The following is a 113,798-nucleotide window of genomic DNA, read 5'->3' as shown; positions in this document are numbered from 1 at the left end:
TTTCTTGGAGAAAGGTAGCTTATCCTCTAGGATAGCTGCTTTGACACCTGTTTGGACAAGTTTAACTTGAAGGAGAACCTAATGAGTTACCAGAGTAACGTCTGACAGAAGGGGAGTTAAGGCCATACGCATTTTAAGGTATCTATTAATGCAACGTGGACAGGAGATCTAAAGCCAATTGTGAATGCTTCCTTTCGTTAGGAGAACTAGTCTCTCTGTGTCAGAGTGAAGCGCCCCACGAGCTCTGTCTGTGAGCCCTGCAGCGCAGCTTCCTTGAGCTCCCACAGGGCCCCGCGCCGACCTTCCCCGGCTGCCAGGGTCAGTTAGCAAGCTCCAGGACACCAGCGATCCCCACTGGGGACTTTCTGGTAGCCGGACGGTCACCGTGTCAGAGCGTGGAGCTTGCGCTGCCACGGGGGCGTAGATCTCAAGCTGTCAGCAGTGATCTTGATTCTTAGGCTGAAAGGCGGGTCCTTAGAAGAAATGGTGGCAACAGCCACAACCTCAAAGTAGGTTTCACAACTGCACTGTCATAGATAAAATCAGTGAGATTCCGTTATCACCACCTGTGCCCCCTGAGCCTCTTCCACGTGCGAACACCCCTCTCTGGCGGCAGAGCCTACACCACGGCCAGCACAGCAGCTCCTCGGTGCCTTTGCTCCAGTGCGCTAGGCCCTTGGCAGGTCAGAGCACAAGTTAAAAAAAAACAAACAAAAAACTTGTTTCAGTTTATCAAAATGACAATGATACTCTATTCAATTAAAATTAGTAAAAATATTTTATTGAGTTTCAGGAACTTGGTAGTTTTAAAATTTAAAATCTTTGCACACAAATCACCACTATGCTTTCTAGAATTGTGGAGGTTAGGACTTGAAAACTGTCACTGATCTCCTTGTGTCACATAGCTTGGAAATCCTAAGTCCTGGGGCTGCCCCGCCCGACTCAGGGTCTATGCTGCTGTTCTAAGGGAGGATGGTGAAGGGAGTGGTGTCTTTAAGGAGCTCAGCTGTCCACGTGGAGACTCTTAAGGTTGCCAGAGTAGGAGGGATCCCAAGTCATGCCCAGACACGCCGCGCCACGTGGCTCACATGTGAGTTTCTCTTTCGTAGTTTTGTTTGGTTTGGGGCAAAGCTGTTCAAATGAAGTTTCTAGTTCCTTGGGGAGCCCAGAAGTCTGGCAAAGGTCAAAGCAGAAACGTCCTGAAGTAAGACATTTAGGAACTTCCAGTGAACAGCTGGGGATTAGTTCGGAGCATCACGTCTGTTGAGGGGGCACCAGGAGTCAAGCAGGGACGCAAGCTCAGTGGCCGTGGATGTTTTTGAGGGCTCCTGGGAATTCAGAGCTAAACTGCAAACGGTTAAGTGCCTGGGATACGACTATTTGCTAATCCATGTTGTTTTTCTGCCTTCTCCTTGATAGTCTCAAATTTCCACGTGCCAATCAATCAGCCAACTGAACAAGACAAGGAAGAGGCCCCCAAAGCCCTCTGAAAAAGGCACACGCCAGCTGCTTTACGGCAAAAATACTGGAGAGCTGGGTACTTTTTTTAAAGTCTATAATCCCAGCAAAAGTCCCTCCAGACCCACAAAGTCTACGTTTTAGGCTCAGAAATAACCAACTGATGGACCGGGCTTACTTTGGGAGAACTACCCCAGTCTTTCCGGACGGTGACAGGCACACTGCTGTGGAGACACGGCTCCAGGCGGACACACGATGCATTGGTCAAGTCCGTGTTCGCGCTGGGGCGGCCTCGACCATTCACCTGCCCAGAGCTCAGTCAGAGCCCACGGGAGTCATGACTGGCAGGTCTGGACCACTCAGCGGAGCGACCTGACCCTACGCAGGACATTATGCAATCGGCGTTATTTTGCAAATCGCAAACCTTCTGAGTAAAAAAGACAAAAACTATACATTCCAAGGTTGTCTGTAAAGTGCCTGGAAGATGCAGACTGCTGCCCTGAGGCACTCTGACCCATCCGGGCTCCAGCCTGCAAGTTACCTGCCACTGTCACACACGTGGGGCCTCATTCACATGATGGTTTCATTTTTATTTTTCTTTAATGGCTGAGTTATAAATCCAGCTAGTGTGCAGTAATTTCATTATTTTTCATACGCATTATCTGCAATAACATTGTGACAGCTCCGTACTGTGGGTTAACACACAATACTTAGAACAAATTTATCATATTTGGTCTGTAGGTAAATAAGGTTTTAAAATTGCCTAAATATACCACTCTGAGCCGTTTCATTCCACCAGGAAAATACAGGGTTTTCCCTCTCTTTAAAAAAAAATTAAATACCAAAATAACTACATTTAAATAAATAACATGATGATGATGACATTTAAAAGTTCACAATAAGGCCAAAGCCCTCTTCTAGTCGCACGGCTGCTCAGCCCTGACCCCCTCAGAACGCTCTGGAAAGGCCAAAGGTTTTGTTCAGGGGCAGCGTGATGGAGGCCGGGCGGGCGGGGGCGTGGCGGGGGGGGGGGGGGCCCTTACTGCTCATTCACTCACCTTTGTTTCATCTCACTTTTGTGTCTTGTAGGAGAGAAGTCAGCTTTAGGACTGCTTCAGTTCTGAAAGGCTGAGGGGGATTTCCTGTCACAAATCAGAGAAGGACCTGGATGTTTCCAAGGCCCTCGTGTCAACACGCAGCCTCTCCTCCACCCCGCACCTGCTGCTCCCCGCGTGCCGGGCAGATGGCAGCGTCACCGGGTGGACGGCCAGTCGGACGATGGCTCTGTGCCTCGAGCCGGTGACCGTGACTAGGAACGTGCCACAGAGAGACCTAGGACACTTGACGGAATCTTTTTTCCAAATGAAGGAGGAACAGTTCTGTCGTTTGAAACACACACAACACTTAGGAGGCTTGTTTTACTTAGAGTGGAAAATTATGCCGGGACAAAGTCAACACAAAGAAACAAACAACAGAAAGTAGCAGGAAAGAGAACCAGTTAAGTGCAGCTCGGAGAGTCCGGCAGTTCTTTCGGTCATGGCTACATGCAGCCCCGCATGGGCATCCGTCTGTCCAGTCAGTCTGTCTGTCCATCCTAAATGCATCCGGCACCTGCTCTAACACGGAAAACCTGCAGATGTCATCAGGCAGCTCCATCTGAACATTAACAGGATAGACAAAAGGAAATCATTCCATAGGCTGAAAACAAACAACAGAAACAAAACTACATTGTTTCTTTTCCCCAAATGAAATCAACACAAAACGTCCTGTGTGATTCCAAAATTTCCAGAGTAGAAATGGAGTGATCTGAAATGTCAAAGACCCCATTATTTCGTAAAGAAAGTACACCTCAAAATACTCTAATTCCACATGTGGACAACAAAACACGGTCTCATCTGCACCGAGCGTCCTGGGAGGGCAGCGGGGACGGCGCCCGCCCTGTCCCGGCAGCTCCGCCTGCCCCGGGCACGGGCTCAACCAGGACCCCGCGCCTCTAATCCGGAGTCCCCGGCTGAGCCCGGGGCGGGGAGACGCTGCCGGAACCAGGTTCTGTTGCATGTGGTTTTGTTCAGGTGTGACTTCTGTCTTTAAGGAGCGTAAGGCCACCTGGGTTTTGTGTTTTCAGTGCTGAGGTGAAGTCCAACCGCAGGGCCCTCTACCCACCGAGACGGCGTTCCGAGCGTCGGTGAGAGGCAGTGTCTCCTTTTGGCACCACAGAGTTGATATTAAAGTAAGAAAAGCTGTCCCAGTCGCTAGTTCTGGACACCCTTCTCCCTGCCGGCCGTCGGCGGCGTGTCCACACTCAGCGCGATGACGATGCTCTCGCCGTCTTCCGTCTTGACCCGCTTCAGCTCCGGCTGCTCCGACTGGTCGCCGTTCTGGCGCTTTGTGGGCAGGGAGGCGGACGCCGATGCGTGTGTTGCCAGCATGTGCAGAGGACTCGCCCCTGCTGCAAAGAGACAGTGAGTCAGACCCCGCGTTCTCAGGTGCGCCCTCGTCCCCCGTCAGGCCCCCACGGGGCCCTGGGGCACCAGCTGGTCCAGGCTCTGCCCAAAGGGCTGGCTTCTGTGTGTGACTGGTACGGCCCGTGGTGGCCAGGGGCACGGGAGCCTGGACTGGACAGACCCTATATAGCCAGTTAACTGTCTGACGAGCGGGTGTTCTCAGCAACAGCTGGCCCCTTTATCACTCCGAAGACCGTGCTACCTTCACAGAAGCACGGGGGAGGCTCAGGCAAAGGGGCTGCTGCCCGCCTTCTCCCCGAGCAGAAGCCCCTCGTGCCCCACATCACACTGAGCGGGGTGGGCGTGTGGCTCAGGCCAACCGGGAGCCGTGACAAGGAAAGCCCCATGTGTGGGGAGGTTCATCTTCGTCCGGGCCCCATGAACCTAGGAGCTCACAAGCAGACGCGTGCCCGTGAGCCCTGGTCTGGCTTGGCGGCTTCTCCTTGGTCCCCACCACCAAACGCGTCCTCTCTCGGGGCTGCATCACAGAGAGGCCCCCCCCCCCCCCCCCCGCTCCTTCCCTGGCCCTCACCCGGCCCATGCTTTGCACAATCAGGCAAACTCTAAGACATGAAAAAAGAAAGTGCTGCTTCCTCAGAGTGAGAAGACAGGGCTGGGTCCCCCTAGGGAAGGGGCAGAACCGCCATCCTGATCAGTGTCCCAGCATAAGGCGCCCCTGTCCGAACCCGGAAACACAGCCAGGGAAGCAGCTATGAAGGGGAGGCATACAGACAGCAGAATGTGTCCCGGAGTGGGAGCGTCACGTGGACACAGAGTTGCCTGTGCCTTGAAAGGAAGAGAAGGCAGGAGAAGTCAGGCTACAGAAAGGCAAACTGGGAACTCGAACGCAGGGGCGGGGAGACCGACCCCAAACCAGGCGCTCGGCGACGGGTTCCTCCAAGGAGGCGTAGGGGCAGAAGACGCCGGGAGGGTGCAGGCTTCCACCTGGGCCCCAGGGATGCGCACTGGCTGCTGTAGAGACTCCGCCTGACCTTGGGATGGTGCAAGGGCCGCCTGGGTGAACCACAGGCACAGGAGGCAGTTCTGCAACTTAGACCCTCCTTGTTGTACCCGACTCAGAACCCATCCAAGTTGTATCTCTGGACCATCTCCACCGGCTCCTTTTCACACAGGGGTCTGTGGCATCTCTGCTGCGTCACACGCTCATGAGAGAGCCACCTGTCCCCCTGATTTTTGTCGGACTAGCTGTGGACAGCCCCAGTCTTTCGGATCTTCGCCCCCCTGGGTGACCACACAGAGCAGTCTCGGACTCATGCACTTCATCTGGCAGGCCTGTCCTGATGCCTGGTGCTAAGGCCTCTTGTGTATGACACATGGGGATGGAGAGAGCATTCTCTTGGGAAGATGGGCCCTAGGGGTCTCTAGCGGCCATGCACCCTGAGAGCTGTCAGCTCCTGGTCTTGAGGAGAACAGGCCCCCTGACCTAGACAGGGGGCCAGGGTGGGGCTCTGCACATGGCCATGCCCTCAGGAACAGAGGGGCTGGCTCGACCCTGATTAATGGGGGCACCCTGGTTCCTCTCCACTTCATTCCAGAATAACTGCCCTGTCCTGCTAGGAAAGAGGGCCTGTGTGGTTGCTGGGGTGGCACTGACGTGCAGCCCAAGTTCTTCCAGTGGGACCCGCACACCACACAGTCGAAGATGCTGGACACGAACGAGAGTGAATCAGCGCCTGGAACTGAGCGACACGGGACGCTGGGACCTTGCTGTGCTCGGCCACCCTCCCGGGAGAAATACAGGGCAGGGGTCTGTCAACCGGTTAACACACACCTTATTCTATGTGTTTCTGGTTAAAAACAACTTACTACCACGTTAACACTGAGCTCATGCCTGAAAGCAACTCGTGTAACATAAAGCAAATCACAGAGCTCTGTGCCTCCGACACCAGGGGCCTTTTCAGTACTATGCTTAGGGTCCATTGTAAACAGGAAAATCACCAACAAAAACACCAACCCTGAAAAACTGCACTAAAGGGCATGTGCTTCCGGTCAGAGCTGAACCCAAGAGGGGGCACCGCCGTGTCGCCCCTCAGCAGGAGCCAGATTCAAGTGTCCATCCACCCCGTGCGTGGGTGCGTGAGCACGCATGAGCACTGACTGGGATGACAAATAACTGTTAGTGATCAGGCGAGCACTGAGGGTCAACTGTGGGAGGTCACCTCTAGTAGTCCCCCAGAGCACCAGCCCTACACAGGATGGGCACGACAGCAACGCCGTCCCCTCAGGGCAGACGCCTCCCGTGGGGAAACAGGGCAAAAGGCTAAGCTGGTCAAGCAGGTCTTCCGCTGGCTCCAGATACACCCCTGCAAGTGGCCCCCGGGGGAGACGGAGGTGAACAGGGACACTGGACTAAGATGACAGATAGCGCAGGCACTAGCCCACAGGCACCTGTGTCCCTAAGAGGCCCGTACACCTTCTTAACACCTCAAAGCAGCACAGGGCAGGGGGCCGTTTTCTGCAAGGAGAAGGGCTGATGGCTGTGAGCACAACGGAGACTCTTAGGACAGCAAGTGAAGTGTCAGCCTGGGACTTCTGCTTCAGGGCCACAAGAGAACGTGGTCAGCAGGAGGAGGTGACCATTCTTCCCAACACCCGCTGCCGCTGCCCCTGCCCCCGGATAGAGGCCTGGGGTGGCTGTCTCAGCAAAGACCCACACTGACAGAGCACCTCTGACCAGAACCACAGCCCAGTGGGGGAAGAGAGGCTGAGGAACGGCCAGAAGCACACTGGGTTTTCTGCGGGGCAGGTGGTACAGCCCCAGAAGCCGCCCCGAAGAGGAGCCATCCCGCACAGGCACAGTCCAGACTTCCACATCCACTCTCCGAGGCCAGCATCACTCTGAAACCGAAGCGGACCAGAATACTACAGGAAAGCTACAATGTCCCTGACACAAACTGACATAAACCTCCTCAACAAGACATCAGCAAATCAAATTCAACAGCATATAAAAGGGTTACATGCCACGGCCAATGGATTCATCCCAGGGATGCAAGGGTAGCTAAACATTAAAAAAAAAAAAAAAAAAAAAAAAGCCATGCGACACACTGCATTAATAAAGGAAAACACCCACATGATCACCTCAACACAGAAAAAGCATGTGACTGAATTCAACACCCTTTCCCGATAGAGCTCCTCAGCAAACCAGAAAGGAAAAACAGCTCGGCATAATAAGGTCTGTAGACGACAACCCACAGCTAACATCGGCCTCGACAGTGCAAGACGACATTCTCCCTCTAGGATCAGGAGCAGGACACAGATGTCTGCTTCTGGCACTGAGATTCAACACTGCTGGAGTCTTAGCCCAGCAGGCACAGGGAAGTCAAGGCATCTGAATGGAAAAGGAAGTTAAACCCTCTACTGGAAATGACCTAATCTTTGTATGTAGGAAATCCTAATAAATCCACACAAGAAAACCCCCTAAGCCAAAAACTATAACCACTCAGAACTGAACTCAGCAAAGTTGCAAAGTACAATATGGACACGCGAAGATCAGCTGTAACAGCTGTGTATATGGTAACAGCTGTAAAATGCAGTAACCAGCTATGTATATAGTAGCAACTGTAATGTACAGTAATCAGCAGTGTATATGGTAACAGCTATATATATAGAAAAGACTAACATATAGTAATCAGCTGTATGTATAATAATCAGCTGTAACATATCGTAATCAGCTGTATATATAGTGAACTTAAAAGGAAATTAAGAGAACAATTCCAAAGGAACTGAACAGGAAGGAGTTCCAAAGGAATAAAACAGGAAGAAATTTGAGCCAGACTTTTACAATGAGAACTACAGAACACTGTGGAAAGAAATTAAAGACTTAAACAAATGGAGAGATGTCAACGCTCCTGGTTGAGAAGACGTGATGCTCGTCATGCGGCACTGCCTAAAGCAATCTACGGGCTCAGTGCAGTCCCTATCGACATCCCAAATGCTGGTTTTTTGCAGAAATGGAAAAGCTGATCCTAAAATTTGCATGGAATTGCTAGGGATCCAGAATAGTCAAAACAAAAAAGAACAAGGTCGGAGGACTCCTCCTTCCCAATTTCAAAACTTCCTGCAAAACTGCAGTAATCAAAACTGTGGCTTTGGCATCAAGGCAGACGCGAAGGTCAGGGAGATAGACGTGAGAAAGAAACCCGTAGATCGGAGGTCAAGTGACTTTCCACAAGGGTGACAAAACCACTCCGTGGGGAAAGCATGGTCTCTTCTATGGAAGAGACCTTCTATGGAAGAGGCCTCTTCTGGAACAGATGTACATCCACACGCCAAAGGTGTGGTCAGACCATTACCTCACTCACTCGATACAAAAATTAACGCTACATGGATCAAAGAACTAAACCTAAGAGCTGGAACACTGTCGCTCTGAGAAGAAGCAAGCACAGGGGCACCACTCCAGGGGTGGCAGTGGAGTCTTTGCATAGGCCACCTGGAGCACAAGACACAAAAGGGCACAGAGATAAAGGGGACTTCACAATTAAAAACTGGTGCATCAGAGGGGCGCCTGGGTGGCTCCATCGGTTAAGCATCCGATCATCGGGTTCAGGTCACTATCTCACAGCTCACGGGTTCGAGCCCTCTGTCAGGCTCTGTGCTGACAGCTCACAGCCTGGAGCCTGCTTCGGATTCTGTGTCTCCCTCTCTCTCTGCCCCTCCCCCACTCACGTTCGGTCTCCCTCTCTCAAAAATAAACATTAAAAAAAATTATTTTAGGGGCGCCTGGGTGGCTCAGCCGGTTAAGCGCCAGACTTCCACTCAGGTCATGACCTCATGGTTTGTGGGTTCGAGCCCTGCATCGGGCTCTGTGCTGACAGCTCAGAGCCTGGAGCCTGCTTCAGATTCCGTGTCTCCCTTTCTCTCTCAGCCCCTTCTTGGCTCACACTCTGTCTCTCTCTCGCTCTCTCAAAAATAAACATTAAAAAAAAATTTTTTTTAATTATTTTAAATCTGTAAAAAACTGGTGCATCAGAGACACTATCAGGAGAGTGAAGAGATAAACCCACCAAATGAGAGAAAATATTTGCAAATCACATCTGGTCAGGACCTAGTATCCAGAATATATCAAGAGCTCCTACACCTCAAAAACAAAAAATGGACAAAAGATTTACATAGCTCGTTGAAGACCTACAAATCACCAAGCACATGAGAAGATGCTCAACATCGTTACTCATGAGGGAAATGCAAACCCAAATCACTGATATCACTTCACACCCAGTAAGATGGCCATGAGGGGGAAAAACAACAACAGAAAACAACACGTGTTGGTGAGGATGTAGACAAATGAGAATCTCCTACATCCGCGGAAGAATGTAAAATGTAGCTGCTGTGGAAAAGTTTGGAAGTTCTTCAATAAACAACACAGAATTACCATACGACTGAGCAATTCTACTCCTAGGTATACACCCAGAAGAAATGAAAACGAGGACACCATACATAATCATGAATGTTCACAGCAGCACTATTCACAACAGCCAGAAGGTGGAAACAATCCAAATGTCCATCAATCGGTGACTGAATCAACAAAAATGGAAACATTAATGGGGCGCCTGGGTGGCTCAGTCGGTTGAGCGTCCGACTTCAGCTCAGGTCACGATCTCACGGTTCATGAGTTCGAGCCCCGCGTCAGGCTCTGGGCTGATGGCTCAGAGCCTGGAGCCTGCTTCCGATTCTGTGTCCCCCTCTCTCTCTGCCCCTCCCCCATTCATGCTCTGTCTCTGTCTCAAAAATAAACATTAAAAAAAAAATTAAGGGGCGCCTGGGTGGCGCAGTCGGTTAAGCGTCCGACTTCAGCCAGGTCACGATCTCGCGGTCCGTGAGTTCGAGCCCCGCGTCGGGCTCTGGGCTGATGGCTCGGAGCCTGGAGCCTGTTTCCGATTCTGTGTCTCCCTCTCTCTCTGCCCCTCCCCCGTTCATGCTCTGTCTCTCTCTGTCCCAAAAATAAAATTAAAAAACGTTGAAAAAAAAAAAATTTTAAAAAATAAAAAAAAAATTAAAAAAAAAACCACTTTAAAAAAATGGAAACATTAAGCCATAAAGAAGTACTGACCAATGCTATAAACCTCCGAACATGATGCTCAGTGAGAGACCAGATATAAAAGGCCACGTATCAAATTGTATCTACAGGGAATGTCCAGTGTAGGTAAATCCACAGAGACAGATGAGTGGCTACCAGGGGCTCAGGTAAGAGGGAAACGGGAAGTAACTGCTTACTGTGTATAAGGTTTACTACTGGGACAATGAAAATGCTTCTAAACTCGTTAGAGGAGATGGTTTCAAAATGCTGTGAATGTACCTAATGCCACTGACTTGTATGCTGTAAAATGGTCAATTGTATGTTACGTATATTTTACCATGACGACAAAAAAAAAAAAATGACTCGAATCCTAAGGAGTACTAAGTATAAAAGAATTACTGCTAATTTTAAAAAATAGTAAAAGCAAATTCTTTCAGAGATGCTGAAATACCAACAGATAAAAATGACACTATGTCTGGATCTGGGTGGGGAAGAGCTGGGAGAGAATTTCCAGAATGTCTGACGTTTTCCATAATACAAAGCTTAAAAGAAAAAAGCAAAGCTGCTGACTTTCAGAGTTTATTAACAGGTACCGCTTTCCTTTCTCAAGAGTGACTTTCTAGGGTGAAGGCAGTCACAGGCCATGCAGCACCTCAGTGACCGCTGACACTGTGTAAGGAGAGCCACCCTCCTCGCCCAGTCTTCAAGCTCATCTGCCACCTCCTCCCCCTTTTCCACAGCGCCTCCTGCGCCCACCGGGCTGGGTGCCGCCGCTGGGGAGGATAGTGTCTGGGAGCACTGAATCGTTACGGACTAGAGAGAAAACCCTTTTCTAAACCAGTGATTTCTTTAAAAAAAATTTTTTTTAATGTTTTTTATTTTTTGAGAGAGCACAAGCAGGGGAGGGGCAGATAGAGAGGGAGACACAGAATCCAAAGCAGGCTCCAGGTTCTGAGCTGTCAGCACAGAGCCTGACACGGGGCTCGAACCCAGGAACGCGAGATCATGAATGACCAAGCTGAAGTAGGACACTCAACCGACTGAGCCCCCCAGGCAGCCCCCAGTGATTTCTAAGTAAAAGACTACAACCAAATTAAAGAAGAACCAATAAAATTTCCCACTAACAGATAATTTAAAATGGTTTTTGGTAAAAGATGACTAAAACTGGAAGGAGTTTCAATATTTTTTCCATCTTCCTTCTCCTGAGAGGGAACAAGGTCTCAAGGCTGACCCTGCAGCGATCATCAATGATGATAAAAAAAACTGTGTGGCTTTCTTTAAAGCCCCAATATATTAAGAAGTTAATCTTTAATACAATTTTAATTTATTTTACGAGATAAATTATATTTTTGAGGAGTGCCTGGGTGGCTCAGTCGGTTGAACCATCAACTCCTGATCTCGTGGTTGTGGGATCAAGCCCCAAGTCGGGCTCCATGACAACAGAGAAAAGCCTGCTTGAGATTCTCTCTCCTCTGCCCTTCCCCTAAGTGCACCCCTCTCTATCCCGCTCTCTAAATAAATAAATAAACAAATATTAAAAAAATTGTATTTTTGGGGGCACCTGGGTGGGCTCAGTCAGTTAAGTGTCTGACTTTGGCTCAGGTCACCATCTCACAGTTTGTGGGTTCGAGCCCCATGTCGGGCTCTGTGCTGACAGCAAGAGCCTGGAGCCTGCTTCCGATTCTGTCTTCCTCTCTGTCTGCCCCTCCCCTGCTTGCACTCTCTCAAAAAGAAACATTAAAAAACTTTTTAATAAATAAATTAAAAAATTCTATTTGTTTTTTTAAGTTTGTTTATTTTGAGAGAGAGGGAGAGAGGATCCCATGCAGGCCCCGTGATGTCTGCAGACAGTCCGACAAGGGCTTGATCCCATGACCCTGGGATCATGACCTGAGCCAAAATCAAGAGTAAGGCGCTTAACCGACTGAGCCACCCAGGTGCCCCAAAAGTTGTTTTTATTTTTAAAAAATTTTTTTTTGGTAACGTTTATTTATTTTTGAGACAGAGAGAGAGCATGAACGGGGGAGGGTCAGAGAGAGAGAGGGAGACACAGAATCTGAAACAGGCTCCAGGCTCTGAGCTGTTGGCACAGAGCCCGACGCGGGGCTCAAACTCACGGACCACGAGATCATGACCTGAGCCAGTCGGCCGCTTAACCGACTGAGCCACCCAGGCGCCCCACCAAGTTGTTTTTAAATAATAGTTAACACGTGCCAACCTGTGGATAAATGGACAAACTTGCGATCAGTTACCCATTTCAAATGCTGTCTTCTCAGGTTCTGTAACCCTTATATTCACGATTAAATCTTTAATATTTCCGCATTCTCCTGTGCAGAGTAAAAATGTGCTCAGCAAACAGTATTCAGACAGAAACTAGTCGGCATGCATATGAAATCTGTTAGGGCGCAAGACCCCATTACAGGGGCAGGAGGGCCTGTCTGGGTGCTCATACATTCTGAGAGTAGACGCCAAATCAGGGCAATATTCAGGGCCAGGAGAACATTAGAGAGAATGATGTAAAACAGTGGAAAACTTAATCCTTTGCTTATTAAATCTGTAAGGAAACATTTTAGATACCAACTTTCACACGTGAAAGGGATACACAGCTGTTCCAACTCCCTCCAGTAGACAGGTGGACATAAGAGGCCCCTGACTGGCACCAGTGGTTCTCTGACAACCTGGAATGCGTTAGAAATGCACTCTTGGGCCCCCAGGCCACACCTGCTCAGGAAGGGACTCTGAGGCACATCATATCTGGGAATCACTGGCTGAACCATGGCTTCAGCCTGAGCAGGATTCAGACCAAAAAAGGACCGACCAGTCCACCTCCCAATGCCACCTTCTTCCAGAAGCACACAGCGCCAACAGGTTTGCTGCGTCAACGTCATCCACAATGACAAACTTACTCAGAGAGAAAATAAGGCCTGCACAACTCTTAATACTTAGGGGACACAGAACCTGAGAAGACAGCATTTGAAATGGGTAACTGATTGCAAGTTTGTCCATTTATCCACAGGTTGGCATGTGTTAACTATTATTTAAAAACAAAGACATTAGAAAAACAAAACTCTTGGGGCGCCTGGAGGCTCAGTTAAGCGTCTGACTCTTGGTTTCAGCTCATGTCATGATCACGCCATTCGTGGGACTGAGGCCCCGTACTGGGCTCTGCACTGATAGCCCAGAGCCTGCTTGGGATTGTCTCTCTCCCTCTCTGCCCCTTCCCCACACTCTCTCTCGAAATAAATAAACTTAAAAAAAAAAAGAAGAAGAATAAGAACAAAGAACTCTCAGGTGGTTAGTCTTCCCCAGAAAAGGTTCCAGAACTTATTCTACCAGTGAGTTTGGGGCAAGGCAGAGTGGGAATCTGAATCCCATAGGCAAACGCAGGTCTCCTCCACTCCTTCATCGCTCACGGGTGGGAGGTCAACACAGTCAGGCCTTCTGTTCTCTACCCCTTTTCAGAGAAACTCTGTGGGCACAGAGAGCACCTTCTGACCAGGAGCCTGACTCCATTGCTTGAGCTCCTGCAGGCCACTGCTGCGTCCTGATGGACAGCAGGCACTCTGTAGGCCTAGGCAAGGACCCGCTGCTCAAACAGCAGCTCTGAGGATGACACTAGACTCCTGAGTTGACTTAACAGCCAGCCGGACCCCTACGCCTCACATGGCTCCACAGGGCTGGGTGAAAGGGGGCTCTCTGTGCTCTCATTTAAAAGCCAAGCTCAGGGGCACCCGGGTGGCTCGATCAGTTAAGCGTCCGCCTCTTGATCTCAGCTCAGGTCTTGATCTCAGGGTTATTGAATTGAATTGAATTGAATTGAATTGAATTCCGGCGTTGGGCGTGGAGCCTACTTACTTACTAAATTACTAACTACCTAACTAAATGCCAAGCTCCGTTGGTCTGTCCTGTCTTCTCTACTCGTCGATGTGAGAACATGCATGGACAGCTATGTGCACAGAGAGCAAGATTCTCTGCTTCCGTCAGACACACTCTGGAGCACAGGTGTCCCAGGAGACATCTCAGAAGGCAGGTGCCAGTGCCCAAACCTCCCGTTACTTCCAGGCCACACCCAGGGATCTACACAAGGAGGGGGGGATTTCTAGCTCTCTAGGTATTTACAGAAACGCTAATCTCCGTTCAGATGGCTCCACCAGGGGGACCCCCAGGAGAGCTGACACCCACAACCACCGCCAGGTACCCTGTAGCACTATTAGGTTTCTTACACTTTAGAAATGCAAACATTTCCTCAGACAAAAAAATTAAAATTTAACACTCGAAACCAAAGTATGGAACACTACCATTCATAAAACGGAGAGCAAAGGATCTTCGCTCTTGATATCTGCACCCTATTAGCTGTGAAGGACACTGCTTACCGTTGTTCACCTGGCCGTGGACGGCGGCAGGGACTGGCACCACGTGAGTCCCGTTCTGCGTCACAGTTTTTATTGGTAGCTGGTGCTGACCCAGAGGAGCCTGCTGCACGATGGTGACCGTCTGGACGGGGGTGGTCTGTGGCGTCTGAATGATCCGGCTAGCGGCGCCCAGCGTGGCATGGCTAATCGCAGGAATAGGTTCCACTTTTACTGAAATTAAAAGGAAGGGGAAAGAAACAATTCCAACTGACATTACTGGAAAGCCACAGCAATCACGCCAGGTGGCCAGCAGACCCTCTCTAAGACGTTACGTAACTAGAAAAGGGGTTTGGGGGCGGCACCTGGGGGGCTTAGCCGGTGGAGCGTCTGACTCTTGGTTTCGGCTCACGCTGTGATCTCACAGTTCATGAGTTCTAGCCCCGCCTCGGGCTCTGCGCTGACAGTGCAGAGCCTGCTTGGGGGTCTGTCTGTCTGTGTCTCGCGCTCTCTCTCTCTCTCTCTCCACCCCCCGTTCCTCCCCAGCTTGTGCTCTCATCGCTTTCAAAATAAATAAACTTAAAAAATTAAAACAACAACAACAAAAAGAAAGGGGCTTGGCACGAGTAGGTCTGCTGGGAAGACTTGAGAAACAGCTTGAGAAACTGCCTGCAGCGACTTCTTCTGTTGCTTTACCTTTTACTTCTTTGTGGTCTCCATTCTCTTGCGGCTCTGCCTTAGGAGGGGCCAGCACGGCCGCCTGCGTGACCACGGCCTGGCCGGCAACAGTGTACGTGCTGGCCGGGGCGAGGCCGGCCACGCCGGTGACGGACACCGCGGGGATCTGGTGGACGACGTGCACCGTCTGCACGACAGGCTGCTGGGAGGTCGCGGTGGTCACGGGGGCGGCGACCGTGTAGGTGACAGGCTTGATCGTCGGCGGCAGCTGCCGCTGCACAGCGATTAAAACAGGCTGACTAGACAGGGGAGAGCCTGCAGAGTTTGAGGGAGCAGGGGTGAGGCACAGGCACCCACGTTCCTCCAACCGTTTCCCAGAACCGACCAAGCACAACCATCCGCTCACAGCACACAGAGGAGTAAGACAGGGCGCGCCCCTCCACCTCATAATAGTGAAGTCACTCGCGGTGGGAAAAGGGTAGTATCTTAACGGGGATACTGAACTCTTGTATCTGACTGCTAAAAACGCAATTCTTGCTCTATTCAGATTTCTTACGACACCTCTTCCCACATCTCTTTCCTCATGAAAAAGAAAATGTCAACACAGTATATGGGAAGAAGCTGCCTACTGAGCCCAGTCAAGGGGGCCACGCTCTCCCCAGCATTAAAGTCTCACGGTGGGGGCGAGAGAACCGGAAAGCCCAGACACAGAGTTACAAACTCTGCCAACCAACCTCTGCTCTCCCTGGTTTGGGCACAGAGTAAATGAAAAGACACGCTGGTGACAGGAGGTACAGGTGGGGGTGGGGAGGGGCTGTTGCCAGCATGGTCAGGAATCCCACTGTGTCAAAGTGAGTATTTTGTGGGTGCCTGGGTGGCCCGGTCGGTTCTGAGTCCCACTCTGGATTTCGGCTCAGGTCACGATCTCACAGTTTGTGGTACTGAGCCCCACGTCGGCTCTGTGCTCACAGCGCGGGGCCTGCTTGGGCTCCTCTCTCTACCCCACCCCCACTCATGCATGCTCTTGCTCCAAAACCAAAAACCAAAAAACACCAAAAACACACATTTTGCCAACCAATTAGGAATCATAATAGAATTAGTTCAGACACATTTCCACACTGTATTGTTACGGTTTTTGTTTTTGTTTTTAAATTCCTCAGGGCACACATCTTTATTCTGCTTTGCAACTTAGTAAGTAAACTGTGAGATGCTCACCTAGTCATTAAGTGGGCAGTTTCTGCTGCCGATCAATGTCTAGCTTGTCTAATTTGTGTTATTCCTTTGGGGGGAGGGATTTTTTTTCCACAATCTTTGAATGATCAAGCAACTGAGAAACAGATTCTTAATTATTTCAGGCATCCATATAAGCTGTTTACGTAAAACAACGTTCACTGTTTTTGGTTGTTTTTTTTTTTAACACTCACGGTACTATTAAGTTTTTCAGAGCTTATAACACTCAGGTATTATGCAGAAAGTACCAGGTACAAAGGAGCCAAGGCCACTGCTGTGTCCCGCTGAGGAGCCTGGCCCGCCCCCACCCACCACGCCTGCCCCCTCTCTTCGAGTCTCACCTGGTGCACTCTGAGCAAACCGTGCCTCCTGGATGACGGCCAGTTTGGGCTGTGACGCGCTGGGCTCCGGCTCCAGCGGGGCCGGGGAACCTTCCCTCGACAGGCTCTCGGGGGTCTGGGCACCACTGGAGTGAGCAGACAGCACTCCAGCGTGATTGGGAGAGGCTGGGGCACTTCTGTGTTACAGAAAAAAAGACAGCGGATTTTTACAGGTCCAGCACTCATCACGCTGCGTCATCTCAATAACGTGCATTTTGAAACTGTAACGGCCATTTGTCTTCTGCCACCTGACTACAGTTCTGTGAGCTCTACTTTCCCTGTGAACGCCTGTGACCGGAGATGGAGCTCCCGTGAGACTCACTCAGCTGTGACAGCCAGTGTGCCTGTGCTGCGCTAGGCTACTGGGGCTCCGTGCCCACACGGGCTGCACGGCCGTGGAGCTGCACTGGTGCCCCCCCTAAGCAGCTCCTGTCCACGGGCAGCAGGAGCCAGCGGTGTGCAAGCAGGTGGGGGCCCGAGACTTACATCCTGGTCCTTTTTTTTGTTTAGAAACAGAGCATCTATTAATGAAGCTAAAAATGTATAATTTGAAAATCAGGCCATTAACATTATATAAAACAATCTTGACTTTAAGCCGCTAAAATACAGCTTGGAAGAGCTGTTCATGTGTCAAGGGAAAGGAAAACACACAGCTCATCAAATGCCGACCGGTCATGTTAACAATGTGCAATGAGTTCAGTGAGGCCACAGCTGCCACGTGGGAGCGGAGTGGAAGTAAACTTCATCGCCAGTCTCCGCTGTTTCAGACTGCCGTTCAAGAAATGTGCGGGCAGCATCCGACACTCTTGTTCAAATCCCCATCCCCACATTTAATCACACCGCATTTGGTAGTTCCTACTGTGAAAAGGAAAACTGACCAACACATTGAAGGCAAATTTACTAACCAGTAAGTGAGGTCTTTTTGTTTGTCTTTTTTCCTTACCTAGACGAGAGCGGTCCCAGAGGGGTTCTAAAGCAAGGCACGCCCCTAGGCCGTCTTTTCCTAAAAGCCTGCTCTATTAATTTGCTTTCAGAGGCAGGGTCTATCCTCCAGAATGAGCCTTTGCCTGGTTCTTCCTGGGAACGTGGTACTTTGATGAAATACCGATTCAGAGAGAGATTGTGGCGAATTGAATTCTATGAAACATAAAAAAATACGTAGAATTCATATATTTCTTTGCTGAGAAATGAAAATGTGCCCCAGTTTCAGTGCCCTGCAAAGCAGAGACCGAGGCATGCAGCCTTTGCAGAGGGCAGACGACTTACAAGCAGCGCTGTTCTGGGAGGAGCCGGCCCTCCTCCCGAGTGAAGGAGTAGGGGTGCAACCCCCCAGCCGGAGGGTCCTGGAACGAAACGGCAGAGGGAGCACCAGGGGCGGTGGGGGGGGGGGGGGGGACCTAGGGAACAAAGAAGGGGTGGGCCATCTAAACCACAGGGAAGAAGGCAACTTCCATCTCTCCCCCAGGTAGGAGACCAAGGACCCTCACTGTAGTCATCTCACCTTTCCTGCTTAGAGACGAACAGAGACAAAATAAGCCAATCCTTTAAAATACTTTTTGAGCACGGAATTAGCTTACAAGAATCTGTCACAGCCATCTAAAATGAATTAATCCAGTGCAAAGTGTCTGGCAAACCAGCAAAGGATAAAGACGAGCTAAAGGTTGAGACGTATTGTCGACACCATCTTCCAGTAATAAGAGCACTTTGCAAAATACTTCCATACATGTTTTTCAATTTGATCCACCAAATAATCTGATGAGGCACAGAGAGGAGGTTTCCCTCAACTCCTGCTCTATTCTTTCCATTACAAAAATCTTGGCTCACAGCTTACAGACAGTTTCAGGAAAGCTCCCCACTGCAACCTGCACGACTCTTGGCAGCACGCCTGATCCCGAGCCCCCCAAACCACAGTCAGCAACAGCTGGACAGAAGCCATGCATCCAAGTTATTTCATGTATTTACACCCATGTTTAAATTTAAAGTTAGTAAGTTAAACTACTTACTACTTGCTTACAAGATTCAAAATGATGGTAACTCACAGTACAATTTCGGGCTATCCCAAAATCATTTCTAAATTCCCCAATTAATCTTCTAAAGGAACTCCTAGCCACAGCCTGAAATCCTCACTTGCCAGAGGTGGCTCAGAAATCAAATGTATCAAATTCTACTTTACAACCCAGCTAGGGGACCGCTCACCTACCACAACGAGTCACAGGCTATGGCTGTGACCACAGCACCACACAAGCCCGTGGAAGTCCGTCTCCCTCACCAGCAACACGCAGGGGGGCCGCCTAGACTGTCTGGGATTTGTGGAAGTGTTTATAAATAAGTGCATTACCTGAGACTTAGAATATTTTATTTTATTATTTTTTTAATGTTTATTAAAAGAAAATTTTTTTTTAAACGTTTATTTATTTTTGAGACAGAGAGACAGAGCATGAACGGGGGAGGGGCAGAGAGAGAGGGAGACACAGAATCGGAAGCAGGCTCCAGGCTCTGAGACGTCAGCCCAGAGCCCGACGCGGGGCTCGAACTCATGGACCGCGGGATCGTGACCTGAGCTGAAGTCGGACGCTTAACCGACTGAGCCACCCAGGCGCCCCTAATGTTTATTTTTGAGAGAGAGAGAGAGAGAGAGAGAGAGAGAGAGAGAGCGCGCGCGCGCGCGCGCTGGAGGGGCAGAGAGAGAGAGGGAGACAGAGGACCCAAAGCAAGTACAGAACCTGACACGGGCTTGAATCCATGAACCGTGAGATCATGACCCGAGCCGAAGTCGGATGCTTAACCGACCTGAGCCACCTGGGAGCCCCAAGATTTAGAACATTTTGATAACCGCAGATATTTGTTATTATGTTTTATCATAGGTTTAGGGATTTACCAACAATACCTTTCTACTAGCTCTTCCAGAAAAATCAAACTCAACTACTACTGGTGCTTCTGCCAAAGAGAGAAGACGATCTTCCTCTGATTACTCAGACGTTTCTGTGCCGTAGAAGGTAGACTCCAAGACTGTGGGTTGAGAAAAGCAAACCCAGACCATGACACCACACGGCCCTCTGGCTGTGAACAAGGCAATCCTTACGACTGCCATGGAAGGGTTAAGAGGTCCTCCGACTGTACTGTGGGAGGGAACCTGGCTACCTGGGCAGCTTACAAGTGAACAACACGGGAGGTGCTGAACCCCCACGTGAAGGCTGGAACTGCACCGAGAAGGTTAATGCACGTGCTGCTAGGAGGAAAAAGGGAAGCTGGGTCAGGGGGAGTCTGGAGGTAGGAAGTGCCATTTCGGGGGACTGGGACACTAGTATTTCTTCCCACTGATAAAGGAGAACAGGACTGGGGGGGAGGGGGGGCTGTGGTTCCACAACCTTCATGCCACAGACAAGCTGTACGCAAGTTCCTAGGTCAAGGAGTCGCTATTTTCTGTCCTGAAAATGTGACAGAAGCTACACTATGCACCGTCACAACAGGGTCTAACAAGCCTATGGAACAAAGAGGCCACGATTTTCCAGCCAACAAGACTGGAAATGCTGTGGAAGTCATTCCCATTATTCTACGAGATACTTAATGCAGACGCAAAGTAACTATATTTCTAAGGTCATTTAAGGCCTTTGTAATTTGATCAAGCCAAGCTACAAACACAAAAACCACGCTGGCTTGGCTTCTACGGATTCAGAAAGTATTACATGCAGAGAAAAGACAAGTTATTACTCTTTAAAACTAAACAGGAAGAAAAGGGTCTGCAGTACTGCACACATTCTCTTCCCCCCAGACCCTCCCCTCACCAAGGCTACTTCCCACAACCCGTCCTCCCTGGGCGCCAGTCCCTCCTCCCTCCTGTCCCCGAAGGCAGCTCCATCCCTGCAGATGACCCGGACGAAAGGCCCAGAGCTGGTCACCAGCCTCCGGCCTCTGTAAGCACCCCCAGCACTCCTGCCCAGACCTAGTTTCTGTCGGCCCCACTCATGCAGAGTACTCCCTCTACTGAGGACTTGTAAACAAACTGATAAGAAGGGAACATGTCAGGACCTTCTAGAAGCAGAGTTCAAGGTACAGGGTGAGAGGGGCCCACAACACACCCTCTACTTTAAGAAACCGGCTCTGGTCCTTTCAGAGGCCCAAAGGCCCAGAATTCAAGTTTTCTAGTTATAACAAATACCTCAATTCTGGGCTGGGTAAAATTATAATTATAAATCATAAGAAAACATTTTGGCATAAATATGCAACCGAAGGAAAGAAACATGCCATCTTCCCAGATGCGGTCACAATTTGTTTTATCCCAGAGTTTCCTCTGGACCAATCAAGAAGCCTCGCCAAAGGCAGACAAGGCAAAATACCTGAAGCGAGCCTGGAAGGCAGCTGTGGACTTCCTTCAGGTGCTTCAAAAGGCACAGGTCTCCGAGGAGCAGATCAGAGTCAGGGCCAAGCCCTCGGGCCCTGCTCTCCCTGCACCACCACCTCCCTAACGCCCTAGGGGAGGGCAGGAGGCAGTCTGGAAACCCACATGTTAAAACTGGGCTGTTCTACAAGACCGTCTTCCCCCCCTACTCTCCACACAAAGAAAATCGGATCTGGCTTTTATGAAACAAGGTTGCAAAAGGGAAAGGCTTTTTTGTTTTAAGCCAAAAGTGAGGACATGGGAAGAAGGTCTCATCCATACACAGACTTTAAGTGCAGTCACTTTGGGAGGGGCAGCTCAGAGAATCTCATGACAGAAAAAGAACACGTGTGGATCAGTACTGGGAACAGCTAAAAGAAATTGAGAGCGCATTCCAAAAATTAAAGGGAGGGGTGCAACAGGAAATCTCTTTTCTGCTAAGACACTGGAGCCAGGAGGGCCTTACACAGGCAAGGCTCAGTCACCCTTCTGGGCCTTGATCTAGACAGAAAAGAGGTTTCGATAAAAAGCAGCATCGATGACAGCTAACAGAGAGGGGTGCTTGCCCTCCAGCAGCCATGTCTGTGACGCTCCGCTCTCAGGGGCTGGGAAGTCGCTCCCAGAGCCAGGAGCAATCCGTGCACGTGGGGATCACACCTGACCTAACTCCCCACAAGACTGAAGCCTGGAGGAGGCCGCCCCTGAGAGCTGGCCTTCGTCCTCCGGCCAGAAAACCATATGTTGTTTGGAAGCAGCTCTTGCATAAATGGATGTTAGGAAACACAGGGAAACACATCACTGAAGGTCTGGCCAGGCGCTTCAGTAACACTGGCTCCCCTTCTGCCCCGCTAACTGGCATTTCCAGTCACCAGAATTCTGCACGCGACGAGCTGCACATAACCCCACCCCACTCCTTGACGGGGTATCCTGAGACCTCATCTGCCCACACACAGGAAACCGTGTTCCAGGAGCAATCACCAGAAACAGACACAGATTATCATTTGGCTCTGCTTTTTTTGTTTGACATTTTATCTGAAGCACAACCTCACTGTCCTCGATTAAAATGGTCAGTATCGCAGGGATTTCTTGTCCAATGTGTTGAAGAGACCTGCCAGGTAACTGGAGAGCAAAGGGTTCTCCAAATCCAGCATTTTCCTCACTGCCAACTAAGAAATGCACCTCGCTGTGCATAGGGAGGCAGGCAGGCAGGGGGCAGCTGCCCCAGGCCAGGAAGGGAGGCGGGGTCTTATTCTGTACCCTCCACAATCAAGGACCCGGACGTGACTAAAGACCCCTTACAAAGGAAATGTTCAGGATTTGGCTGGACTACTTGTATTATAACATGTTTGTATGTCTACAGGTAGAAGAAAAGAGTTTTTGCCCATCATTAAACAGAAAATGGTTCCCCCTCCACCCCCACCCACTTGGTTATGGTTACGGGTCAGCAGACACATTTTTCCGAGGATCATTTACTCACTATGCCTGAAAGGAATAGTGTTGCCATTCCTTGTTACTTAATGAATTCAAGAACTGCAAACGTACATTTCTTCTTTTCTTATGCTTTTAACGTTCCCTATTTCAACCCTGCCTTTCCCATATGGTCTGAATTAGGGAGGTTCTACCATACCCCAGCAAGTAGGCACACCTAGCACAGATACACGGAAGAAAAAACCACACGGTGTAAAACTTTAAAAATTAAACGAGATTAAAAAGTTAAATAAGGATCCGTTATGCACTAATATCCAAGAGTCCTCTGAGGAAGGCTGGGTTGCAGACACCCCGGGAATGATCTGAAAGTACAGGAACACAAGCAGGTAGGCCGCCCCCACACAGGGCAGCTTCGTGTCTATCTGCTTTTCTACACTGCCCAACGGGAGAAGATGTCTTTTTTTTTAAGAAAGGGTTCGTTGATAAAATAGTTTGGAAACCACCTCTGCATACTTCAAGAAGCTATGTACGTCAGCAGACGCAGGTAAGGAAGACAGAAGGAAGCCGAAGTAAAGGACGGGCTGGGTTTTTCACATTCCTTTACTTCAGACATAGGAAGTTAACTGCAATGGTCGAAGAGAAACATCTCAAACAATCCATGCCTTTCCCATCCGTGGGGACGGTCAGGGACCGTAAAAACCACAGGCTGAGGTTTTCTTCTAGAGCCACTATTCCTTCTGCTGTGTGTGGAGGAGGTCAAAGCGCGGGGCCAGTGGCCTCTAACACGTCCTCCTCCCTGAGCAAAAGAGAGGTCTCCCTCACCTCGCTCTACCCTTGCCCTGTGCCCAAGTTAAGGAAAGCAGCTCAATTTTCCTCTGTTTTCAATCAGCATCTGACTTGTCACAGAAATATTTCATAACAAATCGAAATGGATTTACCTGCCAGCCCTTGTCCGCAGTCCTGTAGTATGGGTAATTTTTAGTGATGTGAGTATAAATCCCATTTAGAGTGAGTTGTTTGTCAGGAGCCATTGTAATTGCTTGTACAATTAATTGTGCATAGGAATAAGGTGGCTTTGAATCATCCTGTATTTAAGTTAAAAAAAAAAAAAAAGAGAGAGAGAGATTATTGAGGTTATCAAAATGTTTACTAAATTTACTAGAATTTAGCATTGTTTGTGCTTTTATTTAAAACAATTTTTGGGGAGGCCGCCTGGGTGGCTCAGTTGGCTGGGTGTCCAACTTCGGCTCAGGTCGTGATCTCATTGTCCATGGGTTTGAGCCCCACGTTGGGCTCTGTGCTGACAGCTGGGAGCCTGGATCCCGCTTCGGATTCTGTGTCTCCCTCTCTGCCTCTCCCCACTTGTGCTTTATCTTGCTGTGTCTCTCAAAAATCTATGTTAAAAAAAATTTTTTTAAATAAAAAAAATTTTTTTAATGTTTATTTCTGAGACGGAGAGAGAGAATGAGCGGGGGAAAGGCTGAAAGAGAAGGAGACAGAGGATCTGAAGCGGGCTCTATGCTGACAGCAGAAAACCTGATGCAGGCCTTGAACCCATAAACTGTGAGATCATGACTGGAGCCAAAATCACATGCTTAACTACTAGGCCACCCAAGCGCCCCTCTTTTTTTTTTTTTTTTTTTTTAATGTTTATTTTTGAGAGACAGAGAGAAGAGTGTGAGTAGGGGAGAGGCAGAGAGAGAAGGAGACACAGAACCCAAAGCAGGCTCCAGGCTCTAAGCTGTCAGCACAGAGCCCAACGTGGGGCTTGAACCCACGAACTGTGAGATCAAGACCAGAGCCAAAGTCAGACATGCAACCAAGCCACCCAAGTGCCCCTAGGATTGTTTGTGCTTTTAAGTGTTCCTGTGAAAATGCTTAGTTTTCCTTACTATGAAAGTAACATAAATTGACTGAGAAGCATTTGGAAAATTTAGAAGAAACAAATGGAAAAATGCACAAGCAGTGTAAAAAAGAATATTAAAACCACATAAAGAGAAACTCCAATGGCAAAAACAAAAAACATAAGGAAAAGAAAAGAGCCGCCTGACCTCAGTAAAGTCCAGGACAACACACCTTAAACCACGGTCAGAGTCAAGATGATACTCATTATATGAGGTTTAAAAAGAAGCAACTGAGACCTTGCTTAGGGATAAACACAAATGGACGAAAAGAAGACAAGCAGAGGACGGACAGACAGGAAGGAAGGTAGACGTGCCAAAGAAAGGAGCGTGGGCCTCAGCTGCCCAGCCCATGATCAGTCCTGACAGCGGTGGGGGGCACATGTTCTATGCAGAGACACTGACCGCACTCGTAAACAGCTAGTATTTCCTGAACACTTCAGCTGGGCTCTGCCCCAACTACCCTGAGCGGACAGACTCTGGAAAGGGCCAGGCGAACTGGTGGAGCTGGAGACTACTCTAGGCAGCAGGTTCAGAACACAAAGCCTTCCTCGTTGTGCTTGTGCCGCTGGCTGTGTCTCCTGGTTACCTTTTTTCTACACATTGCTAAAAACTTTTTTTTTATTGAAAAATGTAACACAGATAGCAAAGCCTATAATACATCCTCATCAGCTGAAAACAAATTTCTGTGATGTGAACATTAGGACAACCAACACTAGGTCAAGAGAGAACACAGCCCACATCCCAGAAGCTTCCATATGCCCCCTGGGCCTGCAGCCTCTACCCCCAGAGAAGCTGCCATTACCTCTGACATTTTGTCGTAATGACAATCTTGCCGTCAACGTTTTAGCATCTAAGAACGCACATTGAAACAATTTAGTTTTGCCTGATTTTAAACAGGCAACTGTATCAACATGGAACCCCACTGATGGTGCCCCTCTGAGCCTCCCTCCCTTGCCCGGCATGCCCCGTGTGCAAGGCTCCTAGCCACAGCAGACAGGTGGTGCACCACTACGGCCATCTCCTCCATGACTGTGCTGTGTGCTACTGCACAAATGCGTCACATTTTATACAGATGTAACTAATACTACGCATTGCTTTATTCTTTTTCACCGAGCATTATACCAACAATACTTCCATATCAGTGACTATGCTGCATAATATTTCCTTGCTTGATCACTCTTGGGGGCATTCAGGCTGCTTTCAATTTTCTGTGTTATATAAATTTTTGTTTGAGATTTTTGCCATTTCCTTTTAGACAAAATCCTAGAAGGGGCATTACTGGGTCAAAGAACAAAAACATGCAGGGATACGCAGGGTCACAGCGTGTTCAACAACCACTGTCCCAAAAGGGTGTGTTCCCGTGCACATGTGTGCACGCGTACATTCAGACACGAGTGCATGTGCAACCTTCAGCATCTGGGACAGCAGGACTGGGACACAGTGCTTATCACCGCGTGAGGACCAAGCGATTCTCTTGTCCTCCACTGGTTCAGATCTCAGCACCTGGGCCCATAGCTGACACTGGGGAGCACCCAGTGGTGAATGACCAAAATAATTCATTTATTCTAAGACCCCAACCCCAAGACCCTACTCAACAGGAAGGGACCCCACAACCAACTTGGATCCACACCAGGCCCTGGTAGCAACATTACTAGACATGCAGACAGCAAAGGGAGGACAGCTGGTCACGTGACGGCCCCGGGTTCTGTTTCAAGGCTATAAAACATTTACCTTTGGGCTGTCTCCACCAGAAGCTTCCTTTTCATTTTCTGGCTGGGAGTTGTCGGCCATTAAATTGAGGTCAGCTGGTATCACACGGCCCATTTTGTACCCCGAAGACCCTGCTCCCCGGGGGCTGGATGGGCAGGAGTTTGCAGCACTGTGGGTGGGAAAAAGTGGCTGCGATCAGCCTAATACAGAACATACATCACACCGTGCTTCAAAGATTCGTTCTGATTTCAATGAAAACAAACTTAAAAATTAGAATATCAGCATTTTCTATGGAAAATGGACTCACTAAATTCTCCATGAAATTTAAGATCACTCCAGGAAACGTGGAAATCAGATATCTGCTTCCACATGTGTTCTCTTCCATAATCACAAAACAAACTATCAAAGGAGATGGTGGTCCACCTGTTTCACCAACAAGGAAACGGAGGCTCAGGATGGTTCTGGAACTTACCAAGGACACGGAGGCGTATGTAATGGCTCCCAAAGGGACACAGAGCACAGGCTCTGCTCACTCCCTTCCCACCTAGGACATGGCCTCCAGCTACACCAGAAAGGTCAGGGACAATCCAGAGAAAGAGAAAGGCAGCCGGGCCAAGAACAGGGGACACAGAAAGAGGATGAGGCCATGGACACAGCTGCAGATGGCACCAGGCCCCGGAGCACATGCGTCAGGTCAGTTGGGACACAGCACCCCCCAAACACAGGAACCCATTAAAAAAAATTATTTACTTATTTTATTTTTTATTATTAAAAAAAAAATTTAAACATTTATTTAGTTTTGAGAGAGCGTGGCAGGAGAGGGGCAGAGAGAGGGAGACACAGAATCGGAAGCAGGCTCCAGGCTCCTGGCTATCAGCACAGAGCCCAATAAGGAGCTCAAACCCATGAACTGCGGGATCATGACCCGAGCTGAAGTTGGGACACTCAACCGAGCCATTCAGGCGCCTCTTCATTTATATTTGAAGTTAACTCTAGCCCCAACACGGGGCTCGAACTCACAAATCCAAGATCAAGAGTTACACAGTCTACCACCTGAGCCAGCCAGGCACCTCAGGAACCCATGTTTAAACACGGGTGCCTTTTTTTCACACGGCAGGGCTGGGGTGCTGCTTCCTCATCTGTGTAATGACGAGAGGCCATTCCCACTCGACTGTGGTCATTCACCAAGCTGCACATTGGAGCTCCTGCCCCGGTTCCACGCATGCCCGTACTTTACAAAGAATGAGCTGCCGCAGTGCAAGGACACCAAAAACAGGACGGGCTGAGAAACTGATCAAGTTACACCCAGAGTGTGTGGTTAGGGATGAGTGGCATTTGGGGGAAAAAAGACAAGCACTGCAAATATATAGAAAATTTCTGGAAAAAATACATAAGCAACAGTAGTTACCTCCAAAACCCGGAACTGAACGTGGAGCAGAAGGAAGGGGAGGGGGTGATGCGCTCCGGGCCAGCGTCCCCTGCAGCACTACTGGGCTCTCTACCGTGAGCACGCACAATGAGTCCCTACACGCGCACTCACTGGACAGGTGTCTGCTGAGGCCACAAACGGCTCTTAAAGCACCGGGAAAAACATCAGGCCTGCACTAAAGGACTTTAAGCCTCACGATGCTGAAAAACAGCTAGCACTTAACAAGTGCTGACGTGGGGAAGGTGAGAGGCCGTATGGGGTGGATGCTGGGTTTAGAGGAGGCAAGTCCGGGGGCACCTGGGCAGTTCAGTCAGTTGAGCGTCTGTCTGGCTCTTGACTTCGGCTCAAGGTGCAATCTCACAGTTCACGGGTTCAAGCCCCGCATCAGGCTCCACACAGCGTGGAGCCTACTTGGGGTTCTCTCCCTTTCCCTTGTTTGCACACACGTGTGCATGCGCTCTCTCTCTCTCAAAATAAACAAACAGTAAAAAAAAAAAAAAAAAAAAAGAGGAAAAGGAAAAGGAAAAGAAAAAAGAAAAAAGAAAGAAAAAGAAAAAGAAAAAAAAAAGAAAAAGAAAAAGAAAAAGGCAAGTCTGCCCCACACATCACACATAAACCATCCACAGTTGGGCTCCCACCCTGCTGTCTCGCCCAGCAAGGGCGCTATGTTGGTCAGCACCGGCCATGGGGAGGGACGAGCAAGGAAACCAGGATGAAGACGGAGAAGGTGAGGAGCGGCTGGGTCAGGAGCTTTTCTCCGACCACAGTCCCCTTCCCCGAGTGCCCACGCCACCGTCTAGCGCGTCAGTGCGCCCGTCTCCAAGGCTGCGGCTCCCACGGTGGGTTGTTATCCCACGTGGGCAAACGGCTTTCTCCTCTTCCTCTGTGAATTCCGAACAGAAATCCGGCCACGTGGTTGCTCTCCGCTGACATAATGGCTATTTGGTCCATGGAGTCACATGCAGACAAATTCAACCAAGTGGGAGAGACAAAGGCAGCTTCCTCAGCAGCGCAGCCGCAGGAGGCAGAAGAGGGAGGGGCCTGACGCCAACAGCAGCGGCTACACAGGAGGCCGAGGCCGAGCCCGGAGCCGGAGCCGGAGCCGGAGCCGGAGCCGGAGCCGGAGCCGGAGCCGGAGCCGGAGCGGCAGCAGCCGCAGCCAGTCCACTCGCCGCTCCCTCCACTTACCAATAAACACAACACAGATCCTTCTGGAAGTCCCACTGCTGATGCTCGTTTTTAAGGTAAGAAACGGAAGTGTCTGACTGAGAGGTCGGACACGAGTTTCCCGTGTGCCCTCCCGGGCTCTGCCACACGCAGCGCCAGCTGGGACAGAGCTCATCAGCAGGAGCCTGACTCCTTAGAGTAGTACAGGCATTTGTTCCACACCCAACATCGCTCCCAGCTAAGAGGACACCCAAATACACACCACCCCCTCTTCTAAGCACCAACAGAGTCCGAGGAGACCAGCGCAGCTGAGCCCTGCAACATCACAGCAGAGCCGCACTTCAAGCCCACGAGGCGACCTCGCCTGCTCTAAGCACGCACATCTGCAGGGTCCCGTGGCCGTCCTCGACCTGACCCTCAGCTGCTGTCCTCTGAGAGCTCAGCGTGAGCTGACCACTGTGCTCTGGGTTCCGGGTTCTGCACCAAGAGTGTGCCCCAAAGCCGCTGACCTCCACTTCCTGAAGCACCCAGTCTCTCTTAGGACATCATGACAGACACAAGTTTGTTGCTTCACTGCAGTCAAACTCATCAATCCAAACTACAAATCCTCAGAATGTACATGAAGTTGCAGCAAACTAAAAGAACTCAAAATGCAAAGGAAAACAGCTCAGAGTTTAGACCAACGTGGCAAATCACAATTCTCTCGACTTACACTCAAATACAGAGAGTATAAGTGAAAAAGTCAGGAACGTTCGGGGACTGTGTTTCATATGCAGGAACCTGAGAGCAAAGGGTGTTCAGAAACTGAATGGAAGGTGAAGGGTCCACCTGGGGAAGGAGCGGGTGCTGGCTGCTGTGCGCTCCTGCCCATGACTATGACTTATGACGGCTTCTGCAAGTCCCAAGGCAGGAGGTAAGAACGGAATCGGGACGTGGTCACGTACATCTCAGCATGCGTGCGCCCCCAACCCGGCCCTCTGTGACCCGTGCCCACCACATGGGCTGCTGTACCTGATGGTTCCTGTGGGGGAGGGAAGGGGGCTGATGAGGTGGGCCATGGTGTCTGGAATGTTGATGGTCAGGGGCGAGATGTGGGCCTGCACGGGCTTCACTGGGGACTCAGGAGCCTCCTGCTTCTCCCTCTTCTCACTGGACAGGGCAGTGAACGTGATCTTGATGTTTGTGCTTGGGAACCTAAACGTGCACCTGAAAAAAAAAAAAAAAAAAAAGCCAACTGTCAGCACCTGTCTGCCAGACCAGAGGACACGGTGTCCCACCTAAAGCAAGACAAAGAGCCCAAGTGTCCCCAAACGCACTGGAGCCTCATCTTGCGGTGAAGAAGCCACTGAGAAACTCCACTTCAACCTCACCCTGCGTGTCATAAACCACTTAATGAAGCCACAAAAAGGCATTTCATGACTTTAAAACACTAGTAAACAAATACGTTCTTTTTTAAAAATTTTTTTATGTGTATTTATTTTTGAGAGAGAGAACGAGAGTGCATGTGAGTGGGGGAGGGGCAAAGAGAGAGGGAAACAGAATCGCAAGCAAGCTCTGCGCTGACAGCAGAGAGCCCAGTGCGGGGCTTGAACCCACGAACTGCAACATCATGACCTGAGCTGAAGTCAGACGCTGAACCAACTGAGCCACCCAGATGCCCTAACAAATACGTTGTTTAGACCATCCAAATAGAAGGAAAAAATTCAAATGTGACTTAATCTGCATTATTACTTATAAAATAAATACATAAATATAGCTGGATCATTAAGCAATGCAATTTTGTGGCTGTTTCTTAATTAAGAAAGTATTCCTTTTGAAAAATCCCATCACCTTTATCACTGAGCAAACAAGAGCCAGAGATATTAAATTTTGGGGGAAAAGGCTTTTAATTCAATACTCTGGTTCAGCTTTAATATAACTTCCTTGACATATCTCAAGTATATTTATTTAAAAAAAAAAAAGTAATGCAAGCCAAACATCTTTAAAGAATAAAATTTAAAAATAGCTCCACAGACTCAGTCTGTGTCTGATCTCACACCCAGTTAAATAGCACCTGACCTGTGTGTATATAAATGACCAAATATCCAGCTGATGGTACTCAGCTGACCTCTGTGTGTCTATCCCGGGGGAACCCATCCTGGTGGTCAGCTCTGCCCACCACTGTCCTCCCTGGGTGCCTGCCAAGGAAAGATCCAGAATGTGAAGGGCACACATCCCTCCCACTTCTGGTGATGCCTTCAAGGCAATACTTCCCAAGACTCTAGTTGAGGGTTAGAAAGGACGCCACTTGGCAGGGTTTTGACACTCGCTGCCTGGCTTCCTCTGAATGCGCTGACACGGGATTCCCTGCCCCTTCACTTCCCTCATGTGGCACACCAGTCAGTCCTGCAGCCTCAGTGGGCAGAGCAGACCCTGAGTGCCTCCTTCCTGATACCCAGCACCCACACCTTCCCTGTTCCTATCTCTCAGGGCTCCTTCTCAATCCGTACTGAACTCTCCTCCCTTCCACCTCACTGTCCAATGCCGCAAACTCAGGGTCCAGCTTCTAGGCTTCTCTGTCCGCATCCACTGCCTGGACAAGCTCACGCAGGCCCATGACTCTCCCCTCTACACACTCCCAAATGATTCAAAAATCCACATTTCCTGCCCTCTGGACCTAATCTCCCACTGCCTTCCTGATGCCCCCCTCTGTACCCACACCGGTCATCTCTAATAAGACCCGACACCAGCTTCTCCCCAGAGCTCCCCGTGACAGTGAATGGCATCACCCAGTTGCTCAGGCCAGAAACAGGATTCACCCAGTCTACCTGCTAAGCCATCAGCTCTCACCTTCAAAACACACTCATCATCAGAACTGAAAACATCTGCTCTGCCAGAAACCATGCTGAGGCACTAAAAAGGCTACTTTTTAGCCTTGATCACCTTCTAAGAGAAAACTTTTACAAATCACATATCCAACATAGGACCCCTATCCAGACTATAAAGGCTATATAAAAGTGACAGTAAGAAAAACAATCCACTAAGAAATGGGCAAAAAGGGGCGCCTGGGTGGCGCAGTCGGTTAAGCGTCCGACTTCAGCCAGGTCACGATCTCGCGGTCCGTGAGTTCGAGCCCCGCGTCAGGCTCTGGGCTGATGGCTCAGAGCCTGGAGCCTGTTTCCGATTCTGTGTCTCCCTCTCTCTCTGCCCCTCCCCCGTTCATGCTCTGTGTCTCTCTGTCCCAAAAATAAATAAAAAACGTTGAAAAAAAAATTTAAAAAAAAAAAAAAAAAAAAAAAAAGAAATGGGCAAAAAAAACCTAAAGCAAAACAAAACAAAACAGAAACACTTTGCTAAAGGTACATAAGCATGAAAAGATGTTCAACATCACTAACCATGAGGGCAAGGCAAAATGAAACTGCCATGGGGGGTGGGGGGGCCCCTGGGTGGCTCTGTCAGATGTCTGACTTTGGCTCAGGTCATGATCTCACAGTTCATGACTTCAAGCCTGGCATCAGGCTTCTCTTTCTCTCTCTCTCCCCCTCCCCCCACCCTTCACTCACTTAAAAGAAATAAACTTAAAAACAAAACTGCCATGAGGGGGGGCTCCTGGGTGGCTCAGTGGTTAGGCATCCAACTTTTGATTTTGGCTCACAGTTCGTGGGATCAGGCCCCTTGTCTGGCTCTTCAGTGACAACGTGGAGCCTGCCTGGGATCCTCTCTCTCTGCCCCTCCCTTGCTCTCAAGCACAATCTCTCTCTCTCTCAAAATAAATAACCATTAAAATACCCCAAAGGTCTGCATGGGAAAGGCCAGAGGGAAAGTCAGCCTCCTCCTGCCTGCTCTTGGGGACCACCCCTTCCCTCCCCGTCCTTCCTCCACTCCCAACTTCCCAGAGGCTCCTACCCGACTCTGAGTCAGACCTCATCACCCCTGCCTCTTGTCTCTCCCTGCCCTTGCTTCCTACAGGGAGGTTCCCTCCCACACCTCACCCACCTGTCCAAGAGCCTTCCCTGAAGGCCCTGTCCCGCTCTTCATTTCACTAAGGTCATGTGACTCTAGGTTACACCCACAAGTGCTTGTTGTCACCCTCAACAGGATGCAAAGCTCCAGGAGAGCAAAGCCCTTGCCTGCTGGGTTCACTACTATAACCTGGAGCCTAGAAGAGTTCTCGGTTTATATGAACCAGACCCTCAGCCCACACCTGTGGAATTAAAAAACGCCCAGTTTCATATATTGAAAAGGTAATAAAAACAAGCAGGTGACATGATGAATAAAGCAAGTGAGACGCCCACAGCTGAACACCTTGCAAATGCTGGTATGAGATCTGAATCAATTCTAGGCTTGGAAAAGGTGATGATGACCCCGGTGGCCACTAAACTTTTAGCACAACACACATGACAAGTGTGGAAATAAAGATAGGTTTTCCTCCTTTTTTCTCCCACGCACAGCACCTGAGCCCCCGCCTCAGACAACTCCTCACTCCCACGTCAGCAGGAAGGCCGGGCCGCGAGAAGCGGCGCACAGACCTCTGGGCCTGTAGAGCTGCCACCTCTGTGGCTGTTTCCTCACCCACAGGGCAGAGATGGCAGCATCTCCCTCTTAAAGAATCTCAGTGATTAATTCCGATAATTTTTGTCAAACACTCAAATGTTTCTTAAGATGAAAAAAACCAAACTACCTTCTGCCCCACTTCAAGCGATGGACACTTCCTTCCCCCGCAGACAGTATCTGTAGTCCCCCCTGCCACTTGTTCGATCGCCACCCTGAACACTTCCAGAAAGCCCGCCTCAAGCAGAGCAACAGCATACATGCCTCCCTGGCCGCCAAGCAGTGCAGAAGCAACACGGCCCTGCGGGATTCCAGCACGGGAACTCCAGAAAGGCGAGCTCTGCCCTCCCTCACGGGGCAGATCTGCGACTCCCGTGTTTAGTTCCGCTTTTCCCAAAGTAAGACCATACCCTCCGCTAGGGCCTCAGCTTACACTTTTCCGGAGCATCACCCACCCACAGCATCTGTGCACACAGAAGAGGCTGAGTGCTACCTCTGGGCAGGGTACCGCCCCCTCAAGGACATTCTTCCTTTGCGTCTGAGTCCCAAGGTATCCAATTAAAGGTGGAATTGGGAACAGCCAATTCCCTGTCCCCTGGCTGTCTCCAGGGCAAGGTGCTGTCAGGCCACCTGCTGCTAGCCCCTGGCCAACGGCGTGCAAGACTTCCATCCTGGCCACCACTGGCCACTGCTGCCACCGACCCCACCTCCTCGACAGGTGAAAATCGTGAAATCTCTGTTTTCATCTAAGCTCAAACTTCCTATGTGTATGAACCAGGAAACATATTTAAAAACCACCCAGACATCCTGGTAACTTTCTGTTTTTTAATCTGGGTTCTGGTTACCTGAGTGAATTCCTGTTTGTGGAAATTCATCAAGTTATACACGTATGACACTTATGCTTTTCTGTACAAATAGTATACCTCAATAGAGAGTGGTTTTTTAAAATTAAAAAAGCTATCCACGTAGGTAGATACAGAAATAGCACAATGCCAATAATGTGACAGGGGGTTCACAGTGCTGTCTTCTATACTTTTGTGCTAACGATAGCTTATTTCTTGACCTGGGTTGTAATTACGTCGGTACCCACGATACCAAGATAACTGATTTTTCTATGTAGATTACATTCAAAGCAAAATACACTAAAACCGTTTTCAAGTTCTCTACAGAGTTCAATTAGTTCTGAAATCCTTGTTCCCCTTTAGGGTAGATGCATGACCACCACTTGACTCTGCCAAGCTAGAAATAAAAAACAGCACAATTATTTTGATTAGTTGCCTCACAAAACTAAAAAGAGCAGCAGAACATTAGAACAGCACGGAGGTGAAGGTAAACCCACGTGAGGGGATCCTCTTTGGGTCTCTGCCTTCTCCACACCACAGAGTGGCCTGAATTTCAGGGCTGGAAGGCCCATCACATGTGTGCACACTGGTCCACTTCCCTGCAGTGCCTGCCGGTCAGGGCAAGGGTGTGAATGCCCGTGTCTCACACTTATGTCACAATACCTCACTTGAGGTGTTCTTTAAAAATACTTTAATTCATTCTAAAAGATGTGTAATGAAGCTCAGTGTAAGAATATGAATCTGGGGGCTCCTGGGTGGTTCAGTCGGTTGAGCATCTGACTCTTGATATTGGCTCAGGTCATGATCTCACAGTTGTGAGATCGAGCCCTGCACGTGGAGCCTGCTTAAGATTCATTCATTCTCTCCCTCCCTCCCTCCCTCCCTCCCTCCCTCTCTCTCTCTCTCCCCCCACACACCTCTCCCCTACTCATGCATGTGCATACACTCTCTCTCAAAAAAGAAAAAAGAATAATGAACTTGTTTGCTAGAGTCTGACAATTATGACAATAGAGGAAAAGGAAAGATTAAGAAATGAACAGTGAGAAAAGCCAGATAGCAGAATCACAAATCCCTAAGTAAAAACAAAACCAGAAACGCCAAATCACAGGACATCGGCCTGATGTATTGAGCACCTCTGAGAACTGAGAACCACAAATCAAAACTTACAGCAGCAACACAACAGCTGATGGTTTCAAATGTATGCAAAGGACCTTGATAAAAATTAAGTTTCAGGGTGCCTGGGTGGCACAGTTAGGCGTCTGACTTGGCTCAGGTCATGATCTCATGGTTTGTGAGTCTGAGCCTCTCATGGGGCTCTCAGCTGACAGCCTGGAGCCTGGAGCCTGCTTCAGATCCTCTGTCTCCCTCTCTCTCTGCCCCTCCCCCACTGTGAGCCTGCTCGCTCCATCTCAAAAATAAATAAAAATGTTTAAAAAAATTAAGTTTCTCTAAAAAAATTTTGTTTTTCATTAAAAAGGGGGGGGGCGCACCTGGGTGGCTCAGTCGGTTAAGCATCTGACTCTTGATTTCGGCTCAGGTCATGATCTCGTTGTTTGTGGGATTGAGCCCCGCGCTGGGCTCTGTGCTGACAGCATGGAGCCTACTTGGGATTCATTCTTTCTTTCTCTTTCTCTCTTTCTCTCTCTCTCTCTCTCTCTCTCCCTCCCTCCCTCAAAATAAATAAGTAAACTTAAAAAAATAAAAATAAAAAGTGGCATTTCAATTAAAGAAAAAATGTTTTTCAGGGGCGCCTGGGTGGCTTAGTCGGTTAAGCATCTGACTCTGGGTTTCAGCTCAGGTCATGATCCCAGTGTAAGGCTCCGTGCTGACAGTGCAGAGCCTGCTTGGGATTCTTGCTCTCTACCCCCCTTCTCTGCCTCTCCCCCCAATCATGCTCTCCCTCTCTGTTTCTCAAAATAAATATTGAAAAAAAATTTTTTCAGGAAAAAAATGAGAGAGATAAAGTGTGATAACTGTTAATATTTGGGGACTCCAGGAAAATGGAAATTCTCTGTTCTATTTTTACAGCTTTTCTATGAAGTCTGAAGTGATTTCAAAGAAAAGGAAAATAATTTTGGTAACTTTCAAAATGTCCAGTGCAAAGCTCAGTGACCTAGGCCATCTGTGCCAGGCTGACAATTGTGCACAATGTTCAGGACATCCATGACAGCTGTGACAAGGTGAGCACAGACACAGAGAATGTTCAGAAACCGTCTCACTCGTGCAGCTGCTCACGTGGTTGTGTTGCACGGAAGCACCCGTCCACAACGGACGGGCCTTCACCACTGACAGCCTGGAGCCCTGCTCTGGGACACACCCTCATCATCTCTCTTCTGTGGGAGTCTATGACATTTCAGAGTCCCATCAAATTCCAAGCACAACTTGGTGGGACACTTAACACAGTTAATGAAATGTCACCTCACCGTAATTCTCATGGACTCCTCACCCTCGTCCTGGGCCTCAGGCTAAGCAGTATGACCCCAGTTTGGGGGTACCCAGGGCAGTATCACGGCCACATTCACACAGTGATCTTGACACCTGCACACTCTCACTCACCCAGCACAGGTGACATGTTACTTATACACACGATCCTGTCACTGGGCTCCCAAACTACGACCTAAGAAGCTGTGGTCTGTAGTGATAACACACTCCGTACTCTGGACTTCTTCTCCCCTTGGAAAAACATCTGTCCCTTCTTAACACAGCAATACTCTCACAGAGCAGCATCTCCCAAACCACACCCCCTCAGCACAGCACTGAATGTCCTGATGCACAACACCTACCAGCAGGCAAGGCAAATCCTGCTGTGGTAACACGTGGCCCCCAGAACTCTGTGGCTTGAAACAAAGGTCTGGATCTAGCATCTGTCATTCACCCCCTCCACAGCAGCTGGTCTGCTCTACATTTCCTTCACTCTGGGAAGGTGAAAGGTGGTGGCCCCATTTCAGACGGTGCTGGTCCCAAGGCGGAGAGAAAAGACAGAAGGTAGGAGCCAGGTCCCACGGCCACACCTGCAGTCGAGGGGCAGAAGAGGACCACAGGAAGGACCTCCCCTACACAACATCACCTCCCCTGTGTCAGCAATCCCAAGGGGTGCCTGGAAAATCGTCTGAAATCTTTCTGCCTATGCAACTAACCCACAAAGGCACTAAGCTGAGCTGCTGACCTGTTCTCTAGGGAAAGAAATGAGACGTCAGTTACTCACCTACGACGACTGACAGAATCTAACGTGAAGGAGGAGAAGATCTGATAGTTTAACCTCACGGTTGGCAAAGGAAAAGGCTGTGTTAATAAAAATGTGTTTCGGGGCGTCTGGGTGGCTTGGTCAGTTAAGCGTCCGACTTCAGCTCAGGTCATGATCTCACGGTCCATGGGTTCGAGCCCCGCGTCAGGCTCTGTGCTGACAGCTCAGAGCCTGGAGCCTGTTTCAGATTCTGTGTCTCCCTCTCTCTCTGCCCCTCCCCCGTTCATGCTCTGTCTCTCTCTGTCTCAAAAATAAATAAACGTTTAAAAAAAAAAACAAAAACGTGTTTCACAGGGTGGACAGTGCTCCAAGGCCATCAATGATTTGGTATAAGCAGCAAGTGACACCAAGAACATGGAGGGCAGCAGAATCCTCCGCATTTGAGGAAACGTGTAGACAGTGACACCGAAGAGTAGACTGGGAGGAAAGAGTGGGAATGAGTGGGAAAGAGGAAAGAGTAGGAAGCAGTGAGGACGCTCCTCAGGAGGCCAGGGCGTGTAGCACTGGCACCTCGGGGGCAGTGAGGACGGAGGGGGCCTGGATTCAGAGACAGAAATAAACAGCCTGTAGACACAGTGCTAAGTGTGGGCTGAGGGGACGGCGGTAACAGTTACCGAGATGCAGGTGGATGGGGGGCGGGGGTGGGGAACAGGTGAAGTGGACACATGACACATGAGGTGTCCCTCAGCCACCACCCCAGGGGGACGTCCCCTAGCCCTTTAGCGAAGCATGGATGGAGACACGCCTCAGTGTCCTCAGCGCAGAGAGGGCACATGTGGCACATCACAGAAGAGAAGGAACCTGAGAAACTCAGCCAGCACGTCTGGCAAAAGAGAATGTTCGGGACTCAACCAAGCATTCCTTCGAACGTTAACATGAGAGTTTAAAAATGGGTTCTAGTCCCAACTGAGTCCTGACAGCAAGCCTGCTTTTTAGAGTTTATTTTTGAGAGAGAGAGGGGGGGGGGGGGGGGGGCGGGGCAGAGAGAAAGGGAGAGAAAGAAAGAGTCCCAAGCAGACTCTGTCTGCACTGTTAGCACGGAACCCGAGTCGGGGCTCGAAGTTCTGAACCGTGAGATCACGACCTCAGCCAAAACCAAGAGTTGGACGCTTAACCAACTGAATCACCCCAGCGCCCCAAGCCATGCTTCTTTTTTCTCTTCTGCAAAAATGGAAGAAAATTCCTCGTCTTTCTGAACCCTGAGGAGGACTGAAACCAAGAGCCACTTTAAGTTCACCATTTGCTTCCACCAGGTTCCTCTAATATATGACAGAAATATTGAAACTTGTGACACAATCTTTCTTGAATTGTTGCCCCTAATTGATCACCAGTGAGTGACTCACCAGTCACCTCCTACCCCACGATGTCTTTTGCACACGCTAGGACAACACACCCACCCCCCAGTCAGTCCTGCTCACAGGCCACCCTGAGCCAGGAGCCCAAGGCTGCCTCCACCATCAGTCTGAAATGGCCCGCAGCCTGGCAGGCACTCCTGTGCCCCTCGCCCTGCCGCGCGCCAGCTCAGGGAAGGGCCGCACTGCCCCTCCGAGGAAGCAGTGCCTACTTCAAGTGCACAAGTTACAAGTAGAAACTGTGACCAAGTTTGATACAGTCGAGGACAATGAAAAATACACTGGGGACGAAGTTGGAACCCCCGAGGAGTCTATACACTTTCGTCACACCTCAGCAATTAGTCAAGCAACACCTATCACCTCAGCTTGAACTTCTTACCCTGGAAATGCTAAAATGCTAGCTTTCCACGAAAACTTGTGAAATGCAATGGTGTGTATCAAAGCAGGCCATGCTATCTGACGTTTTACTAGGTTGGGCACGAACCTTCTAATCACAGCCTCGACGTCTGCTGCTTCAGTGAGCTGCCTGCCTGCAGGGGCCTGTCTCTGACTGAAGCACTTTACTGTCGCGTTTGCTTCACAAGGACTTAGAAACGGCACAGCTTATGAAATAAACTGCTTACACGTGGAGAGGACTGGCTGTGGGCGCAGGTGCTAACAGTCCCACAGGTGCTATGCTCAGAGGGACCCACAAGTGAGGGTTAATGCTCTCCGGCCACCATCCTGAAATCCTCAATGATTTCATTTCTGAATATAGGTTTTGTAAGTAAAGTCCAATGACACCAGAGAGCACAGGTCCAGACTTGGGAGCCCCAGCTCACCTACATCTTGCTCTCCTGCACAAACACCTCCTCTCCCATGACCATCCTCTGTCCCACACAGAGCCTGGAGGGGACACCTTGGGTGTCCAGGAGGATCTGCACTTGCCCCAGGGAGCATCCCTCTGCCTAAGAAAGCTTGACGTTAAGTAACAAGGCTGAGAAACCACACGAGAGAGGACGAGGTTTTCTCCTGCCTTCTCAGTCCGTATTTCCACTCTGCACTGGAGCCCAACGATTATGGAGCTGGGCTGTACCCTGAGATACTAGACATGAACTAGGAAATGGTGCACTTCCACAGACCAGGAAGCCTCAACTCCAGAAACATTCCTGACCCAACTTAGGGGCTGACGGTGGGCTTTCCACCAGCAGCTTCACAAGTAGCTGACCAGTGCTTCTGAGTTCTTCTTCGGTTTGGAGAAGAACCGTGTTTGTTTTCTGTCATTCTGCCTACTCCCCATTTGCAGTCAGGGGAAAGGCCGACTCAGAAGAGCATGTTCGTTGAAGATCCTGAGGCCAGGCTGGGGGTCAGGGTGGCAGTGGATGTTGGGATGGTCAACTATGATGCTTTGTGCTTCCAGCAGCCCCATAAAACATGGGACAAATCCTACTTTAACTTTCAGGATGTAACCCTCAGTCATTTAGGACACGCTCTAGACTAATGAAGACTCCCGCTGGTTGTGAGAAGTAAATCCATGAATCCTCTCTCGTCTAAAAGGCCACATTCTGCGGCTCTTGGTGCCGATGGCCGGGTGGACTGTGGCTGTCACCCCGATGGTAGCAGCAGACAGGTGCACTGAACATACAGGAATGGCTAACAAGTATATGAAAAGATGCTCAACATCATTAGCCATCAGCGAGATGCAAATCAAACCACGATGAGGTACTACTACACCCAATGAATGGTTAATATAAAAAGAATGACAAAACCAAGTGCTGACAAGGATACAGAGCAACTAGAACTTTCCCACACTGCTGGAAGGAATGTGAAATGGTGGGACAGCTTTGGGAAAGTCTGTCAGCTTCTTAGTAAAGCCACTCCACCCGTATTTGGCCAAGAGAAGTTAAGAGTATGTGTCCACACGAAGACCTGTTCACAGATGTTCACAGCATGATCCATAACATTCCTCCCACATATCCAGCAACTGGTGAATGGATCAAACAGTGGTGGTGCGTCCATACAAGAAAGTATTTCTCAAATACCACTCAACAATCACAAAGGAAAAACTGCCCGAACAAGTAACATGAATAAACCTCAAAAAGGTTAATCAAAAAAGCTAAACTGGGGGCACCTGGGTGGCTCAGTCCGACTCTCGGTTTCAGCTCAGGTCATGGTCTCATGGTTCATGGGTTCGACCCCAGGATCAGGCTCTGCACTGACAGCCCGGAGCCTGCATGGGATTCTCTCCCTCTCTCTCTGCCCCTTCTCCACTTGTGCTCACTCTCTCTCTTGTTCTGTCTCTCAAAATAAATAAACAAAAAAAAAAGGAAGAAAGAAAAAGAAAAAGAAAAAAAAAGCTAAACTGAAGAGGACGCACTGCATGATTCAATTAGTGAGAAATCCTAGAAAAGATACAAGTAGTCCACAAGTGAAGGAGGCAGTTGAGCGACTGCCTGGGGCTTTCAAGGTGACCACGAGGCAGCCTGCAAAAGAGGAGGAGGAAGATGTTGGGGAAGAAACATTCTACTATCTTGACTGGAGCTTTGGTTACACAGACATACATATCTGTCAAAATTCTCTGCGGGGCACCTGGGTGGCTCAGTTAAGCATCCGACTTCCGCTCAGGTCATGATCTCGTGGTTTGTGAGTTCAATCCCCACATCAGGCTCTGTGCTGACAGCTCACAGCCTGGAGTCTGCTTCAGATTCTGTCTCCCTCTCTGTCTGCCCCTCCCCTGCTTGTGCTCTGTCTCCCTCCCTCTCTCAAAAATAAACATTAAAAAAAAAAACAAACCTCTTTGAAAGGTACCCTTAAAACAGCTTTTTTTAATCCTATTGAGGTATAAAAATATTTGAGGTATAAAAATATACCTCAAAAATGTTTGTGTAAAAAAATAATCTGGCAACAATGTATTAATTTATGTTTGTTATATAGAACAGAAAAATAGCAAGCAAACAGGATGAGAAAAATAACAAGTATATTTTCTCCTCAAACTCTATAAATTAATCATTGCGATCTCATTTTGGGGTGCACATACCCACTCTGGAGACTAACATCCTGGAAAAAATGTCATTTTGGTTTTATTGGTGAAGTTCCATACACAAGGAATACAATGTCTAGGATTGTGTGAGGCTTTCCCCCACTTTTATTGAAATATAACTGCAACATAACAAGATATAAGTTTAAGATGCGCGATGTCATGATTTATGCACATACCACAAAATGATCATCACAATAAGGTTAACACCCATAACCTCAGTTACAATTGTGTGTGTGTGTGTGTGTGTGTGGTGAGAACGTTTACGATCTACCCTCCTAGCAACTTTCACATACACAATACAGCACTGTTAACTATAAACACTGGGGTGCCGGGATGGCTTAGCTAAGCATCCAATTTTGGCTCAGGTCACGATCTCACGGTTTGTGGGATCGAGCCCCATGCTGGGCTCTGTATTGACAGCATGGAGCCTGCTTGGGATTCTCTCTCTGCCCCTCTCCCACTCATGAGTGCACACACATGCTCACTCTCAAAATAAATACATACACTTAAAAAAGATAAACACCATACTCTACATTATATCTTCAGAACTTATTTATGTTACAACTGGAAGTCTGTACCTACTGACCACCTCCACCCGTCTTCCCCTCCCTAGGTTTATGTTTTCTGGATCACTAATACGGCTGCCAATTACATAGCAGTAAGAGAGATCACTGGGGGCACCTGGGTGGCTCAGCCGGTTAAGCGTCTGACTTTCGCTTAGGTCATGACCTCACGGCTCATGAGTTAAGGCCGAGTCAGGCTCTGTACTGACAGCAGAGCCTGGAGCCTGCTTCAGATTCTGTGTCTCCCTCCCTTACTCTGCCCCTCCACCGCTCATGCTCTGTCTCTAAGAATAAATAAACATTTTTTAAAAAAGAGAGAGAGAGAGAAAGATCACTGTATTGGGTTCCTTATTAAAAGATGAGTTTTCACATGTTTCAAATTGGGGTAAAGTATTTCATCCTTAAGGCACTTTACAAAAAGATTAATTTCTACTTTATGGGAAAACAAGAGCATAACCCAGAAGTGAATGGCAAGGTCTGCCTTCTGAACAGGTGGCTCTGACTTGGAGCCGGTCTCCACCACACACAGGTGCACAATGCTGAGCCCGTGCACGAACTTGTACACTTCTCACCTGTCTGGCGAGCTGCACACAAAAGTACATCTACTGAACCTGCAGGAGAGCATTCTGGAAATCCTATGCTGAATGGCCACTAAGCACACGAAATGATCCTCAACATCATTTGCCCCCAAGAGAAATGCAAGTTAAAATCACAATAAAATACCACCATACACCCACTAGAAAACCTACAAGGAGAACGAGAAAATGCCAACTTTGACGAAGCCGTGAAGTCACCTGAATGGCACTTTACACAGTGTCAGTGGGTGTAAACTATACCAAGTGTCTTCCAAAGTGGCTGCACCCACGAAAGTGAACATATGCACATCCTGTGAGCCAGCAGAGCCACGGAGCCAAGCACATCCAACAGAAATGTGTGTGCTCATCAAAACACAGCTACGGGAATCTCAAATGTTCATTTAAAATAAGTCTTCAGGGGCACCTGAGTGGCTCAGTCGGTTAAGCGTCTGACTTCGGCTCAGGTCATGACCTCACAGTTCGTGGATTCGAGCCCCGCGTCGGGCTCTGTGCTGACAGCTCAGAGCCTGCAGCCTGTTTCAGATTCTGTGTCTCCCTCTCTCTCTCTCTGCCCCTCCCCTGTTCATGCTGTCTCTGTCTCAAAAGTAAAAAATAACCAGTAAAAAAAAAAAAAAAAAAAAAATTTTAATAAATAAATAAAAATAAAACAAGTCTTCAAACTTAGAAAATATCCAGAAAATACTCACGGCAACACTGTCCATTACATGAGACCAAAATAAAACTACCTGTCTTACTATAGCAGAACATCAAATCGTGGCACTCACGTTACCGAATACTTTATAGCAATGAGAATGAATGATTCACAGCTAAGTATAAATCTATGAGCTAACCTCACCATCATTTTACTCAGTGAAAAGCCAACATCAGCCCCTGAAAGTCCATGTATTCCACGTATATGAAGTTCAGAAGCCCACAGAACAGTCTCTGGTTTAGATTTCGGGCCAGTGCTTCTGTTGCTGGGAGGGCCTTCCAGGTACTGATGATATAGTGTTCCCAAAATGGGGGCAAGTTACGCCCTAGGTTGTCCTTAAGCTCTACACGTAGGATCTGTGTCCTTTCCTGTGTGTGCATCATACTAAAACAAAAACAACAAAAATAATGGAAGGTGACAATCAAATTACTCTCGAGGTCCAGATGAGAAATCACTATGTCAAGAGCAATGTAGAGGAAGGAAGGGTGGAAAGGACAGGTGTGAGAAACGTGCAAATGAAATGACTGAGGCAGAGACAGAATTCTACCCAGGCAGACAAGCAACGTAGACCAAGGAGAGAGGGAAACCACCATCCCAGATGATTCACACCAGCTCACAGGAAGAAAGGAGGGCACCTGAAACAGACAGAGACAGCAGGGCTGCAGACTTGGAGGCTTTACACCACCGAGGACAGCCACCTGTGAGCATCGTGCTCCTCGCGACCCCACAACAACTTGCCTTCAAGCAGTCCTATGCCCTACACAAGTCCACAGTCCCTTGTTCACAAATTCTAAAAAACAAACAGCTCCAAAATCCCTGACTTGAAATTGTTTGGCGGCCAATTCTGACCCAAACTGAGAAGGAGCTATTTATAGCCTTTAATTATCCGGCTTAGAATATTCATGTATTTCATGACAGAAATTCTAATGTGTTGAATTACAGGTGCTGAGAATGTGAAATAATATGCAGCACACACACTACTACTTTTCTAAAATCCAAACTACTCTGATTCTGGAACACCTCTGGCTCCATGGGCTGCAGGGATCTGTACATATACTGTCTGCTGGCCCTGACACTGTGCCATATCCAAGAATTTCTCCAGAAATATTCTGATTTATTTAGGGGAACAATCAAAATGGCTTACTTCAAAAAGAGTAACTCCAGAGGCACCTGGGGAGCTCAGTTGATTAAGTGTCCAACTGCGACACTTTTATAGTTCATGAGTTTGAGCCCCGCATCAGGCTCTGTGCGGACAGCTGGGAGCCTGGATCCTGCTTCAGATTCTGTGTCTCCCTCTCTCTCTGCCCCTCTCCTGCTTGTGTTCTATCTCTCCCTCTCAAAAATAAATATTAGAAAAATGTTTATTAAATTTAGCATTTAGATTTATATCCAATAACCTGTTCATGTTGTAGTTGCAAATTTAAAATACTGTAATTTCAAATAAGTCCAACTTAAACATAGATATTTGATCCAAAAATTAGCTTTGCAGTTGTAAAAGCCTCCGTACTCTTCCATTTCTCCCTCCTACCCCCACATCAGGTTTTCTACTTCAAAAAGAAATCTCATCATCCCTCAGTTTAAAAAAAGCTCCCTGGTGTTTTCTCTCCACCAGAAAACAAACCAAGAAAGAATGAAGAACACACACATTCTCCAGACTCATCACTACTGCTGGGCTGAGAGGGCGGTGAGCCCCTCCTGACGCCGTCCGTGCTGAGCCTGGCTCAGGAGGGCCTGGCTGGAAGAAGCGCTCTAAGTTTGGCAGGAGCTTTACTCCCAACAAAACATGGCGTGGGGCACTTTGCTTTTCACTTTATGCCCGTGACACACGGAAGAGCCCCCAGGCAGCAGTCCAGAGCCTGCCACCTTGCAGCCATCATGTGCACTGGGGCCCACGTGTAGACAACGGACAAAAGAAGGGTCCCGGGAGAATGAAGGTCAAGTGCTGGAATGGCAGACTTGGGGTGACCTTCCCTTTTGCAAAATAAAACTTAATGGTACCACGTGTCTAGTATTTTTAATAAAAAGAAAGCAGGGAACATTTATGGACATAGGCATTTGACACAGAAACATCACTAAGAATCTAATCCTTTAAAATTCAATTACAGTATTGTTTACAATAGCATAAACAGTTAATCTCCTGAACAACAGGAGATGGTGGGTAAGTCGCAACATGTCAAATAGATGGAAGCTGCCGCAGCCAATTACAATGGATGTTTAAAGGGTTAACGGACACCTTAGAAAAAGTCATAAACATCTTACCCACTAACAGGATTTAAATCTACCATTTAAAAACAACTTCAAGGGGCGCCTGGGGGCTCAGTCGGTTGAGCAGCCGACTTCAGCTCAGGTCACGATCTCACGGTCCGGGGGTTCGAGCCCCGCGTCGGGCTCTGTGCTGACAGCTCAGAGCCTGGAGCCTGCTTCCGATTCTGTGTCTCCCTCTCTCTCTGCCCCTCCCCCGTTCATGCTCTGTCTCTCTCTGTCTCAAAAATAAATAAACGTTAAAAAAAATTTTTTTTTAATAAAAAATAAAAACAACTTCAAGGGGCACCTGGGTGGCTCAGTCACTTAAGCCTAGGACTTCGACTCTCGGCTCAGGCCATGATCTCATGCTTTGTGAGCCTGAGGCCCACCTGGCGCTCTCCCACTGTCCGCACAGAGCAGGGTTCAGATCCTCAGGTCGCCTTCTCTCCTTGCTCCTCCCCCACCTCTTGTGTGTGTTCTCTCTCTCTCTCTAAGATAAACATTAAAAAAAATTTTTTTTAAACAAAACCAAATTCAAACTTACAGAATAACGCACATATTTTGTGTTAACAATAGTTACTCTGGATGGTGGGATTATGAGTAACTTTTCTTATCCATTTTTACAGTTCCAAATATTCTACCACAGCATTTTACACTACTTCACACTTTATAATTATTTTTTTATATTCAAGTTAGTTAACATACAGCGTATGCAGAACCCACTGATTCACCTCTTATATAAGACACCCAGTGCTCCTCCCAAAATGCCCTGCTTAATGCCTATCACCCATTTAACCCATCCCCCACTTCCAGCAACATTCAGTTTCTTCTCTGTATTTTTTTTTTTTTAATGTTTATTTTTGAGAGACAGAGACAGAGTGCGAGCGGGAGAGGGGCAGAGAGAGAAGGAGACACGGAACCCGAAGCAGGCTCCGGGCTCTGAGCTGTCAGCACAGAGCCCGACGCGGAGCGTGAATGACCTGAGCTGAAGTAGGACGCTTAACCGACTGAGCCACGTGGACGTGCATGTTCTCTGTACTTAAGAATCTTGTATGCTTTGCCTCCCTCCCTGTTTTTACCTTATTTTTCCTTCCCTCCCCCCATGTTCATCTGTTGAGTTTCTCAAATTCCACATATGAGTGAAATCATGACATCTGTCTTTCTCTGACTTATTTATGATATTTTAAAATAAACTTTATTTGAACATTTTAGAAAGACTACCAGCATCATACGAATTCAATTCAACAAGTATCAGAACTCCTTGGTACTAACCTTTCTTATTTTATCATTTTTTTAGTGTTTATTTTTGAGACAGAGAGAGACAGAACATGAACGGGGGAGGGTCAGAGAGAGGGAGACACAGAATCCGAAGCAGGCTCCGGGCTCTGAGCTGTCAGCACAGAGCCCAATGTGGGACTCGAACTCATGGACTGTGAGATCATGACCTGAGCGGAAGTCAGATGCTTAACCGACTGAGCCACCCAGGCACCCCCTGGTACTAATCTTTCTAACCAGGTACCCAAACCCTAGCCCACAGTACCAATCAAGCAGCTGGTGATCGACTCTCAACCAAGTGCCAGACTAGTCTGATGCACTCCGGCAGAAAAACCCTCTGCAACCAGCTGCTAAGTTTTAAATTCTTTTCGCCAAACAGTGCTTTCTAACTTTAAGTGCCTGCCAGAAGCTGCTGGAGAGTTTTTTTTCAAAATGCACACATGCCCCATGGCCCCCTACCCTGGTTAACCAGTCTCTGAAGCAGGGGGAGGAGGGGGAGGTCCAAGTATGGGTGTATGAGTGTATGGGAATTTTTTATTTCTAGCCAGCGAGAAGCAGGGCCAACATGTCACCATGATGACAGTGATGAAGCCAGCAAGGGGGTGTGAGGCAGACACAATCCTGCACTTTCCATTCTTCCTGGAGGGAGGGAGCAAAGGGAGAATGGGGTGTGAAGGGATGGGAATTTGGAATCTGGGCAGGGGCACTTTTAAGGTGTGGGAGCATGTGCTACCTGCCCCTTACTGGGCTCACCACACACAATGCTGTGCTTTTGGCTGATGTCCAAACTGGAAAAGCCAAAGCAACGTGTGCTTTAATACGGTGGGGGGGGGGGGTTCTCCCTTCACCTCCAAGTGAACATGTCCAAACGAAATCCAACCTCTTCCCATAGGTTACAGTGGCTGTAAGGTGTGGGTTTTCTCCCAGCCAGGACTTCAAGGGGCACGCCCTGCCCTGGTGCCGTCCACACTCACGTGGTCCTGATGAGGCGGCCGGTCGCAGCACCCTGTCTGCTGTGGCTCACAGCCCACACAGAACCGACTGGTGTGCTTCCGCCCCTTCATACACTGTGAAACAGGGGACATCCTGGCACAAGCCTAGATCCTCCTCCCCCCTCCCCCGCAGCCAAGAGTAAATTCAAGTCTGCAGAAGAAGACTTAGGATACCACCGAGAAACAGCACAGAGGGGAAGAGAGACATCACAGGCCCTGAGAAGCGCCTGAGACCACTTCTGTCCCTTGGTCTCTGTCCTGCTGCACCCAGCATGCATTCTAGCACTCCTCAGGTCAAAGGGGCCCAAGGACGAAGAAGGGGCAGTAAAAAATGAAGGGCAAAACCAGAAAAGAACAACATGGGAAGAGAAAGCTAAAGCCAAAATGCATAGATCCAAGCCAGGAGACCCCATGCTGTCCTCTCCAGTAGGGCTTAGCGCTCGCTCTGTCTCCCGTGTGCGTAGACTTGTCAGCAGCATCAACAAGAACCACCAACTAGAGCCTAGAAGTCCGTCTTGCACCCACACTTCCCTCACCTCTGCGAGCTGCCCACCACAGCATTCCTGCCCCTCCCTCGCTGCAAGAACACCTACAGGTGGCAGGACAGCTTCCCATACCCCCTTGCAGCCAGATAGGGCCGTAAACCCCAGCACCCAGCAAGAAAATGCACAGAAGTACCTGGGACTTCTGGGACAGAAGTATTTGTCCTGCTGCCTGGAACGCAGAGCTGATGGCTAGGGCTCTGCTGGCCCTCAGAAACCATGAAGACAAGAGCCACAGTCAGTTTGCATTTTTAGAACGAGAGAGAAACACACTCACTACAGGTCCCTCATCTACAATTCTGAAAACCCCAAAGCCTGGTCTTGGTGTCATTTCTTTGGCTGCAAATCCTGATCTGAAGACAAGACGTGCATGTTTCTCTGCAGAAACAGGATGTGTCCGTCTGAGGGACAGCAATGCCCAACCTTTGGGGGGGGGGGGGGTGCGCAAAGTTATAAGCACTGGGTCACCCTTCCACAATCCCCAAAGATCTCTGTCCTGTGGTCTGCACAAGATTCTGAACACCTGCCCCCTGTTTAGACCCCTGCTAGTTCCTGTGTCTGGCTCTGCCATCCATCTCCAGCCCGCCTCTCCTCAGGCACAGGCCTCGTATTTAGTCACAGGATCGCCCTTCTGCTCACCACAAGAGCTCCCTGGATGGCAAAGGACAGACTCCCGGACAGGCAAGGTGCCCCCAGCCTCAGGGCCCCGGCCCATCTGTCCACACACACAGCTTTCTCAACTGTGTCTTATGCCAGTGCCCCCCCCCCCGACCCCCAGCCTCCTGGTCCTTGCCTCCCCCCGACCACCACAGTGACTACACCAACATTTCTGCTTTTTGCCAAGGCAGGGGCCATGTCTCCTCGGCCCTCACATCACAGCCTTGCATGAAGGAGCTCAACCAGCAAACACTCCACTACAGAAGGCAGTTTCCTCATGAATTCTTGCTCAGTGGAAGGAGAGATCGGAGATCAGAAAGAAAACGATGTTTGTATTATAAAGTACTGACCTCTAAACAAGGAAGGTGCCGTGCAACCCTGCCGCTGCCTCAGTCCAAAGACCCTTGGGGCCATCCCAACCAGAGCAAGGACAGGTGCCCAGACATCCAAAACAAAAGGACACATCACTACAAGGCAGGAGAAGCATGACCTTGAACTGTCCAGAGCATGCATGCCAACGACAGAAAGGATGGTATGGCACAGAATTAGGAGAGGCAACCCCTCTTTTTTTCAAAAATAAAAAGGAGAAGTTTTCTTTGCCCATGTCCACAGATAAACCCAATAACTACACAACTTAGTTTTCATGAATTCCATTTTCTTTGCTAATCAGAAAGCCAGAAGGGCACCTGGGTGGCTCAGTCAGTTAAACGTCCGACTTCGGCTCAGGTCATGATCTCACAGTTCGTGAGTTCAAGCCCCGCGTCGGGCTCTGTGCTGACAGCTCGGAGCCTGGAGCCTGCTTCTGATTCTGTGTCTCCTCTCTCTCTGCCCCTCCCCTGCTCGCTCTCTATCTCTCTCAAAAGCAAATAAACATTGGGGCGCCTGGGTGGTTCAGTCGGTTGAGCGTCTGACTTCGGCTCAGGTCATGATCTCACGGTCCGTCGGTTCAAGCCCCGCGTCGGGCTCTGTGCTGACAGCTCAGAGCCTGGAGCCTGCTTCGGATTCTTTGTCTCCCTCTCTCTGTGACCCTCCCCCATTCATGCTCTGTCTCTCTCTGTCTCAAAAATAAATAAACATTAAAATCAAATAAACATTAAAAAAAGTTTTTTGTTTTTTTTTTGTTTTTTTTTTTCAACGTTTTTTATTTATTTTTTTTTGGGACAGAGAGAGACAGAGCATGAACGGGGGAGGGGCAGAGAGAGAGGGAGACACAGAATCGGAAACAGGCTCCAGGCTCCGAGCCATCAGCTCAGAGCCTGACGCGGGGCTCAAACTCACAGACGGCGAGATCGTGACCTGGATGAAGTCGGACGCTTAACCGACTGCGCCACCCAGGCGCCCCAAAAAAAGTTTTTTTTAAAAAGGACCCTTTCAACTCAGAATCCTTTGTTAAAAAAAAAAAAAGAAAAGAAAAGCCAGAGAAATAAAGAATAAAATTCTTATTACACTGTCCTATGAGGGAAACTCAAAACACAGAAACCTTGACGTGTGGGGGTCATGCGGCATTCACACCACTAACTGATTCCACATTACTTCTTATTCCTCCTTTAGAAGAGCAAACCTCAGATTTTTGAGAACTGGTGATTATTTTTAAAATAGTCACTCCTGAGAGCTGACAAGCAGTGACGTTATCTATTGATGGGCGGTTGCCACAGTACGCAGACACAACCTATTCTAGGAACAACACACACATAGCATTTCAGACAGGACTAAATATTCTCCCATGTCAAAAGAATAGTACAAAATAAGAAAAACATCCACCCATATCATCATATATGACATACTCAGGCTGTTCTCACAGTTGCAAAGCAATTACACTGGGTCTAGAAGCCATATGGAATACACTTTACTACTAGTATGCGTGCCTAAAAGCAGATTAACCGAAATCAGAGCAGTCAACTTTTTTTTTTAATGTTTACTTATTTTTGAGAAAGAGAGAGAGAGAGACAGACAGACAGACAGCATGAGCAGGGGAGGGGCAGAGAGGGGGGAAGACAGAGGACCCAAAGCAGGCTTTGTGCGGACAACAGAAAGCCCAATGTGGGGCTCGAACTCACGAGCCGTGAGATCGTGACCTGAGTCGAAGTCGGCGCTCAACCGACTGAGCCACCCAGGCGCCCCTAACATTTTCTTATTAAACAGAAATACATGCTCATCATAGCAATTTTTTAAGACAAGAAAACAGAAACGGCAGCCCATAATGCCCCTTTGGAGACAGGCATTCTTGTCATCTTCGTGGTGTTTTAAATGTATACCACACGCGTGCACTCACATTTCTAACCAGAATTCCTCCACAAGCACTGTTAACTTTTCCTGCTAAATATGGGAACTTGTAAATGAATAAATACACTTTAATGGCTATATGGTATTTCTTTGAGCATAACTTACATAACCTAACTGTCAAAAAAAAGAGTAGATAAATCAATGTAATCTAAAAACCTATTTCACGGGGCGCCGGGGTGGCTCAGTTGGTTAAATGTCCAACTTTGGCTCTGGTCACGATCTCACGGTTTGTGAGATCAAGCCCTGCATCAGGCTCCATGCTGACAGCATGGAGTCTGCTTGGGATTCTCTCTCTCCCTCTCTCTGCCCCCCCCCCCAATAAATAAACTTAAAAAATAAAAATAAAAACCTGTTTCAGTTTATCTTGCAGATTTTCTAGTTAATGGCTGTTTCTTGGCTTTGAGTAGAGCTTAGTGATTAAAAACGCTGGCAAAAAACCTGGATGTAGGTTTGAATCTAGCATTTCTAAACTATGCACCTTTGGATTAACACCCTCCAAGCCTCCACTCCCCCCTAAAATAGGGATAAGAATCAATTCCACAGAATTCACAGAGCAAACGAGAGCAGGTGCTGGCAAGCCAGTGTGCCTTCAGGCAGGTGCTGTCCTGTCCTCATCGCCACCCGCAGCTAAGAATTCCACCATCCCTGCTGATGGGCTACAAACATGGCAACGTTTCAAAACATTGTAATAACTTAAATGCAAGATTATTTCTTCCTTTATGTTAAAGCAAAACATCCTTCCTAAGACTGCAGGTTATTAAGAAACACTAACAAAAATCACTATTATGGTCTCAGCTTTTTTTTGAGGGACTGTAAAGAAAATGAAACCAACATATGAACCGTTTAAGACCACTGAAGAATTTCATACTTCTGATTCAAAGTACAGACCCTAACAAATTATTAATAGCCAAGACAGACTTACTAAGAGTGACAGTCTAGGTGCACCTGGGTGGCTTAGTCAGTTAAGCAGCCGACTCTTGATTTCGGCTCAGGTCATGACCTCATTCATGGCTGTGAGCCCCGTGGTGGGCTTTGCACTGAGCCTGGAGCCTGCTTGAGGTTCTCTCCCTCTCTCTCCTTCTGCTCTTCCCTGCTTGTACATGCTCGCACATGTTCTCTCTCTCAAAAAATAAAAATAATTATAAAAAAAAAAAAAAAGGTCTGATTTTCGTATGTTATTTTGCACTTAAGGTAATTTAGAAATTTTGTCATACTCTATTTCACTTTTCCAAAATGGGATAATGGGGTGCCTGGGTGTTTTGGTCAATTAAATATTTTTAATGTTTATTTATTTTTGAGAGAGAGAGACAGACAGACAGAGCACAAGCAGGGGAGGGGCAGAGAGAGAGGGAGACACAGAATCTGAAGCAGGCTGCAGGGTCTGAGCTGTCAGCACAGAGCCCGACGCGGGGCTCGAACTCACGAACCGTTGAGATCATGACCTGAGCCGAAGTCAGACGCTTAACCAACTGAGCCACCCAGGTGTCCCTAAAAATTTTTTATTGTAAGTAGGCTCCACGCCCAACATGGGACTTGAACTCATGACCCTGAGACTAAGAGTCACATGCTCTACTGACTGCAGCCGGCCAGGCACCCCTGAATCTGCATTCAATTTTTTTTTAACGTTTATTTATCTTGAGAGAGAGAGAGAGAGAGAAAACGAGTGAGGGAGGGGCAGAGGGAGAGGGAGGGGGAGGATCCCAAGCAATGAAGCACTGTCCATGTGCAGCCTGATGCGGGGCTCGAACTCACAAACCACAAGATCATGACCTGAGCCGAACTCGGACACTTAACTGACTGAGCCACCCAAGCGCCCCTGGTTCAATCAGTTAAGAGTCCAACTCTTGATTTCAGCTCAGGTCATGATCCCACAGTCGTAGGATAGAGCCCCACGGCAGGCTCTGAGCTGACAATTTCTCGCTCACTCTCCCTGTGCCTCTCCCCCTGCTTGTACTCTCTCTCTAAAATTAAAAAAAAAAATTAAAAATTTAGAAGAATAAAAATGGGATAACTCAAATGTCACAATACTAAATCCAGGGAAAACAACTGCCACTATTTTATACCCAGTGCAAAATGAGAAATAAAATGAGCATTAAAAGAAATAAAATTTTCACTCAAAAGTACTGACCACTTCTGAGTGACATCAGCAAAACAGCTCAGTGAGAAGCTCCAAACTCTCATTCACCCCACCCCACCCCACCCCACCCCACCACCACCACCACCACCACACACACACACACACACACAGGCACACTGGAAAACGAGCAGAAACTGTCAGAACCAATTTGTGACAACTCTGCAAGGCAGTTAGAAGTCTGGGAACCACCAAGTGCTGAATCAGGAAAGAGGCTCGGCGAACGGTGGGTGGGTTAGATTCTGCTGCTCCTGCCCATCCCGTCTGGCAGAGCAGCAGCAGGCCTTGGGCTCCAAGCTCGCATGTCTTAGAGCATAAAAGGTCTTAAAGTAATGTCTTAAAGCAAACATGGTCTTGAAGTGGTGGCAGCCTGGGCTGCGGTGTGGGGCTGTTTTCGTGGCTCTAGGGAACAGAGCAGACCTTGTTCACTGTGTAGATCTACTCTAACCTGTCGCAAGCCACCTGAAGGGCTGACACAGGCACTCCTCTGGTGTTTCATTTAACTCAGAACTCAGGCTGAAAAAGCTTGAAAACACTGCAAGTTGAGTAAAACCCCTCAGAACCTGTGGCAAAAGATTACAGTCTAAACATACAGTACGCTGCCTAAGGCAAAAGCTGGGGGAGAGTTTCTCTGGGAAATTAGGACATTCAAAAGTAACAGGTCTTACTAGCAACTTCAGAGTACCACACACGTGTCCAGGGCAAGATGCATGCTTATAAAGAGCTGAGAAGACCTTGGGTTTTCACCATGGCCTGATCCCCGGGCACAGTACAAGCCTGATCAAGAGCTGAAGGAGGGCCCAGGCACAGAGCCAATTTCCAAAGAATGGGAGATAGGAGAGCTGCTGGTGTTCAGGAAATCTCTGTCGAAACACCAGCTCAACACAAGAAATAAAACAAGACTTCAGGAACTACATTGTCAAGGAATATGGTCTTTGGCAATAATAGTTCAGGTAAGTCACTAGGTACAGAGACCTCCTACAACCTTCAACAAATAACAACAAACATTAGGAAAGGAGGAGAATATGATTTCCGAAGTTATTACATTATAATAGCCAAATGTCCAATTTTCAACAAAATCAGAAGGCACACAAAGAATCAGGAGAGCATGACTCAAAGCAACAAAATAAACAGAAACCATCTCTGAAGAAGGTGAGACATAGGCCCTCCTAGACAAACTTTAAAACAACCATGTTAGGGGCACCTGGCATGCGACTCTTGAGCTCGGGATTGTGAATTCCAGCCCCACTTTGGGTATAGAGATTACTTAAAAATAAAATCTTAAAAAAAAAAAAAGCGTTTTAAGAAAACAACCACCATGTTATATGCTCAAATAACTAAATGAAAATACAAACTAAAGGAAATCAGGAAATTACATACGAACAAAACAGGAATAGCAACAAAAAGAAATTACCAGAAGGAATGAAACAGAAATCTTGAAGTTGAAATGTACTGTAACTGAAATGAAAATTTTACATAGGAGTCCAGCAGCATATTTGAGCAGACAGAACAAAGAATCCACAACCTTAAAGACAGGACAACTGAAATGATCAAGTCTGAGGAGCAGAAAGGAAAAAGAAGAGTGAAAAGAGCCTTAAAGTACTCATGGGACATCAATAAGTAGACAACATACACATTATGGGAGTCCCCCCCCCAAAAAAAAAGAGGTAGAAAGAATAAAAAAACAATGGCCAAAAACATCTCAAATCCAATGAAAGACATAAACCTACAAATTCAAGAAACTCCACAAATTCCAGCTAAGATAAATTCAAAGGATCCACATCAAGACATTACAATCAACCATCGAAAGACAAAGAATCGTGAAAGTAGCGAGAGAAGTGACTCATCACATACAAGGACTCAAAAAGGCTAATGACTGATTTCTCATCAGAAACCATGAAGGCCAGAAGACAGTGAGATAATTAAAATGCCAAAAAAAATAAAACTAAAATATTAAAACTGTAGGCTGAGAATTTGATCTGGCAAAAATGTCCTTCAAAAATAGGAGAGGGGCGCCTGGGTGGCGCAGTCGGTTAAGCGTCCGACTTCAGCCAGGTCACGATCTCGCGGTCCGTGAGTTCGAGCCCCGCGTCAGGCTCTGGGCTGATGGCTCAGAGCCTGGAGCCTGATTCCGATTCTGTGTCTCCCTCTCTCTCTGCCCCTCCCCCGTTCATGCTCTGTCTCTCTCTGTCCCAAAAATAAATAAAAACCGTTGAAAAAAAAAATTTAAAAAAAAAAAAAAAAAAAATAGGAGAGAAATTAAGATATCCCTCAATAAACAAAAATTGAGGGAGTTCATTAACATTAGACGTACTCTAGAAGAAAGGCTAAAGGGAGTCCTCCAAGTAGAAACGGAAGATCACTAAACAGTCACTTAAAACCATATGAAGAAATAAAGGTCTCTAGTGAAGGTAAATACATGAGAAAAGAGAAAAGTTAGTATTAATGTAATTTTGGTTTGTAATTCCACTTTTTACTTCCTACAGGATTCAAAATACAAACGCACAAATAAACTGTAAATATGTTATTGGAGGGGGGCATCTGGATGGCTCAGTCAGGTGAGCACCTGACTTCAGCTCAGGTCGTGATCTTGTGGTTTGTGTGTTTGAGCCCAACATCAGGCTCACTGCTGTCAATACAGAGCCTGCTTCAGATCCTCTGTCCCCCCTCGCCCACTTGCATGTGCGCTCTCTCTCTCTCTCTCTCTCTCTCTCTCTCTCTCTCAAAAACAAAATAAACATTAAAAAGAAATAAGTATGTTATCTGGCATACAATGTATAAAGATGTAATCTGTGACAACATAAAAGGAAAGAGAAAAGAGATATTATACGAGAAGAGTTTTTGAGGTTGATATCAATTCAAAATAGATGGCTTTAAACTAAGGATGTTAAATATAATCCCCATGGTAACCACAAAGAACGTATCTTAAAAATATACACAAAAGGAAATGAGAAGAGAATCACAAGAGAAGAGAATCACAAAAGGAAATGAGAAGAGAAAAGAAAGAAAGAAAGAAAGAAAGAAAGAAAAGAAAGAAAAGAAAGAAAAGAAAGAAAGAAAGAAAGAAAGAAAGAAAGAAAGAAAGAATGAATCAACTAAACAGAATCAGGCAGTGAGGAAGAAAATGAGGGATAACAAAGCTATGAGACATAAAGAAAAATAGCAAAATAGCAGAAGTCTTTCCTTACCAATAATTACTTCAAATGTAAATGGATTAAACTCTCCTATCAAAATACTTAAGACATTTGAATTTTTTCTTTAAAAAGTATTAATATTTACTCAGCAATTTTCCTGTATCAGGCAAAGGCAATCCACACAACAACCCCATGAGGTCAATTCAATAATATCCATGTTTATAAAAGAGGATCCTGAGGTTGAGAGATTAAATAGCCTGATCACATGTGGAGGTGGCTGTCACCTCCCCTGTCCAAGCTATGACACTGTTCTGGTAGCCTGGTGGACATACATTGATGAGCGCCTGCATTACTAAGACTTTGCTCTCCTCAATCTTTCCTTTCTTCCTGGAGAGGTTTGTGGAGAGAAACACACAGAGGGGAATAACAAGCAACCTCTGAGATGTGGTTCTTGGATGAAGACCCTGGAAAGTTAGCCTCCACAGAACAGAGAAGGGATCTAAGACTGACCTAGTACCTACTGGACACCAGGAGCTGAGAGATACTCAACCAGTCTTCTCAACAATAAAGTCTTTTTACTTTTGTTATTCATTTTGCATGTTTCATTGAGTCCCTTTTACTAAATGTCCCTATTTTCCACAATTTTATCTTTTACAGCAAAATGGCCTTACAGTCGATTAGTTTTGTGGTGAAAATGTTTGCAGCAAAAGCACTGGACCCTGGCAAAAATACAGTACTGTTAAAATATCACCTATACACCCAAAGCATTACTAACAGTAACTGTCCAACTTACTTGCTTAGGGTTTTTTGTAACCCATCTGTTCAAGTAAAAATCAGAAGATGTATTTCAAACTGCCAATTATTATGCCAAAATACCATGAGAAAATGGCATCTGACAGCAGTCTTTCGTAATACGGTTGTGACACTAATGTCACACTCCCTGACATAATCAGTTCATTTTTCAGAACCAAGACCAAAAAAAAAAAAAAAAGTAACAACTCTGCCAAAACAATTCAGTGCCTCCCCCACCCCATTGACTGCAAATGTTTTCAGAATAATTTAACTATCTAACTAAACCCAAAAGATATGCCTGACAGTAAATATTCCAAGAGGGAAATGTTGGGCTACTCTTTAAAGTGATAAGACCAATCTTACAAGCTAGGTAATTATGAAGGTGTTCTGTGAGTGTCCTTCCTCCAAACTGCAAAGGGAGTCATTCCACAGCTGGTCTCTCCACCTCAGGCTTCATTTATTTTATGTATGTATGTATGTATGTATGTATGTATTTAAGTTCAAGTTAGTTAAGGTACAGTGTAGTACTGGTTTCCGGAGTAGACCCCAGCGATTCATCACTTACATACGACACCCAGTGCTCATTCCAACAAGTGCCCTCATTAGTGCCCATCCCCCCTCCCCTCCAGCAACCCTCAGTTTGTTCTGTTTTTTCAAGTTTATTTATTTTGAGGGGGGGGGATGGGGGGAAGGGCAGAGAGGGAGGGAGAGAGATCATCCCAAGCAGGCTCCGCGCTGTCAGCGCAGAGCCCGACATGCTACTCAAACCCAAGAACCTCAAGATCATGACCTGAGTTGAAATCAAGAGTGGGACACCCAAGTGACTGAGCCACCCAGGCACCCCTGTTCTCTGTATTTAAGAGTGTCTTTTGGTTTGCCTCCCTAGTTTTATTTTTCCTTCCCTTCCCCTATATTCATCTTCTTGTTTCTTAAATTCCACATGAGTGAAATCATATAATATTTGTCTTTCTCTGACTTATTTCACTTAGCATAATACATTCTAGGTTCCATCACTCTGTTGCAAATGGTGAGATTTCATTCTTTTTGATCACAGGCTTCATTTTAGAAAGGTGCCGGGGCACCTGGGTGGCTTAATCCATTAAGCGCCTGACTTTCATTTCAGCTCGGGTCATGATCTCGATGAGCTCAAATCTCTTGTGGGTTTGAGCCCCATGTCAGGCTCTCCCTCTCTCTTTCCCCTTCCCCACCCCCCTTCTCTCAAAAATAAACACTAAAAAGAAACTTAGAAAAATGTCTGCCACTGAATTTGAAACAAATGCTTTGGTAGCTTAAAGATTCTAAACAGGTATTATTTGTAAAAAGTTACTAAGATTCACTCAAGGTAGCACCAACAACCAACTGTTGTTATCAACTGCCGTATGACTGTGCGGGGGGGGGGGGGGGGGGCTCCCTCCCCACTACCCACTACCGACATTTGGGGTTGGATCATTATCTGTTGTAGGGGGACTGTCTATCCTGAGCATTGTAAGATTTTTAGCAACGTCCCTGGCCAGAAGCACCGGCAGTTGCACCAACCTAACGTGTCTCCAGATATCACCAAATATCCCTGGGAGCAGGGAGGAGACCCTGGTAAGAACCACTGTCGTATTGATGCCTTTCAGTGGATAAGATACACGATTCTGTCACAAATGACAAACTGCAGCAAAATGCCTACAACCCCTATGGAATTCTCAACAGAGCGTCCAACATACACTCTAAAAACTGGTGCCGCACAGAGGAAAGGCCGCTTTCTAGAAAAGTGCTTCCCAATCTCCCCCTGTGGGCGCTTCCCGGGATGACAGCAGTAGCACCTTATCGTGGCGCTCAAACTGCTTCAAATCACAGAAATGGCGGTGCGCGCCTTAAACAAGCAAGCCCTAGTGTATGGTTTCCTCAGCATGTTCACAAAATCCTCATCAAGAACTGGGCCCAGAAGTGTGGGAGCTGACTTGCTATATTATGTTATTTAAGATACTGTAAACCGCTCCAAAACCCAAACCTAAAAGAAAACATGAGCTATGCAGAAATGTTAAACAGATAAGAATACTATCCAAGATGTTAATTGCTTTCATTAAAAGCTCCCTTATTTTAGAAACCGTCTTTTCTACATTTTCAAAAAAAAACCCCTTTCTCCTCAGCAAAGCAAGAATTGTTGCATTTTCACAATGGAAAAATCTGCTGTTACTATAACAGCCTCATCTTCTGGACTATTTCCCCTAATTATGCATGAAGTTATGCTGAGCTTCTGCAACTGTGGATCTAGATGGGAGCCACTGGTAATTGGGGGAATCACGTCTGACCGGAACCCCAGCACTAGATAGGGGATCAGCACTTGAGAACGTTCACATAACAGCAACACCCCAAATCAGCACTCAATGTGTACACGTATTCTGGATACACATCAAGTGAGGACAGCTCTGTGCCATTTCCAGGGGACGCACACACATGCAGGACCCAGTCCCCACACCATGGAAGGCCACTTGAGCGAGATGAGTCACAGCACAAGATGATGAGGAGGGAACATTTTTGCTTCCATCAGCGTGACAGTGCAAGGGGGCTCTGTCTGGCCTGCTGGTCCTGAGAACAGGCTCCATGACCGACTACCAAGGGATCCTAAGCACCAATGCCGGCCTGGAAAGCACTCAGGTGACACTAGAGACCTGTGGGAGAGCCCAGCTTCAGGTCTTCACTGCCTCCCAGAAAGAAACCATAGCCCAAGTCTCAAAGTATATGTAGTTCCTTACACTTCAATAAAAAAGCAGTTTTAGGGGCGCCTGGGTGGCTCAATCCATTAAGCATCCGACTCTTGATTTCGGCTCAGGTCACAATCTCATGGTCACGGAATCAAGCCCCATGTTGGGCAGCATGGAGCCTGCTTGGGATTCTCTTGCTCTCCCTCCACCCTTCCTTTGCTCATGCTCGCTCACTCTCGCACATTTCTCTCAAACGTTTTTTTTTTTAAAAAGCAGTTTAAAAAAATTAAAAATTAAAAAGGAGGGTTTTCTTTTTAAAGATTATTTGTTTTGAGAGAGAGACAAGGGCAGAGAGAGAATCCCAAGCAGACTCCACACCGTCAGCCCAGAGCCTGATGTAGGGCTCAATCTTACACACCATGAGATCATAACCTGAGCCGAAATCAAGAGTCAGATGCTCAACCGAGCCACCCAGGCGCCCCCAAAAAACACTTTTAAAAAGAAAAACAGTGCATTGTAATTGCAAAGTTCTTCAACTAGACAGAGAAGCCATCCTTAATTTCCAAAAACAACAGTATAGCCAATGGCATTAATGAACAAGTATCCTTCAAATCAGGTCACAAACAGGACACAACTTTTATCTAGCTCCCTTCACCGACTTTGCACCCAAGGCAAAGACACTTTTCCTCCCCGCCCCCCACCCCCACCCCGGGGTCAGGAAAGGTGTGCGGTTGATGCTTACATTTTGGAACGGAACAGAACCAGAACGGAGGTTTCACGAGGAAAGATATCCCCAATGCACCTCTCCTGGCCTAGCCTGCTGGACAACACCAACCACACCCCAAGGGCCTGTTTTTATGCTTAGGTGCTAGGAGGGAGGGTGCAACTTCTCCCCGTTGAAGGAACTTCAAACTTCACTCGCTGCTCTAAGAGGCCCTTGAGCGATTTACCGTAGGCGTGTACACGTGTGTGGCGCACTGAAGACTGCTGGCCTCTGGGAACATTTCTACCCTCCTGTCACATTTTCTGGCACATGAGGTCCTCCTCATGGGCCCCTGTACACCAGGACACTGTGATGGACAAAAGACAGGAAGCCCCTGATGTAGTAGCAGGGGCACTGACACAGGGCTACCTGTGTCACACGTCAGACAGTTGTTATCCCATGTTACACACGAGAACTAAAATTCAAACAGGTTAGGTGGCAAGGCTGGAACGCAGCCCCCATGTGCCCAGTCCAGAGCCCACCCTCACCGTCTCCTGATGCAGTCAGTCAATATAATAAGACACATACGACCGCAGCAGGTTCCAGGTCCTGCCACACAGGATTGTGTCTCAAGATGTGTTACCAATGCAAATTATCTTAAATCCAAACCGTCTTAAACCACTAATTACACATCAAAATAAACTGAGTTTTTCCATCGGAAGCACTACCAAATGCTAGGTTAAGTAGAAGTTAACCCAGTTGTTGAGTTATTTTTAACTTAGTAAATTAACAACTACTTTAAAATAGCTGCCCTGTATTCCCAATATCTACAAATCAGTGACAAAGTGTATCTCAATTTGGCAAAAGAAAGCACATTATAGCTTTTAAAGAAAAGCACATAGTGGTCACTTAAAGCAATTAACTTGTACACTGAGCACTTTTCAAAGTGCAACACTCTGCCCTCTGCTACATATGTATACACCACCGCACGTCACCCGCTGCTGGGTCCAGGAGTCCAGCCATCTTGGACCCCTGCTCTCAGCTTTTTTACAGAAACCGGTCAGTCTCGGGTCACAAAATGAAGGAATCTCAGCCAACCCTGCAGCCCTGGACCAAGAAAACACGACGGACCTCACCAGTGGGCCTGCTCTGGTCTTCAAACACGACATCCTCGTTGGATCTTCTTCCGGGAACCCTATCCTCCTTCACACCTGGTCTGTGTCCGCTCACTGGGCCAACCAGGCCTCGCTGCATCTCTCCGGGGTTCTTTCACCCACTTGCCCTAGTGACCCACAGGGTCTCACTCCTCCTAAGCCTACTCTTAACCTCCAATCTCCTTACAATAGCCCCCGGCGCACAAACTTCTTACACCCTCACCCCCCCTCATTCCCCAGCCCCACACCTCCAAGAGGTCCTGATGGCCAAGCCCATGGCTCCCCAATCGCTGTCCTTTTCCTGGGGCCAACCCCTCTCTTGGTGCTCCACTTAGTCCCTTCTTTTGGATACTGATATTCTCTGGGAACCTTGGTTCCGCCCCACTCCATTTCTGAGCACAACCAAGTCACTGTGAGTTCCTTTGGTTTTTTGCTTGGAGTATTCACCTGGAAAGCTCCAGAAGCCACTCTCTGCTCACCCCTCTCCAGTCCTAACGCTCAAGAATGCCATCTCTGATTTAGCGAGAAAATCCTGAAACGTGACATTACCAAACTTAAACTGCAAGTTAAAACACACCACATAAGAAAGAGGGGTAGAGCTGTATCACTAACGGATTGGCAGCTAATTTAGCACAGGAGCAGGATCACTTTCCCAAATAAACGCGATTATAGTGTCACATGTTAAACAGTTTAGGGCTATAGCAGATTCAACTTCTTCTATGTCCGTACAGCTATTAGATATTCTAGGACTTTCCTGATCAAAAATATGTCAAATTCACTTGATGTTTCAAAGTACTTTAACAACTGTTAAAGACTTATTTTTATTTGTAAATTATGTGCAGTTTGCTACCCTAGCAACAATAAGAGCAACAACACAGCCAGACATTCCTGCCCAGCAAATCTTCCTAGATTTGCTGCCCACTCAGACCAGGTCCCTGGACAAATAAGGACCCTGTCCTCAAAGAGGGCATTCTTCATTCTGTCACTGACCACCTTGAAAATGCTCCCCCACCAGGCCCAAGGTTCCTTCCAGCCTAAATTCCACCTTCTTCAGCACCAGGCTGCTGGCCCAGGGACAGCCACAAGGCCACCTCCACCCGCTCACTTTCAGGGGCTTCCCCTCCCCCACACGTAGCCCAGGGCCCTTCCACGGATCCCACCCCAAAGAACTCCCCAGTATCAATAACACCTGCACCTCCAGAGAGTGAGATGCTCCCAGAGAGGAAAAAGTTTGCATTTCTGTACCCACAGCCCCACATACTTGGCTGACAATCAAGGATTTGTCGAAATCGCCTGTTTGCTGGAAAACCACACACCCTGGCATGTGTGTGCACTCCACACACACTCAAGGGTCCCCACTGGGCTCACCAACCATCATGGAAAAACCATGTGTGTTCAGATCTTACCCAAACTGTTTAAAATACTCACAAGAGCCAATACACTGGATCACGGTCCTCGTTTGTCTCTGTTCCTCCTAAAGTAACACACTATTTGCCATTTTAATAAAATGATGAACCATACTTTAAGACTAAATTACTTATGCACTCTCCCAAATTCTCTGCATGTAAATTTTCAACACTAACTACAAAATGCAAATTCACTCTAAAATTGGAATTGGACTAAAATCACGGTCATTCAAATAAGACACCAACCATGGATTGTGATTTTTTTTTCATATATTTTTTTTAACTCGGTAGTGATTTTCAATTCAGTAGGCAAGTCTGAAATAAGCAATAAGAATATTTCAATCTCTGCATAATTTCTCTAAATTACACATTTTTTTAAACTTATACAACTTGATTTTTTAACTTAAAAAGAACTTGTAACATAAAACTAAGTTTAGGTTCAAGAAAAAGATTCTTAAAACAATTTATCTGCATTTAACTAGCACCAACTGTCTTTACACAGTCTGTTGCATCAACCTGTATCTGTTACCACTCTACACCAAAAATGCAGGAACGATCTCTACAAAAAGGGCGGTGCTACAAGGTCCCACAAGTTATTCACTTATTCCACGTTGTGAAAATGCCAAAATCCCTTCTGTGAAACAATTCCTGGGCCATAAGAAGGGCAGGGCTCCTGGAAGCTGGGATGCAGCTCAGGGGCTCGGCCTCCACTGCACAACCTCTCTTACTCACTCCTCCTTCTGGGCACACTGTACCCCTCCGAAAGTCTGATTTCTGCTCCCTTGCCAAGGGTCAACTTATTTCCATATTTATTTAACATGCCAATGCAAACAGGTTTGGCTGAAAATAAGAGAATTTTCCTTATAAACCTCAAAACCCTCGGAATAAAGACAGAAAATCCTTTGTTGTGACATCAAGTTACTTGTAAACAACAAACTGTCGGAGTAAAAGACAGCTGTCATGGGGCGCCTGCGTGGCTCAGTTGGTTAAGCGGCCGACGTCAGCTCAGGTCATGATCTTGTAGTTGACGAGTTCGAGCCCCGCGTCGGGCTCTGTGCCGACAGCTCAGAGCCTGGAACCTGCTTCCTGCTGCGATTCTGTCTCCCTCTCTCTCTGCACCGCCCCCCTCAAAAAATAAACATTAAAAAAATAAAAAAAGACAGCTGTCAGGCCCTACCACTGGTTTCAGGCAGTCTGCAGTGTGCACACGCGCGTGCACACACGCACAGCCATCTCTGAAACACGCCCATCGGCTAAGCAACAGCACAGCACACACGGACCAAAGTCAAGGAAATCAGCGTCTCTAGCAACTGGAAGCAGTTAAAAATTCTCAGTTTGTGGACAAAGGCTCTATTTGCAACGATCTAGAAAGGAGCCCCTGAGGAATAATTAGCATTTCCTAGAGAGCAAGCTTGTTTTCCAAGCAAAGTAAATGATAACTTCATAAAACCAGAGAACCGACCTACGTCGTTTTGTAGCCAGGCTGACAACTCCCCACCAAGCTCACCTAACACCCCACGTGACCTTGTAATAGTTTCTAAATAATCAACTAACTTAAAAACAAAGTCATATTAAAAGTATCCAGTTTTCCCCAAATTTTAAGGCGCAGAGCACAGATTTAAAATGTATCGTGCTTGAAAAGTTTCCAATTTACCGGGTTACTAATGGGGGGGAGGGGGGGCGGGGGCAAAGAGTCCTTGCAGCTCAAAACAGACTCCCGAAGTATGTCGCTACTGAAAACCTGTAGAACAAAAAGGAAGTATGAACGAGACGCCGCCGTAAGACGCAGATTTTAAGTTAAGAAAACACATGTTACACCAACTAGACTTGACCGTCGGTACCGAGAACTACCTGCACGTCGGCAACGAAAAACTCCCCAGAACGCACCAGGGACTCCCGAAAGGGGGCACCGGCCCACGTGCACCGCCGCCCGAGCCTCCGCTCTGGGAAGGTGAGGCCGGGGTCTCGGGCAGGGTGGCGGTCCGCTACCGCTCCGGGGGTCCGCGCTCGGGGGCAGGAGGCCGTGCGGGTGGGGGCGGGGGTGGGGGCGGGGTCGTGCGTGGTGGGTCGCGGCCCGGGTCCCGGCCGTGGGAGCGGGTCTGGGTCGAGATCTGGGCCCTCCCGGTGGACAGGACCGACAAGGCCAGGGGCGCCGGATCGGGGGTCCCGCCCCCCCCCCCTCCCGCGCCCCCGGCCCACTCACACGCGCGGCAGCTGCAGCGGCGGCGCCCCGCGCCTCTGGAACACGCCGTCCACGAACACGCCGTTCTTGCCGAGGCAGCGCAGGTAGAAGTCGCCGCCGGTGTCGGGCCCGGGCTGCGCGGACGGCTCCGGGGCCGCCCCGCCATGGCCGCCGCCGCCCGGGGGCGTGAAGATCTCGAGGTGGCGCCGCGAGATGAAGCTCGAGTGGCCCATGCTCACGTCCACCGAGCCCTGCGACGAGTTGCGCCCGATGGTCACCGAGCGCTTCTTCATCAGGTACTCGAACTCGCGGCCCTCGAGGCGCGCCACGGCCCAGCCGCCCGGCGGGGACCCGCCGCCCGCGCCCCCGCCGCCCCCGGCCCCGCCGCCCGCGGGAGGCCCGCCCGCGCCCGGGAGCGCCGCGGCCGCCGCCATGGGCCTGCGAGGGCCCGGGCCGCCTTCCGCCGCCGCCGCCGCCGCCGCCACGGAGCTGAGGGCCGCGCGAGGCCGCCGGCCGGCGAGCGACGAGCGGCGGCGAGGGGCGGGACACGCGCGGCGCGCTGCGAGCCGGCGGGCGCCGCTGACTGGCGGCCGCGCCGGCCTATGGGGGCGGCGCACAGCAGTGGGGCTACCGGCGGCCAGCCAATCGCGAGGCACGCCGGCCGAGCGCCCCGCACGTCCGGCCGCGGCGCCCGGCGCAGGCGCGGCTCCCAGCGGCCTGGAAAACCCGGGGCAGAGCGTGGCTGGCGCGGAGTCGCGGGACAGCTCGGGCCCGGGTCGAGGTCCGCGCGGGCTGGGCGGCCGGGGGGGGGGGGGGGAGCGCGTGACGTCTGCCGCGAGGGGCTGCGGCTCGGGCTCCGGCCGCGGGGTGGGTGGGGCGCGCACGGCCCGCGCTGGCATCCCGGCTGGCAGAGCTGGGAACCGCCTCCACGGCTGGAGGTCCGCGGGAGACCACCGACGGCTGGCTAAGTCAGCTCTGGGGTGCTGGGACGCGCCGCGCGGGGGGCCGGGGGCGCACGGGGCCGGGGCTGGGGAGGCCGCAGGGGGGCGGAGGGGCGGGGGCACAGGGGGGCTGGGGCCGGGTGACCAGGAGCGCGGGAGGTCGGACACCTGTGCCTGAGAAGGTGCTGGAAGTGCCCGCAGGAGACATTGGGACACCCCTCATCCCAGCGGAACTCTGACTTGTCTTGTGATCTGTGTCCGCAGTCTAGCTTGAACTTTTCGAGCTGTGAGTATGGCAGAATGTGCTAGACAGGGAAAAGGAAGTTTCATTAAATATTTATGTAGTGGTGGTCTTCAGGCAAGTGTGGAAATGTAAGTGGGGGAGCTTCTCATTTAGAAACAAAATACAGGGGTACCTGACTGGCTTGACCTCCGGGTTGTAAATTCCAATCCCATGTTCTGTGTAGAGATTACTTAAAAATAAAATCTTTTTGGGGGCCCCTGGGTGGCTAAGTCAGTTGAGCATCCCATTCTTGATTTTGGCTCAGGTTATGATCCCAGGGTCATGAGATACAGCCCCTCCTCCAGCTCTGTGCTCACAGCGCTGAGCCTTCCTGGGATTCTCTCTCTCTCTCTCTCTCTCTCTCTCTCTCTCTCTCAAATAAATAAACTTAAAAGCAAATAAACAAGGGGCGCCTGGGTGGTACAGTTTGTTGGGCGTCCAACTTTGGTTCAGGTCATGATCTCATGGCTTGTGAGTTTGAGCCCCTCATCAGGCTCTGTGCTGACAGCATGGAGCCTGCTTGGGATTCTGGGTCTTTCTCTCTCTCTCTCTGCCCATCCCCCAACTCATGCTCTGTCTCTCTTTCTCTCAAAAATAAATAAAACATTAAAAAAAAAACATTAAAAATTAATAAAATCTTTTTAAAAATAAAAGCATAATAGTCGATTGAAAGAAAGTGCATATGATCAAGTATAACAAGTGTTTCCAAACCACTGATGACAGTGACTATGGACTGCGTTGTCTGCTCTTGTGTCCTGGGGCTTTGTCCCCTGCCTTGTGCTTAGAGCACACACTTCAGGGCATCACCCCTCTACTTGCCTTCCAGAAGTTTCACAGTAATCAACTTATTGATGGTGTTTGGAGTGTGTGTGTATGCTGCTAACTTCTACAAGGCTAACTGGAAGCTGCTCACATGTTATCAGCACCAGGTATCCATCATGCAGGGAACCCAGATTTGCAGATATAAAGAGGATGAGCCTGTAGCATCGCACTGACGTGTTTCAATTATACCCTTGCAGTGTAGACGCAAAGATAGGCAATGCCAAGCCCTGTACAAGTAGAAATGGTAAGAACCACATGGTTCTAGAAGAAAGCTCACCAAGTGCTGGGACAGTCGGAAAAGGCTCCAGATCAGAGACAGGGCTTGCACTGGGCTTTCCGCCCATCACAAATGCTTGGTAAGTGTCCACTGTATACAGGCACGAGCCAGAGTTTCGCAGACAGCAGTGAGCAAACCGGCAGCCGTGCCCCGTCGCCATGTGTGAAAGGAGAACCAAAAGGAAGTCAGCACGCAAGACCCCTCGTGACTGAGGGAAAAGCAGCACCAGAAGAGCTCGCAAGGTAGGTGGCCCGCTGCTCTTTGCATCAAGGAGCTAAAGGCAGAGGTATGGAAGACAGACACCCAGACCCGGCTTTTACAAAGATTTGTTCTTCCATTCAGAAGTGGACTGAGCATCTACGGTCTGCCAGACACAGGTGGAGAAAGAGAGCAGAGGCTTACGGAGGAACCGCCATCCCCACGTGATCATCACAGCACAGCCAAAGAGCAGCACGTTCCGTAACGCAGAGGGGCCAAGAGACGAGCCAGAAGGCCGGAGGAGGAGGAGACCTCTGACCTGCAGGATCTGTACCAGGGACCACAGCAATCTCTGGGTGGAGAGCAAGGGCACAGCCCTGAGGAGGCAGAAGGGTGTGTCAGAGGCAGGAGAAGGCATTTCGGAAGGCTTGCTGCGCTGCTGGGCTCCTTGCTAAGGGAAATGGCAACCTCCAGGGCAGTTCAAGCAAGGAGTGATATGATCCAATTTAACTTAAAAAGATCAACCTTTTTGCTGTGGGACGAAATTGAAAACAGGGAGACCCATTTGTGTCTCTTGCAGTGAGTCAGGCTACGGTAAAGATAGCTGGACCCATGGTCCTCAAACCTTTTGCACAGTATCTAATAAACTAATTTTGTGAAAATTTATAAGCCCCCACATTCAAGATAATAGCAAAAGTTTACATTATGTTAAAACGTTAAATTTTTATTTTGAGAGAGAGCACATGTGCGTGCACACGTGCAAGTGGGGGAGGGGGAGAGAGAGACTGAGCCACCCGGGCTCCCCAGAGACACTCTTAAACAGGCTCTATGCTCACTGCAAAGGCCAGTGCAAGGCTCAATCCCAGGACCCTGGGATCATGACCTGGGCTGAGATCAAGAGTCGGATGTTCAACCAACTGAGCCACCCAGGCACCGCCCCCATCATGTCTAAATAATTGCAATGCATATAATTTCCCAGATATAAATATTGACTTTTAAAATAGATCATGACATCATTCCTTAAATGTATGAAATGGATCCCGAATGCCATTTTGATTTGAAACCCACTAGCATATGTTTTTATAAACATACAAACAGTCTTCTGGGGTAACCAGAGTTTAATGAAATCCTTTACTCCTAAACTCATTTCCGTTCAAATTCTCCCACAAATTTTATCCTAAATAACAATGTTTATGCTTGAGTATTTATTGATGAACTTATGATTTACCCCTGGAGAGAGACACACACATATGTGCACATTAATTTGCAATTCCTGCAGATGTAAGCCTCATATTAAAACATTTCTCTTGGATTGAATTACTACGGCAGCCATTATCAACATCTGGTTGGTGAAAGTAATATTAATATCTATATGCAGGTTTCGATTAAGACTAAAAAATTGAGTATATCGGAGGTTTGTCTCCTAATAGTATGTGGGCCTTTTTTCCTTGGACCTAGCTCATACATCCGGTGACGAGAACTGGAGTGGGGCAGGGTGCAGAACCAATATTATCACTCGTCATAAATGCATACACATAAGTGAACAAAACAAGAGGAAGTTTTATTACAGCAAAACCTAACACTGTTCTGGGAACCTCTTCTGGTTGCAGGTGCGACGGGAGAGCTGACCAGAGACTGCAGAGGCCTTGCAGGACTGTTTGGTGCTGGAACTTGGTGCAACCCAGGCAGCAGCTGAGACGCCAGAAGGGCCACGCCCCAGGAGTCAGGGCAGCACACGAGGAGTAAGGGACAAAGTTAAATTACCTGAAGTGAAGAGCTCATTGAATTTTCTGGACAACAGACAGGGCACAGCTGAAGAGAGGGTTTTTCAACTCAAAGTTCCATCAGGAGAAAGCACCTGAAAACTCAGAAAAAAAAATCAAAATGAGAAAAAGATAACAGAGAGCAATGTTAGAGATGTATGAACAGGATCGAATGGTCTGATGTACAACAGTCGAAAGTTGTACTTCCAGAAGGAAGGAGAAAGAAAATGGAGTAGAAATATTTGAAGGGAGAATGTGTAAGAATTTTACACAGCGGGGCGCCTGGTTAGCTCAGTCGGTTGAGTGTCCGACTCTTGATCTCATCTCAGGATGTGACCTCATGGTTTGTGAGATCGAGCCCTGCGTGAGGCTCCACGCTGGGAGTGGAGCCTGCTGGGGGTTCTCTCTCTGTCCCTTCTCTTCGCTTGTGCTCTCTCTCAAAATAAACAAAGAATTTTACAAATTGATAAGAATACACCAACCACAGATCCCAAAAGTTTGGTAAACCCCAAAGAGAACAAATTCAAAGAAAAACATGTGGAGGCATATCACAGTCCAGCTTCTGAAAACCAAAGATAAAAATAAATGTCCTAACAGGAGAGGCGCCTGGGTGGCTCAGTCAGTTAAACGCCTGACCTCGGCTCAGGTCATGATCTCACGGTTTGTGAGTTCAAGCCCCGTGTTGGGCTCTGTGCTGACAGCTCGGAGCCTAGAGCCTGCTTTGGATTCTGTGTCCCTCTCTCTCTCTCTGCCCCTTTCCCACTTAGGCTCTGTCTCTGTCTCTCTCTCTCAAAAATAGACGTTAAAAAAAAAGTTCTAAAAGGAGACAAAATTGAAAAGACACATCACATTCAGGGAAACTAAATGAGAATGACTTATCACAAGCAGTGGTGCCAGAAGACAGAGACGGCATCTGCAAAATGCTGAATGTCAAACGGTCCTCCAGACCAGTATTCAATACCTAACAAAAATATCCTTCAAAAAGTAAAGACGTAATTAATTTTAACACACGTAAAAAAAGGTATTTTCAGATCAACAAAAGCTGAAGAATGTCACCAGAAGAGGCCTTCAGAAAAGTAATGACGTTTTTCAGGCCACAGGAAGGTGACGGCAGTGGAATCCCAGACCTGCACGAGGGCACGAAGACCTGGGAAGACGATGGAGTGGGTGACTGTAAAAACATTTAAAATAACTTCTTTAAAAAATTATGGAACAGGGGCGCCTGGGTGGCGCAGTCGGTTAAGCGTCCGACTTCAGCCAGGTCACGATCTCGCGGTCTGTGGGTTCGAGCCCCGCGTCAGGCTCTGGGCTGATGGCTCAGAGCCTGGAGCCTGTTTCCGATTCTGTGTCTCCCTCTCTCTCTGCCCCTCCCCCGTTCATGCTCTGTCTCTCTCTGTCCCAAAAATAAATAAAAAACGTTGAAAAAAAAATTAAAAAAATAAAAAATAAAAAATAAAAAATTATGGAACAAATGCTTGAAGCAAATTTTAAAGTCGCACGTTCCGGGCTTTAGAGCAATGCTGTGCAATACAGTTTCTGATGCGTTCAGTCATGGTGCCTGCCCGGCACAGGAGCCGCCGCCCCGGGGGGAGCTCGTGGGCACTTCCAGTGTGGCTAGTGGAACTGAGGAGCTGAACTTTAAGGCTGCATTTGGTTATAATTAATGTAATTGTATGTTTAAATAGCCACATGCGGCTAGTGGCTACCAGATCAGACAATGCAACCCACAGAAATAAAAAATACGATCACAAGAGAAGAAAAGATGAGGGAAGTCGGTGTTATTTCACTGTTTCGAGGTTCTTACCTGGTTAATCAAGTGGTGTATGATTCCAAAGTGAGCCGTGGTAAGTGAAGGGTACTTACTGTAATTTATAGCTCAACCACTAATAGAAGTATAAATCTATATATTATATATGGTATATAATACCTATAGGTAAAAAAATATAAGGAGATAAGATGGAATTTTAAAAATACGTGAATAGTCCAATAGGCCAGGAAGAAGACAAAAAGCTCAGATGGGACAAATACAGAACAAGGTTGTGGCTTTAAACCCAACTGTGTCAGTTACTATATTAAATGTAAATGTGTGGAACAGTACAATTAGAAGCCAGAAACTTTAGACTGAGTAGAAAGGAAAAGAGAAAAACCACCCGACCTACGAGTTTACAAAACACTCTTGCAGCCTAAAGACGAGGACGAGCTGAAGGTACGAGGATGGATAAAGCAGTGTCACGCAAACACCTGGCACCAGACCAGCCGCCTCAGGTAAGGGCTGTCACAGGAGACTGGTCCACGGGGTCAACTGTGGGTTGACAGGGTCAACTCAGCAATAAAATGCAAGAATCCTAAGTGCATATCATCACAGTCTCCAGGACTCCTGGCTGGCTCAGTGGAGCGTGTGACTCTTGATCTCTGGGTTGTGGGTTCAGGCCCCACGTTGGGTGTAGAGATTGCTTAAAAAGATGAAATCCTTGGGGAACCTGGGTGGCTCAGTCAGTTAAGTATCCAACTTTGGCTCTGGTCATTACCTCACAGTTCGTGAGTTCGAGCCCCGCATCGGGCTCTGTGCTGATAGCTCGGAGCCTGGAGCCTGCTTTGGATCCTGTGTCTCCCTCGCTCTCTGCCCCTCCCCCCTCATGCTCTGTCTCTCTCTCTCAAAAATAAACATTAAATTTTTTTTTAAAGGATGAAATCTTTAAAATAACAAACCTAACATCCAAAGGTTCAAAGCAAAAATTGACAGATCTGAAATGAGATAGAAAAGAACCTACAAATATAGTTCAAGATGTTAACAGTTGGCTATGCAGTTACCAGAACGAGCAGGCAGAAAAGTCTAGAAGGCAAAGAACAACGAGGCCTGGACCTTCCAGTGTTTATGTCAGGCAGGCCTGGCTGGAGAGAGTGTTGTCAGAACCCTGTGCTAGTTGACAAACCGCTTGTGCAGCGTTTTCTGCGTGCCAGGTACGGCTTTAAGGACTCTGTGGGTATTGACTCAGGCTGCCCTGTGATAGAGCTCTACTGGACAGACGCTCCAACGGCCTGTATCACACCCGGGCAGCGAGGGCACAGTGACCTGCCCACTCCAGGCCAGCCTATACTGCCCTATGCGGTAAGCAAAACTGAGGCTTCCTCTATATGCCACTCAGTAAAAAGGGTGCCAATTCTTAATGTTATCACTGTGAATTTTTATAGTCTCTAAGAAACATAAATCAGAAGAAAATCCGCCACTGCCGCTGGTTTCATTTAACAAGATAATACAATGCGATTGCAAGTCCTGTGGTCCTAAGAATGTCACCCCGTGTATCAGCATTTTCCCCTAAACTGAAACACCTTCAGAGGCTCGGCATTATGCACCAGGCGAAAGCCAGACCCAGCAACCTGTGTTTCCTGCAAACAGATGTTCTCCCTGTCCAGCTCCGGCCCAGATTTCCGTTTCCTCACACTGCTCCCGGGTGGTGTGGGTGACCTGTGCCCACCCCAGCTGTTGGGCTCTGCCTACGGCTTGCCTGTGCCATACTCCCCTCCAAACAGCCCCCTTCCCCGCCTATTCCCGCATCAGCCCTTGTTCATACGGCTCTCCCGCCGCAGCCAGGTACCCTCCTCCCCATCGATCCAATTCCCTCTTGACACAGTACAGTTGGCACTTGAACAACTCGAGGGGCAGGGTCGGGGCACCGACTCCCTTGACACCCCCAAAACTTTACTAATAGCCTGCTGTTGACGAGAAGCCTTACCAATAACATAAATGGTTGATTAACAATATGTTCCTTGTTCTATGTTTTATATACTGCATTCTTCCCAAAGAAAAGGAAGCTAGAATAAAAACAAATGTTAGTCAAATCCTAAGAAAAACATTGATGGTAGTGTTCTTTTCGGAAAAAAAAATCCACCTGTAAGGGGACCTATGCGTTTCAAACCTATGTTGTCCAAGGGTCCACTGCGTTTCCTCATTGTGGCCATTCTGTGCGCACAGGCCGGGGGGGCCCCAGGACTAACCTGCGTGTGTGTGACGCTTATTTGACGTTTAATCACTTCTAGCCTGATGATGTTTCTTGCTGCCTTCCTTTCATTGTTACTTAGTTTCTGTGCTGTTGGGTCTTACCTCCCCAGCTGCTGGGGCCTCCAGTTAACGCCTCTGAGTGATTCAGTGCCAGTGGTAGATTGTCAGTATGTGTCCGTCTCGCGAAATCCTGTAACTGTGTTGACTCGGCTGCCCAGCGCTCATACTGCGTTCAACTCATCGTGGCTGTGGGTACACAGAGGAGACAAATATTCTAAATGTTCTTATTTTGGCCAAGCTTTCAAAGAAAATATAAGCTATACTCATGAAAATACAGCCCTGCTGATAAAACTGTAAATTTAAAAAGTATGGGGTGCCTGGGTGGCTCAGTCAGTTGAGCGTCCGACTTCAGCTCAGGTCATGATCTCACAGTCTGTGGGTTCAAGCCCCGCGTCGGGCTCTGTGCTGACAGCTCAGAGCCTGGAGCCTGCTTCGAATTCTGTGTCTCCCCCTCTCTCTGCCCCTCCCCCGACTCATTCTCTCTCTCCCTCTCTCTCTCTCTCTAAAATGAATAAACATTAAAAAAATTTAAAAAATAAAAAGTATTATGGATGTAAATACTATATTAAGTAAATAATAAATTTCACAATTTCTGGTTTTCTTCTTTATAGAAACACAAATACTACAGTGTAAAAAACCATACATAAACCACCTGCTACCCAGCCTTCTGAGAAGAATGAGCTGTTCTGGTTGATTAAACGTCCTGGGCTCTGGGGCAGGAGGAGGCTGTCGGGGTGTCCCTCTGCCAACATCTCCATAGCACCAGGCGAGGAGTAGGCATTTTGTATATTTGTCACATCCCTGAAAGGAATTGAGGTCTACTTGATAAATCCAAATTGATATGATTATGAAGTTTCACACAGTTGTAAACAATCACAACCACCTGACATCAAAACCTTTCTGATGGTTTCAGGGGTCCCCCGCTGCCCGTGAGTATAATCACCAGTACCATTTTGTCAGTGTCGTGGTAGATACACAGAAGTACCTATCAGCATAGAGCTCACCCCAGTTGGTATAAGTAACTATATTGGTATATAGATCACTAAACAAAAGCAACAGATTCTTGAATATTGATTTGCTGAACTTGTGCCCTGTTTGATCTATAGAGTATCATCCCAATCAAAACCTCATCTGGTTTTTCTTATAAAAGTTGACAAGATGATGTTTTTTAATTTTATTTTTCATTTTTTAAAATGGACATCCAAAGTAGTTAGCATATAGTGAAACAATGATTTCAGGAGTAGATTCCTTAATGCCCCTTGCCCATTTAGCCCATCCCCCCCCCACAACAAGATGATTTTTTTTATGTTTATTTTTGAGAGAGACAGCACGAGTGGGGGAGGGGCAGAGACAGAGAGACACAGAATCCGAAGCAGGCTCCAGGCTCCGAGCTGTCGGCACACGGCCCGACGCGGGGCTCGAACCCACAAACTATCAGATCGTGACCTGAGCCGAAGTTGGACACTCAACCGCCTGAGCCCCCCCCCCCAGTGCCCCTGAAGAGAATTTAAAAGAACTCCTGAACCTCCATAATCTAAAAAAACCCCTAAATTTCTAAAAATAGGCAAGAGACTGGAGCACTGCCTCACAGAGAAGATACACACGCGGCAGCAAGCAGGCGAACAGTGTGCAGCGTCATTAGTCACCAGGCAAGTGCAACCCGAAACCGCAGAATGGCTACCATTAGTCACGACCCACCTTCCCAAGTGCAGAGGACACGTGAAGCAGGTAGAAGTCACACACTGGGGGGGGTACAGAGTGGGGCCACCACTTTGGGAAACAGAGTGGCAGTTTCTTGTATGCAGTTACACACACACACACACGCACACGCACGCACCCACACGCGCTTACCACGTGGTCCAGCCCGTCCACCTTCGGAACTCACCCAAGAAGGCCTATGCCTGCGGAGTGGCTCGTACGACAGTGTCCACAGCAGCTTTGTTCATAAAAATCAAAAGCAGAAACAACCCAAGTGCCGTCAGCAAGGAAGCGAAGAGACAAATCCCGTGCATCCAGGCGCTAGAGGGGCCGCGGGGAGGCAGAGCCGCCTCCTGGGCTCAAGTCCCCCCGCCCCGGGGAGGGGGGCCGCGCCGGCTCTCTCACACGTGCCTTCTGGGCTTCCTCCCAAGCATTTCGCTGAAAGTGCTTTGAGTTGCTACCAAAAGACACTTAGAACCTAGCAGAGTTTCAGGTGTTCGTGCCCTCTGACCCCGTAACTGCAGGTCTGGAACCGGCAGAGCAGCGCACGGGCCTCTATTCCTGCCCCGCGTGAAGACGGAAAGCTTACCCGACTTCAGTGTACACCAGCAGTGGCCAGTTGAGTGGCCACTCAGAAAGGAGCAAAGGGCGCATCTGCTGAGGTGCAGCGACAGGAGAGGTGGGTGCCGAGTGCGGTGCGTGTGGGGAGGACAGGCTGGCTCACCACCTGGTAACCGAGAAAGGTCCGAACAACATCCACCAACCGCCCACAGGAGCTGCTCCCATTTCCCAGGCCTCGGTCCTTTTCCATTACAAAAATAGTAAGTATGTCTTCCTTTGTAATCTCAATTTAAGATTAATTAAGTTTGGAAAACATTATTGGATCGCTTAAGAGGTAAAAATTCGTGGGACACCTGGGTGGCTCGGTCAGTTAAGCATCAGACTCTTGATTTTGGCTCAGGTCATGATCCCATAGTTCGTGGGTTTGAGCCCCGAGTCAGGCTCAGTGCTGACAGTGTGGAGCCCACGTGGGATTCTTCCTCTCCCTCTCCCTCTGCCCCTCCCCTCCCTCGTTCTTTCTCTCTGTCTCTCTCAAAAATAAACATTAAAAAAGGTAAAATTTGGTAAAATGTTTTAAATCCCATCTGATTTTAGAAAAGGGTGAGTTTTATAGATGAATAATATACCTTCTTAATTGAATTTCATTCTAAACAAATGAGAGCGGCAGAGATAAATCTTAAAATACCAGTTTTTAAAAGAAAATACCAAGAAAATCATTAAATTTACTGATATTAACTGGACCCGAAAGCGTGTGTTTCTAAGACCTCCTTCATCAAAACCTCTTTTCAGCAGACATCCCTCAGGAGCTCTGGAGATGGGGAGACACGTGTTCCGACCCCAGGTACTCCAGGGGCAGGAAGGGGGTCAGTGGGTGTGTCCGGATGTGCAGGCTGCATGCGTGTCATAGAAGCCATCACATAGGCAGCTACATGTATTTAGCTGCTGGGTTAAGGCAATGCTCCCAGACAGGAAGCCCTCAGAAGGTGACCAGGGGTGGCCAGGCCCTACACCAGCTTCCGATGTTCTCAACCACGTTCATCTGAGTTCAAGAAGAAAAGAGAAGATGGCCTGGGTGAGGGTGGGCATGAAACCATGAGCCATGTGGCCCTCCTAGTGACCGGTGTCCCATGGCTGGCCACACACAGACCAGCTGCCCTTAGCATCAGGGTCCAGCTATGTCTCCTCCTCCAGGCGACCTTTCTGAATCTCCGTGACAACATTGGTGGGTGTTCCACACCCATGGAAAACATGCAAAACGTAGACTGTAGGACAGACATGAACTCAACAGCGGAAGGCAGGTTCTGAACAGAGGGGCCTCTGCTGCATCAACTCAGCCATCCCGGAGCTCCCCGTGGCCTCTCGGCATCCTGGACGTTGCTGGTCCTCCCATCTACTGACAGGAGGGGCCTCCGGGCTGGCTTTGCCTCCTGCGCTACCGCACCCAGGCACTTGTTCATTCGCACGTCACTCAGCAGGCTGGGCCCTGTGCCGGATGCCAAGGGCCCACTGAGAGCAGAGGGGACGTGGGCTGCCTTTGTCAGGCCAACGGGGGCAGGAGGCCTAGATGCAAGGCATCAGCACACCTCATCTGGAGCAGCAGCCCAAGTTCCCTCACCCACAGCCAGCCCCTTCCCCGAGACCCTCCCCACACGCATGCCCAGCCACCCCCACGCAGGAGCCTGCTCCCATCAGCCACCCTGACACCTGCCACACAGTGACAACTGTTCCTTCATTGGAGCCGCCTCATTCCCAGCTCACAGAGGGACAATCAGTGTGCACATGCATTCTCCTTTTTTAGGAGACCTTAAAAGATTACTTATTCTGAGAGAGTGGGGGAGGGACAGAGAGAGAGAGCGAGAGAGAGAGAGAGAGAGAGAGAGAGAGGGAGAATCCCAAGCAGGCTCCATGCTCAGCACAGCGCCCAAGCAGGGCTTGGTCCCAAGACAGGGAGATCACTACCTGAGCCACCCAGGCGTGCTGTGCACATGCGTTCTCCTGTGGGACTCAGCCCAGGTGGATTTCCTGATTGTCCTCAGCACTTGCCTGATGCAGAGTAAGTTTGAGAAAGTGACATAATGAGTAAACAGTAACTCCAGTTGGTTGCCGCTCGTTGGCCCATGCAGAAGCCTTCCTGAGCTCAGGAGGGTCGGGATGAAACCCCGCCTCATCCTGGAGGCCCTTGATCTGGGGGTGGGACGTGGGCGAGAACAGGTGCATGAGAGCAAGGCTGTGCTTTGAGGCCTCCTGATGGTAAACATCAAAGCTGTCCTGGGGCATGCGGCCTGGACCCGATGGCCTAAGTATCTAGCTAACAGAAATAATCCAAAAGCTTTCTCTTTGAAGTCCATTTCAATTCAACAATATCTGTGGAAAGCTACACCCATAGGAGACACTGCTTCATTTAGGAAACAAAATACAAGAAAACAGAGATTCTGGCTCTAGTGAATGGGTAACGAAGAGACAAATGCCACAATTTCTGGTACTGGAGAGTGAGTTACAGACAGGCGAGGAGAGGCTAGAAGAAGCTGCTGACTCTGGACCAGAGGCGGGTCTCATTCCAACCTTCATGTGGACAAAAAGACAAGCATGAAAATGACTTCTTTTATTTATTTTTTTATTTTTTTTAAGCATTTATTTATTTTTGAGACAGAGAGAGACAGAGCATGAATGGGGGAGGGGCAGAGAGAGAGGGAGACACAGAATCGGAAGCAGGCTCCAGGCTCCGAGCCGTCAGCCCAGAGCCCGACGCGGGGCTCGAACTCACGGACCGCGAGATCATGACCTGAGCCGAAGTCGGACGCTTAACCGACTGAGCCACCCAGGCGCCCCGAAAAGTGACTTCTCCCGAAAAGTGACTTCTTTTAAAGTAGGCTTCATTGGGGCGCCTGGGTGGCTCAGTCGGTTAAGCGTCCGACTTCGGCTCAGGTCATGATCTCGCGGTCCGTGAGTTCGAGCCCCGCGTCGGGCTCTGGGCTGACGGCTCGGAGCCTGGAGCCTGCTTCCGATTCTGTGTCTCCCTCTCTCTCTGCCCCTCCCCCATTCATGCTCTGTCTCTCTCTGTCTCAAAAATAAATAAACATTAAAAAAATTTTTTTTAAATAAAATAAAGTAGGCTTCATGCCCAGCGTGGAGCCCAACGCAGGGCTTAAACTCACGACCCTGACATCAAGACCTGAGCAGAGATCATGAATTGAATGCTTAGGTGACTGAGCCACCCAGGCGCCCTGTTAGACACAGAAACAATCAGAGATGAGCCCAAATCCCCAGGTTCACGCACACTTGTCTGTTTCCTAGCCCTGCACCCCGAGATGGCGCAGGCACAGAGACGTCCCCCGGGTCAGTCCCTGAACCCCGAGACAGCGCAGGCACAGGGACACCATCTAAACCGTGTAGTAGCAGCAAACACCGCACTCCCAAGAAAAGAACCAAAACTCCTTGGGGAAATGTGAAGGAACCACCAAACTGTTTTCCAAAGTGGCCACAACATTCTAGGTTCCCACCAGCCACATGTGAGGGTTCCTGTTGCCCCCACCTTCCCAATGCGTGGCGAGGGCAGTCTTTTCGTGGGTGTGCTGCATTTCCCCCATGTCTAAGGACGCTGGGCATCTCGTCCTGGGCCGACTGGCCACGAGCAGACCAAGGGTCACTGGTGGTGTTTTCAGGACCAGAGAGATGTGCGTGTGTATGTGCTGAGGGGGCCTTAGAGGAGAGGGGAAAGTTGGAAGCGTGAATGGGTCCGGGTCCCCGCCTCCCACAGGGGGGAGGAGCGGGTCTCCGGAGCAGAGATTGCCAGGTCCAGTCTAAGGCTCTGGCTGCTAGCGCAGCTGTGAGCAACGCTAGGCCACGGTGGCCGTCCGCTTCTGCCCCGGACAGTGCCAGAGGCTGCCCCGGGCGCTTCATACACACTGTCTCATTAAACCCCCAGCCACCATGGGTTGACCGTCGAGACTCTCACTCAAGATGGTGGGGAGAGAAAAGCCTGGCACGCGGGCAGGTCCTGGGCTCAGCTGCGATGCCCACTCCAGGGCCACCCCCAGGAAGCAGGGTGGAAGAAAGGTGAACACAGCCCCGCCCGGGGGCCCGGAGCGGAGACTGTGGGGGATGCCGCTTGGGGTCCGCAGCACGCTCCACCTAGCCGTGCTCCGGCCAGCTGCCTGGGTGCTCACCTGGCCAGAGGTTGCCCCAAGGGGGTCCGGTCCCCCAGCCCCCGACTCCAGGTGCCTGTGGAGCGAGGGATGTCCCAACTGAGCGCGGGACCCATCCCGGGAAAGCAGGTGGGACGGGAGCACTCTCGTGTAGGGACACACTCTGCACAAGTAGCCCACACTGTTCCAGCAGGTATCTTCCCCTCTTAGTTTCTCAGGAAGCCTGCGCTCCGGGGACACCCCCGCAGCCGCAGCAGTGAGCGCACCGGGCCCGACCCAAAGTCTTCGTGGGCAGACACTGCAGGTCAAGTCTTAGCAAATCTGAAGCATCTCGTCCAGACAAAGTCTGGAAGTTTCAGAAGAAATGACCCTTGAAGTGGTAACGATGCGGCAAAAGGGCCCGAAGAAATACGTGGCCGGTGACAGAACGCCACCCACGCACGTTAGTCCCTGAATGTGGCCCGCGGGTATTCCATCGCACCGTCACGGAGCTCAGCACTGCATGGAGGAAATTTTACTTTGTAGTACCTTTTTTAAAGTTTATTTATTTACTTGGGGTGGGGAGGGGCAGAGAGAGGGAGAGAGAGAATCCCAAGCAGGTGCAGAGCACCATGCAGGGCTCAGTCTCATGACCCTGGGATCATGACCTGAGCTGAAATCTAGAATCTTACATTCAACCTAGTGAGCCACCCAGGCGCCCCTGGGGCAATTAAAAAATGCATCTGAGGGGGCACCTGGATGGCTCAGTCAATTAAAAGTCTGACTCTTGATCTCAGCTCAGGTCTTGATCTCAGGGTTGTGAGTTCAAGCCCCATATTTGGCTTTGCACTGGGTGTGGCACTTACTTAAAAATGCATTTGAGCTGCATTGTGTTTGCCGTAAGTTCAGATTAACGTTGCGTACTTTAGAATTACTGATCATAGAAAAATCAAACACAACCAGAAGGAAATATGTTACTGAAAGGAAAAACTGAAGCAAAAAGTCTGGTAGAAACTTCAAAAACTCAAAAGTGTATCACAGTGTCAACCAAACACTAGTGGTCGATACCATGAAGGCCAAGAATCTTGATAACTAAGAAAATATGGATAATGGAAGCGACAACGGTGAAATGAAGAATACTGTGAGAGCAGGACGCCCCTCAACAGGAAGCAAAAAAGCAGAAGGAACGTGGTGGTGACCGACTGCACGGAAACTACGACACACCCAGCCAGCAGGGCGCGAGGGTGGGCCTAGACCGCTGACTTTGAAGTCTCTTGACTTCGTGGAGTACCACGATGTTGCATTATACCTGTTACGATAAGCTATCATTCCCCACAAGCCTGTTTAATGAAAAATCCATTTGTTTCAAATCATGATTCCATTTACAGAGATCCAGTAAATGTACAATGGGCAAAGATGCTTCTCAAAACATTTGAAAGAACTTTTTTTAATTAGTTGCCCTGCATTTTTAAAAAAGATTTTAAGTAATCTCTACACCCAACATGGGCCTTGAACTTACAACCCCGAGATCAAGAGTCACATGCTCCACTGACTGAGCCAGCCAGGCACCCCCGAAAGATCTTTTTTTTTTTTTCAATTTTAACATTTATTTATTTTTAAGAGAGAGAGACAGAACATGAGCGGAGGAGGGGCAGAGAGAGAGGGAGCTGCAGAATCGGAAGCAGGTCCCAGGCTCTGAGCTGTCAACACAGAGCCTGATGCGGGGCTCGAACTCAAGAGCTGTGAGATCATGACCTGAACTGATGTTGGACACTTAACCAAATGAACTGAAATTAATGCCTCTTCAATTAAAAAAAAAAAATTTTATTAAATTTTTATTAAAAAAATTTTTTTGAGGGGGTGCCTGGGTGACTCAGTTGGTTGAGCGTCCGATTGAGGCTCGGGTCGTGATCTCGCTGTTCCTGAGTTCAGGCCCCACATAGGGCTCTGTGCTGACAGCTCGGAGCCTGGGGCCTGCTTGGGATTCTGTGTCTCCCTCTCTCTCTTCTGCTCTCTCTTTCTCTCTCAAAAATAAATAAAAACATTAAAAAAATTAAAAAATATACTCTGTCTCTCAGACACAAGTCGGGGAGGGGCAGAGAGAGAGGGAGACACAGAATCCGAAGCAGGCTCCAGGCTCCAAGCTGTCAGCACAGAGCCCGACACGGGGCTCGAACTCACAAACCACAAGATCACCACCTGAGCTGAAGCCAACTGAGCTACCCAGGCGCCCCGAAAAATCTATTTTTTAACAGGAAAACTGTTACATGATGTTGACTAGCTTGTTCCAAGACTAAAGGTTGCCTATATTGTTTTGCTTGTAATTGGCTTTCAAGACAGACATCACTTACATCAGACAGACTCACAAAAATCATGAAGACTGCACAGAGTATGTGGACTGTGTTTACTTGGGTCACATACAAACCACAGAAAGAGTGAGCTTAAAAAAAAATGTTTTTAATGTTTATTTATTTTTGATAGAGAGAGAGAGACAGAGCATGAATGGGGGAGGGGCAGAGAGAGAGGGAGACACAGAATCCGAAGCAGGCTCCAGGCTCTGAGCTGTCAGCACAGAGCCCGACGCGGGGCTTGAACTCATGGACCATGAGATCATGACCTGAGCTGAAGTCGGACGCTTAACCGACTGAACCACCCAGGTGCCCCAAGAGTGAGCTTTTTATTTTTTTATTTTTATTTATTTTTTTATTTTTTTAACGTTTATTTATTTTTGAGACAGAGAGAGACAGAGCATGAATGGGGAGGGGCAGAGAGAGAGGGAGACACAGAACGGGAAGCAGGCTCCAGGCTCTGAGCTGTCAGCACAGAGCCGGACGCGGGGCTCAAACTCACGGACCGCGAGATCATGACCTGAGCTTAAGTCGGCCGCTTAACCGACTGAGCCACCCAGGTGCCCCAAGAGTGAGCTTTTTAAAGAACAGTGGAAACAACATCTGTGAGCCAATTAATGAGCATGAATGAACCAAACGTGGGAAATGGTTTCCATCGCTTCCTAATGAAACACTGCAGTCAACGATGCCACTCTCAGGGCATTGCAGATTTGAGACTAGTGTCTGCAGTCACATACCTGAAGCAGCTGAAATCCCTCAGATCATACGTGTTTTGGCCAAATCCAAAAGCAATGCTGGAACGCACGTGGCATTACCAATAAGAATGCACAGCTGACATACTGCTCAGCCATGAAAAAGAATGAAATCTTGCCATCTGCGATGACGTCGACGTCGACGTCTGGAGCTAGAATGTGTTATGCCAAGTGAAGTAAGTCAATCAGAGAAAGACAAACACCATCATGATTTCACTCACGTTGATTTAAGAAACAAAACAGATGAACATATGGGAAGGGAGGGGGGGAAAGAGAAGAAAGGGAAACAAACCATAAGAGACTCTTAAACACAGAGAACAAACTGAGAGTTGCTGGAGGGGAGGTGGGTGAGGGGAATGGGCTAAAATGGGGGACGGGCCTTAAGGAGGGCATTTGTTCTTTTTTTTTAAATTAAAAAATTTTTTTTAATGTTTACTTATTTTTGAGAGAGACAGAGCACGAGCGGGAGAGGAGCAAAGAGAGAGGGAGACACAGAAGCTGAAGCAGGCTCCAGGCTCTGAGCTGTCAGCACAGAGCCCGACGTGGGGCTCGAACTCACGGACCCCAAGATCATGACCTGAGCCGAAGTCAGATGCTTACCGGGCTGAGCACCCCCCAGGCACCTCAGGAGGGCACTTGTTCTGAGGAGCACTGGGTGTTGCATGCAAGCGACGAATCACTGAATTCTACTCCTGAAACCAACATTGCAGGTAAGTTAACTGACTAAAAATTTTAAAAAGAAAAAAAGAAAAAAAAGAATGCACAGCTGACAATCTTTTCTCTATTAATAATAATTAAAACAAATTTTTTTTAACGTTTATTTATTTTTAAGACAGAGACAGAGCATGAACAGGGGAGGGGCAGAGAGAGAGGGAGACACAGAATCTGAAGCAGGCTCCAGGCTCTGAGCTGTCAGCACAGAGCCCGACGCGGGGCTCGAACCCACGGACAGTGAGATCGTGACCTGAGAGCCGAAGTCGGACGCTTAACCGACCGAGCCACCCAGGCGCCCCAATAATAATTTTTAAAAAACAAAATTTGATCAACTGCCCTATGGTCAAAACTGAATTATCTTTCTATCCACTCTATAAAAAACAGTGTTTGGGGCACCTGGGTGGCTCAGTCAGTTGAGAGTGAGAGTCAGGATTTCGGCTCAGGTCACGATCTCTGACCTGAGAGATCCACCCCTGCGTCGGGCTCTGCACTGAGCGCGCAGCCTAAGATTCTCATAAATAAATCGATAGATAAGTAAAGTGTTAGCAAATCTTTGCCTCGTCAACAGGGAAAGTCTGCATCAAAAATTTTAGGAGAAAACGCGTGAGCGGTGCGTCACGCGGCTAATCAGTGAGCTGTTTTATTAATTGTATGAAGTCTGTGGTATTCATCGGCTCTGTACAACGTGAGGTTTGTTGTTACTACTGTTCTTACTCTAATCAACGCTCACCTTCACTCCGAATTTTCCATTTTTCATACAAAGGGAGCTCCGAAGGGCAGGCGCCACCCATCCTGCGCTGGCCCCGCCTCCCGGACCCTGACCTGCCGGGGGCGCCCCGGTGGCTGAGTCGGGGAGAGTAAGTCGCCACCGCCCCGCGAGGGTAGGAGCCCCGAGGAGCCCGCGCCCCTTCCCACCGCCTTGGCCGCGCCCCTGCCCCGCCGCCCAACCCCGCGCCCCTGCCCCCGGCGCCCCGCCCGGGTCCCCACCCCCCATCTCCCCGCCCCTCCGACGGGCCCCGGGGAACGCGCGCGCACGCGGCCTCACCGCCCTCCGCGATCCGCACCGTGAGGTGCGCACGCGTGAACGTACGCGCGCCCTCCAGGGTGGGGCGGCGGCGCGAGGGCGCCGCGAGGTTACGCAGGACACGTGACCCGCTGCCCACGTGACTGCCGACTGCCGGGCGGTGCGCCGAGCCTGCGGCAGAGCTGAGTCCTGAGAGTGGTTCTCGCCGTGTCCGCTGTCCTCTCCGCACGCAGACGCGGGCTGTGACGGGCTCGGGATGCACTTGCCCAGCGGGTGGACGTGGCTTATCGCTGACGACCGGGACGTGCTCCTCGTCGGCAACTGGGCGATGTCTGACGTCAGTCGCTTTGCTCCTGTGCCCTCGCGTGCAAGACCGTCCCGAGGAGACGGGCTCGGATGCTCCTTTCCAGGGCCACTGCCTCTACGTGGTGAGGCACTGAAGGGACAACAGTGTCCCGTGGGCAACGGCCCGCTGCCTGCCGCTAACTGTGGGGCGCGCGGTTTGACCCTAAGCGCTGCTGCCCAGGCTGCAGGGACGGTGGGTCCTGAACGGGAAACAGGAGTCCCGGTCTGGAATTAGGATCTCTTCTGACATGGCCTCGCACGTCTCCTGCAGGGAAAGCATCAGTGAGGTCACCTGCCTTTCGGGTGGCTGGTGGTCTCCTCCTACCCCCCCCCCCCCCCGCCACTACCAGTAGTGGGATTTACATTTGGCCACTAAAACGTATAAACAGGAGTCGGAGGGCAGGCGTGGTAGGGAAAGAAGGAGTCCGTGTTGTTGCGCCTACTTCCTTGTCCCCGGGCCATTTTGGTTCGGAGTTAATCAGGCTTCACTAGGATAGCTGGAGAAAGGGTCTGACGGACATCTCTGTAAATTAGCTTGCCACCTGATTGGGCCTTTCCTACAGTGGAGACCTTTTGATGAGTTTTCACGTGGAAGGAGAATCTGCAAATTCTGGGCGTCTTCCGGGAAGTCCATCCACACACCTCATCAGAAGGCTCTTTTGGCACCGATCCTCCGACGTGGTTTTGTTGTCGGGTCCCTGCCCTGGGGCATTGATTAGATGTGTTGCCCGGAGGGGTTGCCACTGTTTTCTCCCAGCGGCCACTTTTTCGTCTCTGATCTGTCTGCCTGGATTTAATAAACATAGGCAATATTCTTAACACTCTTGTGGAGACGCGGCCTACAGTACAGCCCTGTGGGTGCACGTCAGGGGTCCTCGTCCCCTTTGGCAACCACCAGCCAGTCTTGATATTTCGAGCCAGGGCTGCCCCCTGTGCCCTGCTGGGTGTGTCACTGATGCTGCAGAAGTCCCTGCCAGCTGGCTTTGCCCAGGCCCCCACTTCAGGTCCTCCTTCACCTTCACCCTCCCTTCAACGCCCTTGGCAGTAGTGGTCGCACATCTGAGGTTGTATTTGTTCCCTACAGTTCTGGATGTCTTGCCTTTGCCCTCCAGATCCACATCTTTCTCTTCTGTGAGACCAACGGGAAGCTGGAGGGCAAGAGAGCCAAAGGGCTGTAGCCAATGGGAGGGACTGGCAAGGAGATTACAGGGGAGGGAAGAAAGGCTGGGCGGGTACTCCTCAGCACCTTCCTGCCTGCACGTGGCCTGACCCTCCACTGAGGCCACCGCTCCGGTGTGGAGCTTGATCCAGTTCAGCGCTCCTAGGAACTGCTCCCTAGCCTGGGTATTCCGGGTGCCCGGTGCAGTGGCTGGGGTGGGGCGCTGAGTACTCCTTTTAGCCTCCTTTAATCCTTGTCCTTAAACTCTCTGCAGCCATGTCCTTCGAGCATCCTGGCTGACACTCATAGTTTGACCTCAGCGGTTTCAGTGTCTGTGTCTCTTTCCCAATGCTTCTGTTGGCTTTCGAGAGGAGACCACCATGTACAACAGCAAGTTCTATAGATGCTTTTTACTTGAAAAGCTTCAGCATAAAAGTTGTTTTTTCCAAAAGGCATGTTCTTGGGAGAACAGTTCATACCTATTTGAAAGTGCAGGGTTTTATTATTTTTTTTCAAATTATACAACTGGACAGCAAGAGGTCATAACAAAGCAGTTTTGTATTGGAGAAACAACTTTATTGGTCACAGAAAAGAAGTAGACCAAGAGAAGAAATAGAATTAAAAGAACAGTTTATTCGTAATCATGCAAATTAGGAGTCCTTTTCAAATGATGGGGAAAAACATTGTTTTTGTTCCTTTCCAAAATCCAACCACCGTCACCGCAGCACAGAACCTGCTGCCACTGCCCAGGGACACGGACATTCTGGGCTATGAAGGTTGTGTTTCTTGACTTTTTGGTTTTTTGTTTTTAACAGCAGAAAAGGACATGAATTCAGAGCTTTCTTTCCACGGGAAACTGAAGGAGGGAAAGCAGAAATCCACTTGTATTTGTAAATGGGCACTTGCCTTGCCCTCTTCCGGCCCCTGTAGGAGCCTGCCATTCTCATCCCCTGGCCTGGAGGGGCTGTGACCATCAGACCTGTCACACTCGGGGCCTGGGCAGCAGAGTGGCTCATTGGATGCGTGTTGGGCCCATAACCCAGGGCTCTATGGAGCGAAACCATCCGCGGCTACAGGCTCATCTTTTTTTTCCCAGGCAGCAGCCTGCAGACCTCACTCTCCGTGTCCCCTTCTGTCTCCCTATCAGGGTGTGCAGGGCCCACAGCAGCAGCCGGCTCCACAGTATGGTGGTCAGCACTCTGGACTCTGGATCCAGCGATCCGAGTTCAAATCTTGGTGGGACCTACGCAATTCTTTTTTGTCCCCCCTTCCCTTGATCCCCACTTTGGTGTCTCTTCCCTCAGTGCCCTCAGACCAAGGGTAGCCTGACGGCAGCCCTGGTGTCCTATGGTTCCATGGTGTAATGGTCAGCACTCTGGACTCTGAATCCAGCGATCCGAGTTCAAATCTTGGTGGAACCTGCCTCACCTGTGGCCCTTCTGTGTCCTCCTAGTGCCAGGTAGTGGGCAATGCAGCCCTCCGCAGGAAAGCCTGGTGCTTCCCAGACCAGGGTCTCCACTTTGGAGCTCACGTGGAGACCCCTGGCTGCAGTCTCCATTTGACGCCACTGGCCCCTCCTCGGTCACCGGTCACCTTTTCCTTGTATGTCCACCAGGACACCCCTAGTCCCTAGCCCCTAGGACTAGTCCCTAGTCACCCCTTTCCTTGTATGTCCACCAGCACCCCTAGCGCTGCTGCCTGTGGCTCAGAGGACATGGTCTGGTGCAGGGGCGAGTCTGCCCTCAGGGTGCACAGAGGCCTGGGGCTCTTATTGCTTCCGCTTGGGCACATACCTTTCCAGGGAGCCTCCAGGTCCAGATCTCTGAGTGGGGTTGTGTGGGTGGCCCAGCAGGGCTCCTGCCCATCCCCCGACCGCCGCAGAGGGAGGAACATGTTAGAGATTTCCTGATCTCTGCCCTTTTTAACGTGTACTTCCTCTCTCTAGCTTGGCTTTTAAAAAGGGAGACCAAAAGGGGCTCATACTGTCACTGCCAGGAAACGTGAATTCTTTTCATTATTAGAGCAGATCCATACAAATCCTGAGTTAAGGGCCGGGGGCCTACCTCTGTGTTCCCACGTGACCTTGGCAAGACCCTGTCCTCTTGAGGGGAGCGGGAGGAGCTGGTCCTTGGGTCCATCACAACTCTGCTGCACAGATGGGATTTCAGTCCTGCTCCTGCCAGCTGCAGAGCCCTGGGGCTCAGCCTTCTCCTCATTCCTGTTCCCCCCTGGTCTTTGTGCAAATGGGCTCATGTCTGGTTTGGGGCCCAGGCAAGCACCCCAGAAGAGCCCAGCCCCCACATTTGCTCGTGGATTATGACAGGGGCCTACTGTGAGGACTCCTTGGTGATGTGCCTGTAGAGATTTCCCTATTTGTGCATAAAAAATCTGTTTTAACTGCTCTGTTTCCGATGGGGAACAAAGGCAATGGCTGAGGGAAAGGAGGTGATGTTGTAAATACCAAGTGTCCAGAAGCCAGAGGCTCAGCTTTGGGCCAGCAGCTGAGGTCAGAGAACACCATCAGGTCCGCAGCACAGGGGCCGGCACACAGGCAGTGCCCCTGCTCCACGCCCTAGGCCGGCATCAAACTGATGGTGTAGACAATGGCTGAGTTCCGATCTGCAGTCCAGCAGAGTTGAGGAAGAAAAACCAGGGTCTACAACGGCTGGGACTGGCCCACGGGCCAAGGCCAGGCGGAAGTGCAATGGAAAAATCTGGGCTCTGCAGGGCACTGGAGAGCAGAGCTATTCAAGACGGCCACCATGTATACAAAGCTGCCGGACACGGTCATGGTCCACAGGAGGTGCTAGCAGCACCACGGCTCCAGTGACAGCATTCTGTAGAGCGGGTCCTGGGTGCAACGTGAATCTGGACTTACTCTGCCCTCCTCCTCATGGTGGGCAGCACTGCCCACCAGACACACTGTGCACCAGCCCAGCTTGACTGTGGGGCCTCCCCCTCTTCTCTGCACGTAGGGCTGGAGTTAGGACAAAGGTGGCCATAACCCCAAGATGTGCTGCAGATGAGACCCCACACCTCGTGTGATCACACCTGGTCTGTCATCCTGGGCCCTGGCCACTGGGGGGCTTTGCTGCAGCTGGAAGAGACTGCTTTTGAAAAAAAAAAAGTTTTTAATGTTTACCTATTTTTGAGAGAGAGAGAGAGAGACAGAGTGTGAGTGGGGAGGGGCAGAAAAGAGGGAGACACAGAATCCGAAGCGGGCTCCAGGCTCCGAGCTGTCAGCACAGAGCCCAACGTGGGGCTCGATCTCATGAACCGTGAGATCATGACCTGAGCCGAAGTCAGATGCTTAACCGACTGAGCCACCCAGGCGCCCCTGGAAGAGACCGCTTTTGAAGCGAGAGGAGCAGCCCCCACACCTGACTCGTGGCTTTCTACGCCCCCTGAGAGCAAGGACAGCGCTCCTACTCTGGGCCATGGTGAGGCGAGGGGGCACGCGGCCCAGCGGGAAGGGGCATCTTCTCGACACACTCTCCACACTCAGACACATTCAACTGTTTATTCCGCAGTCAGCTACCATGGAGGATGACACCGGTCGTGACCAGATGGAAAGGAAAAATGTACGATTTCACGCCCTAGCCGGCTATCAAGCCGGACAGGATACGGAACACGATGAAGGAAATGGAGCCCACCAGGGCGTGACGGCACGGAGGACTCAAGAGGATCAACCTCACTCGTGTTTACCAAATCCAAGTGCTTCGAAAAACCAAAATCAGGCCACTCGCAGATGTCTTTCTTTTGGAGGACGAGCCCAGATGTGGAGCGCCACGGTTCTGGAGGTTTCTGGCTGCTTGCTAGCCCTTGTTTGTATTGCGGGGAAACCACGTTCTATCCCTTCTTTAAGGCGCTCACAGGAGCGGCGCGGGCCGCAGGATGACAGTCACTCAGACAGCAAAGGTCGGGGGAGGCTGTCCCCTGCTAACCCCGCTGGGGAGGGACTGAGGCGAAAGCCTCCCGATCACACACCCTGGCCCGAGCGGGGCAGCCAGTCTGTCCTCCGTCCTTCCGTCCCCCTTGCCAGGCCTCCCCGACCTCGAGGGGAGTTCTCCTTAAAGGCTGAATGTAAAAGTGCAAGTCTGGGGCCCCCTGGTTAGAGGTCTGGTCCCAGGAGGCAGTTGCTACCGCTCTCTGACAACTGCAGCGGCGAGGAACGTGGCCCACTGCTACCAGAAAATCCGGAAATCCAGCTCTGTACACGAGCCCCCCGATTCCGAAAGGATGCAATTTGTTCACGTTCTGGCAAAAATGTTTTCAGGAGTAACGTAAGTGGGTAAAGAGCGAGCCAAGTCGGGCAGACCGGGGACCGTGGCTCCACCACCCCCGCAGCCTGCCCGCCTCTCATCTGTTTTCCACGTCACATCGCTCTGAGGCACATGAATCTGAACTTCTGGGGTCTTAGCTCTTCGCAGGACACTTTTTAGATTTTTTTTTTTTAAGCCTAAAAGATAGTAGTCTGTCTCTATTTTTGTTCTTTGGGATATTTTTCGGTCTTAAGATAAAAGGGTACTTGAATAGGGGCAATCCTTCTCTCTTGTTAAAATATGCCAGTTGAACACACGTTACAAAGATAGCACCACGTCAAACCGAGTGAGGGAGCCGCCTACACACGGGGAGAGAGCTCCGGAAAGCACGGTAATGACTGAGAAGCGGAGCGGTTCTCCTCCAGCGTCTCCCTCCCTGGGCGGTGGTGGGGCCCGCTTCCCAGCCTTGCCCACCTTCACCACTTGATGTCTCGGCTGGCGGCAGGGAGCCCCGGGCCCCGGTACACGGTGTGCAGGGCCTCCCGGACCCTGGGGGAGTCGGCCCCGTCCAGCCACTCCCGGTACAGCTCCTGCACGTGGGCGCTGGTCTCGGGGGGCCGCACGGGGACGTCCGCGTACTTGCCCTCCATCTGCCGCAGCAGCGCCTTGTCTGCGCGCCCATCCTCCGCCTGGGCTTGGCCCCTGCCGTTCAAACACCCTGGAAGACAAGCAGGGAGCCTATGCTTTTTCTCCTCTGCGTCGAAGGGAGTGGCTCCGGGGCAGAGGAGAAACGACACCGCGTGCGGCGTCCCGTGGCCAGAGTCTGGAGCTGGACTCGACGTGCGGCCCCCAGCTCCCAAGGACAGCAGCTTACAGGCTCACAGCCCCGGATGCTTCCTAGTCTTACCTACTTATGCTCTCCAGGAAACAGTTTTTACCTAAAACCGAATAGCCTGCCAACCTTTAGAATCGGATGGCTGTACATGCAAATCCGGACCTCTGGTTTCTCCTGAAACTCATCAGAACCAGAAGAGCACGAAAACCGCTAACGGGCAGTCACGCCGCTGCTGTCTCGTAAAGCCTCTGGGTGCTGGTCACCCCCCCCCCCCCCCGCCCCTGGGCGGCACTGGGGAGGGGACGGGAACCCGGGAGCCCACACAGGAGCCTACCCGCCCAAGTACCGCAGCCGGGATGAAGGGCGTGCCTCTCACGTAGGCGTGCTGCTTACCTCCAAATGTGTTAGATGATGTCACGATTTATAGGATGACATTCATGGAAAAGAACTTGGAGCAAACTTCCACCCTGGTCGAGTCCCCTTCCGCCTTCCCTTGGCAGCACCCAGCAGCTGCACTTTTGACCCCAAATCCTGAAGACGCTCAGTGGCGGCGGAGGACCCTGCCCGCTCTCCCAGGGTCTGCTCCTCTCCTCAGACCCCCGGCCCCCGCCCCCGCCCCCCTGCCTCCTCACCTGCACCCGCACCCGTCTGCTCCCCCGCGCCCCCACGTGGCCTCCCCAGACACTGGCGGGTTTTCACTAGCGCCCCGGCCGTGCCTCCTCTCGGCAGGCAGGTTCCAATCTCGTGGGCCCTCCCCACTCGGGGCACGAGTGGTCCCACTGCCACCCGGAGGCCACAGGATCCTCTCCCCCGACACCCACACCCACTGCACCAGCAAGTCCGTGGCCTCTGCTGTGGGAAGCCGCCCCGGCCCCTCTGGTTGGCCTCTGTTTCTCTGTCCCTCAGGTGGGGCCTAGCCACAGGTGGGGCCTCTGGAACCGAGAGCAGGCCCTCACCTGGTGCCACCGCAGGTGCAGCTCTTCTCTGGGACTATGTCCCAGGGCTTTCCTAAGGGGACACCTGGCTTTTCTGCTCTGTGGTGAGAGGAGGACAGGGACCACTGTGTCAACCACCAGGGCGGCACCCACGAGGTGTCAGAGTTGGGCGAGGCCTGCGGGCGGAGCCCCCGTGCCTTACCCCCGGCGCAGGCGAGCACCTCCACAAAGTGGTACGGGAACCTGCCCTTCTTCAATTTCAGAACCACATTCTGGATGTTTCGAAAGCCATACGCAGCAGCAAAGCGTAACAGAACCTCCCCGTTCTTTTCAAGGGTGACCTCCTGGAAGTCTTTGTTCCTGTAAGGTGAACAAAATGGGTTTTCATCTACAGAGTCCTTCCTCTGTAGCTCGACAATTGTTTTCAAATCTAAGTTGGAAACGTTAGCAAAATGAAAAGTCTGCGAACGAAAACAAAGAAGGCTTTTTGATCTTGGCTGTTCTGAACCCTATACCTAGGACAGCCCCCACCCCAACTCACACACACACGCACACACACACACACAGGCCTGGCTGGCTTTGGGCAGTTTGCCCTGGACAGCAGCGCTGACCACACAGGCAGACCTCAGGGTGCGGTAGGTGACCTCCCCCACGTCCTCGTCAAACAGCTGCTTGGCGGCGTGTCTGAAGACGTGCGCCAGGTACCCGTCGGAGCTGGCTCCATCATGGCGCCTCACCTCCTCCTCCTTCAGGCCTCCGAACCTTCCCAGGGAGGAAAGAGCAACAGCAAGATTAAGTCAGATGTCCAAAGTCTTACGATCCCCGTGAAGAGAGAAACCCCTCACAGATATTTATACTCTGGGGCCACAAACTCACGTTCCTGAGTTTTAACGATCGGACAAAGCAGCAGGCAGAGCCCCACTTGGTGCGCCCACATCAGGCACGTTCCCCTGGAACCCTGACACTTGGAGATAGAGCTGGGAATCTCTGGACCACTCGGAAGCGTGTGCACGTACCCAGCGGGGACAGGCGACAGGCACCGGCTCTGGCCACGGGCACTGCAGCCAGCTGACTAAACTCCATAAACCTCAGGACGACCGTCCACGAAAGGGCCTCGCCGGCTAAACAGCCCACACTCGCCCTGCGTGGAGCCCAAGGGAGCCACTCTTCCCAGGAGGTGACCCAGCCTCGGGCAGGTCCAGATGCTCAATGTCGGGAACACACGAAGTTCAGAAATGGAGGGTGCTGGCATGTCAGTGTCACCATGGAAACCCCCTTCCTCCAAGTGGCATCTCATACCAGGCCCGCCCACATCCCATGGAAGAGCCAGGAAGAGCGGGTTGTGGTAAGGGCCGAGCGGCAACACAGGAAGGGGAAACTCAGGTCAGGGGCCCCCACACCCTGTCCCCTGGCTGCACGTGGCCCCATACAGGAGGCTCCACCCACAAGGTGCCCCTCCCTGAAAGTCACTTACAGAGTATCGACGGCAGCGTCTTTTACCACGAGGTCGCTTTGCTCCATTATCTGAACGACTTCACCTACAGACAAAGAAGGGGCATGAGGCACCGAAGAAGCTGTCCTCAGGAGCTGTTTCCCAAATCATCTCCCCACTGGAAACCTGCTAAAGCGACCCCGGACGCCGTCATGCTCACGGAGGCAGGAACCCAGCTCTAGTGCAATGTAATCCCAAGAAAATGAAAAACTGATGAAACGTGAAAGAAGAGTCCAATTCCTCCTTCTGCCCTTGGAATGAGGGATTTTGCCATCTCTCCACATTTCTGTTTCTGAAGCAGAAACTTTTTGCACACAGCCTCCTGTGGACAGATGACCAAGGCGCAGTGGCTGCCCTCACACGGTATCAGGTTGTGTGCAAAGAGATGAGCTGAGAACCAGAACTGTTCTCCTACTTCCCTCCACACAGCGGCCCCCGGAAGGCTTTGTGGAAACAGCTAATGTTTACATCAGCCACCGAGGCATCACGTGCGCACGAGTGGACTCCATGTCTGAGAACGATAGTAAAACGGACTCTGCATCTCAGGAAAACCCACTATCTACCCTTCCTTGGCTGCTAGGGCTGTCCTGTCTCCCTCCCCCGGGGACCCGGGGGTTCTCGTGCTGGAGTTTCAGGTCAGGGGACCCACGCCCAGGAGTCCCTGTCCCCGAGAACTGGCCTAAAGTACACCCACGTGGGTTCAGCAGACGTAAGCCGCCCGCAGACTGCGATGTTCTGCGGAACGGTCCTGGAGGACGCCGAGGAACCACCCCCACCCCAGCACACAGGCTAGAGCAGGCCCAGGGCGCTGGAGCACCGTGGGTCCCCGCTCTGTCTCCAGGTGAAGGTTTGGTTTGTCCGCAGAGCCTCTGGGCTCACACGCGACTTTTCCGCGCTGCGTGAGCGCTGCCTCTCTCCACTTTCCTGCAGTCTGGCCCTCGGGGGGCCTGTCGTGACCTCAGAGGATGACGGGCCAGAGGCCCCAGCAGTCCCCAGCTCTGCACCCCCCTCACCTGAGGTTAGTACGCAGTCAGCACCCCGGGAGCCGTGCAAAGCTGTGGGAACGTCTTCTCGAAGGGCTTCCAGTTTCCTATCGTAGCAAGGGGCCACGATAACATGGAAAATCTTGTCTGGGGACAGGTTCTGGGGAGAAAGAGCAAACCCAGGTTGGGGCTGTGGGAAGCGAGGAGGGCAGATGTGTGCCAGTGCCCACAACACCCCCCGGGGCCTTCCTCAGACCCAAATTCCGACCTGTGCCTGCCTCCCAGCTGTACGGGGAGACCGTGCCCTGCAGACCCGGGCGGATTCACCCAGAGCCTATAAGGCCGATGGCCTGGAGATGCCAGGGAAGAGCTGTAAAGCTGAACCCGTTTCCCCTGAAACCTCTGCATACAGTGACCAAACATGGTTAAGAGTAAGCCACACGGATGGTTGCTCGACGCCCGGCTGGTTTGCCTTTGGACCTTCTGGAAACTTCCCAAGTGACACCTATCGGAGCTGCCCCTCTGGTGCCTACGGCTGAGCTGGAGTTGGTAGCCACGCCAGGAGCTGGCACAGTTGCTGAGTGACCTTTGTGGAGAGGCCTCGGTGGAAACACCCTACTCGGGGCAGTCTGAGGAGGGTGCCGGCCGGACCTCAGCAGGCCCACAGGACCAGGAAACTCCTGGACTCCCCCAGGCAGTGGGGCTGGGGCAGTCCCACAGTTCATTTTTCTGTCCCCAAAGTGAACACGTACACACTGACATCACATTTATGATTCACAAGCTGTGGTGATGTTATGAGCGAAGGAATGAAAAGGGAACATTCCCACTGCTAAATTAACGAGGATGCCAGAACTGTGTGGCTTCTTGAAACTGGCTGTGGGTCTGGGGGATTCCTCCAGTTCCTGCAGGGCCAGACCTTGATGGTTCCCTGGAGAGATGTCTAATCTGACTGAGGAGGACTGTGGGGGCTCTGGCAGCCGGAGAGCAGACCACGGGAGGGGCCACATCGTGGATGGCATGAGAGTGTCAGGGACCTCCGGAAGGACCCAGGCCTGGCCTCCACTAGGCTCCCAAGGCGGCCCTGGATGGCATGCGGGGGGTCTGCGTGGGGAGGGACAGCACAGGGGCCAGCTGATGATGGGGCACCGTCCATGGTGGGGGAGCCGGGGCAGGCGAGGGATGTGGAACGGCCTTCAGGGGCCTGGCTGGGAGATTTCCCGTCACGTGAAGGCAGATGCAGCCAAGAGGTCAGACACTAGCTGCTCGCTGTGGTGACAGGCCAGGGACTCCCTCAGCAGGACGGCAGCATTTCCACTCGGTCCGGGTCTGACACCACCCTGGTCGTGCGTGGTGGAACATTCCCTATCTCCTGGCCCACGTGCTGCCCTCTGGGAGGAGGCTGGCTTACCTGCCGTCTAGCGAAGTAATCCTTCACCAGGGAGCCCATGATCTGTTGGGGAGACTTAGCGGTGCAGAGGTGGGGGGTGACAGGGTGGCCCAGCACCCGCTCGGCATATCGGACCCAGCCTGGGGAGAGAACGGGTCCCCTGTCAGCTGCTCACAGTGGCTTCCTCCTGCTTTCTGTCACACACGAGGAATTCAGCGCTCCCAGGCCCTGTCACTTGGGGTAAAGCCAGACACCTCTCCTGACCCTAGGAGCTGGTGGCGGATCCCCCCCAGGAGCTGGTGGCGGATCCCCCCCAGGAGCCGGTGGCAGATCCCCCGCCAAGCTGCTTTTCCTCAGCAGCTTGGGCCACGCAGACCCCAGCTGCATTTGCCCCGGACGGGAAGACGCCCCTGCCGGCTCGCCAGAGAGGACGGAGTGGAAGGAAGTGAAAGCTGGTACAGGGGGTCCCCCAAAAGAGGAGGAGCACAAGCTTAGAGGAGCAGGCACGCGGCAGCGTCCCGGGGGGACAGGGCCCCTCTCCACCGTGCCGGCCACAACACCGTCCTCGCAGCCGGCAGCCATGCTCAGATGCTGCATCGGCCACAAAGCCACCGGCGCCACTCACCTATCAGAAGTTAACGACCGACTGCTCACTTAGGGCGAGGACCACAGGAGGATTTCACGCCCCAGTGACAGCAAGAGACAGCACACTTGCTCTCCACCTACTACGTGCCCAGCACGGTACAAGCATTTCCTGAGTGGCTGACGGCCACTGTGCCCTCTGGGGTCACCCCTGCTATGGTTTCCAGGGGTGACAGGAGTCAGAGAGATCAGTGAACTACAAGGCCAGAAGCCTGGTGAGAGGCCTGCTGACCCCGAGCTGGGCGTGCGCACCACGGCACACGGGGGAGCACAGAAGCCTGGCGGTAAAGCTGCTCGTCAGACCCTGGGGACAGCCAGCCACTGTCCTGTGACCGCCCCCGGTAGGGAGAAGCGGCAGGCTCCAGTCGACACGACTATCCCGTCCGAACAAACTCAAAGCACAGCTGTCACCTCCAGGACAGGAAGTGTCTGCCGCGACCCCCAAAAGCCCCAGGAGAGGGGGCCCTGGAGGAGGGCTCTCTCATCCCGGCCTCAGACGTTAAGATGAGAAACTGCCAAACACCGTGGCACCTTCGGGGCCCCAAGGCCCTGCCCCCCGGTCTCAGTGCCCAGGCCAGCAGCTCGAGACACGGCTCCCAGGCAGGTGGCACCTCTGGGCTGCAGGCAGGCTGCTGTGTGCTGGCCCTGGGCGCCCCACAACATCAGGCAGGACACCAGGAGGTAAGGGGCAGGGCCCACGGAGGACACCCGGCCTTGGGTGAAGAGGGCTGAGCAGAGACAGAGAGGAGGAACCAGGGTCCCAGGCCCCACGGCTCCCTGCGTCTGAAACCAGACAGGCTAGCTTTTCCTGAGGGTTCCCTTCATCTCCCCCCGGAGACAGAGAGGCTGCCGCCGGCTTCACAGCAGCACAGGTGTGACAACACGCTACCCGGATGCTGGCACTTTCCTCGTCAGACCACGGACGGGATGGGACGAGGGGAGGTGCTTGGAGAAGTGGCCTGCAGATACGCGGCTGGGTGCCGGGCAAAGGTACACCCAACAGGAGGCGTTCTGTCAGGCTGTGGGCGGCAAGGGTACCCCAGGACCGGGGAGCCCTGTGAGCCAGCACGGGACTGCCCCCGGCCCCGATTCCATCCGCCAGGTCATGTCACCTGACCCTGACATTGCTTCAATTCCCTCACCTTGTCACAGGGAAGCAAAAATGACAATGCCAATCGTAGAAAAGGGTTAGGTTTGAACCGAAGCTCACCTCCTCTCCCTGAATTTGAGAGAGGGTATGGAGCTGAACAACTCATAGTCCTGACACGTTTAGGTAGAAGAACTCCAGAAGGAAAGTGCATCATTATCTAGGAAGAACATTCCAGAAGCTCCAAACCTACATGTGAGCAGACTTGAACAGCTTGACACCCTGAACACAGCCAGTATCAGGCCAGATCGGGGGTGGGGGCCGGTCTGCGTCAGTCAGTGGCTCAGTGAGAGGGGGCTCGGGCGGATGTGCAGGGGACCCGCGGGCACTTCACTCCCTCCTGACCCAAAAGCCCGGGGGGCCTGGGACCTCTGACCTCACCCACCTCCTCTCCTGCCCCCAAGGCAGACCCATGAGAAACGCTGCCTCAGGCCCACGGAGGCACAGCAGCGGGCTCTGGACGCTCACCCGGACAGGCGGAGGTGAGCATGGGCAACGCAGGCTCCTCCTCGCTGTGCTGGCGGAAGCGACGCACAAATTCCTTCTGACTCTCCAGCACGCTGAAATCCGCGGCTATCGTTGTGTCGAAGACATAGTGCACCCCTGCAAGAACGAGGGGAGCATTTAGCTTCTCTTGACCTGCAAGAGTCCGGAGACTCGAAGATCAGACTCAAAGGACAGACTCCATGGCACCCCTGCACGATCTCCCTCACTCTCGCCTCACAAACCGCAGAAGCCCAGGACTGTGCTTTCACTTTTCCTTGAAACAATAAACATGCGTCGCTTTTCACAATAACATACAAGTATTTTCTCTCTGGCTTCTTCTTGTTCTCTCTACATCTACATAAACACTTCATGGTAGCCCATAAAAGTAATGGAATATTGCAAGATACCAGCACCACTCTCTTCCAATCAGTGGCTAAATTTCAGTCTGTGATGATCCTTGATGTCTTGAAAATAAATGAGTAAGTTGGCAGCTCATACCTTTTTGATGGCTGCAATTGTTATGATTTGTAACCATCTATCTTTTTTCAGCTATCTTTTTAAAATAAATTTTCTTAATATTGGCTCGTAAGGATGATACATTTTTAATAATTACAATAAAGTTAAAATAACTTTAATATCTGCAGCTAGTCTAAATCTTAAAAGCAAAGTTATTCCTAAAAAGAAACATTATAAAGATAAGCATCATGTTATCATTTAAAGTATTACCTTAAATCAGTTTTGCTACAAATATATTTTATTAACGTATAATGCCCATTATTTTCTTTCAAAAAATTCTCCCGCAAGTGGAGCCGGGGTAGCTTAATCAGTTGAACGTCCGACTTTGGCTCAGGTCATGATCTTGAGGTTTGTGGGTTTGAGCCCCGCATTGGGCTGTGTGCCAAGAGTTCAGAGCCTGAAGCCTGCTTCAGAGTCTGTGTCTCCCTCTCTCCCTGTCCTCCCCCCCTCACACTCTGTCTCTCTCTCTCTGTCAAAATAAGTTTTAAAAATTCCCTCACAAGCAGTGGTGCCTGGGGGGCTGTCGGTTAAGCATCCGACTCTGGATGTCGGCTCAGGTCATGATCTTGTGGTCCGTAAGATGGAGTTCTGTGTCGGCCTCTGTGCTAACAACACGAAGCCGGCTTGAGATTCTCTCTCTCCCCTCCCTCCTCTGCCTCCCTTGCTCCAGCTCTAAACCTCTTTGTCAAAATAAATAAATAAACTTAAAAAAAAAAGTTTCCTCCCAAAATAGGGCCTTTCCCCAAGAGAAGAGAGCTCTGGCCTTCGGTAAGGCCGAGCCGACCTGAGGCGTTCTCAGATCACGCGTGTGAAGGGGTAGCTAAATCCGTGCTCGCAGCTGTGGCCCCACCGGGAGCAGGCAGTGTGCAGGGAACCCACTCCACGCCCAGCGCTCCGAGGAGGCGGCCGTCTTTATTCTGAGCGTCACCTTATTCTATTAGGAATCCCCCGTGTGCTTGGTCTCTAAAAACCACTGCAGAAAAACAAACTCGTGTTGGCAAACGGCCCCAGCTGTCCTCTCCTGAGCCCACCTGGCGGTGGTGTGCACGAGGGCACACGGGGCGGCAGATGCTCTGTGCATGGTGGCGTGGGGGGCTGGGGTTGGGCAGCTCTGGTCCGACGACAGCGGGTGACACAGGAGCCTTCTTACCGCCATTTTGCACAGTGCCATTCTAGCTCATTCACATCCGAGCTCCGAACCGTGTCTGAAAGGGACCACCTTCCTGTTTTGTGCACAGGACACAGCCCATTCCCTCACTGCTCTGCTCTTCAGAGCACATCCTGGGAACTCAGATGCCAGTCATCTTGCAGGAACGAGGCTCTACGAAACGCCTTCCGTGGGCCCCGGGAGCCGGGACGAGACTACACTCCTTGGCAAGTGCAGGAACCTCCAGCGTGTCCCCGGCCACCCCTTCCCCTCCATCCCTTGCCACTCCCGGAGGCCGGGCCACACCTGTCTGCACAGCAAGGGGTAAGAGACACCTGCGGGGTCTCCTCTTACATTCCTCAAGGTGCTCATGGAAGTCCTCGTCTACGCTGCGCCCCTGCAAGCTGAACTCTGGAGATACAAAGGGCAGCCATAAACTGGCATCCTCGACGCACAGACAACATCAAGGAGCCTCACCAAGACTTTTGAGGAAGCCGCAGAGTCTTCTGGATGCATCAGTCACACTGAGGCGGAATTTGGCAGCAAAGTAAGGCAGAGACTGAGGACACACCGACACCACCAGCACCTTGTGCTGTGAGGTATCACATTTCTGGAAGAAACAGAGTAGAGTGTCATTCATGGGGGGAGTGCGGAAAGTAACATAAGACATTATAATAAAAAGGTCAGAAGAGACAGAATGTCATAGATGTTCTGCGGAAAGCCTCCTAAATATACAAGCACTAGCAAGTATAATTAAGGACATGGAAAAAGTGAGGACTAAAGAGTATGACGTCCTGAGACGCCTGGGTGGCTCAGTCAGTCGGGCGCCTGACTCTTGATTTTGGCTCAGGTCATGAGCTCACGGTCGTGAGATCAAGCCCCCTGTGGGGCTCTGCGCCGAACGTGGAGCCTGCTAGAGAGCCTCTCTCCCTCTGCCCCCTTTCCCCTGCTCACGCTTTCTCTCTAATTAAAAAAAAAAAGTACATCCTAAGAGATTTTGTCAATTTGATTTTTTAATGTTTGTTTATTTTTTTGAGAGAGAGAGAGAGAGAGAGAGAGAGACCCCCAAGAAGTCTCTGTGCTGTCCCACAAACTGTAAGCTCGTGACCTGAGCTGAAATCAAGAGTCAGATGTTTAACTGACTGAGCCACCCAGGCGCCCCTGCCAATGATAACCTTCACATCTTCTGACCTACACAGTTCTGATTTCTTTTTCTGATTGTATTGTCTAGGTCCTTTAAACTCAACCTCCGATAACAGTGGTGATAAATGGTACTAACATCTCGATTCAGACCTCGGTGGAAATGCTCATAAAGATGTACTATTAAGTAGAGGTTTGCGGAATTTCTGGTAGATACCCATAGGCGTCAGCATTTCAGTTGCAGCAAATGGGTACGCAACTCACTGGAATAAATAACAAGGAAACGGCTGTTTTGTGAAACTGGGCTGGTGAGCCAGCCACTCGAGTTGTGGTCAGGGACACGGCAGTTTGTTGAGTTTGAGCCCTGCCTCAGGCTCTGTGCTGACAGTGTGGAGCCTGCTTGGGTTTCTCTCTCTCTCTCTCTCTCTCTCTCTCTGCCCCTCCCCTGCTCATGCTGTCTGCCTCTCTCAAAATAAACTTAAAAAAAAAAGTTATCACTGGCAGACAACACACCTACAAAACTGGAAGTAACCTAGGAAACTAGGAGAATATCAAGCTTACAAAATAGCTACATACAGATGATACATGAAAACCAAAAGCTTTCCACCCCAACAAAAATCAGCATTACAGAATTTAACAGATAAGAGGCGGTATGTGTAACAAAACAACCACAGAGACCCAGCCACACCAAGAACACATTACGTTGCAGAGAACAAAGATGCAACATGAACACTTGGGGGGGTCACACAGCCTAACCAGAGGCACAAACCACGATCATGGACGAAAAGATTATTCAGTAAAATATAAACTTCCCCCTCATTAACCTATCGACTCAATGCAACTCGCGTCAAAGACCCACAGTTAATACCCAATAGTACAAGGTCAGCCAAGAGAGGAGAACACAGAACAAAGAGAAGGATGGGGTCTACCAGCAGCTGGGGCCTGTTAAAATAAAATCCAATAAACCGTACGTGCGTCTAGCAGTACAAAAGCCTTCTTATGACAACGCAAATTAAAAGCTAGCGAGGAGAGAGCGCCCTGCACAGCTCCAGAAATCCAGTGACTCAAGTGTGACGGGAGTGTGCACACACACTACGGGAGACGCTCCGCCCGGGAGAAAACATCTGTGCCCTGTGAGCCGGGCCCAGGGTGCTGCGAGGGGGTTGCGGGGGAGGGGCCGGGAATGGCTGAGTCTGGACTTGTCTACACGAGGGAACGGCCCTCCAAGCTGTTCAACGCCTGGCAGCCGAGTGCAGTCTCGAACTCACAGAGCTGTGAACAGGCGGCATACAATATGGTCAATGAGCATGTTAAAGATGTTCAGCCTCACTGACGATCAAGAAAATGCAAACGGGATCTTCTAGTGATCACACTGGAAAAGCAAGGAGTTTGAGAGCAGGTGTGGTCAGCATAGCGGGACGTGGGCGTTCTCACCTATCACTTGCAGGAGCATAAAGGGAGATTCTGGCACAAAGTACCGCCACTAAAGAAGAAGAGCCCGCGGTTTTGTTCCGTGGAATGTGCCAGTGTGTGGGGGGACCAAGATGCGTCGTAAGTGAGCCGAGTCTGCTCAGTGTAATAAGACAGCTGAAGCCATCTTGCTTGGACAAGGACGAGGGTGAGCAGGCAGGGACGGGTGAGCACGGTGACGGGAGCCGACAGGGTGAGGTCTCCCGGCTCAAAGTCCATCCCACTGCTTGCCCACAGACCTCCCAGGGAGCCCGAACGCCAGGAAGGGGACGGACAGACACCATGCTGACAACCCAACATGTTATTTCTATCTGAAACTGTGCCCCCAAAATGCTGAAGGGCGTACCCAAGAACACGCCACAGGGGTGGCAAACACAGAGAACATCGCTTGGCTCTGTCCTGGGCCACGTCAAACCCGTGTTCCTCCCGGCCTCTGCCCCGCTCAGGCACACCGCGCATTGCGAGGGGCAGACCCAGGTGTGCCTTCCAGCTCCCCTGCCTCCCTGGCCATTCCTTTCACCTGTCTTCCTGTCAGGAAAGACACTGTTCACAGCTGAGTGACACAGGTCTACAGGGCAGCTGAGGGACCACAGCACTGGCCCAGCCTGATGAGCCCATTAGACCAGAACCCCACCTCTGTGAATAGACCGGGGACCTTGCCTCATTCCACGTCAGTGAGGGAGTGTAGCCCTGGGTGGCGATCGTTCTGGCTGGCGGCGGACTCTGGAGAGGGCAGAGTCAGGCAAGGGACACAGGGCCAGGGCCAAGACCTATGCCCTGACCCCAGCAGAGGCTTTCACGACTCACCTGCACCGGCCCCCTGGGCCGCAGCACCAGCAGGTGCCCCAGAAGCCCTACCTTATTAAGGTTCAGAACTCGAAAGAAGTCCTTGGCGTTCTGCTGGGAGACCTGGAGCCCTTCCTCTGCAGTGACACAGCTGTCACACGCCAGGCAGTCACTCAGAAATATCTTGGCATCGGCCAACTTATGGAATTCTCCCTTCTATAAAAGAAAGATGAGGTCGGTTTTGGTCTGATATTTCAGTAAAAACTCTAACATGTGCTTCTCTAGGGAGGGTGGCAGCATGAGACCAGCACAGGACATGGACCCCCTTGAACAGCACAGAGCCAGGCCTGCAGCTCGAGGGGCTGGAGGGGCACAGAACAGGCCACAGTGACACCAGGGAGTCTCACAGATGACAATCGAGGGCGGGAGCAGGACGGCACTGTCGTGTGGTGGGAAGAAATCGCCATTCCTGTGTCTTGGGAGCTGGCCCGGACCTTCTCCTCCCTGTACCCCTTCTGTGTAGCCCCTGAGGACTCCTGCTTGGCCGGGTGAGCTCCCCATGGAAACCCGTGGCCTGGCCTCAGGTCTGAATGGGGCCCAAGACTTTGCACTTCTAACGTGCTCCCAGGTGGGGCCAGACCTGCCACTCCCGGGGTCTGGAGCACACGGCCGGTGCCCAGTAGATACTGCTGTGCTCCACCGAGAATACGGCCTCTCCGTGCCTGCAGGGGTGTCTGTGAGCACGCTCTGCACTGTGCCCAGCAGGACTTCCTCCCTGCCCGGTGCACCACCCAGTCCTTTCTGCAGGCTCTCCTGGGCCAGGTCTGGTCCTTCCCCTCCCTCTTGTCTCCTAAACATGTGCCTGTGCGGAAGACTGCCCAGCACCCCTGCTCTGCCATCAGCCTTACCTTCCAGAGCAGTGCCAGCCTCCCCACCCCCAACACCTCCCCAGCCTTCACCTCCAGCGGGGCTCTCACCCTTCTGAGCTCCAGACAGACGGCCATCCCACAGAAAGCTCAGCGTCTGTGGAACCAGAACTGCACTCTACTGCCTGTGCTGCGTCCTTTCCTGCTTTTGCCACTCCGGCGGGCCTGCCCAGGCCCCACCACCCTGTCTCCCGTATCGTTTCCTTCATTCTCCCCTGCTCTAGCCACCTTAAGCCACCTGCCCCCAAACACACATATGACCTGTCCCCTTACCCAGACGCCCTCAATGGCTTTCACTGCCCCTCCCCCAGAGCACTCTGTCCACACCTCCCTTGTGCCTGGAAAGCGCACCCCACCCCTGACCTGCTCACGTAAGGGGGTACCACCCACCGTGCTGGCAGGGCGTCCACTGAGGCCGTGTGCACACCTTATCTCTGTGTCACCACGGCCCTGGGAGGGAAGTAACTCGACTCTCCAGCTCACTGATAAGGAAACTGGGGCTCCAGGGTTTAGATGTCTGTCTGAGATGACGAGGCCAGCGGGTGGGTGTGGGAGGCACCGGGCACTCCCCGCCTCTTCCACCTTTGTGCCCTGGGTGCCGTTCTCACCCACTGCTTGCCAAACCCCACGGCCGCCGGACCACAGAGCGGTGCCAGTACAGGAGGGACGAGACCAGTTCCTGTCGGGCAGACGTCGAGACTACAGAGAACCCTGCTGCTCTTCGCCCCACGTTGCCAGCTCTCCACTAGTGAGGTCGGTACCAGGACTTGCCAAGGGAAGAGCGACCTCCCCCTACCCGGTAAACACAAACCGTCACTCCTAGCAGAGGAGGATGCAAACACTCAAGAACGGACTTAGAGAAGAAACCACTAGAAAAATAACCTTACAGGATCAGATTTGAATTATTTTATAAGTTACCTACCTAAACTCCCATTTTACAGAATGAAGCTTCTCATTACATAAAATTGGATATTCCAATACTATAACACTCCTTCTAATAAACTATTAAGGAGGACGCTTTTCTCTGTTCCTCACGCAGCTTGCTTTGGCTCGGTGTATTCTCGGAAGGCTGGCTCTCGGGCACCTCTGTCTCAAAAGGTCATGTGCCTCGGAATGACGGACCTGTGTGTGTGTGTGTGTGTGTGTGGCCCCGGGCAGGGCACCACTTCAGTACCTTCTTTCCTAGAGCATGACGTGCTGGGGACAGGAGCCCTCGAAGAGGACAAAAACGGCCACAGCCGTTTACTCCAGGCGAATACAACACTGAAAAACTACTTGCCTCTCCGTTCTCCAGGGCCAGACTTGGTACGTCGACTGATGCATTCTCTTGGTCATCGGTTTTTGTTTTTTTACTACATTCCTTGAAAAGGCAAAGGAACATATAAAAGAACAACTTTTTAATTTGACTCCCTGAATTTGCAAAGATGCACATAGTCTCCCCTCCATTAACCTCATGTGTAGAAGTTTTTTCTACAAAAATAAAAGCGACCGTACTTGTGGACACACGGAGACAGACAGACAGACAGACAGACAGACACACACACACACACACACACACACCCTCCTCTATCTGTAGCTGTATCCCTTTTAGTAACTGAGAACTAGAAACAATGGGGCCTTCCATCCACAGGTAAATCAACACCGACTACCAGGACACACATCATATTTAGAACACAATGGACTAGAACTGTACGCGAAGCTCTGAAAACGCACCTGCTGTATGTTAAGTAAAAAAAAAAAAAAAAAGTGATGGAATATTTATATGAACCAATTTGTGGAAAAACAAACCAAAAACCCCATTCATGCACTGAATGGCTATGTATGTTCCGCTGCCTAGAAACAAGTGTGGAAAGCCATCCCAGTTACCATGGTTACGCAGGTGGAGAGGACCAGCCCGGACCTTCCTGCCTGTATAGTTTTGTTACTATAAGCATGTTAGCTGTAGAAAAGCCTCCTCAAAAACATTTTTTGATCATGGTTTCAATCATCCACATCAAGAATGGTGTTTTCCGTGACTGCCCTGAGTGGTTGCAGAGGTTGGTGTTTTGGGGGGTTTTTTAGTATTCTTTTTCTGGCTTCAAAAATACTTTGCGAGCATGGACAAGTGCACGGAAAACTAGAAAGACGAAGCATGACCCCAACTGTAACGTTAACTACAAGGCACCTGAAAACGTCACCTGACACGCAGTAGTAGCTCCAGACACCTGGCAAGGTGCAGCGCCCGGAGCTTACCAACCATCTACAGTCGCCCTCCATCCAGTTAAAACCCCAACTAGTTCTGCCAGACACGCGATCAAGGGTGCAGGTTGACGCGGACGCAGAGGCGCCCGGAGCGGCGATCCGGGGGACCGGGAGCGAGGACCGCGCAGCGGCTGGCGCTGCCCGCTCTGGGCACCGGGGCTCCCGCATGCCCTCAGACGCGGGCAGCCCAGATCCCCTGACCCCAAGCAGCCTCGACCCCGGACAGGCCGACCCTCGACTCCCTGACCCGGAGCGGCCCATCTCAGCCGGGCCGGCCCCCGACCCCAGCCCGGCCGGCCCCCGCCCCCGGCCCCCCACGCCCAGACCCCAGACCCCCGACCCCGAGGAGCCCACCTTCCGCGTGCAGTGCTCACACTTCATCTGGAGCGGGGCAGGCAGGAGGCCAGGGCTCGGCCTGAGAAGAGCACCAGGAGACGCGGTCACTGACGCCCGCCACCCGCCGCCCTTTGTTGTAGTCGCCCCCGGCCGGCTCCACCCCCGGAGTCTCCTCTCGGCCAATGAGAGCGCTGGGAAGGGACAGGCCTCACCACTAAACCAATAGAAGTGAGAAAAGGGCGATGCGGCTCCCTCCCGCACGGCTCCGCCTAGGCCAATGAGAGCACCGGGAAGGGGAGGGCCGGGCCCCGGAGCCAATCGGAGTGCGCGGGGGCGGGGTGCGGCGGACGCCCTGGAGGCCCGGCAAGTTCTCGCGCCCGTTTTGGCAGCGCGCGGGTCGGGGGCGGGTGCGGGGCGGACGCGCGGACCCTCTCTGTAGGAGGCAGCCCCGAATTGTCCTGGGGCGCTGGGCCGTCAGCTCGGCGCCGCCTCACGCCCGTTTCTAGGCTTCGCCGGGCCATCGCCATTGCCGCCCCGAGGCGCGTCACGTAGGCCGGTCCCGGTGGCAGTGCGCACGCGCAGGTGTGCACCACGTGGCGCCTTAGGGCGCACGAAGTTGGGTGTGAAATGAGTCCTCCGGAAGTTCTAGGCAAGTGTGTGGATGCTTGCCTTACAAATAGAGAGCAGTTACTGATTCTGGGAGTGATGACTCCACCTGCGGGGCTGAAATGAAAATGTTTAACTCTTAATAATGAAAATAAACACTTTACAAAATCAGCGTCTGCCCCTTACAGGATGATCAGAAACGAGAGGCATGCCTAGAAAACTTGAGTACAGAATAGGAAAAGTAACTGGTGACCTTAAAAATAGAGTTGCCATTTTACCAGAAAAAATGGGTGTATTTGGGAATAACAGAGAATTGCAATTGGGACCAAGCTAGCTGTACCAAAACCATAATAGGCAAGTCTGGAAACAAAGGAGATGAGCACACTTTTATAGAGGAAAAGGGGATGTTGGCAGAGGCTATTGTAAACAGAAAGTCCAGTGGAGTAAAGTAGTGGCCTCTCGGCACCGAGCTTGACTGCTTCTCCTGGCTGGGCCGTCCTGCTGCAGTAGCTGAGTACCTGCAAGGATCCTGCGGGGTCTGCGTTGGAGACCAGCGGTCGTGGACGGAGAGCGCCCCTGCCTGGCCCCAACCCAGCCTAAAGAGGGTTTCCTTGATTCAGTTTCAGGATTTCTAGTGCTTCATACAGCTTTTCACAAATGCCTCTGTTAACTCAGGAGGTCTTTTTAAAAATTTTTTATTTATTATTTTTGAGAGAGAAAGAGACAGAGTGCAAGCGGGGAAGGGGCAGAGAGAGAGGCAGACACAGAATGGGAAGCAGGCTCCAGGCTCAGCTGTCAGCACAGAGCCCCATGCTGGGCTCACACCCATGAACTGTGAGATCATGACCTGATCTCACACTGAAGTCCCACACTTAACCAACTGAGCCACCCTGGTGCCCCTAAACTCAAGAGGTCTTAAATGGCTCCCAGATTAACTCTCTGCATTACTCAAATCTAGGTCAGCAGCTCTCAGAAAACACATTCCTTCAGTTTTAAGCATGAATAACAGGGTATTTTGCGGTTGTCACTTGTATATATTTCTCATTATTATTTTAAAAACGTAACCATGATACCATTACCGTAATGTGTGAAAAAAGAAAATTGCAATTACTTAATTTCATCAAATATGTAGTGTCTAGGTTTCCCTAAATTGAACTTTTTTTTTTTTTCAGTTTAAATCAGGACTTAAATAAGGTCTAATATATTCATTGGTTTGAGTGTTTCTTGTGTCTCTTTTTAAAAATTTTTTTGTTTTAGAATAACTTGCAGCTCACTTAGAAGTCGCAAAGACACCATGGAGAGCTCCTGGTCTAAAGGCCTGTGTGTGCGTTTGAATTTGTAGGTTCCATCCACATCCTGCTGGCCTTCTCCTTGCATATCGCTATAAAGGAATCCGGTGATTTGGCTGTAGAGCTTCCAAGAATTGCTGCCTGTGTCCTTGTGGAGTCCTTTCATATATCCTTGTCTGAGTTTCCAGTAAAGAGTAGTTAGAACATTCTCATGCTTTGATCACAGGTTAAATTTGTTGGCAAGACTATTTCATGTATATTGTAATTCCTTCAGGAGTTTATACTAACCGTCTTTTTGTGATATTAATTAGCGCACATTGATGAAACTGCATGGATCCATTCATTTATTATAGCAATTTTTAACCCTACCATTTCTTCTTCTTTAAAAAAAAAAATGTTTATTTATTTTGAGAGAGAGCGGGCACGAGCAGGGGAGGGGAAGAGAGAGAGGGAGAGAGAGAATACATCAGTGCAGAGCCCAGTGTGGGGCTCTATCCCATGAACCATGAGATAATGACCTGAGCTGAAATCAAAAGTCAGACACTCAACAGACTGAGCCAACCAGGGGCCCCAGTTTCTTATTAATTTACTAGTGGGAATACTTTCATAATGATAAATTCCTCTCATTCACTATTTGGTTACTCTGTTGTAAAATTTATTTTTTTTATTATTAATGTTTATTTAATTTTGAGAGAGAGAGAGAGAGAGAGGGAGACAATATCTGAAGCAGGCTCCAGGCTCTGAGCTGTCAGCACAGAGCCCGATGCGGGGCTTGAACTCACTAGCTGTGAGATCATGACCTGAGCTGAAGTCAGACCCTCAACCGACTGAGCCACCTGGGTGGCCCACTCTGTTGTAAATTTTATAAAGAAAGGCAGGATGTATGAATCTGTCAAAAAAAAAAAAAAAAAATCCAAGTTCCTTTGTTAGTATCCTCTGAAAGTGAACGAAGGATTTAAAATTGATCATTATGAATTATGGATTTAAACCCTTGAAGATTTTTGATTCATATTTTTTAAATGTTTTATTTTTGAGAGAGAGAGAGAGAGAGCATGAGTGGAGGAGGGGGAGAGGGAGGGTGACAGAGGATCTGAAGCAGGCTCTGTGCTGACAGCAGTGAGCCGGATGTAGGGCTTAAAACTCATCAACCTTGAGATCATGACCTGAGCCGAAGTTGGACGCTCAACTGACTGAGCTCCCCAGGTGCCTTGATTCATTTGAATTATTGTTCTTGTTGATGCTCAAATCCTTTTTTTTTTTCTTTTTTTCTTTTTGGCATAGAAAATCTCTTCAGCTAGGCTCCAAAAATTTTTTAACAAGATGCTAATAGTCTGTTTGCTTTTTGATACATCTGCTTGTGCATTTCTTGCTTTAGACCTGAAATCACTCCTTTCTCCCAAAAGCCTGGTTCCTTTAGTAGGAACTGCTATTTAAAAACCACAAAATCTGTACTAGTATTGTTCACTGCTACTGCATTGGTCATCGTTTCCAGTGGACAGCATTAAGAGACATTTTTTTTTTAATTTTTAATGTTTATTTTTGAGAGAGAGAGGGAGAGGGAGAGAGAACAGGGGAGGAGCAGAGAGTGAGAGGAAGACACAGGATCCGAAGCAGGCCTGCAGATCCTGCAAAACACAACCAGGAAGAAAAGCTCTTCCTCCTGCAGTGTCTCTCCAGCACCCTCTACTGGCAAAGCTTAACACCATGCCAGAGAGCACACAAAACATAGGGGTTCAGGTCCATTTTCAGGGATCAGGCAATGAAGTTTGAGTTTAGAGCTTGTTTAATGCCTTGGTAATTGGCACAATATACAGGTTTATTCACTCAGTACCCTCTTTATGGATGTTGTATTTCCAGTCTTGCTTTTGCCAATAGTCAGGATCTTAACCAAATTGACTATCATTTGGTTACACATGTGACATTTGTAAGAGTCCAGCGCAGTCTTCATTTTTAAACACCTTATAATCTAGTAGAAAAGGTCAAATTACGCAAATAAATGTAATGCAAAGTAGAATTTCCTAGGCATCATCCCAGTTCTACCCAAATTCTGAGTAAGACCACTTCCTGTTGCAGTAAGCAGGACGAACTTAAAGGAAGTACTAACAGTTCCAATCAGTCTTCAAGAAGGAAGTCCACTTCAAGAAGGAATGTGAGCTGAGGGCTCAGGTCGGCGAGGCTGCTATGCTCAGACAGAGCCCAGTTTTGCTACAGCTTAGAGGAGACGGTCTCAAAGTGCTCAAGGTGTGGTTCCTGGACCAGCGGTATTAGCAACATGTATATTTTCAGCCCCGCCCATAACTGGGCACAGGTACCAGCCATCTGTTTCAGTAAGTCTGCCAGGTGATTCCGATGCATGCTCAGGTTTGGGAACCACAGCAGAGAGTGTCTGAAGGAGACTGGTAAAGTATAAAAGTCATCTCCAAATTTTTGATCATGTGCCTATATTGGTAAACTTGTAGGGTTATGCATACTGATGTTCATATATTTCTTTATAAGGTAATATGCAGTGTTATACTATTATGCATGTTATAAAACACACCGAGAATAAATATGAAAAAAGAAAAACAGGAATACAAACTCTCCTATGGTCTTTCGGCACCCCACATATCACTTGGCCTTACCACTTTGGAGATCACTGAGGCAGGTAGACAGTGACTATACGGTGAAGACATACAGGTAGGGTCCTTTCCTCATCTGGTCAGAATTAGAAAGGCAAGTTAGGGTCCTACTCGGGTCCTCATCTGGCCGCAGTAAGGGAAGGTGGTGTTTTGGTGGAGCAGAAAGGCCACCTATGCGGGCATCACAAGGTTTTCCTGGAGAAAACAGTCTCTCTTATCACAACTCTTTTTCGCAGACATCAGGGCATGTTTATTAGCAATAGATAAACTATCATCACAAACACGTCAGTGTTTCGTTTTCCCAGCTACACTGGGAAAGTTGTTTTGGGGTTAAGGATCTCTGGTTTACACCTGCCCTCCCCTACTTGCCTTGCATGGGCTGCTTAGATTTAAATTTTTAGCCTGTTGAGGGGCACCTGGGTGGCTCAGTGGGTTAAGTGTCCAACTTTGGCTCAGGTCATGATCTTCTAGCTCCTGAGTTTGTTTGTTTGTTTGTTTTATATATATATATTTTTTAACGTTTATTTATTTTTGAGACAGAGAGAGACAGAGCATGAACAGGGGAGGGTCAGAGAGAGGGAGACACAGAATCTGAAACAGGCTCCAGGCTCTGAGCTGTCAGCACAGAGCCCGACGCGGGGCTTGAACTCACGGACCGCGAGATCATGACCTGAGCCGAAGTCGGCCGCTTAACCGACTGTACCTCCTGAGTTTGAACCCCGCTTGGGGCCTACTTTGGATTCTGTGTCTCTGGCTCTCTCTGCCCCTCCCCCACCTCCTCCCCTCTCTCCCTCAAAAATAAATATTTAAAAAATTAAAAAAAAATAGCTTAAACTTTTAGTCTGTTAATATACTTTGGGAAGTATAATAAAAGGAAAACTTTAGAGTGGAGTTAGGAGGCAGGAAGGGGGAGCTGTTGGCCCAGCATTAGTTAGCAATTACAGATGTTATGCCCAGAATTCGTGATCCCCAAAGCCCACCATGGAGCTGAGTCCAATGCAAAAGCAAAGAGCCTTTATTCGAGCTAGCTCGAGCTCAATCCCCTACCTGCACCGACACAGCGGCAAGATACCGGAGAGAGCGAGCGAGTTTCAAAAGCACAAAGGTTTTATAGGGGTCTAGGGGCAGTTGGTGAGGTAATGGCTGTGGCCTCAGCCGATTGGCTGGGGAAGGGTCGGAGTCCTGTTACGCAGGTTGCCAGGTGTGTTTTGATTGGGAAGTTTGAACGGGTGAGCAGGAGGTTACTCAAGGGGAGGAGGCGTGGTCTGAGGTTTCTGCGATTTTCCCGGAAAGGGGGCATGTTGGGGGCATAGTCACTCAAGGTGGAGAACACAGAACAAGATGGAGTCGGCCGGTGTAGGTCTGCTCTTTCAGACTCAACAGAGGCACCTCGCAGGTGGACGCTACTTACCCAGCAACAGGAAGGTTTCCTGCTGCTCCGGCAACAGCCCAGCCAATGAGAGGCCACTATACTACCAGCTCCCAGTTTAGTCCAATGGACATTCTGTTTACAACAGCCCCGCCCACCCACCAACTGTATAAAATGGCCTCCACGTCCTGGTCTCCAGACTTGCTTGTTGTTCTGGGTTGGGGTTCTCTGCTATTCTCAAATAACCCAATCTTTACTGATAAAATAGCTGGCAGTGTTATTTTTAAGGTTAACATCTTTTTTTTTTTTTTTTAATTTTTTTTTTTTAACGTTTATTTATTTTTGAGACAGAGAGAGACAGAGCATGAACGGGGGAGGGGCAGAGAGAGAGGGAGGCACAGAATCGGAAGCAGGCTCCAGGCTCTGAGCCATCAGCCCA

The 113,798-nt window shown here is 49.9% G+C and overlaps 2 protein-coding genes, 2 long non-coding RNA genes and 1 other non-coding gene across 11 annotated transcripts; 2 read left to right on the top strand and 3 right to left on the bottom strand.

Moving 5' to 3' along the window:
• Nucleotides 1-573: 573 nt before the first annotated feature.
• On the bottom strand, nt 574-66,204 carry FOXK2 (forkhead box K2). 3 transcript variants are annotated; one of them, XR_009613969.3, is made up of 11 exons: nt 65,699-66,204; nt 29,661-29,855; nt 26,075-26,222; nt 23,378-23,524; nt 17,577-17,770; nt 16,595-16,770; nt 15,042-15,338; nt 14,370-14,579; nt 3,622-3,907; nt 2,517-2,600; nt 574-675 (listed from the first exon to the last, which is right to left on the bottom strand). XR_009613969.3 is itself a non-coding variant. In XM_060645050.3 (9 exons), exons 1-9 carry the CDS (start codon nt 66,109-66,111, stop codon nt 3,711-3,713), a joined length of 1,977 nt encoding a protein of 658 aa, XP_060501033.1. In that variant the 5' UTR covers nt 66,112-66,204; the 3' UTR covers nt 760-3,710. The 3 variants fall into 3 exon arrangements, 1 of the variants encoding a protein (XP_060501033.1); XR_009613968.3 differs by lacking the exon at nt 574-675 and having other exon boundaries at nt 760-2,600; XM_060645050.3 differs by lacking the exon at nt 574-675 and having other exon boundaries at nt 760-3,907.
• Nucleotides 66,205-66,346: 142 nt separating this feature from the next.
• Nucleotides 66,347-72,475, top strand: LOC132687157 (uncharacterized). Of its 4 annotated transcripts, none has more exons than XR_014136042.1 (4): nt 66,347-66,458; nt 67,921-68,246; nt 68,343-71,187; nt 71,443-72,475. It is a non-coding gene; the product is annotated as an uncharacterized LOC132687157 (long non-coding RNA). The 4 variants fall into 4 exon arrangements; XR_009613971.3 differs by lacking the exon at nt 66,347-66,458 and adding an exon at nt 66,754-67,830; XR_013552172.2 differs by lacking the exon at nt 66,347-66,458 and having other exon boundaries at nt 66,754-68,242.
• On the bottom strand, nt 69,739-77,173 carry LOC132687158 (uncharacterized). Its single transcript, XR_009613972.3, has 5 exons — nt 77,007-77,173; nt 76,309-76,521; nt 75,873-75,957; nt 74,064-74,207; nt 69,739-70,056 (listed from the first exon to the last, which is right to left on the bottom strand). It is a non-coding gene; the product is annotated as an uncharacterized LOC132687158 (long non-coding RNA).
• A 10,922-nt stretch (nt 77,174-88,095) lies between these two features.
• Nucleotides 88,096-88,167, top strand: TRNAQ-CUG (transfer RNA glutamine (anticodon CUG)). Its single transcript has one exon. It is a non-coding gene; the product is annotated as a tRNA-Gln (tRNA).
• A 1,733-nt stretch (nt 88,168-89,900) lies between these two features.
• Nucleotides 89,901-107,659, bottom strand: NARF (nuclear prelamin A recognition factor). 2 transcript variants are annotated; one of them, XM_060645058.2, is made up of 12 exons: nt 107,496-107,659; nt 106,180-106,260; nt 104,047-104,190; nt 101,056-101,188; nt 98,898-99,032; nt 96,662-96,780; nt 95,284-95,413; nt 94,253-94,316; nt 93,403-93,540; nt 92,981-93,138; nt 91,483-91,726; nt 89,901-91,003 (listed from the first exon to the last, which is right to left on the bottom strand). In XM_060645058.2, exons 1-11 carry the CDS (start codon nt 107,520-107,522, stop codon nt 91,485-91,487), a joined length of 1,371 nt encoding a protein of 456 aa, XP_060501041.1. In that variant the 5' UTR covers nt 107,523-107,659; the 3' UTR covers nt 89,901-91,003; nt 91,483-91,484. The 2 variants fall into 2 exon arrangements, with proteins under 2 accessions (XP_060501041.1, XP_060501040.1); XM_060645057.3 differs by having other exon boundaries at nt 89,901-91,726; nt 107,496-107,658.
• Nucleotides 107,660-113,798: the final 6,139 nt, after the last annotated feature.

This window comes from Panthera onca, chromosome E1 (genome assembly GCF_046562875.1).
Source record: "Panthera onca isolate mPanOnc1 chromosome E1, mPanOnc1 haplotype 2, whole genome shotgun sequence".
NCBI lineage: Eukaryota > Metazoa > Chordata > Mammalia > Carnivora > Felidae > Panthera > Panthera onca.
The sequence above is the reverse complement of the archived record's forward strand: the minus strand, read 5'-3'. Positions and strand labels throughout refer to the sequence as shown.

Excerpts from the sequence above, each read along its gene's own strand:
- FOXK2 (XM_060645050.3), bottom strand. The coding sequence starts at position 66,111 with ATGGCGGCGGCCGCGGCGCTCCCGGGCGCGGGCGGGCCTCCCGCGGGC. Across the intron at positions 23,525-26,074 it reads CTGGTGGAGACAGCCCAAAG|GATGATTCAAAGCCACCTTA; the intron begins GTAAATGTTTTA and ends ACTTAAATACAG. Across the intron at positions 3,908-14,369 it reads CCACGGCCAGGTGAACAACG|CAGGGGCGAGTCCTCTGCAC; the intron begins GTAAGCAGTGTC and ends GTCTCTTTGCAG.
- NARF (XM_060645058.2), bottom strand. The coding sequence starts at position 107,522 with ATGAAGTGTGAGCACTGCACGCGGAAG. Across the intron at positions 104,191-106,179 it reads TGGCCCTGGAGAACGGAGAG|AAGGGAGAATTCCATAAGTT; the intron begins GCAAGTAGTTTT and ends TTTCTTTTATAG. Across the intron at positions 91,727-92,980 it reads GGTGCTCGCCTGCGCCGGGG|GGTGTTTGAACGGCAGGGGC; the intron begins GTAAGGCACGGG and ends CTTGTCTTCCAG.